This window comes from Phyllobates terribilis, unplaced genomic scaffold, assembly GCF_046119375.1.
Source record: "Phyllobates terribilis strain yellow unplaced genomic scaffold, ASM4611937v1 Scaffold_79__1_contigs__length_6888602, whole genome shotgun sequence".
Taxonomy (NCBI): domain Eukaryota; kingdom Metazoa; phylum Chordata; class Amphibia; order Anura; family Dendrobatidae; genus Phyllobates; species Phyllobates terribilis.
Window position 1 is genome coordinate 584,488 of NW_027362839.1, and position 144,179 is coordinate 728,666.

A 144,179-nucleotide genomic window follows, 5' to 3' on the forward strand; every position below is an offset into this window, starting at 1 on the left:
GTCCCCCACACACAGCATACAGTATATAGACAAGTCCCCCACACACAGCATACAGTATATAGACAAGTACCCCACACACAGCATACAGTATATAGACAAGTCCCCCACACACAGCATACGGTATATAGACAAGTCCCCCACACACAGCATACGGTATATAGACAAGTCCCCCACACACAGCATACGGTATATAGACAAGTCCCCCACACACAGCATACGGTATATAGACAAGTCCCCCACACACACAGCATACGGTATATAGACAAGAACCCCACACACAGAATACGGTATAAAGACAAGTCCCCCACACACAGCATACCGTATATAGACAAGTCCCCCCCACACAGCATACGGTATATAGACAAGTCCCCCCCACACAGCATACAGTATATAGACAAGTCCCCCACAGACACCATACAGTATATAGACAAGTCCCCCACACACACCATACAGTATATAGACAAGCCCCCCACACACAGCATACGGTATATAGACAAGTCCCCCCCACACAGCATACAGTATATAGACAAGTCCCCCCCACACAGCATACAGTATATAGACAAGTCCCCTACACAGCATACAGTATATAGACAAGTCCCCCACACACAGCATACAGTATATAGACAAGTACCCCACACACAGCATACAGTATATAGACAAGTCCCCCACACACAGCATACAGTATATAGACAAGTCCCCCACACACAGCATACGGTATATAGACAAGTCCCCCACACACAGCATACGGTATATAGACAAGTCCCCCACACACAGCATACGGTATATAGACAAGTCCCCCACACACAGCATACGGTATATAGACAAGTCCCCCACACACAGCATACGGTATATAGACAAGTCCCCCACACACAGCATACGGTATATAGACAAGTCCCCCACACACAGCATACGGTATATAGACAAGTCACCCACACACAGCATACGGTATATAGACAAGTCCCCCACACACAGCATACGGTATATAGACAAGTCCCCCACACACAGCATACGGTATATAGACAAGTCCCCCACACACAGCATACGGTATATAGACAAGTCCCCCACACACAGCATACGGTATATAGACAAGTCCCCCACACACAGCATACGGTATATAGACAAGTCCCCCACACACAGCATACGGTATATAGACAAGTCCCCCACACACAGCATACGGTATATAGACAAGTCCCCCACACACAGCATACGGTATATAGACAAGTCCCCCACACACAGCATACGGTATATAGACAAGTCACCCACACACAGCATACCGTATATAGACAAGTCCCCCACACACAGCATACGGTATATAGACAAGTCCCCCACACACAGCATACGGTATATAGACAAGTCCCCCACACACAGCATACAGTATATAGACAAGACCCCCACACACAGCATACGGTATATAGACAAGTCCCCCATACACAGCATAAGGTATATAGACAAGTCCCCCCCACACACAGCATACGGTATATAGACAAGTCCCCCCCACATAGCATACAGTATATAGACAAGTCACCCACACACAGCATACGGTATATAGACAAGTCCCCCACACACAGCATACGGTATATAGACAAGTCCCCCACACACAGCATACGGTATATAGACAAGTCCCCCACACACAGCAAACGGTATATAGACAAGACCCCCACACAGCATACAGTATATAGACAAGTCCCCCACACACAGCATACGGTATATAGACAAGTCCCCCACACACAGCATACAGTATATAGACAAGTCCCCCACACACAGCATACGGTATATAGACAAGTCCCACACACAGCATACAGTATATAGACAAGTCCCCCACACACAGCATACGGTATATAGACAAGTCCCCCACACACAGCATACAGTATATAGACAAGTCCCCCACACACAGCATACGGTATATAGACAAGTCCCACACACAGCATACGGTATATAGACAAGTCCCCCACACACAGCATACGGTATATAGACAAGTCCCCCATACACAGCATACGGTATATAGACAAGTCCCCCATACACAGCATACGGTATATAGACAAGTCCCCCACACAGCATACGGTATATAGACAAGTCCCCCACACACAGCATACGGTATATAGACAAGTCCCCCACACACAGCATACGGTATATAGACAAGTCCCCCACACACAGCATACGGTATATAGACAAGTCCCCCATACACAGCATAGGGTATATAGACAAGTCCCCCACACAGCATACAGTATATAGACAAGTCCCCCACACACAGCATACGGTATATAGACCAGTCCCCCACACACAGCATACAGTATATAGACAAGTCCCCCACACAGCATACAGTATATAGACAAGTCCCCCCCACACAGCATACAGTATATAGACAAGGCCCCCACACACAGCATACAGTATATAGACAAGTCCCCCACACACAGCATACAGTATATAGACAAGTCCCCCACACAGCATACGGTATATAGACAAGTCCCCCACACACAGCATACGGTATATAGACAAGTCCCCCCCACACAGCATACGGTATATAGACAAGTCCGCACCACACAGCATACGGTATATAGACAAGTCCCCCACACACAGCATACAGTATATAGACAAGTCCCCACACACAGCATACGGTATATAGACAAGTCCAATACACAGCATACGGTATATAGACAAGTCCCCTACACAGCATACAGTATATAGACAAGTCCCCCACACACAGTATACGGTATATAGACAAGTCCCCCACACACAGCATACAGTATATAGACAAGTCCCCCACACAGCATACGGTATATAGACAAGTCCCCCACACAGCATACGGTATATAGACAAGTCCCCTACACACAGCATACGGTATATAGACAAGTCCCCTACACAGCATACGGTATATAGACAAGTCCCCTACACAGCATAGAGTATATAGACAAGTCCCCCACACACAGTATACGGTATATAGACAAGTCCCCCACACACAGCATACGGTATATAGACAAGTCCCCCACACACAGCATACGGTATATAGACATGTCCCCCACACACAGCATACGGTATATAGACAAGTCCCCCACACACAGCATACGGTATATAGACAAGTCCCCCTCACACAGCATACAGTATATAGACAAGTCACCCACACACAGCATACGGTATATAGACAAGTCCCCCACACACAGCATACAGTATATAGACAAGTCACCCACACACAGCATACGGTATATAGACAAGTCCCCCACACACACCATACAGTATATAGACAAGTCCCCCCCACACAGCATACGGTATATAGACAAGTCCCCCACACACAGCATACGGTATATAGACAAGTCCCCCACACACAGCATACGGTATATAGACAAGTCCCCCACACACAGCATACGGTATATAGACAAGTCCCCCACACACAGCATACGGTATATAGACAAGTCCCCCACACACAGCATACAGTATATAGACAAGTCCCCCACACACAACATACAGTATATAGACAAGCCCCCACACACAGCATACGGTATATAGACAAGTCCCCCACACACAGCATACAGTATATAGACAAGTCCCCCACACACAGCATACGGTATATAGACAAGTCCCCCCCACACAGCATACGGTATATAGACAAGTCCCCCATACACAGCATACAGTATATAGACAAGTCCCCCATACACAGCATACGGTATATAGACAAGTACCCCACACAGCATACGGTATATAGACAAGTCCCTCACACACCATACGGTATATAGACATGTCCCCCCCACACACAGCATACGGTATATAGACAAGTCCCCCACACAGCATGCGGTATATAAACAAGTCCCCCATACACAGCATACGGTATATAGACAAGTCCAGCACACACAGCATACGGTATATAGACAAGTCCCCCACACACAGCATACGGTATATAGACAAGTCCCCCACACACAGCATACGGTATATAGACAAGTCCCCCATACACAGCATACGGTATATAGACAAGTCCCCCACACACAGCATACAGTATATAGACAAGTCCCCCACACACAGCATACAGTATATAGACAAGTCCCCCACACACAGCATACGGTATATAGACAAGTCCAGCACACACAGCATACAGTATATAGACAAGTCCCCCACACACAGCATACGGTATATAGACAAGTCCCCCACACAGAGCATACGGTATATAGACAAGTCCCCCACACAGCATACGGTATATAGACAAGTCCCCCACACACAGCATACAGTATATAGACAAGTACCCCACACAGCATACGGTATATAGACAAGTCCCTCCCACACAGCATATGGTATATAGACAAGTCCCCCCCACACACAGCATACGGTATATAGACAAGTCCCCCACACACAGCATACAGTATATAGACAAGTCCCCCACACACAGCATACGGTATATAGACAAGTCCCCTACACAGCATACAGTATATAGACAAGTCCCCCCCACACAGCATACGGTATATAGACAAGTCCTCTACACAGCATACAGTATATAGACAAGTCCCCCACACACAGTATACGGTATATAGACAAGTCCCACACACACACATCATACGGTATATAGACAAGTCCCCCATACACAGCATACAGTATATAGACAAGTCCCCCACACACAGCATACAGTATATAGACAAGTCCCCCACACACAGCATACAGTATATAGACAAGTCCCCTACACACAGCAAACGTTATAAAGACAAGTCCCCCACACACAGCATACAGTATATAGACAAGTCCCCTACACAGCATACGGTATATAGACAAGTCCCCTACACACAGCATACAGTATATAGACAAGTCCCCCACACACAGTATACGGCATATAGACAAGTCCCCCCCACACACAGCTTACAGTATATAGACAAGTCCCCCACACACAGCATACAATATATAGACAAGTCCCCCACACACAGCATACATTATATAGACAAGTACCCCACACACAGCATACAGTATATAGACAAGTCCCCCACACACAGCATACAGTATATAGACAAGTCCCCTACACAGCATACAGTATATAGAAAAGTCCCCCACACACAGCATACAGTATATAGACAAGTCCCCCACACACAGCATACAGTATATAGACAAGTACCCCACACACAGCATACAGTATATAGACAAGTCCCCCACACACAGCATACGGTATATAGACAAGTCCCCCACACACAGCATACGGTATATAGACAAGTCCCCCACACACAGCATACGGTATATAGACAAGTCCCCCACACACACAGCATACGGTATGTAGACAAGAACCCCACACACAGAATACGGTATATAGACAAGTCCCCCACACACAGCATACCGTATATAGACAAGTCCCCCCCACACAGCATACGGTATATAGACAAGTCCCCCCCACACAGCATACAGTATATAGACAAGTCACCCACACACAGCATACGGTATATAGACAAGTACCCCACACACAGAATACGGTATATAGACAAGTCCCCCACACACAGCATACCGTATATAGACAAGTCCCCCCCACACAGCATACAGTATATAGACAAGTCCCCCCCACACAGCATACAGTATATAGACAAGGCCCCCACACACAGCATACAGTATATAGACAAGTCCCCCACACACAGCATACAGTATATAGACAAGTCCCCCACACAGCATACGGTATATAGACAAGTCCCCCACACACAGCATACGGTATATAGACAAGTCCCCCCCACACAGCATACGGTATATAGACAAGTCCGCACCACACAGCATACGGTATATAGACAAGTCCCCCACACACAGCATACAGTATATAGACAAGTCCCCACACACAGCATACGGTATATAGACAAGTCCAATACACAGCATACGGTATATAGACAAGTCCCCTACACAGCATACAGTATATAGACAAGTCCCCCACACACAGTATACGGTATATAGACAAGTCCCCCACACACAGCATACAGTATATAGACAAGTCCCCCACACAGCATACGGTATATAGACAAGTCCCCCACACAGCATACGGTATATAGACAAGTCCCCTACACACAGCATACGGTATATAGACAAGTCCCCTACACAGCATACGGTATATAGACAAGTCCCCTACACAGCATACAGTATATAGACAAGTCCCCCACACACAGTATACGGTATATAGACAAGTCCCCCACACACAGCATACGGTATATAGACAAGTCCCCCACACACAGCATACGGTATATAGACAAGTCCCCCACACACAGCATACGGTATATAGACAAGTCCCCCACACACAGCATACGGTATATAGACAAGTCCCCCTCACACAGCATACAGTATATAGACAAGTCACCCACACACAGCATACGGTATATAGACAAGTCCCCCACACACAGCATACAGTATATAGACAAGTCACCCACACACAGCATACGGTATATAGACAAGTCCCCCACACACACCATACAGTATATAGACAAGTCCCCCCCACACAGCATACGGTATATAGACAAGTCCCCCACACACAGCATACGGTATATAGACAAGTCCCCCACACACAGCATACGGTATATAGACAAGTCCCCCACACACAGCATACGGTATATAGACAAGTCCCCCACACACAGCATACGGTATATAGACAAGTCCCCCACACACAGCATACAGTATATAGACAAGTCCCCCACACACAACATACAGTATATAGACAAGCCCCCACACACAGCATACGGTATATAGACAAGTCCCCCACACACAGCATACAGTATATAGACAAGTCCCCCACACACAGCATACGGTATATAGACAAGTCCCCCCCACACAGCATACGGTATATAGACAAGTCCCCCATACACAGCATACAGTATATAGACAAGTCCCCCATACACAGCATACGGTATATAGACAAGTACCCCACACAGCATACGGTATATAGACAAGTCCCTCACACACCATACGGTATATAGACATGTCCCCCCCACACACAGCATACGGTATATAGACAAGTCCCCCACACAGCATGCGGTATATAAACAAGTCCCCCATACACAGCATACGGTATATAGACAAGTCCAGCACACACAGCATACGGTATATAGACAAGTCCCCCACACACAGCATACGGTATATAGACAAGTCCCCCACACACAGCATACGGTATATAGACAAGTCCCCCATACACAGCATACGGTATATAGACAAGTCCCCCACACACAGCATACAGTATATAGACAAGTCCCCCACACACAGCATACAGTATATAGACAAGTCCCCCACACACAGCATACGGTATATAGACAAGTCCAGCACACACAGCATACAGTATATAGACAAGTCCCCCACACACAGCATACGGTATATAGACAAGTCCCCCACACAGAGCATACGGTATATAGACAAGTCCCCCACACAGCATACGGTATATAGACAAGTCCCCCACACACAGCATACAGTATATAGACAAGTACCCCACACAGCATACGGTATATAGACAAGTCCCTCCCACACAGCATATGGTATATAGACAAGTCCCCCCCACACACAGCATACGGTATATAGACAAGTCCCCCACACACAGCATACAGTATATAGACAAGTCCCCCACACACAGCATACGGTATATAGACAAGTCCCCTACACAGCATACAGTATATAGACAAGTCCCCCCCACACAGCATACGGTATATAGACAAGTCCTCTACACAGCATACAGTATATAGACAAGTCCCCCACACACAGTATACGGTATATAGACAAGTCCCACACACACACATCATACGGTATATAGACAAGTCCCCCATACACAGCATACAGTATATAGACAAGTCCCCCACACACAGCATACAGTATATAGACAAGTCCCCCACACACAGCATACAGTATATAGACAAGTCCCCTACACACAGCAAACGTTATAAAGACAAGTCCCCCACACACAGCATACGGTATATAGACAAGTCCCCTACACAGCATACGGTATATAGACAAGTCCCCTACACACAGCATACAGTATATAGACAAGTCCCCCACACACAGTATACGGCATATAGACAAGTCCCCCCCACACACAGCTTACAGTATATAGACAAGTCCCCCACACACAGCATACAATATATAGACAAGTCCCCCACACACAGCATACATTATATAGACAAGTACCCCACACACAGCATACAGTATATAGACAAGTCCCCCACACACAGCATACAGTATATAGACAAGTCCCCTACACAGCATACAGTATATAGAAAAGTCCCCCACACACAGCATACAGTATATAGACAAGTCCCCCACACACAGGATACAGTATATAGACAAGTACCCCACACACAGCATACAGTATATAGACAAGTCCCCCACACACAGCATACGGTATATAGACAAGTCCCCCACACACAGCATACGGTATATAGACAAGTCCCCCACACACAGCATACGGTATATAGACAAGTCCCCCACACACACAGCATACGGTATATAGACAAGAACCCCACACACAGAATACGGTATATAGACAAGTCCCCCACACACAGCATACCGTATATAGACAAGTCCCCCCCACACAGCATACGGTATATAGACAAGTCCCCCCCACACAGCATACAGTATATAGACAAGTCACCCACACACAGCATACGGTATATAGACAAGTACCCCACACACAGAATACGGTATATAGACAAGTCCCCCACACACAGCATACCGTATATAGACAAGTCCCCCCCACACAGCATACGGTATATAGACAAGTCCCCCCCACACAGCATACAGTATATAGACAAGTCCCCCACACATACCATACAGTATATAGACAAGTCCCCCACACACACCATACAGTATATAGACAAGCCCCCCACACACAGCATACGGTATATAGACAAGTCCCCCCCACACAGCATACAGTATATAGACAAGTCCCCCCCACACAGCATACAGTATATAGACAAGTCCCCTACACAGCATACAGTATATAGACAAGTCCCCCACACACAGTATACGGTATATAGACAAGTCCCCCACACACAGCAAACGGTATATAGACAAGTCCCCCACACACAGCATACGGTATATAGACAAGTCCCCCACACACAGCATACGGTATATAGACAAGTCCCCCACACACAGCATACGGTATATAGACAAGTCCCCCACACACAGCATACGGTATATAGACAAGTCCCCCACACACAGCATACGGTATATAGACAAGTCCCCCACACACAGCATACGGTATATAGACAAGTCCCCCACACACAGCATACGGTATATAGACAAGTCCCCCACACACAGCATACGGTATATAGACAAGTCCCCCACACACAGCATACGGTATATAGACAAGTCCCCCACACACAGCATACGGTATATAGACAAGTCCCCCACACACAGCATACAGTATATAGACAAGACCCCCACACACAGCATATATAGACAAGTCCCCCATACACAGCATAAGGTATATAGACAAGTCCTCCCCACACACAGCATACGGTATATAGACAAGTCCCCCCCACATAGCATACAGTATATAGACAAGTCACCCACACACAGCATACGGTATATAGACAAGTCCCCCACACACAGCATACGGTATATAGACAAGTCCCCCACACACAGCATACGGTATATAGACAAGTCCCCCACACACAGCAAACGGTATATAGACAAGACCCCCACACAGCATACAGTATATAGACAAGTCCCCCACACACAGCATACGGTATATAGACAAGTCCCCCACACACAGCATACAGTATATAGACAAGTCCCCCACACACAGCATACGGTATATAGACAAGTCCCCCACACACAGCATACGGTATATAGACAAGTCCCCCACACACAGCATACGGTATATAGACAAGTCCCCCACACAGCATACAGTATATAGACAAGTCCCCCACACACAGCATACGGTATATAGACCAGTCCCCCACACACAGCATACAGTATATAGACAAGTACCCCACACAGCATACAGTATGTAGACAAGTCCCCCCCACACAGCATACAGTATATAGACAAGGCCCCCACACACAGCATACGGTATATAGACAAGTCCCCCACACACAGCATACGGTATATAGACAAGTCCCCCACACACAGCATACAGTATATAGACAAGTCACCCACACACAGCATACAGTATATAGACAAGTCCCCCACACACAGCATACGGTATATAGACAAGTCCCCCACACACAGCATACGGTATATAGACAAGTCCCCCACACACAGCATACAGTATATAGACAAGACCCCCACAAACAGCATATATAGACAAGTCCCCCATACACAGCATAAGGTATATAGACAAGTCCCCCCCACACACAGCATACGGTATATAGACAAGTCCCCCCCACATAGCATACAGTATATAGACAAGTCACCCACACACAGCATACGGTATATAGACAAGTCCCCCACACACAGCATACGGTATATAGACAAGTCCCCCACACACAGCATACGGTATATAGACAAGTCCCCCACACACAGCAAACGGTATATAGACAAGACCCCCACACAGCATACAGTATATAGACAAGTCCCCCACACACAGCATACGGTATATAGACAAGTCCCCCACACACAGCATACAGTATATAGACAAGTCCCCCACACACAGCATACGGTATATAGACAAGTCCCACACACAGCATACAGTATATAGACAAGTCCCCCACACACAGCATACGGTATATACACAAGTCCCCCACACACAGCATACAGTATATAGACAAGTCCCCCACACACAGCATACAGTATATAGACAAGAACCCCACACAGCATACAGTATATAGACAAGTCCCCCCCACACAGCATACAGTATATAGACAAGTCCCCCCCACACAGCATACAGTATATAGACAAGGCCCCCACACACAGCATACGGTAAATAGACAAGTCCCCCACACACAGCATACGGTATATAGACAAGTCCCCCACACACAGCATACGGTATATAGACAAGGCCCCCACACACAGCATACCGTATATAGACAAGGCCCCCACACACAGCATACGGTATATAGACAAGTCCCCCACACACAGCATACGGTATATAGGCAAGTCCCCCACACACAGCATACGGTATATAGACAAGTCCCCCACACACAGCATACGGTATATAGACAAGTCCCCCACACACAGCATACGGTATATAGACAAGTCCCCCACACACAGCATACGGTATATAGACAAGTCCCCCCCACACAGCATACGGTATATAGACAAGTCCCCCCCACACAGCATACGGTATATAGACAAGTCTCCCACACACAGCATACGGTATATAGACAAGTCCCCCACACACAGCATACGGTATATAGACAAGTCCCCCACACACAGCATACGGTATATAGACAAGTCCCCCACACACAGCATACGGTATATAGACAAGTCCCCCACACACAGCATACGGTATATAGACAAGTCCCCCACACACAGCATACAGTATATAGACAAGTCCCCCACACACAGCATACGGTATATAGACAAGTCCCCCACACACAGCAAACGGTATATAGACAAGACCCCCACACAGCATACAGTATATAGACAAGTCCCCCACACACAGCATACGGTATATAGACAAGTCCCCCACACACAGCATACGGTATATAGACAAGTCCCCCACACAGCATATAGTATATAGACAAGTCCCCCCCACACAGCATACAGTATATAGACAAGGCCCCCACACACAGCATACGGTATATAGAGAAGTCCCCCACACACAGCATACGGTATATAGACAAGTCCCCCACACACAGCATACGGTATATAGACAAGTCCCCCACACACAGCATACCGTATATAGACAAGTCCCCTACACACAGCATACGGTATATAGACAAGTCCCCCACCACACAGCATACGGTATATAGACAAGTCCCCCACACACAGCATACGGTATATAGACAAGTCCCCCACCACACAGCATACAGTATATAGACAAGTCCCCCACCACACAGCATACAGTATATAGACAAGTACCCTACACACAGCATACAGTATATAGACAAGTCCCCCACACACAGCATACAGTATATAGACAAGTCCCCCACACAGCATACGGTATATAGACAAGTCCCCCACACACAGCATACGGTATATAGACAAGTCCCCCCCACACAGCATACGGTATATAGACAAGTCCCCCCCACACAGCATACGGTATATAGACAAGTCCCCCACACACAGCATACAGTATATAGACAAGTTCCCCACACACAGCATACGGTATATAGACAAGTCCCCTACACAGCATACGGTATATAGACAAGTCCCCTACACAGCATACAGTATATAGACAAGTCCCCCACACACAGTATACGGTATAAAGACAAGTCCCCCACACACAGCATACAGTATATAGACAAGTCCCCCACACACAGCATACAGTATATAGACAAGTCCCCCACACAGCATACGGTATATAGACAAGTCCCCCACACAGCATACGGTATATAGACAAGTCCCCTACACACAGCATACGGTATATAGACAAGTCCCCTACACAGCATACGGTATATAGACAAGTCCCCTACACAGCATACAGTATATAGACAAGTCCCCCACACACAGCATACGGTATATAGACAAGTCCCCCACACACAGCATACGGTATATAGACAAGTCCCCCACACACAGCATACGGTATATAGACAAGTCCCCCACACACAGCATACGGTATACAGACAAGTCCCCCATACACAGCATAAGGTATATAGACAAGTCCCCCACACACAGCATACGGTATATAGACAAGTCCCCTACACACAGCATACAGTATATAGACAAGTCCCCTACACACAGCATACAGTATATAGACAAGTCCCCCACACACAGCATACAGTATATAGACAAGTCACCCACACACAGCATACGGTATATAGACAAGTTACCCACACACAGCATACGGTATATAGACAAGTCCCCCACACACACAGCATACGGTATATAGACAAGTCCCCCACACACACCATACAGTATAGAGACAAGTCCCCCCCACACAGCATACGGTATATAGACAAGTCCCCCACACACAGCATACGGTATATAGACAAGTCCCCCACACACAGCATACGGTATATAGACAAGTCCCCCCCACACAGCATACAATATATAGACAAGTCCCCCACACACAGCATACGGTATATAGACAAGTCCCCCCCACACAGCATACAGTATATAGACAAGTCCCCTACACAGCATACAGTATATAGACAAGTCCCCTACACAGCATACAGTATATAGACAAGTCCCCCACACACACAGCATACGGTATATAGACAAGTCCCCCACACACAGCATACGGTATATAGACAAGTCCCCCCCACACAGCATACAGTATATAGACAAATACCCCACACAGCATACAGTATATAGACAAATACCCCACACAGCATGCGGTATATAGACAAGTCCCCCACACAGCATACGGTATATAGACAAGTCACCCACACACAGCATACGGTATATAGACAAGTCCCCTACACAGCATACAGTATATAGACAAGTCCCCCACACACACAGCATACGGTATATAGACAAGTCCCCCACACACAGCATACAGTATATAGACAAGTCCCCCATACACAGCATACAGTATATAGACAAGTCCCCCACACACAGCATACGGTATATAGACAAGTCCCCCACCTCCCACACACGGTATACAGACAAGTCCCCCCCACACACACACACAGCATACAGTATATAGACAAGTCCCCCATACACAGCATACGGTATATAGACAAGTCCCCCACACACAGCATACAGTGTATAGACAAGTCCCCCACACACAGCATACGGTATATAGACAAGTCCCCCACACAGCATACAGTATATAATCAAGTCCCCCACCTCCCACACACGGTATACAGACAAGTCCCCCCCACACACACACAGCATACGGTATATAGACAAGTCCCCCACACACAGCATACAGTATATAGACAAGTCCCCCACGACACAGCATACAGTATATAGACAAGTGCATAGCTGTGCTAGGGTAGGAGTGGGAGGAGACTTCCTTCTCTTGTCAGTGCTGGCCCTGCAGTGGAGCCCACCGGGGAATTCCCCAGCAGGCCAGTCCGAGCCCGGTCACATGCTGACTAGAGTCTCAGACACCTCTCTGAGTAGCCCACTGATAGAAGAAGATGAGAATCTAGTCGGCATTTGACCTCAACTATTACATCATAACACCGGCTTTATCTTTTTAAAGCTTTGTAACCTTTACTCACTTTATGAATCAGCCACAGATAAAACTCAATAAGGATGGGTTGCTACTGTGTGCAATTTGCCAGCCAGCCCAGAACAGCGGTGGCCTGAGCCGACAGCAGCGACTTGAGTAGACTGTGGCCACCTGAGCCAACAGCGGCATTTAAATTGAGCTATCGCCAGGAAATGGATGACAATGGCAGTCAGGGGAATGGTGAAGGCCTGCATGGCTGCCATCTTGGTACTCCTGTGAAGTTCATCCACAGTCTGGACTTAATCTTATAAACTGTATACTGCATTACTAGAGGATTACTGTATATAGAATAAGCAGTCAAGAGATCGCAGGTTAAAGTGCCCTAAGGGGACATAAAAAAATAAAGTAAAAATGGAAAAAAAAGAAAAAAGTTTTACAAAGGAAAAAAAATAAACAAAAATGTTAAATCACCCCTATTTTCCGAGGTAAAAAAAAAGAAATTAAAAAAGAAACATTTTATATTGTCGTGTCTGTAAAAGTCCGACCTATCAAAGCCCAAATTATTTAAACTGCACGTTAAATAGCGGAAAAATAAATTAAGAAGCCAGAATTGCCGTATTATGGTGTCACCAAACAGTAATAAATAACCCGGTATTGTGTCACCATTTTGTGAGACCCGGCATTTGTTCCATGTTTCTGCTGATGAATCTGGGCGAGGTTCGCTTTCTGCTCGCCGACCTGCGGGGGTTATTGATCCCATTCTCTGCCGTCTACAAACTTTTCATCTCTTTTTGATGCATTTTTTGGGAGGTAAAATTACCCAAAAAGAAAAAAAAATGTGGGTGTTTAGATTATCTTTGCTGTTGGGCATTTGCTGTAGGGGTTAATATATTTATGATTTGATAGATCGGACTTTTTGTCAGTGTGTCAATACTAAATAAATAAATATATATATATAATCTTTTAGTCTTGCTTTGTATTGACAAATGGAGGGAGGAAATTTAAAAGGATTTTTTTTATATATATAAATTTCAATTTTAATCCTTTTCTATCACATTATTTTTTGGTCCCGTTGGGCAACTTGAACCAAAAATCCACAACTCATTGGAATTGCGACACTTAAATTCTGCGGATGTCGGGAAGGGGATAAAGAGAATAAAGTAACTTTGCAGAATGCTTCCGTTTTGTGTACACAGCTCCTGTGCTGACTTAGTGTTCTCTTTGGTTACACCACACACCCATTCTGTGTCCGGCCCCCACAGATCGCCATCTCCATATATATGGGGGGATTTCCTCATGTGACGACCCCTCTGCCGATGTATACAGATCACATGTGGCTTCACCTTCAGCTTTGATCTTCTAGTCTTCAGTTCCGGATCCTCCAGGATGAGGATAAATCTTTCTTGCTCTTCATTCCCCTCCGTGGCTGATACAGCAGCTCCACCGCGCCGACGTTCCCCTCATAGGGAGGAATCGCTCCGCAAAGACTGTTCTCAGCCACAGGACGATCCGCCGGATACAGGAGGAAAGTTCTCCTCTCTGCAATGAAGGATTATTCAACTTTTCTGCCATTTGTAAGATCTCTGCTTGTTGTCTGAGAATAAAATCATTCTTGTTAATATCCAGAACCTGAAAAAAATCTAATCCTGACAGCAGCGGAGCATTTATTACAATGGTATTCAGTCTAGACGATCCCCCTCCTGTCCTGACCGTTTGCTACAATGTATCAGTGCAGGGAAAATCTATCAGTTCGGACTTGGTTTCCCTTACAGAGGATAGTCCAGGCCAGACACCATTGTACCCAGTGGCGACCCGCCAATGGCGGCAGGCCACGCGACTGCTATGGGGCCCGTGAGCTGGGGGGGCCCCATAGCAGTCGCCTGCACTGTGTACCCCCGCATCGGGTCCCTCTCCTGCACACAGGCAAGCGGCGGGGCCCTGAGCAGGCGGGGGGCTTACTCGCCGTCGGGCATCCCGGCGCGCCATGGGCCCCCCCGCCTGCTCAGGGCCCCGGCCGGCACAATACTTACCTCTTCCCGTGCCCTAGACGCTAGAATGTATGGGATCCTTCCAGGTGTGATGTCATTTCCGGGGGCGTGTTCTAGTTCAGCACCAGACGCCAGAGTCTCATGCAGAGACAGAGCTGCCGGTGAAGCTGCAGGAGGAGGTCAGTATCCTAAGGTGAGAAACAGGAGATTGTTCTATTAATTGCTGGTCTGATGTCTTTTCTTCTTGTTGTTTTTGGGGTGAGGGGGCTTGATACTTGCGAGTGAGGGATTTGGGGGGGGTTAATGCTGGAGGGCAGTCTGGTGGGGTTAATTAATGCTTGTGGAGATCTTAGGGGGCTCTGGGGAATAATGCAGGGATAATGCGTGCTTGTGGGGGCCCTAAGGGAATGCTGTGGGCTTATGAGGGCTCTGGGGGGGATGCTGCGGGCTTGTGGGGGCCCTGGGGGGGGGATGCTGCGAGCTTGTGGGGCCCTGGGGTGGGGGGATGCTGCGGGCTTGTGGGGGCTCTGGGGGCGGAATGCTGTGGGCTTGTGAGGCCCTGGGGGGGATGCTGTGGGCTTGTGGGGCCCTGGGGGGGATGCTGTGGGTTTGCGGGTGCTCTGAGGGGGATGGTGTGGGCTTGTGGGGCCCTGGGGGGATGCTGTGGGCTTGTGGGGGCCCTAGGGGGGATGCTGTTGGCTTGTGGGGCCCTGGGGGGATGCTGTGGGCTTGTGGGGGCCCTTGGTGGGATACTGCAGGCTTGTGGGTGCTCTGGGGGGGATGCAGTGGACTTGTGGGACCCTGGGGGGGATGCTGCGGGCTTGTGGGGCCCTGGGAGGGATGCTGTGGGCTTGCGGGTGCTCTGGGGGGGGGATGCTGCGGGCTTGTGGGTGCTCTGGGGGGATGCTGCGGGCTTGTGGGGGCTCTAGGGGGGATGCTGCAGGCTTGTGGGAGCTCTGGGGGGGATGCTGCAGGCTTGTGGGAGCTCTGGGGGGGGGGTGCTGCAGGCTTGTGGGGGCTCCAGGGGGATGCAGCAGGCTTGTTGGGGCCCCGGGGGGGATGCAGCGGGCTTGTGGGGCCTCTGTATGGGGTCCAGCCTGCATATGGCATTACATGGGGACCAGGCAGTATTCTCTATGGTGAATTATATGGGGTCCAGCATTTTGTATGGAGCATTATATGGGGCTCATAATACTGTATGGAGGACTATGTGGTGCCCATAATATTGTATGGAGGACTTAGTGGTGCCATAACACTGTATGGAGGACTATACTGTCCGGTCTGCACTGTGCGCTGTGAGGATTCACCGGTTTCTGAGCTATTGTAGAATTTACAGTAGATATCACTCATGAAATGTAAGGAGTCAGTGAAATGTTTGGCATTGTACTATATCTATATCTATAATTTCTCTGCTGTATCTGTGCATCATGAATGGTTGGATGTGTTAAAGGGGCCACTGAGACTCTTTCGCCCGGGGCCCACGAAAACCTGGAGGAGGGAGCATCATGTGACACTCCCTCTCCCTTCATTCCTCCTCTGCGTCTGACGCAGCGGCATGATGACGCGCCACGCTGTGTCAGACAGTGGAGCTGGCAGCTGCTGAGGTGATCAGCTGCAGAGACTGAAGCAGCAGGGAACGAGGAGCGGTAAGTATGTATTTATTTTTAAATCAGTGAGTACTCATAATACTGGAGGACTGGGGCTGCATTTTACCCTATGGGGGGCTGCATTATACTGCGTACAGGACCATGGGGGAATGCATTATACTGAGTGAGGAGCCATGGCGAGTGTCTTATACTGTGTGGAGGACCATGGGGGAGTGCATTGTACTGTGTGGAGGACCATGGGGGAGTGCACTATACTGTGTGGAGGACCACGGGGAGTGCATTGTACTGTGTGGAGGACCACGTGGGAGTGCATTATACTGCGTGGAGGACCACGAGGGAGTGCATTATTCTGCGTGGAGGACCACGAAGTTGTGCATTATACTGCGTGGAGGACCATGGGGAGTGTATTATACTGCGTGGAGGACCATGGCGAGTGCCTTATACTGTGTGGAGGACCATGGCGAGAGTCTTATACTGTGTGGAGGACCATGGCGAGTGCATTATACTCTATGGAGTATGGAGAGGTGTGGGACAGTTGGGGGATCATACTGTGTTGGTGTCATCATACTTTACCCTGGGAGTTGAGGTGGGGTACAGTAGGGTCATTATACTGTGCATATGGAGGAATTCACCATGGGGGTATCATACCGTGTTTGGGGGGCACTTTTGTTGGCACCACACTTTATGGGCAATGAAAAAGGGATCTAGGACTTCAGCAGGAGGAAAATTGCTATGTAAAGGCTGGAAGGTTGTGAGATCTGCTCTTCTGTGACCCCGACAATTATTCACATTTTTACATTTTTTTGTTGGGGGGGGCCCAATTAGAACTTCTGCTATGGGGCCCCATGATTCCTATGTACGCCCCTGATTATACCAAATCCTCAGCTGTGCTGGTACTAAGGATATGGACACTCAGACATTTTGGGCTAAATATATACATACAAATATTTTTTCAATAACGTTTCATAAACAATTTGGCTTTTTTATTTCCTTTGCATTGCTAGTTGCAGAATGAGCTCACTGAGAATTTATCAGTGAGCTCATTCTGACCTTCTCTGTGCTGATTATGTTCACAGACCAGCATGAAAGTTGGGCTGATCTCTGATGCAGTCATAAATCATGGCAGAAATAAAAGAGCTGGAAAATCCACATCATAAGGAGCTCACTGACTGAATCTCAAGTTAACTCATTCTGCAGCCATCAATGTGCTGCTGGGAAACAAAAAGCTGGTAAAGGCCGAACAGAGCAAATGTTACATGAAGAGAAATAGTAAAAAGTATTTTTAGAGCAATATACATGTATTTAAAGGGATTGTCCGGTGTGAAGCTGAAGGCTGCAGTCATCTGTGTGACTCTCTGTGACTGCAGACTTGTAATCCTCACATCATGTAGACTGCGCGCTGCCAGCATTATTCTCAGCCCAGAGAGGGCAGAAGCCCCTGTATCATGTGTACAGGAATTGTGCCCCCTCTCCCCGAGGAGCAGCAGTGCCTCGTCCTCCAGATACATGAGGGTCCCATCGGGGAGATCCGCATGTACCGGCCATGATGTCATCTCCATGGATACGGCATCAGTGTGCAGAGCAGAAGACCCCTGTAAGGGAGAGCTCAGACGTGGGGGGATTGATGTGGATGTGAGGAGCAGATCCCCCCCATATTCACAGATTATCGCACAATACATGTGGCCTTGCACAGGAAAAACTGTGAGGAAAGAAGAAATCAGATTTCTTACAATATAGAATAATGTCCTCCTGCCCTCGTTCATGTCCAGTATTATTTATCCCCTGACCTTTAGGGTGGGGAACCCCTCCTGAACCCCCTCCATTATATAGGAGCCATATATCAGCTCCATTACTGGCAGAAGGTAAGGAGCCAATCACACTGCACGGCTTCTACTTCCTGCTCTAAGCCCCGCCCACCTGCCTTCCCTTGAGATCTCCATGACAACCCTTGTGTGACTACAGTGACAGGCCACGCCCCCGAGGATTCTGATCAGTGCGGATGTCTCCATATTGCTGAGGACTGTGAGCGGCTGATGGGCGGAGCCAACAGCGATGTGAGGGGCGGAGCCAGCAGCGATATGAGGGGGGGAGCCAGCAGCGATGTGAGGGGCGGAGCCAACAGCGACATGAGGGGCGGAGCCAGCAGCGATGAGAGGCGGAGCCAGCAGCGATATGAGGGGCGGAGCCAGCAGCGATATGAGGGGCGGAGCCAGCAGCGATATGAGGGGCGCTCACAGCACTGACAGGAGCAGGTGTGTGTGCAGCCCGTTCCTCTGCTGTGGGTGTTGTGGTGTGTGAGCTTCGCCGTGTATATATTATACACATATATATATATATACAGAGTTGAAATCAGAAGTTTCCATACACTGTATAAATAGACACATCTGCAGGTTTTTCTCAATATCTGACATGAAATCAGAATAAACCTTTCCCATTTTAGGTCAATTAGGATTACCATCATTTTTAATATTTGCCAAATGCCAGAATAATGAGAGAGAGAGAGAATGTTTTAGGACATTTTTATTACTTACTGCTAAGTCAATAGTTTCCCTCTTTCCCTCTCCTCATTCATTGGGAGTGGGGCGCGGAGGATGCTGGGTGGGACGCGCGGGGTAACCCCCGCCCACAGCCCAGCATCCACCGCGGGGTCCGCGACACTAATGTCACGCCTCATTTGACGTGACATCAGCGGAAGAAAGAGCCGGCTGGAGCCGGGGGGTCACGTGATGCCTGTGAGGGGCGCTATCGCCAGTCCCTCCTACAGGAAATCAACCCCACATGATGCTGCCTCCCCCGTGTTTCACAGTTGGGATGGTGTTCTTAGGCTTCCAAGCTTCTCCTTTTTTCTTCCAAAAGTAACGATGGTCACTATGCCCAAAAAGTTCAGTTTTAGTTTCATCAGACCACGGGACATGTCTCCAAAAATTAAGGTCTTTGTTCCTGTGTGCATTTGCAAACATTAATCTGGCTTTTTTATCTTTCTTTTGGAGTAATGGCTTCATCCTGGCACAGTGGCCTTTCAGCCTATATTGATACAGTGCTCATTTCACTGTGGATATAGACACAATCTTATCAGCTTCCCCTATCATCTTCACAAGATCTTTTGCTTTTGTCCTTGATATGCACATATCGGACCAAAGCACGTTCATCTCTGGGACACAGAACCCGTCTCCTTCCTGAGCGGTATGATGGCTGGACAGTCCCATCTTGTTTGTACTTGCATATAATTGTTTGTACAGATTAACGAGACACCTTCAGGTATCTTGAAATTGTACCCAAGGATGCGCCAGACTTGTGCAAGTCCACAATTCTCTTCCTGATATCTTGGTTGATTTCTTTAGACTTTCCCATGATGCTACACAAAGAAGCAGTGTGTTTCAGGTGTGCATTAAAATACATCCACAGGTGTGTCTCTAATTAACTGAGATGTTGCCAAAAAAACTATCAGAAGTTTCCAAACACATGACATCATCATATGGGCAGTCCAGAATTTTTTAAAGGTATAGCAATATTAGTGTATGTAAACTTATGACTTTGCAGTAAGTAATAAAAATGCTTTAAAACATTCTCTCTCTCTCTCATTATTCTGGCATTTGGCAAATCTTAAAAATGATGGTAATCCTAATTGACCTAAAACGGGAAGGTTTATTCTGATTTCATGTCAGATATTGAGAAAAACCTGCAGATGTGTCTTTTTATTGTTATGATCTGCAACAAGTACGATGTAGCGGGCTGCCTGTTCCTAGCGAACAGACCCGCCTTAGTCCTCGGCTAGTCTGAACGAAGACCTATAGCATAAAGGAGAGGGGTCCCTAAAAGAACTAAGGACTGGAACAAAAATGGGACATCTCCTAAACAGAGAAGTTGTTACAGAACACAAAAAGATAAACTGACAAAAAGGTACTAGAGGTCCCAGAAGGACCAAGCGAACTGACAGAGAAAGGCACAGAAGCACCTGGCTAGCAAAGCAGTCAAACAACACTGAAGTCCAACACAGCCAAAAGGGCGGAGCTGGAATATAAAGGCAGATGGTCTTGTGACCGCAAAACACAAGATGGAAAAAACAAACAGGAGGGTTCTAACATTTATATAGTGTATGTAAATTTCTGGTTTCAACTGTGTATACAGGTGACAGGAGCAGGTGTGTGTGCAGCCAGGTCCGCTCTTTTTGTGGCGCCGCAGCGGAGCGTGTTGTGGTGTGTGAGCTCTGCCGTGTATATAGTACAGAGGAGTATATATATATGTGTATGTATATATATACATACATATACACACACACGGGGCATGCAGGAGTTTTTAGTTTACCAGTTTGGGTCCATGCGGAGCTGCTATAGGATTCACTGGGAACATTTTGGGGAACAGACAAAGTTTTTATAATTTTTATTCCATTTTTCTTTTGCGTGAGATTAATAAAATAACAATTCTGCTGATGTTTTTTTATTTTTTCCAGCATTCAATGGCTAAACCCCAGGAATGTTTCTTATATTTTTTCTTTCCAGCATTTATCGTGCAGTATAGAGACAAAATGAACAAAAGCTACAATTTTGCCATTAATTCTTACTATTTTATTCTTGATGCTGTTTTTCGTGCCGGATAAATCATGTGATCGTTGTACAGTTTGGATTGTTGTTCTCTGCGATGTTAATCAGGTTTAGTTTTTTTGTTCTTGTTTTTTGGGGGTTTATTTTAATAAAATCTAGTTTTAATGTAAGAAAAAAAATTATATTTGAGTTTTTACTTTGTATATTTCCAAATATTTTATTGAAACGGAGTAAAGGAAAGAAGGATGAACTAGTGGGAGAGCAACTGTAAAGGACCCCTGCCAGTCCCTAAAACTAAAGGGGCCTGTGACGACACAGCATTTAATCGTAATTATCCAGATGTAAATTCCATAGGCCCAGAATGATAGACTATTGCCTGAATTATTAACTATTGAATTTATGTGCTTCTTTCTTCGGTTGGTCAACGCACATGATCTTTTGTCATTAGTCCGAATGTTGACTCATCTTGTAGGTTGAAGTGATATTTGTTAATTGATAAATGGTTATTTGCCTCTTATATCAACTCTTCTGGTTTATTGTACTGTTATCTTTACAATACAGGGACGCAGGCTCTTTGAACAATGGATGTTTGCTAAATATGTTGATTACCATTTTATAAGTCCATGCAATTTGTTGACTTGCATTGTTTCGGAATTTATAGTTTATCCTTCAATGTTTGCAATGTTTGCAAGTCAACATTTGGGGGATGAACTGTGGATGCTCCAGTAATGAGAATTAGTAACACCACCCCTTTCTCTTGACCTGTGGATGAAGTCATGAAGAAGGACAGTTGTGAACTACATAAAGGAGTCTTTTTACAAAACCACTGCCAGGAACACTCTATGGGACAGCTCTACAGAACACCATGAATCCATTAAGAGGGACACAGATTTGGTTTCTACAGGATGCCAGCTTAAGGGACCACAGCCCTGGCTGGAGGAATACAGATCTGCTCCATTGACTACTATAGAACCCATGGATACATCTGGGAAAACCAGGTTGGGACCACCAGTCACCTGGTCCCATGGAGATGTTTGGAGTAGCCAGGTTGGGACACTCCGGCCACCTGGAACTCGTGAATATGCTCGGAAAAAGCCAAGTCGGGACCTTCCGGTCACCTAGTTCCATGGATATGTTCGGAGAAGCCAGGTTGGAACTTTCTGGTCTCCTGGCCACGTACCTCAATGGACTGTCAGCTTTCTAAGCTTGTTGTTACCTCCTCTTTGTGGGTGCTCTTTGGTGGGGGTGCCATTGGTGGGGGTAGTCAGCCCCAGAAGCCCCTCGGATTGGCAGCTGCTTTAATCCCAGCGAGTCAGCGGAAGGGTGAGACTCTGTAATTTGCACCATATTAGGTATTTGCTGGGACTGTTCGATATGTTTATTGTGTGTTTGGTGGCTCAATAAAATATTACCTCACTGTTTTACAATCATCCTGTGTTGTTGTTTATGTATCTTCTATCAGTGATGGATTATAATGAGTGTGATCTGCTCCACCATGAGGGGCCCGATCCTCCCGGGGGCCCACGTTCAAAGATCCCAGCACGGCTCAGGACGGATTCTTGTAGTGCTGATGTTTGATAAATAGGATAATAGAGCGCTCATAGAAAATAAATGTCTGACCTCTTCTTTCTGATGGGCATTTTAGAGCGAGGAGCTGCGCTCTGGACTCACCGCTGCACTCCCCATGCCATTGCGGTGGCCATCTTAATATCGATCTGTGCGGAGGAGACTGTGGGAGTCAGACGGAGGTGTCAAATGTATGGACCCTTTTAATCACAGGATGGAGGGTCACTGTAAATATTAATTCATGAACCACTGTGCATAGTGACTCGCCCCCAGGGCCGTGGGGCACTCGGCAGCCGGGCCTCTGGTTGCCGGGTGGCTGGCCCAGTCCGTGGCCCAGGGCGGTCACTCAAAGGGGGGGGGAATGCTTATAGGGGAAATTGTTGTGACGCCACCTGTGGATTCTGGTAAGAGGTTACCAGCGCTGCGACAGTCCACTGAGGCTGATGTTAGGGGCAGCTATGATGGGACGGCTCCCCACAGGTAGAGCAGGCCTCAGGGCAGTGTAGAGGTGTAGAAAGATGGTGGAAGCAGGAGGGAGACGGCAGGACGGTTCCAGAGGAAGTACAGGCACACACACAAGGGTAAACTTCAATACCTTTACTGGTGGTGATGCAGGTACGGTCCAGGGCTTGTGGGGGCCCCGGGGGGATGCTGCGGGCTTGTGGGGGCCCTAAGGGGATGCTGCGGGCTTGTGGGGCCCTGGGGGGGATTCTGCGGGCTTGTGGGGCCCTGGAGGGGATGCTGTGGGCTTGTGGGTGCTCTGGGGGGGATGCTGCAGGCTTGTGGGGTCTATGGGGGGGATGCTGCAGGCATGTGGGGGCTCTGGGGGGGGTGATGCAGGCTTGAGGGGGGCCCTGGGGGGATGCAGCCGGCTTGTGGGGGCCCCGGGGAGGATGCAGCGGGCTTGTGGGGCCTCTGTATGGGGTCCAGCCTGCATATGGCATTACATGGGGACCAGGCAGTATTCTCTATGGTGAATTATATGGGATCCAGTATTTTGTATGGAGCATTATATAGGGCTCATAATACTGTATGGAGGACTATGTGGTGCCCATAATATTGTATGGAGGACTTAGTGGTGCCATAACACTGTATGGAGGACTATACTGTCCGGTCTGCACTGTGCGCTGTGAGGATTCACCGGTTTCTGAGCTATTGTAGAATTTACAAAAGATATCACTCATGAAATGTAAGAAGTCAGTGAAATGTTTGGCATTGTACTATATCTATAATTTCTCTGCTGTATCTGTGCATCATGAATGGTTGGATGTGTTAAAGGGGCCACTGAGACTCTTTCGCCCGGGGCCCACGAAAACCTGGAGGAGGGAGCATCATGTGACACTCCCTCTCCCATCATTCCTCCTCTGCGTCTGACGCAGCATCATGATGACGCGCCACGCTGTGTCAGACAGTGGAGCTGGCAGCTGCTGAGGTGATCAGCTGCAGAGACTGAAGCAGCGGGGAACGAGGAGCGGTAAGTATGTATTTATTTTTAAATCATTGTGTACTGATAATACTGGAGGACTGGGGCTGCATTTTACCCTACGGGTGGGGGGGGGGCTGCATTTTACCCTATGGGGGGCTGCATTATACTGCGTACAGGACCATGGGGGAATGCATTATACTGAGTGGAGAACCATGGCGAGTGTCTTAAGGCCCCGTCACACTAAGCGATGCAGCAGCGATCCCGACAACGATACGACCTGTCAGGGATCGTTGCTGCATCGCTAATGCATCGCTGGTGAGCTGTCAAACAGGCAGGCTCACCAGCGATCAGGGGAGCAGCGACATCGTGGAAAGAATCGTTCCACGATGTCCTGCTCCTGTTACCAGCCTGCTGCTTAAGCAGGAGCAGGCTGGTAACTATGGTAAACATCGGGTTACTAAGTGCGCGTGTGCCCCTAGTAACCCGCTGTTTATCATGGATACCACTCTGCTAAGGTGAACGGTAGCCTCCGCGCACCGTAGCAGAGTGGTATCCATGGTAAACAGCGGGTTACTAAGTGCGCGCGTGCCCCTAGTAACCCGATGTTTACCATGGTTACCAGCCAGATCGTCGGTCCCGCTGGTCACACACAGCGATGTGTGCTGGCCAGCGGGAGGCCAACGACCAAAAAATGGTCCAGGACACTTTGCAGCGATCAGCAACCTCACAGCAGGGGCCTGATCGTTGCAAAGTGTCACACATAGCGACATCGCTGGTGAGTCACCAAAACCGTGACACAGCAGCGATCTCGCTAGCGATATCGCTATGTGAGACGGGGGCTTTATACTGTGTGGAGGACCATGGGGGAGTACATTGTACAGTGTGGAGGACCATGGGGGAGTGCATTGTACTGTGTGGAGGACCATGGGGGAGTGCATTATACTGTGTGGAGGACCACGGGGAGTGCATTGTACTGTGTGGAGGACCATGGGGGAGTGCATTATACTGTGTGGAGGACCACGGGGAGTGCATTGTACTGTGTGGAGGACCACGTGGGAGTGCATTATACTGCGTGGAGGACCACGAGGGAGTGCATTATACTGCGTGGAGGACCATGGCGAGTGCCTTATACTGTGTGGAGAACCATGGCGAGAGTCTTATACTGAGTGCATTATACTCTATGGAGTGTGGAGAGGTGTGGGGCAGTTGGGGGATCATACTTTACCCTGGGAGTTGAGGTCGGGTACAGTAGGGTCATTGTACTGCGCATATGGAGGAATTCACCATGGGGGTATCATACCGTGTTTGGGGGGCACTTTTGTTGGCACCACACTTTATGGGCAATGAAAAAGGGATCTAGGACTTCAGCAGGAGGAAAATTACTATGTAAAGGCTGGAAGGTTGTGAGATCTGATCTTCTGCGACCCCGACAATTATTTACATTTTTATTGCTGGGGGGGGGGCCCAATTAGAATTTCTGCGTCCTATGTACGCCCCTGATTATACCAAATCCTCAGCTGTGCTGGTACTAAGGATATGGACACTCAGACATTTTGGGCTAAATATATACATACAAATATTTTTTCAATAACGTTTCATAAACAATTTGGCTTTTTTATTTCCTTTGCATTGCTAGTTGCAGAATGAGCTCACTGAGAATTTATCAGTGAGCTCATTCTGACCTTCTCTGTGCTGATTATGTTCACAGACCGGCATGAAAGTTGGGCTGATCTCTGATCCAGTAATAAATCATCGCAGAAATAAAAGCGCTGGAAACTCCACATCATAAGGAGCTCACTGACTGAATCTCAAGTTAACTCATTCTGCAGCCATCAATGTGCTGCTGGGAAACAAAAAGCTGGTAAAGGCCGAACAGAGCAAATGTTACAAGAAGCAAAATAGTAAAAAGTCTTTTTAGAGCAATATACATGTATTTAAAGGGATTGTCCGGTGTGAAGCTGAAGGCTGCAGTCATCTGTGTGACTCTCTGTGACTGCAGACTTGTAATCCTCACATCATGTAGACTGCACGCTGCCAGCATTATTCTCAGCCCAGAGATGGCAGAAGCCCCTGTATCATGTGTACAGGAATTGTGCCCCCTCTCCCCGAGGAGCAGCAGTGCCTCGTCCTCCAGATACATGAGGGTCCCATCGGGGAGATCCGCATGTGCCGGCCATGATGTCATCTCCATGGATACGGCATCAATGTGCAGAGCAGAAGACCCCTGTAAGGGAGAGCTCAGACGTGGGGGGATTGATGTGGATGTGAGGAGCAGATCCCCCCATATTCACAGATTATCGCACAATACATGTGGCCTTGCACAGGAAAAACTGTGAGGAAAGAAGAAATCAGATTTCTTACAATATAGAATAATGTCCTCCTGCCCTCGTTCATGTCCAGTATTATTTATCCCCTGACCTTTAGGGTGGGGAACCCCTCCTGAGCCCCCTCCATTATATAGGAGCCATATATCTGCTCCATTACTGGCAGAAGGTAAGGAGCCAATCACACTGCACGGCTTCTACTTCCTGCTCTAAGCCCCACCCACCTGCCTTCCCTTGAGATCTCCATGACAACCCTTGTGTGACTACAGTGACAGGCCACGCCCCCGAGGATTCTGATCAGTGCGGATGTCTCCATATTGCTGAGGACTGTGAGCGGCTGATGGGCGGAGCCAGCAGCGATGTGAGGGGCAGAGCCAGCAGCGATATGAGGGGCGGAGCCAGCAGCGACATGAGGGGCGGAGCCAGCAGTGATATGAGATGCGGAGCCAGCAGCGATGTGAGGAGCGGAGCCAGCAGCGATATGAGGGACGGAGCCAGCAGTGATATGAGAGGCGGAGCCAGCAGCGATATGAGGGGCGGAGCCAGCAGCGATATGAGGGGCGGAGCCAGCAGCGATATGAGGAGCGCTCACAGCACTGACAGGAGCAGGTGTGTGTGCAGCCCGTTCCTCTGCTGTGGGTGTTGTGTTGTGTGAGCTTCGCCGTGTATATATTATACACATATATATATATATATATACAGAGTTGAAATCAGAAGTTTCCATACACTGTATAAATAGACACATCTGCAGGTTTTTCTCAATATCTGACATGAAATCAGAATAAACCTTTCCCATTTTAGGTCAATTAGGATTACCATCATTTTTAATATTTGCCAAATGCCAGAATAATGAGCGTCTCTTGTAAGGGGCATTAAAAGAGTCTTGTTATATCACTCTGACCTCCACGTGTCTTGTAAGGGGCATTAAAACCGTCTTGTTATACCACTCTGACCTCCACGTGTCTTGTAAGGGGCATTAAAACCGTCTTGTTATACCACTCTGACCCCCACGTCTCTTCAGAGGGGCATTAAAACCGTCTTGTTATACCACTCTGACCTCCACGTCTCTTCTGAGGGGCATTAAAACCATCTTGTTATACCACTCTGACCTCCACGTCTCTTGTAAGGGGCATTAAAACCGTCTTGTTATACCACTCTGACCTCCACGTCTCTTCTGAGGGGCATTAAAAGCGTCTTGTTATACCACTCTGACCTCCACGTGTCTTGTAAGGGGCATTAAAACCGTCTTGTTATGCCACTCTGACCTCCACGTCTCTTCTGAGGGGCATTAAAAGCGTCTTGTTAAGCTACTGGGACCTCCACGACTCTTCGAACGGGCATTGCATTTCCTCATAATTTTTGGAAGCTTTTGCTTGGAAGGCATAAGCAAATACTATGGGAGACCCACTCCCCAATAATGGGAATAATGTTTTTAAGATGCTGTACTGTATGGCTCTTGTAAGGGGCATTAAAACCGTCTTGTTAAGCTACTGTGACCTCCATGTCTCTTCAAAGGGGCATTAAAAGCGTCTTCTTAAGCCACTCTGAACTCCACAGCTCTTCCAAGGGGCATTGAAATGTTGTTTTTAATTACCTTACCTCTAATCTCCATGACTCTTCCAACGGACATTGCATTTCCTCCTAATTTTAGTCAGCTTTTGCTTTTCAATGCAAAGGTGAAAACTAAGGGAGACACACTCCCCAATAATGGGTAGAAGGTTTTTAGTACGCTGTAATCCACATCTGTTTCCAGGGGCATTGCAGTTCCTTATAATTTTTGGAAAGCCTTCCATTCACTGCTTAGGCCAACAGTGCACAGGAGACCCAGTTGCCATAAATGGAAAAAAAGGTTTAGTTAAGGCCCTCTGACCTCCATGTCATTTCCAAGGGGCATTGGAGTGCCTCAAAAGTTTTGGTAGGCATTGCACTCACTGTATGCCCTATAACTGTGTAGCCAAACCGCTCCTTTTGTTACAGAAACATATCCTACAAGACATATGTGGTTGACTGGCCTGATATTGATGTGAATGGTCCCTGTTCCTCCTGCTCTTTCTCCTTTGCCACTACCTCATCCATCATTTATCACTTGAAGCTTTGTTTTAACGAGAGTCATAGAACTTGGATAGTAGCAGGAAAACATCCAGCAATCCTCGGAGGAGGTAGGATATGACCACCTCAGGCCTAGCCGCTACTACATACATGCGCTTGCATTCCTTGAAAACAAAGCAGATGCTAACTTCTATCATCCTCATCATGCTCCTCACCTTGGCACTCTCAACTCCCCTGATAAAGAAGCCAGGGCCCACCGGAGAAGTCGGGTTCTTTGGTGGGCTCGTCCAATGCTGCCCTAAAGCAGGCCAGTCTAAGAAAAGTGTGTGGGGATGTTCCGCGGAGAAATCGGGGCGGCTTGGAACCGTTTATTGACACCTGGCCGCGGGGCGGCTGGGGACCGAGTGTGGACACCCGGCCGCCCCCTGGCGGCTGGGGACCGAGCATGGAAACCCGGCCGCCGGGCGGCTGGGGACTGAGTATGGATACCTCGCTGCCGAAGCAGCCATGAGGTAGTGGCCAGCTTCGGCCTCCTCAAAACTAAAAGGCCCAATTTCAACTGCAAGCTAGCAGTATGGTATTGCAGCCTGGGGGTGGGTGGGTGGTTGGCTGCATATTTGCGCTTGCATTGCAAGGAATGGGGGAGGTATAATTGAACACTGCCCTGGGACAAGGACTTGCACGGGGATAGTTGCAAGTCTGCATCTTCTGATGCGGCAAGGATCACTTCTGATGGGCACACTTTTAGGCAGTGACCTGGGAGTCAGAGATCCTTCCAGGGGTCTTCCCCATGCTGTTCCCATGTCTTTTCAGCACTATATGCATGTGTCACACAGCACATGGCCAGATAAGGTTGTAAAATGTTAAAATGACATTTCCCGGTGAATGCATTTGTCACAGTTGAAAGCAATACAAAAGTGCAAAAACGCATAAAAAATGCTACTTGTGAACATAGCCCAAGGTGTGGAGGAGTATTTTTGTTTTTGGTTATTTATTTTACCTTATACACAAGTCTTTACCCTGGAAAAGAAATTCCTTAACATATTTCACAGGAAAAAAGTTTCACTTTCGTTTTTGAACATTTTCTTATGAGCCTGTAAAAGTGGCTTAATACCTCTGACCACGTTGTTGACAACAGTGACCTTGGGGGTCAGAAATGCTTCCTGGGGCGATCCCCATGCTGTCCCCATGTCATCTGAGCACTGTCACTATCATTTTGGGCACTTTTTAGGCTTTCTACAGACTGCCGGGGGTGCCGCCGCAAAAATGCTCGGGTCTCCCATAGACTAACATGGGCTCGTTGCTCAGGTCGAGCACCCGAGTATCACGGCGAGCTCGGGCCAAGCTTCGAGCACCCGAGCATTTTAGTGCTCGCTCAACACTATTTATAACGGGGGCACAAGCTAGTGACTGATTTATATTCTCAGTGGAGCAGGATTCATTGTGGTGAATGATATACTCATGGGCACAGTGTGGCACATATTTGCATTTGGTGGCACAGTGGGCGGCATTATTTATTTAAGTCGCTTATATTTGTAACATTTTTGTTTTTCAGGAGTGCGGTGATCTGCTGAAAAGTGCGGAGCAGCCGAAACCTGGACAGCAAACTGCAAAGACGAATCATGGCGGGAAGTCGTCACGAAAGACTGGACTAGGTAAAGAAGAGAAGAAAGAGAGCGACTGCAGTGTATAAACTGGAGGGTTAGGTGGGGCCCATTATATTATAATAAATCTATGTGGGGCCCATTATATTATAATAAATCTATGTGGGGCCCATTATATTATAATAAATCTATGTGGGGTCCATAATATTATAATAAATCTATGTGGGGTCCATAATATTAAAGGGACGGATATGTGGGGCCCATTATATTATAATAAATCTATGTGGTGCCCATTATATTAAAGGGAAAGCTATGTGGGGCCAATTATATTAAAGGGAAAGCTATGTGGGGCCAATTATATTAAGGGGAAAGCTATGTGGGGCCCGTTATATTAAAGGGAAAGCTATGTGGGGCCCATTATATTAAAGAGAAAGCTATGTGGGGCCCATTATATTAAAGAGAAAGCTATGTGGGGCCCATTATATTAAAGAGAAAGCTATGTGGGGCCCATTATATTAAAGAGAAAGCTATGTGGGGCCCATTATATTAAAGAGAAAGCTATGTGGGGCCCATTATATTAAAGAGAAAGCTATGTGGGGCCCATTATATTAAAGGGAAAGCTATGTGGGGCCCATTATGTTAAAGAGAAAGCTATGTGGGGCCCATTATATTAAAGAGAAAGCTATGTGGGGCCCATTATATTAAAGAGAAAGCTGTGTGGGGCCCATTATATTAAAGAGAAAGCTGTGTGGGGCCCATTATATTAAAGAGAAAGCTATATGGGGCCCATTATATTAAAGAGAAAGCTATATGGGGCCCATTATATTAAAGAGAAAGCTATGTGGGGCCCATTATATTAAAGAGAAAGCTATGTGGGGCCCATTATATTAAAGAGAAAGCTATGTGCGGCCCATTATATTAAAGAGAAAGCTATGTGGGGCCCATTATATTAAAGAGAAAGCTATGTGGGGCCCATTATATTAAAGAAAAAGCTATGTGGGGCCCATTATATTAAAGAAAAAGTTATGTGGGACCCATTATATTAAAGGGAAAGCTATGTGCGGCCCATTATATTAAAGAGAAAGCTATGTGGGGCCCATTTTATTAAAGAGAAAGCTATGTGGGACCCATTATATTAAAGAGAAAGCTATGTGGGGCCCATTATATTAAAGGGAAAGCTATGTGGGGCCCATTATATAATAATAAAATCTATGTGGTGCCCATTATATTAAAGGGAAAGCTATGTGGGGCCCATTATATTAAAGAGAAAGCTATGTGGGGCCCATTATATTAAAGGGAAAGCTATGTGGGGCCCATTATATTAAAGGGAAAGCTATGTGGGGCCCGTTATCTTAAAGGGACATCTACGTAGGGCCCATTATATTAAATGGATGTCTATGTGGGGCCCATTATATTAAAGAGAGAGCTATGTGGGGCCCATTATATTAAAGAGAAAGCTATGTGGGGCCCATTATATAAAAGAGAAAGCTATGTGGGGCCCATTATATTAAAGGGAAAGCTATGTGGGGCCCATTATATTAAAGAGAAAGCTATGTGGGGCCCATTATATTAAAGGGAAAGCTATGTGGGGCCCATTATATAATAATAAAATCTATGTGGGGCCCATTATATTAAAGGGAAAGCTATGTGGGGCCCGTTATCTTAAAGGGACATCTACGTATATGATAAATTCTATATGGGGCCCATGATATTTAATGGAAGGCTATGTGAGGCCCATTATATTAAATAGAGGACTATGTGGGGACCAATACATTAAAAAGAAAGCTATATTGGGGCCCACTATGTTATCTGGAAGGTTTTGTGGGGCCCTCTGTATTAAATTGAGGGCTATGTGAGGCCTATTAAATTAAATGGAAAGCGTTGCGGGGCCCATAATATTATATGGAGGGCTATGTGAGGCGCATTTATCAAATAAAGGGCTATGTAGCGCCAATTATATTAAATGGAAGCCTGTGTTTTGTCCATTATATTAAATAGAGATGTATCTTGGCTCCATTATAATAAATGGAAGGCAATGTGGGGACCATTATATTAAATGGAGGGTTATGTGGGGCCCATTATATTAAATGGAAGCCTATATGGAGCCCAGTAAATTAAATGTAAAGCTATGTGGGGCCCAATATTTTAAATGGAAGGTTAAGTGGGGCCAATTGTATTAAATAGAGGGCTATGTGGTGCCCAATATAAAACATGGAAGGCTTTTTGGTGCCCATTATATTAAATAGAGGGATATTTTGGCCCCATTTTATTAAATGGAAGGCTATGTCAGGTCCAATATATTAAATGGAGTCCAGTGCGGCCTATTATATTAAATTGACGGTTATGTGGGGTTCAATAGATTAAATGAAAAGCTATGTGGAGCCCAATAAATTAAATTATAGTACATGGAAGGCAATGTGTGGCTCATTATACTATATAGAGGGCTATGTGGGGGCCATTATACTTTATAGAATTCTATGTGGGGGTCCATTATACTTTTGCCAATGGCAAATTGTGTGTTCCGGTGGCACTCCAAAGGTAAAGGGTGTGCTCCGGTGGCACTCCAACGTCATAGGGTGTGCTCTGGTGGCACACCAATGGCAAAAAGGCCAAAGAGTAGACTCTGGTGGCAGACTGAGCAGCCCTAGAGTGCACCCCAGTGATAAGCAATAAGGCCAAAGAATGTACCCCGGTGGTAGGCTAAAAAGCCCTAGAGTGCGCCCCAGTGGTAAGCAATGAGGCCAAAAAGTGCACCCCGGTGGCAGGCTAAAAAAGCCTAAAATGAGTGAACCGGTGGTAAGCAAAATGGTCAGAGTGTACCCCGGTCGCAGTTAAAAAGCCCAAGTTGGGTGCCCCGGTGGTAAGCTAAAAGGCCAAAGAGTGCACCCCGGTGTAAGCTAAAAAGCCCAAGATGGGTGCCCCGGTGGTAAGCAAAAAAGGTCACATATTGGGCCCCTCTGGTAGGCCTACGGGAAATAGAGTTCTCCGATGGCACACCAACGGTAAAGGGTGTGCCCGATGGTACTCCAATGGTAAAGGGTGTGCTTCAGTGGCATGCCAGTGGCAAAAAGTGTACTCCGGTGGCATGCTAATGGTGAAAGGTGTGCTCTTTTGGCACCCCAACTGTAAAGAGTGTGTTCCAGTGGCACCCCAGCAGCCAATGGTGTACTTCGGTGGCAGACCATCGGGAAATGGTGTGATATGTAAGGCTCATCATAACAAAAGGGAGGGCTATGTGGGACCCATTATTTTATATGGAAAGCAAGGTGGGGCCCATTATATTAATTAGGGGCTTATGTGGGGCTCTTTATATTAAATAAAAACATATGTGGGCCCCATTAAATAAAATGGAAGGCTATGTGGACCCCATTAAATTAAATGGAAGGCTATGTGGACCCCATTAAATTAAATGGAAGGCTATGTGGGGCCCATTATATTAAATGGAAGCCTATATGGGGCCCAATAAATTAAATGAAAAGCTACAGTATGTACAGCAATAATAAAAATGGTAATAATACAGGGTGGGCTATTTATATGGATACACCTAAATTAAATGGAATGGTTGGTGATGTCAACTTCCTGTTTATGGCACATTAGTATATGGGAGGGGGAAACTTTTCCAGATGGGTGGTGACTATGGCGGCCATTTTGAAGTCGGCCATTTTGCATCTAACTTTATTTTTTTCAATGGGAAGAGGGTGATGTGACACATCAAACTCATTGAGAATTTCATAAGAAAATACAATGGTGTGCTTGGTTTTAACATAACTTTATTCTTTCATGAATTTTTTACAAGTTTATGACCACTTATAAAATGTGTTTAAAGTGCTGCCCATTGTGTTGGATTGTCAATGCAACCCTCTTCTCCCACTCTTGACACACTGATAGCAACACCGCAGAAGAAATGCTAGCACAGGCTTTCAGTATCCGTTGTTTCAGATGCTGAAAGGTTATATGGGGCCTATTAAAATAAATGGAAGACTATGCAGGACCTCTTGTAATAACTAGAAGGCAATTTGTGGCCCATTATATTAAACTAGATGGTGGCCCGATTCTAACTCATCGGGTATTCTAGAATATGTATGCGGCCGGCCGCGACCAATCAGCGAACCGTGTTAGTGAGGACCGGAGAGCATGTTTAAATTTGGCGCCAAAACCGGTGATTGGTCACGGCTGGCGGCCGCGACCAATCAGCGAATCGTATTAGTGAGAACCGGGGAGCGGGTACTTCCACTGTGAGCAGCCGGGAGATGACCGGCTGCTCGCAGCAGAAGTATCCCAACCGGCGGCGCCGCTCCCCGGTCCTCCCTTCACACTTGCCGTCGGGAGATCAGTGGCCCTAGCCGCTGATCTAGCGAAGGTAGCCGCATGAAGGTCAGCGGCGCCGCAGGTCGGGGTACTTCTGCTGCGAGCAGCCGGGAGATGACCGGCTGCATCGCCACTGACCTCTGTGCAGAGCGGTGTTTAAATTTGGAGCCAATATCGCTGATTGGTCGTGGCCGCCGAATCGTATTAGTGAGGACAGGGGAGCGGCGCTGCCTGTGCGGGTACTTCCACTGCGAGCAGCCGGGAAATGACCGGCTGCTCGCAGCAGAAGTATCCCGACCGGTGGCGCCGCTCCCCGGTTCTCCCTTCACACTTTCCGTCGGAAGATCAGCGGCCCTAACCGCTGATCTCCCGACGGTAGCCGCATGGAGGTCAGCGGCGCCGCTGGTCGGGGTACTTCTGCTGCTAGCGCCGGTCATCTCCCGGCTACATCGCCGCTGACCTCCGTGCGGCAGATGAGCTGCTAATGGCCGCCATCTTTTTTTGAAATCCCACGTCGCTGATTGACCACGGTTGGACCAATCAGCGACGCAGGACTTCCTGGACAGAAGGACAGACAGACATGATAAGACGATTATATATATTAAATGTAAGGTTATGTAGGGCCCAATATATTCAATGAAAAACTATATGGACCTATTATATAAAAGAAAAAGCTAAGTGTGGCCCATTTTATTAAATGGATGATGGCGTGCTCCCTTGGCAAGCCAGCGGGAAAGTGGCGTGCTTCCGGTGGCAAGCCAGCGGGACCGTGGCGTGCTCTGGTGGCAAGCCAGCGGGAAAGTGGCGTGCTCCGGTGGCAAGCCAGCGGGAAAGTGGCGTGCTCCGGTGGCAAGCCAGCGGGAAAGTGGCGTGCTCCGGTGGCAAGCCAGCGGGACAGTGGCGTGCTCCGGTGGCAAGCCAGCGGGAAAGTGGCGTGCTCCGGTGGCAAGCCAACGGGAAAGTGGCGTGCTCCGGTGGCAAGCCAACGGGAAAGTGGCGTGCTCCGGTGGCAAGCCAACGGGAAAGTGGCGTGCTCCGGTGGCAAGCCAACGGGAAAGTGGCGTGCTCCGGTGGCAAGCCAGCGGGAAAGTGGCGTGCTCCGGTGGCAAGCCAGCGGGAAAGTGGCGTGCTCCGGAGGCAAGCCAACGGGAAAGTGGCGTGCTCCGGTGGCAAGCCAACGGGAAAGTGGCGTGCTCCGGTGGCAAGCCAACGGGAAAGTGGCGTGCTCCGGTGGCAAGCCAACGGGAAAGTGGCGTGCTCCGGTGGCAAGCCAACGGGACTGTGGCGTGCTCCGGTGGAAAGCCAACGGGAAAGTGGCGTGCTCCGGTGGCAAGCCAACGGGAAAGTGGCATGCTCCGGTGGCAAGCCAACGGGAAAGTGGCATGCTCCGGTGGCAAGCCAACGGGAAAGTGGCGTGCTCCGGTGGCAAGCCAACGGGAAAGTGGCGTGCTCCGGTGGCAAGCCAACGGGACTGTGGCGTGCTCCGGTGGCAAGCCAACGGGAAAGTGGCGTGCTCCGGTGGCAAGCCAACGGGAAAGTGGCGTGCTCCGGTGGCAAGCCAACGGGAAAGTGGCGTGCTCCGGTGGCAAGCCAACGGGAAAGTGGCGTGCTCCGGTGGCAAGCCAACGGGAAAGTGGCGTGCTCCGGTGGCAAGCCAGCGGGAAAGTGGCGTGCTCCGGTGGCAAGCCAGCGGGAAAGTGGCGTGCTCCGGTGGCAAGCCAACGGGAAAGTGGCGTGCTCCGGTGGCAAGCCAATGGGAAAGTGGCGTGCTCCGGTGGCAAGCCAACAAGAAAGTGGCGTGCTCCGGTGGCAAGCCAACGGGAAAGTGGCGTGCTCCGGTGGCAAGCCAGCGGGAAAGTGGCGTGCTCCGGTGGCAAGCCAGCGGGAAAGTGGCGTGCTCCGGTGGCAAGCCAATGGGAAAGTGGCGTGCTCCGGTGGCAAGCCAACGGGAAAGTGGCGTGCTCCGGTGGCAAGCCAACGGGAAAGTGGCGTGCTCCGGTGGCAAGCCAACGGGAAAGTGGCGTGCTCCGGTGGCAAGCCAACGGGACTGTGGCGTGCTCCGATGGCAAGCCAACGGGAAAGTGGCATGCTCCGGTGGCAAGCCAACGGGAAAGTGGCGTGCTCCGGTGGCAAGCCAACGGGAAAGTGGCGTGCTCCGGTGGCAAGCCAACGGGAAAGTGGCGTGCTCCGGTGGCAAGCCAACGGGACTGTGGCGTGCTCCGGTGGCAAGCCAACGGGACTGTGGCGTGCTCCGGTGGCAAGCCAACGGGAAAGTGGCGTGCTCCGGTGGCAAGCCAACGGGAAAGTGGCGTGCTCCGGTGGCAAGCCAACGGGAAAGTGGCATGCTCCGGTGGCAAGCCAACGGGAAAGTGGCGTGCTCCGGTGGCAAGCCAACGGGAAAGTGGCGTGCTCCGGTGGCAAGCCAACGGGACTGTGGCGTGCTCCGGTGGCAAGCCAACGGGAAAGTGGCATGCTCCGGTGGCAAGCCAACGGGAAAGTGGCGTGCTCCGGTGGCAAGCCAACGGGAAAGTGGCGTGCTCCGGTGGCAAGCCAACGGGAAAGTGGCGTGCTCCGGTGGCAAGCCAACGGGACTGTGGCGTGCTCCGGTGGCAAGCCAACGGGACTGTGGCGTGCTCCGGTGGCAAGCCAACGGGAAAGTGGCGTGCTCCGGTGGCAAGCCAACGGGAAAGTGGCGTGCTCCGGTGGCAAGCCAACGGGAAAGTGGCATGCTCCGGTGGCAAGCCAACGGGACTGTGGCGTGCTCCGGTGGCAAGCCAACGGGAAAGTGGCGTGCTCCGGTGGCAAGCCAACGGGAAAGTGGCGTGCTCCGGTGGCAAGCCAACGGGAAAGTGGCGTGCTCCGGTGGCAAGCCAACGGGAAAGTGGCGTGCTCCGGTGGCAAGCCAATGGTAAAGTGGCGTGCTCCGGTGGCAAGCCAACGGGAAAGTGGCGTGCTCCGGTGTCAAGCCAACGGGACTGTGGCGTGCTCCGGTGGCAAGCCAACGGGACTTTGGCGTGCTCCGGTGGCAAGCCAACGGGAAAGTGGCGTGCTCCGGTGGCAAGCCAACGGGAAAGTGGCGTGCTCCGGTGGCAAGCCAACGGGAAAGTGGCGTGCTCCGGTGGCAAGCCAACGGGAAAGTGGCGTGCTCCGGTGGCAAGCCAACGGGAAAGTGGCGTGCTCCGGTGGCAAGCCAACGGGAAAGTGGCGTGCTCCGGTGGCAAGCCAACGGGACTATGGCGTGCTCCGGTGGCAAGCCAACGGGAAAGTGGCGTGCTCCGGTGGCAAGCCAACGGGAAAGTGGCGTGCTCCGGTGGCAAGCCAACGGGAAAGTGGCGTGCTCCGGTGGCAAGCCAACGGGACAGTGGCGTGCTCCGGTGGCAAGCCAACGGGACAGTGGCGTGCTCCGGTGGCAAGCCAACGGGACAGTGGCGTGCTCCGGTGGCAAGCCAACGGGACAGTGGCGTGCTCCGGTGGCAAGCCAACGGGAAAGTGGCGTGCTCCGGTGGCAAGCCAACGAGAAAGTGGCGTGCTCCGGTGGCAAGCCAACGGGAAAGTGGCGTGCTCCGGTGGCAAGCCAACGGGACTGTGGCGTGCTCCGGTGGCAAGCCAACGGGACTGTGGCGTGCTCCGGTGGCAAGCCAACGGGAAAGTGGCGTGCTCCGGTGGCAAGAAAACGGGAAAGTGGCGTGCTCCGGTGGCAAGCCAACGGGAAAGTGGCGTGCTCCGGTGGCAAGCCAACGGGAAAGTGGCGTGCTCCGGTGGCAAGCCAACGGGAAAAGGGGCGTGCTCCGGTGGCAAGCCAACGGGAAAGTGGCGTGCTCCGGTGGCAAGCCAACGGGAAAGTGGCGTGCTCCGGTGGCAAGCCAACGGGAAAGTGGCGTGCTCCGGTGGCAAGCCAACGGGAAAGTGGCTTGCTCCGGTGGCAAGCCAACGGGACTGTGGCGTGCTCCGGTGGCAAGCCAACGGGACTGTGGCGTGCTCCGGTGGCAAGCCAACGGGACTGTGGCGTGCTCCGGTGGCAAGCCAACGGGACTGTGGCGTGCTCCGGTGGCAAGCCAACGGGACAGTGGCGTGCTCCGGTGGCAAGCCAACGGGAAAGTGGCGTGCTCCGGTGGCAAGTTAACGGGAAAGTGGCGTGCTCCGGTAGCAAGCCAACGGGAAAGTGGCGTGCTCCGGTGGCAAGCCAACGGGAAAGTGGCGTGCTCCGGTGGCAAGCCAACGGGAAAGTGGCGTGCTCCGGTGGCAAGCCAACGGAAAAGTGGCGTGCTCCGGTGGCAAGCCAACGGGAAAGTGGCGTGCTCCGGTGGCAAGCCAACGGGAAAGTGGTGTGCTCCGGTGGCAAGCCAACGGGAAAGTGGCGTGCTCCGGTGGCAAGCCAACGGGAAAGTGGCATGCTCCGGTGGCAAGCCAACGGGACTGTGGCGTGCTCCGGTGGCAAGCCAACGGGAAAGTGGCGTGCTCCGGTGGCAAGCCAACGGGAAAGTGGCGTGCTCCGGTGGCAAGCCAACGGGAAAGTGGCGTGCTCCGGTGGCAAGCCAACGGGAAAGTGGCGTGCTCCGGTGGCAAGCCAACGGGAAAGTGGCGTGCTCCGGTGGCAAGCCAACGGGAAAGTGGCGTGCTCCGGTGGCAAGCCAACGGGACTGTGTCGTGCTCCGGTGGCAAGCCAACGGGAAAGTGGCGTGCTCCGGTGGCAAGCCAACGGGAAAGTGGCGTGCTCCGGTGGCAAGCCAACGGGAAAGTGGCGTGCTCCGGTGGCAAGCCAACGGGACAGTGGTGTGCTCCGGTGGCAAGCCAACGGGACAGTGGCGTGCTCCGGTGGCAAGCCAACGGGACAGTGGCGTGCTCCGGTGGCAAGCCAACGGGACAGTGGCGTGCTCCGGTGGCAAGCCAACGGGAAAGTGGCGTGCTCCGGTGGCAAGCCAACGGGAAAGTGGCGTGCTCCGGTGGCAAGCCAACGGAAAAGTGGCTTGCTCCGGTGGCAAGCCAACGGGACTGTGGCGTGCTCCGGTGGCAAGCCAACGGGACTGTGGCGTGCTCCGGTGGCAAGCCAACGGGAAAGTGGCGTGCTCCGGTGGCAAGCCAACGGGAAAGTGGCGTGCTCCGGTGGCAAGCCAACGGCAAAGTGGCGTGCTCCGGTGGCAAGCCAATGGGAAAGTGGCGTGCTCCGGTGGCAAGCCAACGGGAAAAGTGGCGTGCTCCGGTGGCAAGCCAACGGGAAAGTGGCGTGCTCCGGTGGCAAGCCAACGGGAAAGTGGCGTGCTCCGGTGGCAAGCCAACGGGAAAGTGGCGTGCTCCGGTGGCAAGCCAACGGGAAAGTGGCGTGCTCCGGTGGCAAGCCAACGGGACTGTGGCGTGCTCCGGTGGCAAGCCAACGGGACTGTGGCGTGCTCCGGTGGCAAGCCAACGGGACTGTGGCGTGCTCCGGTGGCAAGCCAACGGGAAAGTGGCGTGCTCCGGTGGCAAGCCAACGGGAAAGTGGCGTGCTCCGGTGGCAAGCCAACGGGAAAGTGGCGTGCTCCGGTGGCAAGCCAACGGGAAAGTGGCGTGCTCCGGTGGCAAGCCAACGGGAAAGTGGCGTGCTCCGGTGGCAAGCCAATGGGAAAGTGGCTTGCTCCGGTGGCAAGCCAACGGGACTGTGGCGTGCTCCGGTGGCAAGCCAACGGGACTGTGGCGTGCTCCGGTGGCAAGCCAACGGGACTGTGGCGTGCTCCGGTGGCAAGCCAACGGGACAGTGGCGTGCTCCGGTGGCAAGCCAATGGGAAAGTGGCGTGCTCCGGTGGCAAGTTAACGGGAAAGTGGCGTGCTCCGGTAGCAAGCCAACGGGAAAGTGGCGTGCTCCGGTGGCAAGCCAACGGGAAAGTGGCGTGCTCCGGTGGCAAGCCAACGGGAAAGTGGCGTGCTCCGGTGGCAAGCCAACGGAAAAGTGGCGTGCTCCGGTGGCAAGCCAACGGGAAAGTGGCGTGCTCCGGTGGCAAGCCAACGGGAAAGTGGCGTGCTCCGGTGGCAAGCCAACGGGAAAGTGGCGTGCTCCGGTGGCAAGCCAACGGGAAAGTGGCATGCTCCGGTGGCAAGCCAACGGGACTGTGGCGTGCTCCGGTGGCAAGCCAACGGGACTGTGGCGTGCTCCGGTGGCAAGCCAACGGGAAAGTGGGGTGCTCCGGTGGCAAGCCAACGGGAAAGTGGCGTGCTCCGGTGGCAAGCCAACGGGAAAGTGGCGTGCTCCGGTGGCAAGCCAACGGGAAAGTGGCGTGCTCCGGTGGCAAGCCAACGAGAAAGTGGCGTGCTCCGGTGGCAAGCCAACGGGAAAGTGGCGTGCTCCGGTGGCAAGCCAACGGGACTGTGTCGTGCTCCGGTGGCAAGCCAACGGGAAAGTGGCGTGCTCCGGTGGCAAGCCAACGGGAAAGTGGCGTGCTCCGGTGGCAAGCCAACGGGAAAGTGGCGTGCTCCGGTGGCAAGCCAACGGGACAGTGGCGTGCTCCGGTGGCAAGCCAACGGGACAGTGGCGTGCTCCGGTGGCAAGCCAACGGGACAGTGGCGTGCTCCGGTGGCAAGCCAACGGGACAGTGGCGTGCTCCGGTGGCAAGCCAACGGGAAAGTGGCGTGCTCCGGTGGCAAGCCAACGGGAAAGTGGCGTGCTCCGGTGGCAAGCCAACGGAAAAGTGGCGTGCTCCGGTGGCAAGCCAACGGGACTGTGGCGTGCTCCGGTGGCAAGCCAACGGGACTGTGGCGTGCTCCGGTGGCAAGCCAACGGGAAAGTGGCGTGCTCCGGTGGCAAGCCAACGGGAAAGTGGCGTGCTCCGGTGGCAAGCCAACGGGAAAGTGGCGTGCTCCGGTGGCAAGCCAACGGGAAAGTGGCGTGCTCCGGTGGCAAGCCAATGGGAAAGTGGCGTGCTCCGGTGGCAAGCCAACGGGAAAAGTGGCGTGCTCCGGTGGAAAGCCAACGGGAAAGTGGCGTGCTCCGGTGGCAAGCCAACGGGAAAGTGGCGTGCTCCGGTGGCAAGCCAACGGGAAAGTGGCGTGCTCCGGTGGCAAGCCAACGGGAAAGTGGCGTGCTCCGGTGGCAAGCCAACGGGACTGTGGCGTGCTCCGGTGGCAAGCCAACGGGACTGTGGCGTGCTCCGGTGGCAAGCCAACGGGACTGTGGCGTGCTCCGGTGGCAAGCCAACGGGAAAGTGGCGTGCTCCGGTGGCAAGCCAACGGGAAAGTGGCGTGCTCCGGTGGCAAGCCAACGGGAAAGTGGCGTGCTCCGGTGGCAAGCCAACGGGAAAGTGGCGTGCTCCGGTGGCAAGCCAACGGGAAAGTGGCGTGCTCCGGTGGCAAGCCAACGGGAAAGTGGCGTGCTCCGGTGGCAAGCCAACGGGAAAGTGGCTTGCTCCGGTGGCAAGCCAACGGGACTGTGGCGTGCTCCGGTGGCAAACCAACGGGACTGTGGCGTGCTCCGGTGGCAAGCCAACGGGACTGTGGCGTGCTCCGGTGGCAAGCCAACGGGACAGTGGCGTGCTCCGGTGGCAAGCCAATGGGAAAGTGGCGTGCTCCGGTGGCAAGTTAACGGGAAAGTGGCGTGCTCCGGTAGCAAGCCAACGGGAAAGTGGCGTGCTCCGGTGGCAAGCCAATGGGAAAGTGGCGTGCTCCGGTGGCAAGCCAACGGGAAAGTGGCGTGCTCCGGTGGCAAGCCAACGGAAAAGTGGCGTGCTCCGGTGGCAAGCCAACGGGAAAGTGGCGTGCTCCGGTGGCAAGCCAACGGGAAAGTGGCGTGCTCCGGTGGCAAGCCAACGGGAAAGTGGCGTGCTCCGGTGGCAAGCCAACGGGAAAGTGGCGTGCTCCGGTGGCAAGCCAACGGGACTGTGGCGTGCTCCGGTGGCAAGCCAACGGGACTGTGGCGTGCTCCGGTGGCAAGCCAACGGGAAAGTGGCGTGCTCCGGTGGCAAGCCAACGGGAAAGTGGCGTGCTCCGGTGGCAAGCCAACGGGAAAGTGGCGTGCTCCGGTGGCAAGCCAACGGGAAAGTGGCGTGCTCCGGTGGCAAGCCAACGGGAAAGTGGCGTGCTCCGGTGGCAAGCCAACGGGACTGTGTCGTGCTCCGGTGGCAAGCCAACGGGAAAGTGGCGTGCTCCGGTGGCAAGCCAACGGGAAAGTGGCGTGCTCCGGTGGCAAGCCAACGGGAAAGTGGCGTGCTCCGGTGGCAAGCCAACGGGACAGTGGCGTGCTCCGGTGGCAAGCCAACGGGACAGTGGCGTGCTCCGGTGGCAAGCCAACGGGACAGTGGCGTGCTCCGGTGGCAAGCCAATGGGAAAGTGGCGTGCTCCGGTGGCAAGACAACGGGAAAGTGGCGTGCTCCGGTGGCAAGCCAGCGGGAAAGTGGCGTGCTCCGGTGGCAAGCCAACGGGACTGTGGCGTGCTCCGGTGGCAAGCCAACGGGACTGTGGCGTGCTCCGGTGGCAAGCCAACGGGAAAGTGGCGTGCTCCGGTGGCAAGCCAACGGGAAAGTGGCGTGCTCCGGTGGCAAGCCAACGGGAAAGTGGCGTGCTCCGGTGGCAAGCCAACGGGAAAGTGGCGTGCTCCGGTGGCAAGCCAACGGGAAAAGTGGCGTGCTCCGGTGGCAAGCCAACGGGAAAGTGGCGTGCTCCGGTGGCAAGCCAACGGGAAAGTGGCGTGCTCCGGTGGCAAGCCAACGGGAAAGTGGCGTGCTCCGGTGGCAAGCCAACGGGAAAGTGGCGTGCTCCGGTGGCAAGCCAACGGGACTGTGGCGTGCTCCGGTGGCAAGCCAACGGGACTGTGGCGTGCTCCGGTGGCAAGCCAACGGGACTGTGGCGTGCTCCGGTGGCAAGCCAACGGGAAAGTGGCGTGCTCCGGTGGCAAGCCAACGGGAAAGTGGCGTGCTCCGGTGGCAAGCCAACGGGAAAGTGGCGTGCTCCGGTGGCAAGCCAACGGGAAAGTGGCGTGCTCCGGTGGCAAGCCAACGGGAAAGTGGCGTGCTCCGGTGGCAAGCCAACGGGAAAGTGGCGTGCTCCGGTGGCAAGCCAACGGGAAAGTGGCGTGCTCCGGTGGCAAGCCAACGGGAAAGTGGCGTGCTCCGGTGGCAAGCCAACGGAACTGTGGCGTGCTCCGGTGGCAAGCCAACGGGAAAGTGGCGTGCTCCGGTGGCAAGCCAACGGGAAAGTGGCGTGCTCCGGTGGCAAGCCAACGGGAAAGTGGCGTGCTCCGGTGGCAAGCCAACGGGAAAGTGGCGTGCTCCGGTGGCAAGCCAACGGGAAAGTGGCGTGCTCCGGTGGCAAGCCAACGGGAAAGTGGCGTGCTCCGGTGGCAAGCCAACGGGAAAGTGGCGTGCTCCGGAGGCAAGCCAACGGGACTGTGGCGTGCTCCGGTGGCAAGCCAACGGGAAAGTGGCGTGCTCCGGTGGCAAGCCAACGGGAAAGTGGCGTGCTCCGGTGGCAAGCCAACGGGAAAGTGGCGTGCTCCGGTGGCAAGCCAACGGGACTGTGGCGTGCTCCGGTGGCAAGCCAACGGGACTGTGGCGTGCTCCGGTGGCAAGCCAACGGGACTGTGGCGTGCTCCGGTGGCAAGCCAACGGGAAAGTGGCGTGTTCCGGTGGCAAGCCAACGGGAAAGTGGCGTGCTCCGGTGGCAAGCCAACGGGAAAGTGGCGTGCTCCGGTGGCAAGCCAACGGGAAAGTGGCGTGCTCCGGTGGCAAGCCAACGGGAAAGTGGCGTGCTCCGGTGGCAAGCCAACGGGAAAGTGGCGTGCTCCGGTGGCAAGCCAACGGGAAAGTGGCTTGCTCCGGTGGCAAGCCAACGGGACTGTGGCGTGCTCCGGTGGCAAACCAACGGGACTGTGGCGTGCTCCGGTGGCAAGCCAACGGGACTGTGGCGTGCTCCGGTGGCAAGCCAACGGGACAGTGGCGTGCTCCGGTGGCAAGCCAATGGGAAAGTGGCGTGCTCCGGTGGCAAGTTAACGGGAAAGTGGCGTGCTCCGGTAGCAAGCCAACGGGAAAGTGGCGTGCTCCGGTGGCAAGCCAACGGGAAAGTGGCGTGCTCCGGTGGCAAGCCAACGGGAAAGTGGCGTGCTCCGGTGGCAAGCCAACGGAAAAGTGGCGTGCTCCGGTGGCAAGCCAACGGGAAAGTGGCGTGCTCCGGTGGCAAGCCAACGGGAAAGTGGCGTGCTCCGGTGGCAAGCCAACGGGAAAGTGGCGTGCTCCGGTGGCAAGCCAACGGGAAAGTGGCATGCTCCGGTGGCAAGCCAACGGGACTGTGGCGTGCTCCGGTGGCAAGCCAACGGGACTGTGGCGTGCTCCGGTGGCAAGCCAACGGGAAAGTGGCGTGCTCCGGTGGCAAGCCAACGGGAAAGTGGCGTGCTCCGGTGGCAAGCCAACGGGAAAGTGGCGTGCTCCGGTGGCAAGCCAACGGGAAAGTGGCGTGCTCCGGTGGCAAGCCAACGGGAAAGTGGCGTGCTCCGGTGGCAAGCCAACGGGACTGTGTCGTGCTCCGGTGGCAAGCCAACGGGAAAGTGGCGTGCTCCGGTGGCAAGCCAACGGGAAAGTGGCGTGCTCCGGTGGCAAGCCAACGGGAAAGTGGCGTGCTCCGGTGGCAAGCCAACGGGACAGTGGCGTGCTCCGGTGGCAAGCCAACGGGACAGTGGCGTGCTCCGGTGGCAAGCCAACGGGACAGTGGCGTGCTCCGGTGGCAAGCCAATGGGAAAGTGGCGTGCTCCGGTGGCAAGCCAACGGGAAAGTGGCGTGCTCCGGTGGCAAGCCAGCGGGAAAGTGGCGTGCTCCGGTGGCAAGCCAACGGGACTGTGGCGTGCTCCGGTGGCAAGCCAACGGGACTGTGGCGTGCTCCGGTGGCAAGCCAACGGGAAAGTGGCGTGCTCCGGTGGCAAGCCAACGGGAAAGTGGCGTGCTCCGGTGGCAAGCCAACGGGAAAGTGGCGTGCTCCGGTGGCAAGCCAACGGGAAAGTGGCGTGCTCCGGTGGCAAGCCAACGGGAAAAGTGGCGTGCTCCGGTGGCAAGCCAACGGGAAAGTGGCGTGCTCCGGTGGCAAGCCAACGGGAAAGTGGCGTGCTCCGGTGGCAAGCCAACGGGAAAGTGGCGTGCTCCGGTGGCAAGCCAACGGGAAAGTGGCGTGCTCCGGTGGCAAGCCAACGGGACTGTGGCGTGCTCCGGTGGCAAGCCAACGGGACTGTGGCGTGCTCCGGTGGCAAGCCAACGGGACTGTGGCGTGCTCCGGTGGCAAGCCAACGGGAAAGTGGCGTGCTCCGGTGGCAAGCCAACGGGAAAGTGGCGTGCTCCGGTGGCAAGCCAACGGGAAAGTGGCGTGCTCCGGTGGCAAGCCAACGGGAAAGTGGCGTGCTCCGGTGGCAAGCCAACGGGAAAGTGGCGTGCTCCGGTGGCAAGCCAACGGGAAAGTGGCGTGCTCCGGTGGCAAGCCAACGGGAAAGTGGCGTGCTCCGGTGGCAAGCCAACGGGAAAGTGGCGTGCTCCGGTGGCAAGCCAACGGAACTGTGGCGTGCTCCGGTGGCAAGCCAACGGGAAAGTGGCGTGCTCCGGTGGCAAGCCAACGGGAAAGTGGCGTGCTCCGGTGGCAAGCCAACGGGAAAGTGGCGTGCTCCGGTGGCAAGCCAACGGGAAAGTGGCGTGCTCCGGTGGCAAGCCAACGGGAAAGTGGCGTGCTCCGGTGGCAAGCCAACGGGAAAGTGGCGTGCTCCGGTGGCAAGCCAACGGGAAAGTGGCGTGCTCCGGTGGCAAGCCAGCGGGAAAGTGGCGTGCTCCGGTGGCAAGCCAGCGGGAAAGTGGCGTGCTCCGGTGGCAAGCCAACGGGAAAGTGGCGTGCTCCGGTGGCAAGCCAACGGGAAAGTGGCGTGCTCCGGTGGCAAGCCAACGGGAAAGTGGCGTGCTCCGGTGGCAAGCCAACGGGAAAGTGGCGTGCTCCGGAGGCAAGCCAACGGGACTGTGGCGTGCTCCGGTGGCAAGCCAACGGGAAAGTGGCGTGCTCCGGTGGCAAGCCAACGGGAAAGTGGCGTGCTCCGGTGGCAAGCCAACGGGAAAGTGGCGTGCTCCGGTGGCAAGCCAACGGGAAAGTGGCGTGCTCCGGTGGCAGGCCAACGGGAAAGTGGCGTGCTCCGGTGGCAAGCCAACGGGAAAGTGGCGTGCTCCGGTGGCAAGCCAGCGGGAAAGTGGCGTGCTCCGGTGGCAAGCCAGCGGGAAAGTGGCGTGCTCCGGTGGGAAGCCAACGGGAAAGTGGCGTGCTCCGGTGGCAAGCCAACGGGAAAGTGGCGTGCTCCGGTGGCAAGCCAACGGGAAAGTGGCGTGCTCCGGTGGCAAGCCAACGGGACTGTGGCGTGCTCCGGTGGCAAGCCAACGGGAAAGTGGCGTGCTCCGGTGGCAAGCCAACGGGAAAGTGGCGTGCTCCGGTGGCAAGCCAACGGGAAAGTGGCGTGCTCCGGTGGCAAGCCAACGGGAAAGTGGCGTGCTCCGGTGGCAAGCCAACGGGAAAGTGGCGTGCTCCGGTGGCAAGCCAACGGGACTGTGGCGTCCTCCGGTGGCAAGCCAACGGGAAAGTGGCGTGCTCCGGTGGCAAGCCAACGGGAAAGTGGCGTGCTCCGGTGGCAAGCCAACGGGAAAGTGGCGTGCTCCGGTGGCACGCCAACGGGAAAGTGGCGTGCTCCGGTGGCAAGCCAGCGGGAAAGTGGCGTGCTCCGGTGGCAAGCCAGCGGGAAAGTGGCGTGCTCCGGTGGCAAGCCAGCGGGAAAGTGGCGTGCTCCGGTGGCAAGCCAACGGGAAAGTGGCGTGCTCCGGTGGCAAGCCAACGGGAAAGTGGCGTGCTCCGGTGGCAAGCCAACGGGAAAGTGGCGTGCTCCGGTGGCAAGCCAACGGGAAAGTGGCGTGCTCCGGTGGCAAGCCAGCGGGAAAGTGGCGTGCTCCGGTGGCAAGCCAACGGGAAAGTGGCGTGCTCCGGTGGCAAGCCAACGGGAAAGTGGCGTGCTCCGGTGGCAAGCCAACGGGAAAGTGGCGTGCTCCGGTGGCAAGCCAACGGGAAAGTGGCGTGCTCCGGTGGCAAGCCAACGGGACTGTGGCGTGCTCCGGTGGCAAGCCAACGGGAAAGTGGCGTGCTCCGGGGGCAAGCCAACGGGAAAGTGGCGTGCTCCGGTGGCAAGCCAACGGGAAAGTGGCGTGCTCCGGTGGCAAGCCAACGGGAAAGTGGCGTGCTCCGGTGGCAAGCCAACGGGAAAGTGGCGTGCTCCGGTGGCAAGCCAACGGGAAAGTGGCGTGCTCCGGTGGCAAGCCAACGGGAAAGTGGCGTGCTCCGGTGGCAAGCCAACGGGACTATGGCGTGCTCCGGTGGCAAGCCAACGGGAAAGTGGCGTGCTCCGGTGGCAAGCCAACGGGAAAGTGGCGTGCTCCGGTGGCAAGCCAACGGGAAAGTGGCGTGCTCCGGTGGCAAGCCAACGGTAAAGTGGCGTGCTCCGGTGGCAAGCCAACGGGAAAGTGGCGTGCTCCGGTGGCAAGCCAACGGGACAGTGGCGTGCTCCGGTGGCAAGCCAACGGGACTGTGGCGTGCTCCGGTGGCAAGCCAACAGGAAAGTGGCGTGCTCCGGTGGCAAGCCAACGGGAAAGTGGCGTGCTTCGGTGGCAAGCCAACGGGAAAGTGGCGTGCTCCGGTGGCAAGCCAACGGGAAAGTGGCGTGCTCCGGTGGCAAGCCAACGGGAAAGTGGCGTGCTCCGGTGGCAAGCCAACGGGACTGTGGCGTGCTCCGGTGGCAAGCCAATGGGAAAGTGGCGTGCTCCGGTGGCAAGCCAACGGGAAAGTGGCATGCTCCGGTGGCAAGCCAACGGGAAAGTGGCGTGCTCCGGTGGCAAGCCAACGGGACAGTGGCGTGCTCCGGTGGCAAGCCAACGGGACAGTGGCGTGCTCCGGTGGCAAGCCAACGGGACAGTGGCGTGCTCCGGTGGCAAGCCAACGGGACAGTGGCGTGCTCCGGTGGCAAGCCAACGGGACAGTGGAGTGCTCCGGTGGCAAGCCAACGGGACAGTGGCGTGCTCCGGTGGCAAGCCAACGGGAAAGAGGCGTGCTCCGGTGGCAAGCCAACGAGAAAGTGGCGTGTTCCGGTGGCAAGCCAACGGGAAAGTGGCGTGCTCCGGTGGCAAGCCAACGGGACTGTGGCGTGCTCCGGTGGCAAGCCAACGGGACTGTGGCGTGCTCCGGTGGCAAGCCAACGGGAAAGTGGCGTGCTCCGGTGGCAAGCCAACGGGAAAGTGGCATGCTCCGGTGGCAAGCCAACGGGAAAGTGGCATGCTCCGGTGGCAAGCCAACGGGAAAGTGGCGTGCTCCGGTGGCAAGCCAACGGGAAAGTGGCGTGCTCCGGTGGCAAGCCAACGGGAAAGTGGCGTGCTCCGGTGGCAAGCCAACGGGAAAGTGGCGTGCTTCGATGGCAAGCCAACGGGAAAGTGGCGTGCTCTGGTGGCAAGCCAACGGGAAAGTGGCGTGCTCCGGTGGCAAGCCAACGGGAAAGTGGCGTGCTCCGGTGGCAAGCCAGCGGGAAAGTGGCGTGCTCCGGTGGCAAGCCAACGGGAAAGTGGCGTGCTCCGGTGGCAAGCCAACGGGAAAGTGGCGTGCTCCGGTGGCAAGCCAACGGGACTGTGGCGTGCTCCGGTGGCAAGCCAACGGGAAAGTGGCGTGCTCCGGTGGCAAGCCAACGGGAAAGTGGCGTGCTCCGGTGGCAAGCCAACGGGAAAGTGGCGTGCTCCGGTGGCAAGCCAACGGGACAGTGGCGTGCTCCGATGGCAAGCCAACGGGACAGTGGCGTGCTCCGGTGGCAAGCCAACGGGACAGTGGCGTGCTCCGGTGGCAAGCCAACGGGACAGTGGCGTGCTCCGGTGGCAAGCCAACGGGACAGTGGCGTGCTCCGGTGGCAAGCCAACGGGACAGTGGCGTGCTCCGGTGGCAAGCCAACGGGACAGTGGCGTGCTCCGGTGGCAAGCCAACGGGACAGTGGAGTGCTCCGGTGGCAAGCCAACGGGACAGTGGCGTGCTCCGGTGGCAAGCCAACGGGAAAGAGGCGTGCTCCGGTGGCAAGCCAACGAGAAAGTGGCGTGTTCCGGTGGCAAGCCAACGGGAAAGTGGCGTGCTCCGGTGGCAAGCCAACGGGACTGTGGCGTGCTCCGGTGGCAAGCCAACGGGACTGTGGCGTGCTCCGGTGGCAAGCCAACGGGAAAGTGGCGTGCTCCGGTGGCAAGCCAACGGGAAAGTGGCGTGCTCCGGTGGCAAGCCAACGGGAAAGTGGCATGCTCCGGTGGCAAGCCAACGGGAAAGTGGCGTGCTCCGGTGGCAAGCCAACGGGAAAGTGGCGTGCTCCGGTGGCAAGCCAACGGGAAAGTGGCGTGCTCCGGTGGCAAGCCAACGGGAAAGTGGCGTGCTTCGATGGCAAGCCAACGGGAAAGTGGCGTGCTCTGGTGGCAAGCCAACGGGAAAGTGGCGTGCTCCGGTGGCAAGCCAACGGGAAAGTGGCGTGCTCCGGTGGCAAGCCAGCGGGAAAGTGGCGTGCTCCGGTGGCAAGCCAACGGGAAAGTGGCGTGCTCCGGTGGCAAGCCAACGGGAAAGTGGCGTGCTCCGGTGGCAAGCCAACGGGACTGTGGCGTGCTCCGGTGGCAAGCCAACGGGAAAGTGGCGTGCTCCGGTGGCAAGCCAACGGGAAAGTGGCGTGCTCCGGTGGCAAGCCAACGGGAAAGTGGCGTGCTCCGGTGGCAAGCCAACGGGACAGTGGCGTGCTCCGATGGCAAGCCAACGGGACAGTGGCGTGCTCCGGTGGCAAGCCAACGGGACAGTGGCGTGCTCCGGTGGCAAGCCAACGGGACAGTGGCGTGCTCCGGTGGCAAGCCAACGGGACAGTGGCGTGCTCCGGTGGCAAGCCAACGGGACAGTGGCGTGCTCCGGTGGCAAGCCAACGGGACAGTGGCGTGCTCCGGTGGCAAGCCAACGGGAAAGTGGCGTGCTCCGGTGGCAAGCCAACGAGAAAGTGGTGTGTTCCGGTGGCAAGCCAACGGGAAAGTGGCGTGCTCCGGTGGCAAGCCAACGGGACTGTGGCGTGCTCCGGTGGCAAGCCAACGGGACTGTGGCGTGCTCCGGTGGCAAGCCAACGGGAAAGTGGCGTGCTCCGGTGGCAAGCCAACGGGAAAGTGGCGTGCTCCGGTGGCAAGCCAACGGGAAAGTGGCGTGCTCCGGTGGCAAGCCAACGGGAAAGTGGCGTGCTCCGGTGGCAAGCCAGCGGGAAAGTGGCGTGCTCCGGTGGCAAGCCAACGGGAAAGTGGCGTGCTCCGGTGGCAAGCCAACGGGAAAGTGGCGTGCTCCGGTGGCAAGCCAACGGGAAAGTGGCGTGCTCCGGTGGCAAGCCAACGGGAAAGTGGCGTGCTCCGGTGGCAAGCCAACGGGAAAGTGGCGTGCTCCGGTGGCAAGCCAACGGGAAAGTGGCGTGCTCCGGTGGCAAGCCAACGGGAAAGTGGCGTGCTCCGGTGGCAAGCCAACGGGAAAGTGGCGTGCTCCGGTGGCAAGCCAACGGGAAAGTGGCGTGCTCCGGTGGCAAGCCAACGGGAAAGTGGCGTGCTCCGGTGGCAAGCCAGCGGGAAAGTGGCGTGCTCCGGTGGCAAGCCAACGGGAAAGTGGCGTGCTCCGGTGGCAAGCCAACGGGAAAGTGGCGTGCTCCGGTGGCAAGCCAACGGGAAAGTGGCGTGCTCCGGTGGCAAGCCAACGGGAAAGTGGCGTGCTCCGGTGGCAAGCCAACGGGACTGTGGCGTGCTCCGGTGGCAAGCCAACGGGAAAGTGGCGTGCTCCGGTGGCAAGCCAACGGGAAAGTGGCGTGCTCCGATGGCAAGCCAACGGGAAAGTGGCGTGCTCCGGTGGCAAGCCAACGGGAAAGTGGCGTGCTCCGGTGGCAAGCCAACGGGAAAGTGGCGTGCTCCGGTGGCAAGCCAACGGGAAAGTGGCGTGCTCCGGTGGCAAGCCAACGGGACTGTGGCGTGCTCCGGTGGCAAGCCAACGGGACTGTGGCGTGCTCCGGTGGCAAGCCAACGGGAAAGTGGCGTGCTCCGGTGGCAAGCCAACGGGAAAGTGGCGTGCTCCGGTGGCAAGCCAACGGGAAAGTGGCGTGCTCCGGTGGCAAGCCAACGGGACTGTGGCGTGCTCCGGTGGCAAGCCAACGGGAAAGTGGCGTGCTCCGGTGGCAAGCCAACGGGAAAGTGGCGTGCTCCGGTGGCAAGCCAACGGGAAAGTGGCGTGCTCCGGTGGCAAGCCAACGGGAAAGTGGCGTGCTCCGGTGGCAAGCCAACGGTAAAGTGGCGTGCTCCGGTGGCAAGCCAACGGGAAAGTGGCGTGCTCCGGTGGCAAGCCAACGGGACTGTGGCGTGCTCCGGTGGCAAGCCAACGGGACTGTGGCGTGCTCCGGTGGCAAGCCAACGGGAAAGTGGCGTGCTCCGGTGGCAAGCCAACGGGAAAGTGGCGTGCTCCGGTGGCAAGCCAACGGGAAAGTGGCGTGCTCCGGTGGCAAGCCAACGGGAAAGTGGCGTGCTCCGGTGGCAAGCCAACGGAAAAGTGGCGTGCTCCGGTGGCAAGCCAACGGGAAAGTGGCGTGCTCCGGTGGCAAGCCAACGGGACTGTGGCGTGCTCCGGTGGCAAGCCAACGGGAAAGTGGCGTGCTCCGGTGGCAAGCCAACGGGAAAGTGGCGTGCTCCGGTGGCAAGCCAACGGGAAAGTGGCGTGCTCCGGTGGCAAGCCAACGGGACAGTGGCGTGCTCCGGTGGCAAGCCAACGGGACAGTGGCGTGCTCCGGTGGCAAGCCAACGGGACAGTGGCGTGCTCCGGTGGCAAGCCAACGGGACAGTGGCGTGCTCCGGTGGCAAGCCAACGGGACAGTGGCGTGCTCCGGTGGCAAGCCAACGGGACAGTGGCGTGCTCCGGTGGCAAGCCAACGGGAAAGTGGCGTGCTCCGGTGGCAAGCCAACGAGAAAGTGGCGTGTTCCGGTGGCAAGCCAACGGGAAAGTGGCGTGCTCCGGTGGCAAGCCAACGGGACTGTGGCGTGCTCCGGTGGCAAGCCAACGGGACTGTGGCGTGCTCCGGTGGCAAGCCAACGGGAAAGTGGCGTGCTCCGGTGGCAAGCCAACGGGAAAGTGGCGTGCTCCGGTGGCAAGCCAACGGGAAAGTGGCGTGCTCCGGTGGCAAGCCAACGGGAAAGTGGCGTGCTCCGGTGGCAAGCCAACGGGAAAGTGGCGTGCTCCGGTGGCAAGCCAACGGGAAAGTGGCGTGCTTCGGTGGCAAGCCAACGGGAAAGTGGCGTGCTCCGGTGGCAAGCCAACGGGAAAGTGGCGTGCTCCGGTGGCAAGCCAACGGGAAAGTGGCGTGCTCCGGTGGCAAGCCAACGGGAAAGTGGCGTGCTCCGGTGGCAAGCCAACGGGAAAGTGGCGTGCTCCGGTGGCAAGCCAACGGGACTGTGGCGTGCTCCGGTGGCAAGCCAACGGGACTGTGGCGTGCTTCGGTGGCAAGCCAGCGGGAAAGTGGCGTGCTCCGGTGGCAAGCCAACAGGAAAAGGTGTGCTCCGGTGGCATGCTAATGGTAAAGGTGTGCTCCAGTGGCATTCTAACGGTAAAGGTGTGCTGCGGTCACATGCTAATGGTAAAGGTGTGCTCCGGTGGCATGCTAACGGGAATAGGTGTGCTCCGATGGCATGCTAACGGGAATAGGTGTGCCCGGTGGCGTACTAACGGGAAAAGGTGTGCTACGGTGGCATGCTAGCGGGAAATGGTGTGCTTCGGTGGCATGATAACGAGAAAAGGGGTACTCCATTGGCACCACAATGGTCAAGGGACTTGGAAATGTCACATGTGAAGTCATACTCGCATAGTGTCTGTTGTTGCAGGGATCAAAAGAGCGACCCGGTGGAACAAGATGTGGACACTGTGCGGCAGATGGTGGTTTAAGGACAGCAAACAGCAAAATAAGACCAAGCAACAGCAAGAAAACAATCCAAGAATTACCGCAGCAGACAAGTAAGTGATTGTGATTCTTTTAAACGGTGATGTATGATCAGATGAAGTGGAATGCAGTAAGTTTGGAAATATGATTAACATGTTAATAAAGTGTCTGAAATGTATGAGCGAGAAAGAGAAAAAGGTGGATTGTTAGAGGGGGACAGCTGAGAGTAGGGAGTTGCAGAGAAAGTCCTTGTGACAGGTTTAGGATGTATACGGCTGTTTATTGCCTCCTCCACATACAAAGGCAGGAGATGAGACTATCAAACTATTGAACTTGGAGTTGTCAGTAATGTTGGAGGTGAAATTAATAAAGCAAGTAAAATGGGAAAGAAAAAAAGGGGTTGTATGTTTGCCTGGTCAGAGGGATGTTTGCCTGGTCATGGGGATGTTTGTCTGGTCAGAGGGATGTTTGCCTGGTCAGAGGGATGTTTGCCTGGTCAGGGGGATGTTTGCCTGGTCAGGGGGATGTTTGCCTGGTCAGGGGGATGTTTGTCTGGTCAGGGGGATGTTTGTCTGGTCAGAGGGATGTTTGCTTCACGTTGGGGAAGAGGGAAAGGATTGAATAATCCGGCACCTGTCCTATCCACAGGATGGTCAGCTAGTGCCGCCATTGGGAAAGAGCTGACCTAGTGTCACTATCAATCATCAGAGTCTGCAGTACAACTGATTAGGGGTCCAGCAGGGGGGCGCTGATGACACAGGTGGACCTTGGGGCGGTTTTCCGGTTGCGGACGCTGCACCTAGAGGGTTTTCTTCATGTAATTATCCTCCTCACATTGCAGACTTGTGAACTTAATAAATTTTCTTCATTTGCTTATTTTCTTCCTTCTCTCCCAAACACGTTGCTGAAGTGCTGTCTCACCCCCACTGCCCCCATCCAGAAGCTTCTTGTGGCTGCTGTTCAGTGAGATTTGTCCTCTATATACCAGCAGTCTGTGTATGGGCCTGTCCCTGTCTGATCCTCTCTGCTCTCCACCCCTGCACTCAGACATGGGAAACCCTGTACTCGGATTACTTCACATCTTGGTGAACAACAGCTGAAAGGACCCTATAAAGGAGCCTTTACCAGGCAGGTGACAGCGGTGCAGCATTGTGCTTGTGGGGGCAATCGGGCGGTGGAGTCAGAAATTGGGGAATACTTGGGTGCTCTCTGGACGGACAATATTAGTGCTGCAGTAATTTCCCACAAGTTTTTGCACAGAGCGGCCACTAATATAGAATAAAGTAAAACAATTGTGCTCTGTAAATAATGGCTGTGCTTTGCTACAAATGCTTCATGTTCGCAGGAGGTTTTTTTTTCTTTAATAAATTTTATTTAGTTTATAATTGATTTTTTCTCTTTCTGCTAGATATCAGCACATGATAGAGGCCGTACGGGACTGATATAAGAAGTTCTTGGCTGAGAAGGAAAGAAGCTTCATTCCTCCATGAGCTGCAGTTCTTTGTGTCCAGTCGGGAACTCTATTAGTAAGTAGATTTTATCACCGGTGCAGACATTTCCGGGAAGGTTCCAATTGGCCAAATACAAGACGTTCATTAAACTCTTCATTACAAATAAACGTCTGGTTATCATCCACAATACTTAATACCGGTCACTTGTCACAAATTTGTATATTTTTACCTGTTATAAAATGCTGCTCATCCCTTGAATCTTTTCTTTTTTTTTGTCATTTTAGACAAAACATTACATATTTCTGACAAGTCCCAGGTCTTTTCACACCACTCGTTTTGCAGGTTCTTTAATGCTACAGCACTTATGTTATTGGGGTCATTTTTGTGCAGTTTGCAGTTACATGATTTTTTATACATGTTTTTTTTAGCTTTGTCTTGTTATTACATCACATTCATCTTTTTCCTCTCTTGCTTTCCTGGACTGAAGGAAACATATCTCCAAGTCACTCTGAGCTGCCGGCAGGAGAGATGGACCCTCAAGAGCCTCCTAGTCTTCAGAATCCACATGAAGGAGAAGTCCAAGAACAAGAAAGGCCTCCGACAGCAGAGCAACCTGTCCGCCAAAAAGTCCCAGAAGAAGAAGCGATGGTCCCGCAGCTCATCTGTGTTTTTCCTAAATGTGGATTATACTTTTACTGATTGTAATTTTCTTGGTCGATACCAGATAAAGTTTTGGATGACAACTGTCTGAACTTGTGTCTTATTTTACATTTCTCCTTTTTTCTTCTTGCTTCCCCTCCAGTGAGATCTGGCTTAGGTGATAAAAGCCTTTCTCTATCCGGTATTTTTGCAGCAGGCTGGAGAATGACTTTCTGGATGATAACTTGCCTTAGTCTCAGATGCCCATCCACTAGTTAGCTTTAGACCGGACGCTTGTCCACACAACACATCCCGACAACCCCATATACATGAATGTGGTTATATGTGTGGGGGAGATGGCCCCATACACAGCACATGGTCGGCTGCTCCAGCAAAAATCCTTGGGTTTGACCTACCTTCCTGCAATATATATGGGGGGCCATTAGTTGGATGTTTGCAGGACCCCTCTTTGTCCGACAGCTTCCCTCCCCCACACATAGCAAGCAGTGTACAGACAAGCTCCCTTTCCGCACATACAGCATATATATCATATAAAGAAAAAAACTAGAAGTCTGAACTGAAACATAAATTGATGTGCATGCAAAATGTAAATGCATGTTCACACACGGCCACTAGACAAAGAAAAAGCAAAATATCCAAGTAACTGGAAGTAAATGGGTAAATCGCACAGTGCAAAAATAATAAATAATGAAGGGTATTTAGTAAACATAATTTTGATCAAAATAATGTAAAAGCTATCCCACCACGTCATAGCAACCCTTATGGGACAGTCCTAACTCTAATATTAAAACCTTACCATTTGTCAAGTGACGTACATATGGATAAGGGCAGAGAGACTGACCCCCTAGTAGAAGCATAGACCTGAGGCAGAATAAACATTTCAGCTCAGACAAAGGGTGGCCACACCCTAATATGTACTAAAGCACACTGAACTACAAAGAAAAAACCTAGAAGTCTGAACTGAAACATAAATTGATGTGCATGCAAAATGTAAATGCATGTTCACACAAGGACACTAGACAAAGAAAAACCAAAGGCAAGCAAAATACCCAAGTAACTAGAAGTAAATGGGTAAATCGCAAAGTGCAAAAATAATAAATAATGAAGGGTATTTAGTAGTGAAGAGCGAGCACTAAAATGCTCGGATGCTCAAAGCTCGGGCCGAGCTCGCCATGATACTCGGTTGCTCGACCTGAGCCACGAGCCCAATGTTAGTCTATGGGAGACCCGAGCATTTTCGCGGCGGCATCCCCGGCTGTCTTTTAAAAGCCTAACAAGTGCCCAAAACGATAGTGACAGTGCTCAAATGACATGGGGACAGCATGGGGATCGCCCCAGGAAGCATTTCTGACCCCCAGGTCACTTCTGTCAACAACGTGGTCAGAGGTATTAAGCCACTTTTAAGGGCTCACAATAAAACGTTCAAAAACTAAACTGAAACTGCTTTCCTGTGAAATATGTTAAGGAAGTTCCTTTCCAGGGTAAAGACTTGTGTATAAGGAAAAATAAATAACAACAAAAAAAAAAATACTCCTCCACACCTTGGGCTATGTTCACAAGTAGCATTTTTAATGTGTTTTTGCACTTTTGTATTGCTTCAACCGTGACAAATGCATTCACCGGGAAATGTCATTTTAACATTTTACAACCTTATCTGGCCATGTGCTGTGTGACACATGCATACAGTGCTGAAAAGACATGGGGACAGCATGGGGAAGACCCCTGGAAGCATCTCTGACTCCCCGGTCACTGCCTAAAAGTGTGCCCATCAGAAGTCATCCTTGCAGCATCAGAAGATGCAGACTTGCAACTATCCCCGTGCAAGTTCTTGTCCCAGGGCAGGGTTCAATTGTACCTCCCCCATTCCTTGCAATGCAAGCGCAAATATGCAGCCAACCACCCACCCACCCCCAGGCTGCAATACCATACTGCTTGCTTGCACTTGAAATTGGGCCTTTTAGGCATGTGGAGGCGGAATCTGGCCACCATGTCATGGCAGCGTTAGCGGCCTGGTATCCATACTCAGTCCCCAGCCGCCCGGCGGCGGGGTGTCCACACTCGGTCCCCAACCGCCAGGGGGCGGCCGGGTGTCCATACTCGGTCGCCAGCCGCCTGGGGGCAGCCGGGTGTCCATAAACGGTCCCCAGCCGCCCCTATTTCTCCTTGGAACATCCACCCACACACTTTTCTTAGCCTGGCCTGCTTTAGGGCAGCATTGGACGAGCCCACCAGAGAACCAGACTCCTCCGGTGGGCCCTGGCTTCTCCATCAGGGGAGTTGAGAGTGCCAAGGTGAGGACCATGATGATGATACAAGTTAGCATCTGCTTTGTTTTGTTGGAATGCAAGCGCATGTATGTAGTAGCGGCAAGGCCTGAGGTGGTCAGCGTTTTGGCGCATTTCCTACTTCCTCCGAGGATTGCTGGATGTTTTCCTGCTACTATCCCAGTTCTATGACTCCCGTTAAAACAAAGCTTCAGGTGATGAATGATGGATGAGGTGGTGGCAAAGGAGAGCAGGAGGAACAGGGACCATTCACATCAATATCAGGCCAGTCAACCACATATGTCTTGTAGGATATGTTTCTGTAACAAAAGGAGCGGTTTGGCTACACAGTTATAGGGCATACAGTGAGTGCAATGCCTACCAAAAATTTCGAGGCACTCCAATGTACCTTGGAAATGACATGGAGGTCAGAGGGCCTTAACTAAACAGTTTTTTCCATTTATAGCAACTGGGTCTCCTGTACAGTGGTGGCCTAAACAGTGAATGGAAGGCTTTCCAAAAATTATGAGGAACTGCAATGCCCCTTGAAACAGACGTGGATTACAGCGTACTAAAAACCTTCTACCCACTATTGGGGAGTGGGTCTCCCTTAGTATTCGCCTTTGCATTGAAAAGCAAAAGCTGACTAAAATTAGGAGGAAATGCAATGTCCGTTGGAAGAGTTGTGGAGGTTAGAGGTAATTAAAAACAACATTTCAATGCCCCTAGGAAGAGCTGTGGAGTTCAGAGTGGCTTAAGAAGACTGTTTTAATGTCCCTTTGAAGAGACATGGAGGTCACAGTAGCTTAACAAGATGGTTTTAATGCCCCTCGGAAAAGACGTGGAGGTCCCAGTAGCTTAACCAGACGGTTTGAATGCCCCTCGGAAGAGGGGCTTTTAATGCCCCTTCCAAGAGCCATACAGTACAGCATAGTACAAACATTATTCCCATTATTGGGGAGTGTGTATCCCATAGTCATTGCTTATGCCTTCCAAGCAAAAGCTGCCAAAAATTGGGACGGAGGAACTTGCAATGCCCCTTACAAGAGCCATGCAGTACAGCATATTCCAAACATTATTCCCATTATTGGGGAGTGGGTCTCCCATAGTCTTTGCTTATGCCTTCCAAGCAAAAGCTGCCAAAAATTAGGACGAAGGAGCTTGCAATGCCCCTTACAAGAGCCATGCAGTACAGCATATTACAAACATTATTCCCATTATTGGGGAGTGGGTCTCCCATAGTATTTGCTTATGCCTTCCAAGAAAAAGCTGCCAAAAATTAAGAGGAACTGCAATGCCCGTTCGAAGAGTCGTGGAGGTTAGAGTTAATTAAAAACAACATATCAATGCCCCTTGGAAGAGCAGTGGAGTTCAGAGTGGTTTAACAAGACGCTATTAATGCCCCTCAAAAGAGATGTGGAGGTCCCAGTAGCTTAACAAGACGGTTTTAATACCCCTTGGAAAAGTGGTGGAGGTCCCAGTAGCTTAACAAGACGGTTTTAATACCCCTCGGAAAAGTGGTGGAGGTCACAGTAGCTTAAGAAGACGCTTTTAATGCCCCTCAGAAGAAACGTGGAGATCCCAGTAGCTTAACAAGACGGTTTTAATGCCCCTTGGAAAAGTGGTGGAGGTCGCAGTAGCTTAACAAGACGCTATTAATGCCCCTCAGAAGAGACGTGGAGGTCCCAGCAGCTTAACAAGACGGTTTGAATGCCCCTTGGAAGAGACGTGGAGGTCACAGTAGCTTAACAAGACGCTATTAATGCCCCTCAGAAGAGACGTGGAGGTTCCAGCAGCTTAACATGACAGTTTTAATGCTCCTCAGAAAAGTGGTGGAGGTCCCAGTAGCTTAACAAGATGGTTTTAATGCCCCTCAGAAACGTAGTGGAGGTCCCAGTAGCTTAACAAGTCTGTTTGAATGCCCCTTGGAAGAGACGTGGAGGTCCCAGTAGCTTAACTGGCCGGTTTAAATGCCCCTTGGAAAAGTGGTGGAGGTCACAGTAGCTTAACAAAACGCTATTAATGCCCCTCAGAAGAGACGTGGAGGTCTCAGTAGCTTAACAAGATGGTTTTAATGCTCCTCAGAAAAGTGGTGGAGGTCCCAGTAGCTTAACAAGACGGTTTTAATGCCCCTTGGAAAAGTGGTGGAGGTCGCAGTAGCTTAACAAGACGGTTTGAATGCCCCTTGGAAGAGACGTGGAGGTCCCAGTAGCTTAACAAGACGGTTTTAATGCTCCTCAGAAAAGTGGTGGAGGTCCCAGTAGCTTAACAAGACGGTTTTAATGCCCCTTGGAAAAGTGGTGGAGGTCGCAGTAGCTTAACAAGACGGTTTGAATGCCCCTTGGAAGAGACGTGGAGGTCCCAGTAGCTTAACAAGACGGTTTTAATGCTCCTCAGAAAAGTGGTGGAGGTCCCAGTAGCTTAACAAGACGGTTTTAATGCCCCTTGGAAAAGTGGTGGAGGTCGCAGTAGCTTAACAAGACGGTTTGAATGCCCCTTGGAAGAGACGTGGAGGTCCCTGTAGCTTAACAAGACGGTTTCAATGCCCCTTGGAAGAGACGTGGAGGTCCCAGTAGCTTAACAAGACTGTTTTAATGCCCCTCGGAAAAGTGGTGGAGGTCACAGTAGCTTAACAAGACGCTTTTAATGCCCCTCGGAAGAGACGTGGAGGTCCAAGTAGCTTAACAAGACGGTTTGAATGCCCCTTGGAAGAGACGTGGAGGTCCCAGTAGCTTAACAAGACGGTTTGAATGCCCCTTGGAAGAGACGTGGAGGTCCCAGTAGCTTAACAAGACAGTTTTAATGCCCCTCGGAAAAGTTGTGGAGGTCACAGTAGCTTAACAAGATGCTTTTAATGCCTCTCAGAAGAGACGTGGAGGTCCCAGTAGCTTAACAAGATGGTTTGAATGCCCCTTGGAAGAGAAGTGGAGGTCCCAGTAGCTTAACAAGACGGTTTTAATGCTTCTCGGAAAAGTGGTGGAGGTCCAAGTAGCTTAAAAAGACGCTTTTACTGCCCTTCGAAAAAGTGGTGGAGGTCGCAGTAGCTTAACAAGATGGTTTGAATGCCCCTTGGAAAAGTGGTGCAGGTCCCAGTAGCTTAACAAGATGGTTTGAATGCCCCTTGGAAGAGACGTGGAGGTACCAGTAGCTTAAAAAGACGGTTTTAATGCCCCTCGGAAAGTGGTGGAGGTCCCAGTAGCTTAACAAGACGGTTTTAATGCCCCTCGGAAAAGTGGTGGAGGTCCCAGTAGCTTAACAATACGCTTTTAATGCCTCTCAGAAGAGACGTGGAGGTCCCAGTAGCTTAACAAGACGGTTTGAATGCCCCTTGGAAGAGACGTGGAGGTCCCAGTAGCTTAACAAGACGGTTTTAATGCTTCTCGGAAAAGTGGTGGAGGTCCCAGTAGCTTAATAAGACGCTTTTAATGCCCCTCGAAAAAGTGGTGGAGGTCGCAGTAGCTTACCAAGACGGTTTGAATGCCCCTTGGAAGAGACGTGGAGGTCCCAGTAGCTTAACAAGACACGTTTGAATGCCCCTTGGAAGAGACGTGGAGGTCCCACTAGCTTAACAAGACGTTTTTAATGCCCCTCGGAAAAGTGGTGGACGTACCAGTAGCTTAATAAGACGCTTTTAATGCCCCTCAGAAAAGTGGTGGAGGTCCCAGTAGCTTAACAAGACGGTTTCAATGCCCCTTGGAAGAGATGTGGAAGTCCCAGTAGATTAACAAGACGGTTTTAATGCTCCTCGGAAAAGTGGTGGAGGTCGCAGTAGCTTAACAAGACGCTTTTAATGCCCCTTACAAGAGCCATACAGTACAGCATTTTAAAAATATTATTCCCATTATTGGGGAGTGGGTCTCCCACAGTCTTTGCTTATGCCTTCCAAGCAAAAGCTGACAAAAATAAGGACGGAGGAACTTTCAATAATGGCAACACGGACCACGGTCACCCTAGTGGTATAGTGGTGGTGGAGGCTGAGGATAAGGAGAAGAACATAAAACAGCCGAAATGAGGAAGCGTATACCCATGTGTGGGTGTGAAGCGGTGCATGTGAATACACCTTCCGAAATAACACAGTGGATTTGACTTTATGTTACTCTGCTGTCATTTGGTGGTGATGAGAAGTCTGGCCCAATCCAGCTACTGTTCATTTTGATAAGGGTCAGCTTGTCAGCATTGTCAGTTGACAGGCGAGTGCGCTTATCAGTTATAATTACCCCAGCAGCACTAAAAACACGCTCTAATAACACGCTAGCGGCGGGGCAGGCCAGGACCTCCAAGGCGTACAGAGCGATTTCATTCCAAGTGTCCAGCTTGGATACCCAATAATTAAAAGGCACAGAGGAATCACGGAGGATGCTGGTACGGTCGGCAAGGTACTCCCTCACCATCTTTTGAAACTTTCCACTGCTTGTGAGAGTACCCCGCGCCTCAGGGCCTGTAAGCTGGGCAGGTCTCAGAAAACTGTCCCAGAATGTTGACAGTGTTCCCCTGCCTCTGCTGGATTGGAGTTGCCTCTCTCTCGCTTGTACGCCTTGGTTGGTCAACGAACTGTGACCTCTGCCGCTAGCGTGTTTAGATGGGAATTTTTTTTTAACAGTTCTGCAGCAAGGGCCTTCTGGTACTGCCCCATTTTCGTAGACCTCTCCACCTCAGGAATAAGAGAGTGAAAGTTCTCCTTGTAGCGGGGGTCTAAAAGTGTCACCAACCAGTAATGACTGTCACCCAACATTTTGACAACGCGAGGGTCACGGTTAAGGCAGAGTAACATAAAGTCAGCCATGCGTGCCAGACTGGTAACGGGCAAGACTTCCGTGTCCTCACCAAGATGACGACTGACCATGCTCTCCTCCTCCTCCTCCTCCCCCCCCCCTGTCCTCAGGCCACCCACGCTGAACTGACAGTATGACAGTTGTACAGGTACTACCATCTACAGCGCATGATACAAGCTCCTGTTCTTCCTCCTCCTCCTCTCCCTCATTGTCCCCCAATGCACGTTGGGATGAGATGAGGCTGGGCTGTGTGTAATCGACCGCTACGGCTTCTTGATCCATTTCATCATACTCTGGCTGCAATGCCTCCTCTTTAATTCTCTGCAGAGAGCATTGCAAAAGAAAGACAAGTGGAATGCTGACGCTAATGATGGCGTCATCGCCACTCACCATCTTGGTGGACTCCTCAAAGTTTGTCAAGATGGTACATACAGTACAGACCAAAAGTTTGGACACACCTTCTCATTTAAAGATTTTTCTGTATTTTCATGACTATGAAAATTGTACATTCACACTGAAGGCATCAAAACTATGAATTAACACATGTGGAATTATATACTTAACAAAAAAGTGTGAAACAACTGAAAATATGTCATATATTCTAGGTTCTTCAAAGTAGCCACCTTTTGCTTTGATGACTGCTTTGCACTCTTGAGAGACTGCCATAAAGACTGAGAGAAGGGGGCATCTTTGCATGCAGTATGGACAGGGGATTGCCATGCACACACAACAGGTGACACCCGCTGACACTGGTCATGGACCCTGGGGTTCGCCCCACAAAGTCGGGTGCTTTGCTGCCATGTGCTTGATCATGCTGGTGGTGGTCAGGCTGGTAGTTTTGTCACCCCTGCTGATGCTGGCATGGCAGGTGGTACAAATGGCCTTTTTGGGGATATCAGCAGAGTCTTTAAAAAAATTCCAGACTCTGGAAGACCTACAGGTTGTACTGGCAACGTCCCTCGTGTTGGTGTTACGGGGAACTGTTGCCGGCCTTCTGTGTGCGGCCACCACACTGCTTTTTTCTGCCTGTTGGGGTACTCTGCCTCCCTCACCCTGTCTGCTGCTGGCCTCGCTCTGCATGTCCTCCTGCCACATTGGGTCAGTTACTAGATCATCCACCACCTCCTCCTCTTCCACTTGCGCACCACGATCCTCCTCCTCACTTCCTGGCAATTGTGTCTCGTCATCGTCAACCTCTTGTGACAAATTGCCAGCGTTGACTTCCTCTGGCCGTGGCTGTTCAAATATTTGGGCATCTCTACATGGGATCTCCTCTTCCACCACTTCAAGCGGAGCAGGCGAGGGGCACAAATCTGGAAATGGACCAGTGAACAGCTCTTCAGAGTGTCCAAGTGTGGGATCAGTTGCTGTCTGACGACACTCGGCATGGTGGGAGGGAGGAGCATCAGGGTGAGGAGGAGTATGCGGTCGAGACTCATGGCTACTAAGAGTTGACCGTGTGGAAGACAGACCGGAGGTGGTGGTGCCCAGGTAACTGGAAGTATTATCTGCTATCCAATTAATAACCTGTTCACACTGATCTGGTGTTGTTCTGTGCTTCCCTAGTAATTCGGTCAAGAAGTGGGAGCGAGAAGATATGGCTGTTGGTTGTGGCACATTTTCACCTTGGCCACGGCCCCGTCCTCTGCATGCACCATCACCAGAACGTCCACTTCCATGTCCCTTGCCACGCGCCTTGCCCATTGTAAAGTAAGTAAAATAGCTTACACTCGCACCATCAATGGAAAAAGGGTAATAAAGTAGATTAGAACCGTGGAAGAGGAAAACCACAGTTCTATTTCTCTGGCCTACACCCGACTCTTTTAAACAATCTGAACAATCAGGGAGAAACTATTACTGTTTTTCTTTACGGAAAAAATACCAAAAGGTGAATAATAGAGATTTTTTACCGTGGAATGGCAAAACCACAGTTATTGTTTACTGGGGTATACCAGAAATTTTTAAATAGATATATTTGTGTCTGAACAATCAGGAGACAGTACTGTTTTTCTTTACAGCAAAAAATGCAAAAAAGCAGGATAATACAGAGATTTGACCCGTGGAACTGCAAAACCACACTTGTATTTCTCGGGCCTACACCAGACTATTTTCAACAGATATATTTGTGTCTGAACAATCAGGAGACACTACTACTGTTTTTCTTTGCGGCAAAAAATGCCAAAAGCAGGATAATAGAGATTTTTTACCGTGGAACAGCAAAACCACAGTTATAATTTACTGGTGTATACCAGACTATTTTCAACAGATATATTTGTGTCTGAACAATCAGGAGACACTATTAGTTTTTTTTTTTTACGGTGACACATATTACGATAACTTGCACCCATAGTGCAAAAAAAACAAAAACCCTAAAAAAACACAATGGGTTCAACCGTACTCAAATTGTTAACTAGGAGCAATGATTAGTGTGAATAATATAATATTTTGATTGGAGATGATCCAACCTCTGGTTCCACCACTGATCCTGAGAATGAAGGAATGGGGAACCTATCAGCTTTTTTTTTTCCTGCACAGCTGTGCTCCCAACCACCCACAGTGCAAAAAAAAAACCTAAAAAAACAATAGGTATAACCGTACTCAAATTGATAATTGGGAGCAGCGATTAGTGTGAAGGATATAATATTGTGATTGGCGATGTTCCATCCACTGATTCTGAGAAAGAAGGAATGGGGAACCTATCAGCTTTTTTTCCTGCACAGCTGTGCTCCCACCCATTGCGCAAAAATACCCTAAAAAAATGCACGTACTCAAATTGTTAATTGGGAGCAATGATGAGTGTGAAGGGATATAATATCTTGATTGGCGATGGTCCGACCTGTGGTTCCGCCACCGATCCCAAGAATGAAGGAATTGAGAACCTGTAAGCTTTTTTTTTCCTGCACAGCTGTGCTCCCAACCACCCACCCACAGTGCAAAAAATAAAAAAAACAATAGATCCAACTGTACTCAAATTGTTAAATTGGGAATGTGAAAAAAATAATGCATCCACTTCTTTCTAAATTAGGCTGTCAGACCCCCAAGAATGACATCCTAGTAATATGCCATGACTTATACCTCTTTAAATGTATGCAAAGGATAAACCTGGATATCCAGGTATACGTTCTATTGATTGATTTCTATAAGGGCCTATTTACACATGTAAATGTGTATCTGCTACGGACATGAATGATCGGCTGCAGCCCTTCCACGTGGCCAGTCAATGGATCCGCAAATCACAACAAGTAATTCAAGGAAATGGAAAAGTAACAAAAAAAAATTCTAGTAACATTGCATAGCGTACCGGCGATTGCGCTATTTAACTTTTGCCATCAGTGATTGACGGCATATAAATGGTTAAACAGCAGTGATTGACGCTTCGCTCTGGCCGCTGCTGTTACAGCAAGATGTCAGCTGTGTAGGATGGGGGCTCTGCTCCTGAGCCCACCCGAAACAGCAATCCAATGGACGGTTTCACACAGCACATTATCCAGTGGTGTTTAATTTGCTTTTCTATTTAGGAAACAAAACCGTTTTAATAACGTTTTCCTTCTCTGGTATCTAGGAGCCATTTCAGCTATTTGTAAAGGGAATCTGTCAGCAGGTTTTTCTTGGCTATTCTGAGAGCAGCATGATGGGGTGAGCGCCACACTAGGAGTAGGACCACCGAGCCCAGAGCTATTGCAAGACGTGCAGACAATATATACCAGGTATGAATGAATCCAATACAACATTACTGTTACTTGGGAATTAACCTACTTGGATATAATACATCCCTTGATATGTATATACCAAAAGGTCATTATCTTGGGAATGCCTATATTGGCTTTTATTATTTGGGATTATATCCTTTTACTATGTGACCTAGGATATACTATCAGTATGCATTAGCACAATTGGAGCTACTACTATTTAGCCCTGGTGTCTCTGCAATTCAAATATTTACATTATACCTCCTCACTATTATATGGTATTACTATATATATGTGTGTGTGCTCTTTTCTTTGCCGCCATGTACCCAAATTATTATAATAAAGGTCTTTTTTAACACATTGACCCCTTGTCGGATGTACTATATATTGGTTGTTGTTGAGAGCAGCATGATGTAGAGACAAAGACCCCTTACAGGTCTTTTATTAGCAGAAGATTATCACTAGAGGACTAGTAAACCTGCTGCCAGGTAGTCCAACCACGCCCCCCACCACTGATTGGCAGTTTAAATACAGTGTACACAGAAAGCGGCCAATCAGTGGTGTGGGTGGGGTTATTATACAGAGCTCAGCATTCAGAGATCTGCATGAGAAAAAAAAACCTGCAATTTTATCAAAATAACACCAAGCAGCCCAGTAAGTGATACATCATTGGAATCAGGGCCTCGGATTATGCTGCTCTCAAATGGGATAGCAAAAACCTGCTGACATATTCCATTTAAAGGGGCAGCTGCTACTAAATCCAGACATGGTGCAAAATTTAAATTCTGCTGCAGATTTACTGCTGTAGATTTTTAATTCCTAAAAATCCCTGTAGATTCAGAGGATCTCAACCTTTTCAATGCAAATTATTTTCAAGACTTATTCACAGATATTATGAAATATTACAGTAGAAATAAAAAAAAAAAAAGCACAATATCTAAACCCCTTCCTTGGGAAAAATATACGGCAAGTATAAGAAAGACAAAAATTTATTCTGGAGTCATATTGAAGTGTAAATAGAATTGTAACCATACAATGTAAACAGCAGCGAATGTAAGTAGGATCCACTGGATCTATATAAGAGGAACACTTTCCAAAGCTGATCTTCTGAGCCCACCGCTATGCTGGCTGCACCGGCATTGTGATCGTCAGCACCTGGAATATACGTCACGTTTTACTGCAGCTCATAGAACCAAATGATAAGACACAGAGCAGTGCGAGGCTTGTGACTCGCTATACACAAAATATACGACATGTTTGATGAATGGCATAAAGGAAAGCCGATGCATTCAGATGTCTCTGGGCAACTATATGTTGTGATAGATAAGTTCCTGTCAGGATGAGGGGCAGCATCCTATCTGCTCACTCATCATTACAGGTTTACAGCATGTTGACTCATGGACGTGATCAGTCAGTCAATCAATGACATAGATGCACGTTCTTGATTCCGACAGGTAGGTCAGAGATGTCCGTCTCAATTAGTTTACCTTCACCCATCTAGGATGGATGGCTGCTGACATCGTTGGCCATTATGTCCATATGCAATTATTATCCCCTAATTGTGATGTACAATACAAATTTATATTGTGGTACCGTGTTAGCCAGAAAATTTGATGGAAATAATTTTATGCCCAAAAATGGCAAAAGTATTCTCGGAGTGATACCTTTATTGGCTAACCAGAAAAAAAATATATATATGCAAACTTACAGAGCACACAGGCTCCTTCTTCAGGCAGGATTACAAATGTTAAGAATTCATTTGTAATATTGCCTGAAGAAGGAGCCTCTGTGCTCTTAAAGCTTGCATATATTTTTTTTTTCTGGTTAGCCAATAAAGGTATCACTCCAAGAATACTTTTGCCATTTTTGGGCATAAAAGTATTCACATAGAATTATCCCCTAATTAAAAGAATTTATTTTTGCTAAATAAATGTATACATTTTTTACAATTTTATTTTATACATTTTCTCAGAGAACCTCTTTAAGAAGGTGATTTCAGAATGGGCTATAAGACATGTCCAGCTTTGCTTAATTGTCTCACCTTACTGTCCTTGCTGAACTGAGCTCCACTTTGTTCTTGGATGATATTGTAAGGAATGAAGACGTCTAGATGATACAAATCGGGACGTCTGACTATTCTGTCTTCACCCAAGTCCAACACAAGAGATCTAGCAGAAGACTGTAAAGAGAAGACCAGAGAGGTAACAACGCTTATGTCGCTGAATGCTTCTGTACGGGAAAGAAAGTTGTAACCAACAAGTGCACAAAAATCTAAACTTTTATCTTGATACGTGGCCAACTAGAAGTTACTGTGTAGCTCCACACGTCTCCTACATTAAATCTGACACGTGGAGGAACTGCTCACAGAAAAGGCTTCAAATATTTTTTAGGATTCACACTGCATTAAAAGGGGTTGTCCACCACTTTAATACTAATGGAATATCCTTAGGATAGGTCATCAATATTAAAGTGCCAGGCAACCCCTTTAAGTGAGGCATAATGAATGGTACCAGAATTTCAGATAATGTAGCCTTCATTAGGCAGAAGGCCCACTCGGTTATATGAAGAAATCTGGGGTCCCCAAAAGCAAACCCCGTAATCACCAGATTCCTGTGTGGTGACTACTTCATCTGCTTTTTGGGAAGACCAGAACTGACCCCTATATTTAACCAAGTGGGTCCCCTCAAGCTACATTATCCTGTCTGATGAAGGCTACATTAGCTGAAACATTCTTAATCTTCATTATGCCTCATTTAACGCAATGTGAATCATGGACATGAGAAAAATCAAATTAAAAAATAAATACATTTAAAGCATTTTCTGTGCGATTCCTCCAAATGTCGCATTAATATAGAAAAAATAAAGAGCGGCGTGTTCTACACTATTGCAACAAGCCTCTTTCATCATTTATATCATCATTATAACATCATTTATATGCACCAGCACCATGGAATCAATGGCACTATATAATTAAATAATAATAATAATATATACATCTTCCCACCAGCTTGTTTTCCCTCTATCTCCTCTCTGGATCTATGAAGCCAGAACTGTCAAAGAAGAGGTGATGGTGGAGATGGAGGGGAAACAAGCAGGGGGGAGGCTTATATAAATGACTGGTCCCGCCGTGAAGCACTGGGCGTCTGTGCTTGGTTTGAACAGTCGTTCTCTGCTGACAGAGTCGTTTACAGAGATCTTCTTTCCCATTCCAACAGCTTGCAAACAACCCACCATGGTATGAAAAAAAAATTATATCATCATCATCCAGCAAATGTGTCACAGCTGCCAGCAATTGGCTACGGTGGACACATCAAAGCTGTGATGATAAAAGTTGGCAGAGGAGGACCGGTAGCACGAGGTTGGCATAGACTTTTAATAAAGGAAGACTATTGGAAATCACATGAAATACAAAAAGGTCACAATCCTAAACCACATCTAAGGGTCTCACCATTTTAGGTAAAGAGATTTCAGCCACCAGAAAACTTGGGTGTCCTACAGGAGGTTCCGCCACAATCATGTAATCTGGTTTCACGGGTGAACTGATAAAAAAAGGAAGGAAGCAGTATACTGCAAGGGTACACCATCAATTTATGATCTGTTGGGGTCGATCTCTAATATAATAAAGGGGCACTGATACTGGTAAAGAGGAACAGCCCCTTTCACAGTCATTCCCTGCACATTGGCATCATGGCCTCCACTGTGCAGCGGAACGACAGCATAGATCCAGCAAAGTGAATGGGCTTAGCTGCAGTTCTCCTGCACAGTGAAAATCCGGGTAGCTGACCCACACCAGCATATTCTTTAAAAAGGGCAGCGGGGTTACTTCCAGGCTGCAGCCCCCTTATTCTTGGAGTCCAAGAAGTTGGATATACTATATCTTTTGTAAGATGGGATTCTAAAAAAAGTAAATGCATGCATTAAACCTCAAAGTAACCCAAACCTTTCAACTTCTGAGATGAGGGACTTGCTTGGAGTTAGCTGGGAGGGTCTGTAGGAAAAAAATAAAGACCATAAAGGCATAATAGTTAAAACAAAAAAAAAAACAATGTCCACATTGTTCTTGCACCATAACAAGCCATTCTGCAACTTCCCCCATCTGTTGGGTATAACCCATCACCACGAGGAGTGGCGCTCCCCCATCTGTTGGGTATAACCCATCACCACGAGGAGTGGCGCTCCCCCATCTGTTGGGTATAACCCATCACCATGAGGAGTGGCGCTCCCCCATCTGTTGGGTATAACCTATCACCTCAAGGAGTGGCGCTCCCCCATATGTTGGGTAAAACCCATCACCACGAGTAGTGGCACTCCCCCATCTGTTGGGTGTAACCCATCACCACGAGGAGTGGAGCTCCCCTATCTGTTGGGTGTAACCCATCACCACGAGTAGTGGCACTGCCCCATCTGTTGGGTATAACCTATCACTAGGAGGAGTGGCGCTCCCCCATCTGTTGGGTGTACCCCATCACCACGAGGAGTGGCGCTGCCCCATCTGTTGGGTATAACCTATCACCAGGAGGAGTGGCGCTCGTCATACTTTGTGTCCCTAGGGGAAATGTGGTATTATAAGACATCCAATCAATTGAATGGCCGACCATGTACTGCATGGATGAGCGAGGAACATCAGAGAAGAAGCCGCCGATGCTCAACAGCAGCCTACTCTGTCGTCTTTTACAGACTGTATGCCATAGACTTGTACCTTAGAGTTGGGACTTACCCCATTATGTCCATTTCCTGAATCATCGGTTTTGATTTGGTTCTGATATTCTGTTCAAAAATGGATCCCAGGAACTTCCGATTTTTCAGCATTTTCCACTCTGAAGGGAAACCATAGATGATTAACAGGGTCGGACTGGAACTGAAACTCAGGCCTGGCATGTGAGAGCACGCAGGCCCGCCCGACGCGCGTTGAATGTGAAATATTTTCGAGAATGATTTGGGTATATGTCACAATAAAAATTGCAGCAAACTGCACTTTATCATCGATAGACAAAAACTGACATAATGTAAAATATAAACTTCCCTCCAGGAAAATGTTAATTTCTTTCAACTGGAGGGACGGACATATTTGTAATATAAAGCTCCAAGTTCCCAAAAATGCTATGTTTGATAGTACCAGGAAAAGCAGGAAAAGTGAATCCTTGCAGATTTGAAGCAGTTCCATGTCTATTCTTTCAGTATTTTTGCAGCGTTTCTAAAGAACGGGAAAAAAAATCTCAAAAAACGCAATTTCAAGGGGATTTTCCTGCTGAGCGACACGCTTTTTGTGCAGAAATGTTCTTCCCTTTCTTTTTTGTTTATATTTTGTGTTATACACTAGTGGCCAAAATTGAGGCAACACCTTCAGTTTTTCACCATCACCAATATTTAATGGAGGTTTTCACTGACCTACTTACTTGTACACACGCCCTCTTCTGCGATATGTATTCTATGTTGGTTTATAGTGACCTGGGTGTGATGTAAGACAGATATTGTGCGATTAAAATTCGGTTTTTATATTTTAATGCCAGTTTGTCATCAGAAGGTAAGCAATTACATGTTTTCGTTCTCAAAGTGTGTAAGCGGTTTCAAGAGACTGGTTCGATAAAGAATAAACCAGGTAGAGAAAGGAAGAAGGCTACAACTCCTCAGACTGATAGAAGAATTGTTAGAATCGCCCTAAATAACAGGAAATAAACGGCTGTTAACATCAACAAGGAGCTTGTCAACACCGGAGTGACAGTGTCTGATCGGACGGTTCGACGATGACTGGTAAATGCGGGGTTAAGAGCCAGAATACCAGGTAAAAAGCCATTTTTGAATGCCTCACAGCGTCAGAAACGTCTGCAGGGACCAAAGAACATTGTAAATGGACCATTGAACAATGAAGAAATGTTATATGGAGCGATGAGACACGCATATCCATCTTTGGCAGCGACGGTGTCCGCTACGTTCGACGACGACCTGGAGAGGACTGGTTGTCAGAGGGTACAGTACCCACCATGAAGCCTCCTCTGAGTGTTATGGTAGGGGGCTGCGTGTCCAGAGATGCAGGTGGTCGGCTGCAGGTAATTGAAGGAACAGTTAATGCTGAAAAGTACATCAAGGAAGTCCTTCAGCCTAAACTCATTCCTTCGGCACACGATGTATTTGGTGAAGGGACACCGTTTATTTTAAGATGGAGCCCCATGCCATACAGCTAAAAAATGTCTCTCTTGGTTCAAGGACAAAAATGTCCAGCTATTGAATTGGCCAGGAAACAGCCCAGATCTCAATCCTATTGAGAATCTCTGGGCTCGGCTCAAAAGAGCGGTGTCAAAACAGCGGGCTTCACACAAGCAGGAACTCACTGCAGCCATCATCAAATCATGGCTTCATATCATCACACCATCTGATTTACACAAACTGGTAGATAGCATGCCAAGTAGATGCCAGGCAGTCATCAAGGCCGAGGGCTATCCAACTGAGTATTAACATTTAGTGTTAGATATGAAAATAGGACAAATCAATGGCTTTTCTCCCACAGTCATCTGAGTGACAATAGTGTCCAATTTGTTGACAAATGAACAAATTTCCAGCTAATATTGTGTTTCTATATGAGATTTTATTTCTACTTAAAAACTTTACTGTGAAATCAAAAACATTCATGAAATTAGTATTTGTATTGGCAAAATGCTAAAAATTCATAAATCTTGGGGGTGTTGCCTCAATTTTGGCCACTAGTGTATAGAGTTCCTCAGTATATGTATATGTTGTCCCCCATCACCTTTTTCATCTCTCCTTACAAGTATGCCTTGTATCTTAATTAAAACATGGTAGTAAGTAGCATATTAAACCCTTTTATAATGGGTAGTGTAGAATGGCTGCATATTTCAGGGTTATGCGCTCCTGAGGACTCATTAGTGCTGCCCTCCTCAGGCGAAACCTGGTTGTGATATAATATGGGGCTAGCCGGTCTCACCTACCAGTTTGGGTCATAAACCCTTTTTCGTTTGCTTTGATGTTTTACTCATTGTTTATTACGTTTACACCCCAAATCTCTCCTAATCCTGGAGATCAAACCTATGAAAGCAATTTATGAATGATCGTAACACCTCTATGAAGGGTAATTATCATCTCCTTCATAAATATACATTTATATGTATAAATACATATGTGGTCAATGCATAGTACTGGCACATGACTTATCACTTTCCAGGACCTTACAAAGCACCAGGAACATTCATAAGAAGCGGAGGTGAAGAAATTCTGGCAACTTAATAGGAAAGGATTCTTTACAGTTAGAGCAGTCAGACTGTGGAATGCCAACCACAAGATATAGTAATGGCAGATAGCATAACAGCATTTATAGAAGGGCTGGATACTTTTTTAACAAAACATGACATTGTGGGTTATAAATAATCTAGTAATAGAAAATGTATAACTTTGGAGATAGACCAAGGACATTAAAGTTAAAACTTTTTCAACCTATGTAACTATGCAAGTATGCAGAATGCACATTAGGAAAATGCTTGAAATGCAATTCCCTATAATATTATTTTACAAGTAATTTCCTCTTAATTTTCCGCTTTGTAAAGTGCTATTTATAAGCCCAATCTATGGATCTAAAAAGTGCAAAACACTCCTGAAACACTTGTACGTATGTTCTATAATCTTTATTTCTTATGGTGCCTAAGGGAAGCCGTAATGATAAGACTCCTGCTTGGTAACAAGTGCAGTTATTTGCCTCCATAATGAAAGTGAATTACCAATGATGAAAGGGTTAATACTTGGACCCTGCATCAGTAATAGCCCTTGTAGTAACCATGACAACTATTGTGAGGGCATAAACAAGTGTCATAAAGAAGATTCCATAAAAGAATGCCGCGCTGCCATGATCAGCGCCATTACTGATGATGCGCCTGAGGACCTTGAGCTTGACCACCCCACGTAATGTGCCAATGTTGGTGTAATTTGGAGGTTCTAGCAGGGAAAGGGGTTGTCTTCTTAGACACCCCGGGGGGAAGGGAAGGTAACAGAGGGGGGGTCCCCAAAACAGGATCCCCTTCTGTTACTATGTACAAAGAGCTGGTCTTCTTTGGGAGTTCATGGATGGATCGTTGACTTTAATGGGTGATAAATTGGGAGGGGGAGGGGATACGCATCCTATTAGGGGTTATCCATAATGAGCAACCCCTGTAACCAAGTACCCAACATCTTGAGAGACGGAGCTGGATCTGTAAGGGAGAAGTGGTAGATCCACCTGGGAAATCAGATCAACTAAATTCGTTCCAGCAATAAATGTGGTGACAGATATCGCAGCCAGATCTCTCCCACATCCAGTTTATCACATTAATAGTCTATATTTGTTATGTCGTTCTCTGTAAATATGTAGAAATTCTAAAACTCCGTCATATATCGGCACTAACTCTCTAAGCCCAAGGGAAGGGCAGCCTTCCAGCCATGGTTCCCTAGAGGTTTCCTCCACAGGGGGTTTTCCTCTCCTGAGCGCTGGAGGGTGACTCTTCGTGAGTCGAGGGTTGTGCCATTTTCGGTGTCATGTAAATTTAAATAAAGTTGAGAACGTTTGACACCTAATTGCAATGATTTGTGTATTTATTTTGTATGTGTCTGATTCATTTTGTTTGGGAGTCGGGGTCCATCACACATCACTGAGTCATACGTCTGGACATCTGCCGCCAGAAATTTTGCTCCAGGGGTTGCCCCTGCTCTGGGGAGTTTGATGGAGCAGAGAAGACAAGAATTACAGAACTCATCTTCAGAATAAGGACTTCTATTACAGTACTACAAGCAGCTTCCTCGCCTCATTCACACAGTGAGTATTTTGGGCACTAATTTACATCAGTATTTGTAAGCTGAAAACCAGAGGGGAACAAACACAGTGAAAAATAGTAACTGAAACACTTTCACCTCTTCTGTTTTGGATCCACTCCTGGCGTCTGCTAACAAATACTGATGCAAAATATCGCCATGGAAGTTCCCTAAATTCTTACTGACTGATTTGACTGTTTGAGTAGCAGTCAAGCAACAGAGGTTGCAAGCGTTAAAGGAGTTTTCTGGTATCAAAAACCCCTGTCCCCCTTGCCATTTTTCTCTATCCTGAACCTGTGCTTCCTGCCCTGATCTCAGACTGTCTGACCTAGTCCTTGTCTTCGCTCTCCTGAGTCTGGTACCCTGGTACCTCCGGAATGCTGCTGCAGTCCCGGGAACTGCACTGAAGTGGTACCTGGTGTCTACCGGCGGCCCAGTCTATCCTCACCACCAGAGGTTCTAGTGGAGACCCAGTAGACACCTAGTCACAACCCTCCCGTGGGGCAGTGGGTCCATATCCACCAGGGTTACACCCACATAGCAAATGTGGTACCAATATTCAAGAAGGGGATAACATCTGAGCCTGGAATTTATAGGTTGGTAAGTTTAACTTGTACTGTGGGCAACAACTTTGAGGGTTTTGTAAGAGATACTAACCTGGAGCACCTCAATAAGAATAACCTAAACATATGATTATGAGGGATCTGTCCTGCAAACTAATCTGAAAAGATTCTATGGGGAGGTAAGTTCAGGTTGGACCAGGGAAACTTAGTGGATGTTGTCTATCTGGACTTTTCAAAGGCATTTGATACGGTGCCATACAACAGGTTGGTACATAAAAATGTTCAATATATTATATGGTAAACTTGCTCCACGAAAGAACAAGTCCTTGTGTGGTCGATGGAAAAATCAAGGAAAATATCAGTGATGCGGTCGTTACCTCTTGACAGCTCCATTTCGTACTTGTTCTCTAGTCCCTCCATGGCCACGGTGATAAAAAATTCCCTGAAAAGCTCATTATTCTAATAAAAAAAATACAAAGTAAGGAGCTGACACAAAGGAGAGCAGACAGCTCGTATGTCGGAATAAGCAATTGCAGTTACCGTAATTTTCTCAAAGACGGTGCCATTAATCACTATGTCGTACGCCGTGCAGCTGCCTCCACCTGTAGGACAAAGTGCACCAGGACTTAGATACTTTGCGGTGCCGACTCAATCCATTGACCTTAGTAGGGCTGCTATGAATAAGTGGTATAAGTTCTTAAAGGGGAATCCAAGTAGTGGACAATCCCTCTAAGTCCCAAATCTAAACCAAAAAAGTTCAAAAGTCAACAACAAGATGTCAAACTTTATTCCGCAGACTGGAAGTGGACCTACCAGAACCTGTGGAGATGGCACCTTTGACCATTGAGGATTAGTAAGTTGTAATACTTGCTATTTTAACCCCTTTAAGGATATCTCTGGACTATCCCTTTAAAAAAAGAAGCGCTGTATTAAAAAAAAACGTACTATTATCAACTTCAACGTGGGGCTCTCCAAGGCTCATGGGGACTCGATAGCCGGAGGGATCATCAGATTCCAGGATGCTGACTAACTCCTGCTCCGTCAGGTCCGGGGCCGCTGGGATCTGGTTCGACTTGCAGATGTTAATAAAGATTTTGGTATTTTTGGATGTGCGAGTTTTAATGCAGAAACCTAACACAGAAATAAAAACAAAAAGTGAACAAAAACACAATAAAATCGGCAAAAGCCAAGCAGCATTTACATGTAATCAACTGCATAAGAAATTATGTGACCCCCCACGTTGGTTGCATCATGTGACCATTGCAGTCAATAAGACCCCACTGCCCCACTGTGGTATCTGTCACATAATATGCACAAAGTAATCTGGATAATAATCAGAGGACGCCCATCTCACCCGGCTGGGGTCTGATCTCTCTGCTTTCTGGTAAGATCGGTATTCTGCTCTGTATCTCCTGTTTGGCCTGAAATGAGGCAACAAGTGAGAATCAGTGAGTAACATGAACAGGATGGTTCTGCAAACTGATTTTTCCTGCACCAAAATAGTACAACTGTGAGGGGTCTAAAGCCAACAATACACATTAGGTAAATGTTGGAGACTGCCGCGCCCCCGGCAGCTGACGGAGGAGACATTCACCCGGTGATTGCTGGCCTCTCCAATTCATCTTCGTACCTTCATCAGCATCTGTTCATACAGCGCTTCCTCCATGTTTGTGTTCATTTCTGCAGACAGCAGCGACTTGTCAGACGCCATTTTTTCGGTCAAAGACAGAAGCTCAGGGATCTTGTTTTATAAGAGAAAACCTGAAAAATGAAAATATGTATTAATCTTCTCCACAGACAACGACAGGGGGAGAGTGCGGGAGCCTGACAGCCGACGACATGAGGGGGTGCGGGAGCCTGACAGCCCACGACACGAGGGAGGGGGCGCGGGAGCCCGACAGCCCACGGCACGAGGGGGTGCGGGAGCCCGACAGCCCACGACAAGAGGGGGTGCGGGAGCCTGGCAGCCGACGACATGAGGGGGTGCGGGAGCCTGACAGCCCTTGACACGAGGGGGTGCGGGAGCCTGGCAGCCCACGACAAGAGGGGGTGCGGGAGCCTGACAGCCCACGACACGAGGGGGTGCGGGAGCCTGACAGCCCACGACACGAGGGGGTGCGGGAGCCTGACAGCCCACGACACGACGGGGGGCGGGTGCCTGACAGCCCTCGACGCGAGGGGGTGCGGGAGCCTGACAGCCCACGACACGATGGGGTGCGGGAGCCTGGCAGCCCACGACACGAGGGGGTGCGGGAGCCTGGCAGCCCACGACACGAGGGGGTGCGGGAGCCTGACAGCCCTCGACACGAGGGGATGCGGGAGCCTGGCAGCCCACGACACGAGGGGGTGTGGGAGCCTGACAGCCCATGACACGAGGGGATGCGGGAGCCCGACAGCCCACGACACGAGGGGGTGCGGGAGCCCGACAGCCCACGACACGAGGGGTGCGGGAGCCCCGACAGCCCATGACACAAGGGGGTGCGGGAGCCTGACAGCCCACGACATGAAGGGGTGCGGGAGCCTGACAGCCCACGACACGAGGGGGTGCGGGAGCCTGGCAGCCCACTACACGAGGGGGTGCGGGAGCCTGGCAGCCCACGACACGAGGGGGTGCGAGACCCTGACAGCCCACGAAACGAGGGGGTGCGAGACCCTGACAGCCCACGAAACGAGGGGGTGCGAGACCCTGACAGCCCACGAAACGAGGGGGTGCGGGAGCCTGACAGCCCACGACACGAGAGTGTGCGGGAGCCTGACAGCCCACGACATGAGAGGGTGCGGGAGCCTGACAGCCCACGACATGAGGGGGTGCGAGACCCTGACAATATTGGGAGTGGGATTCTGCACACACAGCTAGCTACTTATTGTCCTGAATGTAGTAATCACCTTGGCACATTCCCATCTTCTTACTTGTAGTGCAGACACCAAACACCACTACTCTGACTGCAATCACCCAGCTACAGCGTCACCACGCCTCAGCAACAGGGGAGTGTCTAGATTGGAGTTGATTTCTTGAGGGGGAGGAGTGATTTCATGGAACCATGACGTCACCGGAAGGGGCGGGGCCTTCTCAGTCCAGTGGACACTATTCCACCTGCAGCTGCAGCAGTGCGCACATTGTGCCGGGACAGGAGGACTGGTGATGAGGAGCTCGTGTTCTGCGTTGTGCTGTGAGGACTGAGGCGGGGAGAACACAATATTAATTATAATAATTTTTTTTAGGCTGTGTGCCCACTATGCGTTTTTTAAGCGTTTCCGCGGTGGCAATTCCGCTGCAGAAACGCTTAAAAATGCTTGGTAGAAGGTCGGCCATGTTCCCCAATGATAATCCGCATGTGCTGTACACATGCTGTGTAAATTTCCGCTGCGGATTATCATTGCGGAAAAATCCGCTGCACTACCAATTATTTTGCGGAAGCGTGGCGCTTTCGCCGCCATTGACTTGCATTAGAACACATGGAATCCGCATCACTGGATCTGTACATGCAGAATCCATGCGCTTCAATGTGCGGATGGTACCCGGGTTTGGAGAAGAGGAGACTGTCCTCCGGACCCGGGTACCATAGCACCTGTAAAAAAAGAATAAAATAAAAAATAAATATTATACTTACCTTCTGATGGCCCCCGGTGTCTTTATCCGATGCGTCCTGGCTTGCCAGCAGCTCGCGATGGTCTTCAAAGGACCTGCCATGACGTCATTTAGTCATGTGACGGGTCACGCGACCGCTGACGTCGGCAGGCCATCAGAAGGTAATTATATATTTATTTTTTACCATTCTTTTATGGTCACACTATATAAATCCATGCCGGTTGCATGTATTTATATAGTGTGACCAAGTTGTCAAGCACTTTCCAAGTGATGCTAAAATCGCTTGTCAACCCGCATGCGGAAATGCAAGTGAAGAACGCTTCACATCAGCAAGTCCCAGGCAGGAAAAAAGCATGTACAATCCGCATGTACAATCCGCATGTACAATCCACATGCGTTTTTTCTGCCAGGGAGACGCGGAAACGCTCAAAAAAAATCCGGAGCATTTCTGCATCGTGGGCACATAGCCTTACATTAATTGTATGACTCAATATTGAGCACACGTAACCATCTATACACAGCTGAAGGCCGCACGTAGCCATCTATACACAGCAGGAGGCCGCACGTAGCCATCTATACACAGCGGGAGGCCGCACGTAGCCATCTATACACAGCGGGAGGCCGCACGTAGCCATCTATACACAGCGGGAGGCCGCACGTAGCCATCTATACACAGCGGGAGGCCGCACGTAGCCATCTATACACAGCGGGAGGCCGCACGGCGCCATCTATACACAGCGGGAGGCCACACGGCGCCACCTATACACAGCGGGAGGCCCACAGCGCCCCCCCCAGAGAGAGCAGGAGGCCGCACGGCGCAATCTATACACAGCGGGAGGCCGCACAGCGCCCCCCCCACAGAGACAGCAGGAGGCCGCACGGCGCCATCTATACTCAGCAGGAGGCCGCACGGCGCCCCCGACCCCAAAGACAGCAGGAGGCCGCACGGCGCCATCTATACTCAGCAGGAGGCAGCACGGCGTCACCTATACACAGCGGGAGGCCGCACGGCGCCACCTATACACAGCGGGAGGCCGCACGGCGCCACCTATACACAGCGGGAGGCCGCACGGCGCCACCTATACACAGCGGGAGGCAGCACGGCGCAACCTATACACAGCGGGAGGCCGCACGGCGCCACCTATACACAGCGGGAGGCGCCACCTATACACAGCGGGAGGCCGCACGGCGCCACCTATGCACAGCGGGCGGCGCCACCTATACACAGAGGGAGGCCGCACGGCGCCACCTATACACAGCGGGAGGCCCCACGGCGCCACCTATAAACAGCGGAAGGCCGCACGATGCCATCTATACACAGGGGGCCGCACAATGCCATCTATACACAGCGGGAGGCCGCACGGCGCCATCTATACACAGCGGGAGGCTGCACGGCGCCATATATACACAGCGGGAGGCTGCACGGCGCCCCCCCCCCAGAGACAGCAGTAGGCCGCACGGCGCCATCTATACACAGCGGGAGGCTGCAGCACGGCGCCTCCCCCAGAGACAGCAGGGGGCCGCACGGCGCCATCTATACACAGCGGGAGGCCGCACGGCGCCATCTATACTCAGCAGGAGGCAGCACGGCGTCACCTATACACAGCGGGAGGCCGCACGGCGCCACCTATACACAGCGGGCGGCCGCACGGCGCCACCTATACACAGCGGGAGGCCGCACGGCGCCACCTATACACAGCGGGAGGCAGCACGGCGCCACCTATACACAGCGGGAGGCCGCACGGCGCCACCTATACACGGCGGGAAGCGCCACCTATACACAGCGGGAGGCCGCACGGCGCCACCTATGCACAGCGGGCGGCGCCACCTATACACAGAGGGAGGCCGCACGGCGCCACCTATACACAGCGGGAGGCCCCACGGCGCCACCTATAAACAGCGGAAGGCCGCACGATGCCATCTATACACAGGGGGCCGCACAATGCCATCTATACACAGCGGGAGGCCGCACGGCGCCATCTATACACAGCGGGAGGCTGCACGGCGCCATATATACACAGCGGGAGGCTGCACGGCGCCCCCCCCCCCAGAGACAGCAGTAGGCCGCACGGCGCCATCTATACACAGCGGGAGGCCGCACGGCGCCTCCCCCAGAGACAGCAGGGGGCCGCACGGCGCCATCTATACACAGCGGGAGGCCGCACGGCGCCCCCCCAGAGACAGCAGGAGGCCGCACGGCGCCATCTATACTCAGCAGGAGGCCGCACGCAGTCACGCACACACAAACATATACATACACGCATAAACACATTTGAAACACAAAAATACATATAAACAGACATCACACAATGACATCTGCCTGCACACACACACACACATACATACATATACATACACACACACACACACTCACCATCCCCCGACTCGGCTCCAGCTCTTTTCCGGTGCAGCACTGCAGGCCGGGTGCACACTGCGTGACGTCACAGCTAGGAGACACGGCCGTGCACAGGGCCGTGTCTCCTAGCAGTGACGCGGCCGGGCCAGCACAGGGAAGTTAACTGCTGCAGTGCTGGCCCGGCCGAAGAAGCAGCGGCTGTGTGCCGCTGCTGGGGGAGCGATCCTTGGGCCCCCCCCCCACTGTCTGCCGGTATGTGCCGTGGCGCCGCACATATAATAAGGACAATCTGGCCATAGACACCCCGGAGCCCCGGGCCCCCTGGAGGTTCGGGGCCCCGGGCGGTAGCCCAGATCGTCCTCATTATAATCCGCCTATGCTTATATACATGTAACACTCACTACCCCCTATTCCTGTGTATTGCTGTAATATATAACCTATACTCGTTATCCATCATTATAAATTAAGAAGATTTTCCACTTTATCTGATATATCCACACTCAATCAGTAGATTAGATGTCTGCTGAAGAGGCAATACACATGAACGTCTCCACATCATCCTCCCCGACTGTATCTATATGTGCCACGTGACCCCCGATCAAGTGTCTCCATCACGTGCTCTCAGCATCACAGGTCACATAGTTTCCTCGTAGCGTTGGTGCGCGTTGTGTATCGAGCCACGCCTCCTCAGCACCCATTGGTTGGTGGAGACATACCTCCATCCTGATTGGCTATAGTTGGCCGTTTAACTCTTAGCTCTTTCCGAATGATGCCACCCCCTGACGAAGACAAGAAGCCGAAACATACATCGGGTGGACGCCAATCAGGAGTGGGATCTGCATCTGCTATAGCGCGAGTACAATGCACATGTGGTCACCTTTTTTATAAACGCTTAAAGTGGATACAAATACATATCTGTCAACAGCACATATGCCCAAGTCAGTGCACTACTCTCTACAGCAGAGGTCCCCAACCGCCGGTCCGCGGACCAGAACCGGGCCGTTGGGGTTTTTCAGCCGGTCCGCAGCGCCGCTGACAGTTGTAGAGGATCAGCAGAGAGAAAGCCAGCATGTGATCAGTAGCCTATAAGAAAAGAGGAGGAGGGACTGGCAGTGAATAGATAATTAGCCATGCGGCCCTACTCGCAGAATGTGCTCAGGCAGGAGCAGGGACAAGCAGGTCATGTGTGTCCAGCGCTCCTTCCCCTCCTGCTAGCTGCGAGTTGGAGGGGGAGGGGCTCTGGATGCTAATGGGCAGCTAGATATGACGTCAGGTGTCCCACCCTTATGACTCCTGTAGCTGTGTTCTGGTGTCGTGCGGCCCAGCAGCAGATTTTCTGGTTAAAGTGAAAAAAGCAAATAACAGTGAAAATTCATAGCAGCAGTGGCTGTGTCCAGTAGCAGCAGTAGTGGTCATCATCATCAGATGGGACCTAAATGGGATCGTCTTGTTGCAGGAAAACAAGCCCAGTGCTCCCACTGATCCAGGGAAACAAGCCTGGTGCTCCCACTCATTCTGAACCTATGGTAAGTTGAATCACATTCTCATTATAAATGTCATAATTATATGATAAGTATGCACTAAGCTCCACCCCTCCATAACCCCACCCACATATGACCAAAGCCCCGCCCCCACCGGGCCATTGAAAACTGGTCTTGCTTAAAGCGGGTCCCTGGTGCAAAAAAGTTTGCCGACCACTGCTCTACAGGATTCACACCGACATCCAAATAATAAGGGACCAGCCCTTGTATATATACATACACAGGTGCATCTCACTAAAATAGAATATCATCAAAAAGTTACTTTATTTCAGTTCTTCAATACAAAAAAGTGAAACTCGTATAGCCATAATCATCAGCATTAACAGAAATAAACAATAACTGTTTGATTATATTCTAATTTAGTGAGAAACACCTGTATTTGTTCACATATGAGATATATAATTTATGTAGATTTATTCTTTGGAGGCACTTGCACTTTATGTAAAGTTTATGATAATTAAACAATCATATGTACAGATATATCTAGCTAATGATATGTATATATATTTTTATATACTGGATTAATTTGTGGCTTGATTCTCTGTATTATCCCTTTGCTGTTCTAATCATGATCCATTCCCACTGGTGTTAATTGTAATTCCTGTCTCGACGTCCCCTTTGCGTATAGTTAATTCCCCCCTTTTTTTGCATTTCCTCCTCTTCCACCTGGTTATCAATATAATAATTATTAGCATCACCCACATGCCTGGACTCTTCTGGTCGATGTCTCCTTTCTGCTATATACTAGAGTGGTATACTATGTGCACAGATACATGGAGTGCCATATACTTCTCAGGAGGTGCGCAGCGTCCACCTCCTCACCGCACAGGCCCACAAGCTCCTCTCCGGCAGGAAGAAGATGCATTCAGGCGGCTCCTACCACTGCAGCAGACGGCAGTGCACAAGGATACAGGGTGCAGTGTGGATGTGTCTGCACCACTGGGATGTGGCCGACCTGCATGTATACATATGCCCCTCTGCAGGGGCGGACTGGCCCACCGGAGGATCGGGAAAACCCCCGGGTCCCGATGGCCCCGCCCCCTACCCCCCTGGGCCCTGTACAGAGAACAGAGGGCCCTCCCCCCCCCCGGTTCGCAGCACTGCCGATATGATTAGTGATGGGCCCTCTGCCTCCTCTGCGCAGCGCGACACTGCCGGCGCGTGCGCAGGAGGTCAGTCTCAGTGTGATGACGTCATCGCCCTGGGACTGCTTCCTGTGCGCGCTGTGGAGTACGGACCCTGCGTCGCTCCAGGCAGCGGCTGCAGCTCATCTCGACGCGTCAGTATGAAAAGCAGGAAGCAGGGGGGGGAAGGGATAGGGGGAGGGGTGACTGGGTGGACCCCTGGCCGAGGCTGGCAGTAAATACTACTGGGCAATGGGCATGATTATCATCATGCCCATTGCCCAGCATGTCCTGCTGCCAGCCTCTGGTTACTGGTACTATGCCCAGCAGCATGTACTATTACCAGGGGCTGGCAGGACATAGTGGGTGGGCCTGATAGTACCAAGGAGGCTGGCAGGACATACTAGGCATGAATCATGCCCAGCATGTCCTGCCAGCCACTGGTGGTACCATCATGCATGCCCATTACCCAGCCACTGGTGGTGTGGTACTATCATGCTAGTACTAACACCAGTGGCTGGCTGGCAGGACATGCCATGTGAGCTTGAATGCTAATACCACAGAGGCTGGCAGTACATACTGGGCAATGGGCATGATAGTACCACCAGTAGACTGACTAGGCGGTCTCCAGGGCTCCGTCTCCCCTTCTTGCTGCTGTTAGGCTGGGTTATCATTGCGTTTATGCTGTGCGTTACAACGCATCCGTTGTAAATCAGTGCAGACGCAATGTACCGTAGACTTGCATAGCAAAAATAGGCATGTGTTTGAAAGTATGCATTATTTGCAACGCACAGGAAAACATGGTCGGCGGCTGGAGGCCAGCTGAGCACTTCTCTGACAACTGGGTTCTAGTGTCATTCTGTGCCTGCTCATCTCTGTCAGCCGGCATATTTGTCTGATGGCAAAGATGTAGCAGAGCTGGAGACAGAAGATCCGTGGATTACGTCAGAGCAAGGGTTTTGTTTTTAATTAAAGATGGAGTCCCTACATGTGTTTTGTGTTTTATTTTTATAAAAAAAAAAATTCTGTGTTGTGTTTTTTTCTGTTTACTGGAAATTCATGGTGGCCATGTCTAGTTTGGCGTGACTCCATGAATTTCAGGCTTAGTTCCAGCTGATAATACAAAGCTGGTATTAACCCCATTATTACCCAGCATGCCACCCCCCACCAGGGCCATTGGAAGAGCCGGATAAAGTGCCTGGAAATGGCGCTACGATGAATGCGCCAATTCCAGGGGTGGCTGCAGGCTGCCATTTTCAGCGTGGGGGGCCCAGAATGCTTGGGCCTTACCATGCTGAGAATCCCAGCCCCCAGCCCCCCGATCAAAATATGGCGGGAGCCCACGCATTTTTTTTTTTTAATTATTTTTTTAAATAATTTAAAAAAAACATTGGGCTTTCCTGACTTTTGATCGCCAGTCAAGGTAAAACCAGGCAGATAAAGCAGACAGCTACGGGCTGCCACCTCTATCTGCGCTGAGAATCAAAATTTCTGCAGAGTGCTATGTCATTTTTGTTTTATTATTTATTTATTTTCACACTTCTATATGTGTGACAGTCCCAACAGCCAATCACAGATGCTGACACAGAGAATGGGCGTCTGTGACTGGCTGGGGGCTGGGATTCGCAGCATGGTAAGGCCCATGCGTTCTTGGCCCTCCACGCTGAAAATCGCAGCCCACAGCCACCCCTGAAAATGGCGCATTCATCATGGCACCATTTCCAGGTGCTTTACCTGGCTCTTCCAGCGGCCCTGGTGGTGAGTGGCAACCTGGGTAATAATAGGGTTAGTACCAGGCCATCTTTGCCTTATCAGCTGGTACTAAGCCCGAAATTCATGGTTTCACGCCAAATTAGACATAGCCACCATCAATTTCTAGTAAACAGAAAAAAAAAAGACAGAATTTTTTTTTTTTATTATTAAAAATAAAACACATTTAGGGACTCCATCTTTAATAAAGAAAAATCCTCACTCCCAACGGAATCCATAGGTCTTCTGTCTTCATCTCTTTAAGATCTTTGCCATCAGACAAATATGTCTGCTGACAGATGAGCAGGCACAGAATGACACTGGAGCACTGTTACTGTGTAGTGCAGTGCTATGTTTCTTTTTTTGTCATTTCATGCAGTGTAGAAATCTTGGGAAAAGTGTGGATTGTGCTCTGGAAGTGATCAGTTATAGCTAACTAGGTTATTTTCTGCAGAGATAAGTCCTGTATAGAAGATATGATATATCGGTCTGCAGTTAAAGAACTTCACCTAGAGACATCACTGGTGAGTATGTGTATTACCTATACACACACACACTGACACTATATACAGAGCTCCTGTGCATAATGTCACTGGTGATCACTGTATTACCTGTACACTGACACTATATACAGAGCTCCTGTGTATAATGTCACTAGTGATCCCTGTATTTCCTATACACACACACACTGACACTATATACAGAGCTGTGCATAATGTCACTGGTGATCCCTGTATTACCTGTACACTGACACCATACACAGAGCTCCTGTGTATAATGTCACTGGTGATCACTATATTACCTGTACACTGACACTATATACAGAGCTCCTGTGTATAATGTCACTGGTGATCACTATATTACCTGTACACTGACACTATATACAGAGCTCCTGTGCATAATGTCACTGGTGATCACTATATTACCTGTACACTGACACTATATACAGAGCTCCTATGCATAATGTCACTGGTGATCACTATATTACCTGTACACTGACACTATATACAGAGCTCCTGTGTATAATGTCACTGGTGATCCCTGTATTTCCTGTACACTGACACTATATACAGAGCTCCTATGTATAATGTCACTGGTGATCACTATATTACCTATACACTATATACAGAGCTCCTGTGTATAATGTCACTGGTGATCACTGTATTACCTATACACTATATACACAGCTCCTGTGTATAATGTCACTGGTGATCACTGTATTACCTGTACACTGACACTATATACAGAGCTCCTGTGTATAATGTCACTGATGATCACTGTATTACCTCTACACTGACACTATACACAGAGCTCCTGTGTATAATGTCACTGATAATCTCTACATTATCTGTACACTGACTCTATATACAGAGCTTTTTTACATTTTCATTATCAGTCACTATCTGGTGCCATTATGTGCCATGGTCATGGCGTGGCGGTATTTGTCCCTTGTATGTGGTATTATTCAGACAGTCACTATGTTGTGCTAATATGTGGTCTTATCATGGTGTGGCAGTATATATACCTTGTACTTGGTAGTATTTGATCACTATGTGGTGGTATGTGTTCTGGTCATGGTGTGGCGGTATTTCTCTCTTCTATATGGTATTATTAGTCTAGGTATAGTGGATTGTTGTCAGTCATTTGTTTTTTCGGATATTAAGAATGGGAACATTCTTTATTTGCAATACATATTAAATACTTGGATGTTTAACCTCTCCCTGTGTTGTGACTACTACACAGCAGCAGAGATTTATTGGTTAATAAAGTTGATTCATTTTGAAAGAGTTTGTGGACTTATGTTATTCCTATATACGGTAACTGCATGGTGCTGGTGGGCCCCAAGATTGATTTTTTCCTGGTGGGCCCCAGGTACTCCAGTCCGGCACTGGTCCCAGACAGTTACCTCCTCATCTGTCCTGCTGCCGGCTGGGAGTCCTGTACAGTGCAGCATGTAGTGTGATGTGAATGCCACACTATGGAGATGCTGCTCCTACTACTGCCAAGTGAGGATCTCACCTCGCCAGTATGGTGCCCTCAGGAGCTCCCACAGGGCATCACAGGCCTTAGTATGAAGCAATTCCACAAGTCTTCTAGTAATGCTTCATACTAAGGCCTGTGATGCCCTGTGAGAGCTCCCTGAGGAGGTGAGAGCCTCACCTCATACGGCCCCATGATCTCTATGTACGATCCCTGACTGGGCCCCATGATCTCTATGTACGATCCCTGACTGGGCCCCATGATCTCTATGTACGCCGCTGACTCGGCCCCATGATCTCTATGTACGCCGCTGACTGGGCCCCATGATCTCTTTGTATGCCGCTGACTGGGCCCCATGATCTCTATGTACGATCCCTGACTGGGCCCCATGATCTCTATGTACGCCGCTGACTCGGCCCCATGATCTCTATGTACGCCGCTGACTGGGCCCCATGATCTCTTTGTACGCCGCTGACTGGGCCCCATGATCTCTATGTACACCGCTGACTGGGCCCCATGATCTCTATGTATGCTGCTGACTGGGCCCCATGTCTCTATGTACTCCGCTGACTGGGCCCCATGATCTCTATGTACGCCGCTGAGGGGGTCCATGATCTCTATGTACACCCCTAACCTGATTGGCCCCATGATCTCTATGTACGCCGCTGACTGGGCCCCATGATCTCTATGTACGCCGCTGACTGGGCCCCATGATCTCTATGTACACCCCTAGCCTGATTGGCCCCATGATTTCTGTATACGCCCCTGACTGAGCCACATGATTTCTATGTACGATCCCTGACTGGGCCCCATAATCTCTGATCTCTCATGATGTTTTTTTTTTATTAAAGATGGAGTCCCTAAATGTATTTTGTGTTTTATTTTTACTGTGTAGTGCGGCACTATGTTGCATTTTGTCATTTCATTCAGTGTAGAAATCTTGGGAAAAGTGTGGCTTGTGCTCTGGAAGTGATCAGTTATAGCTAACTATGTTATTTTCTGCAGAGATAAGTCCTGCATAGAAGATGTGATATATCGGTCTGCAGATAAAGAACTTCACCTAGAGACATCACTGGTGAGTATGTGTATTACCTATACACACACACTGACACTATATACAGAGCTCCTGTGCATAATGTCACTGGTGATCACTGTATTACCTGTACACTGACACTATATACAGAGCTCCTGTGTATAATGTCACTGGTGATCACTGTATTACCTGTACACTATATACAGAGCTCCTGTGTATAATATCAATGGTGATCATTGCATTACCTGTACACTGACACTATATACAGAGCTTCTGTGTATAATGTCACTGGTGATGACTGTATAACCTGTACACTATATACAGAGCTCCTGTGCATAATGTCACTGGTGATCACTGTATAACCTGTACACTGACCCAATATACTGAGCTTTTTTACATTTTTATTATTTTAGCATTATTTGTCACTATGTGGTGGCATTATGTGCTTTGGTCATGACATGACGATATTTGTCCCTTCTATGTGGTATTATTCAGTCACTATGTGGTGGTAATATGTGGTCTCATGGTGTGTCAGTATTTATACCTTGTATCTGGTAGCATTTGATCACTATGTGGTGATATTATGTGCTTTGGTCATGGTGTGGCGGTATTTGTGCCTTGTATGTGGCATTATTTGGGCATTATGTGGTGGTAATATGTGATCTGGTCACGGTGTGGTGGTATTTCTGCCTTCTATCTGGTAATATTGGTCTTGGTAGAGTGGATTGTGGTTGGTCATTTGTTTTATCTGATATCAATAAGGGGAAACCTCTTTATTTCCAATAGATATTAAATACTTAGATGTTTAACCCCTCCCTGCCCTGTGACTATTACACAGCAGCAGAGATGCAGTTACAGAGGTTCACCAGAGAAAGCAAGTTGGCATTTGGTGAGATTTTCACCTCTGTATTTATAAGACAAAACCAGGAGTGGGTGAGAAATGCATAAAACATTACCTCGGATTGCTCCACTCCTGGTTTTGTCTTATAAATACTGAGGTAAAAATCTCACCAAATACTCAAAGTGCCACAATCTTCTGACAGTGCGGATTCCACCAATAAATAAGTGATCACCTTCCCAACCTGTGCATCGCTGAGAACTTGTTTTCACCAATAAAAACCCATTAATGCAAACTACAGTAATTGTACATCGCAGTTCTGGTGAGCGCACAGTGATGGGCAGGAGCCGCCAATATAATGGGTATAACGGCTAACTGGTATTTGCAAATAGCTGAAGGGTGGGTGGGCCCCTGGAGTCAATGTCCCTGGTGGGCCCCAGACACCCCAGTCCGGCTCTGCCCCCGCCCCAGCCCGCCCCTGATTTGTCACGCACGGACCCGAAGCAACTGTGCACTGCGATACACACATCCTGTTGAAATTTCTGCTGGCGTTTACAAGCCCCAACCCCCCTGGGCCCGGTCGTAGTGACTGCCACTGCGACCGCGGACATTACGCCCCTGGCTACGTGAATCATATGTCCCATTTTGGTGCTCCTCACCATTTGCATGGCACAGTCATGCATGCTTCTCTATCACCATAGCATGCTGCAAACAATCAGGATGGCTTCTGCTACATCTCTATATAAAAAGATAGTACATCTGTATTTCTATGATACGTAGAGTGGATGGAAATCATACATCTTGCTAATATTTATTATATTACATTCATCTGATGCTCTGTAGTAACAATGTAAATTAAATTGTCGACTTAGTGCAGTTCTATTACTAATAGTAAATGTGGGACCTTGTGTTCCACAGAATATCTGAATATTACCTGAATATTTAATCTCAGCTAATGTTCATTTATCTCTTAAATATCATTGGTCAGATTCTGATCACATGACCAGTGGTGGTGCATGCATGATGATTCCATATGAAGTGCACTGAGTGACAATTGGAAGTGACAGTTGGAATTGACCAACAACAGTGGAGGAGATGTCGGCTAACTCTAAGCAAAGCAATAATATGGATATAAAAGAGGAGGAGATTGTGGTGAGCAGAGAAAGAGTGAAGACACGAAGACCTTCCCATGACACATCTGATGATGAGAGGAAGTCTTCAGTCAACAGGACAAAACCACCAGTCCAGAAGAAAGAAGAAGTAGAGGAGAACGTGGTGAGGAGAGAAGGAGCGAAGAGACTAAGACCTTCCCATGACACATCTGATGATGAGAGGAAGTCTTCAGTCAACAGGACAAAACAACCAGTCCAGAAGAAAGAAGAAGTGGAAGAAAAGGAGAAGGTAGAAAGTCAGAAGATGGGAGCCAAGAAGAGAGGAGCCATCTTCATCTCATCAGGGGACAAAAAGGAGAAGAAAAGAAGAAGGATTACATTAGGACAGAAACCCATGGATCTAAAGCAGAAGGCTGAAGAAGCTGAAGGAAGCAGCGGTGTTCGGCCAACCAGCTCCAAAAGCACAGTCTCTGATACCATCAAGAGGAGATTATTATTCCATCAAGTGCTTGGCCGGGGATGCTATGGAACGGTCCTGCTGGCGGAAGATTCATCTACCCGCAAACATTTTGCTGTTAAGATCATCGGCAAAAGAGCCCTGCTTGCTGACGGTGATGAGCGTGTGATGGTGGAGCGACGGGTTTTACAGCTGGCATCTGGGAGCCCCTTCCTTGTCCACGCAGACTTTGCATTCCAGACCAAGGTACAGTATTGATTGCTCGATATTAGGAAATGTCACACGTACCACACACTGCTCTGCCTCATGGACCCCACTGATATCATCTTACATTTCAATATAGCATGTCCCAAGGTAACCGCTGACAATAAGATGAATGTGATGACTATACACATGGGATATTGTGGCCCCTACTGTAATCAATAACATTTATGGCGGGGCTTGGTACATTGGGAATCATTTATTAAAACAGCCTTTTTACTTATCCCAGCCAATCACAGAACAGCTTTTACTTTTCCAGGTCAGTTAAAACAACCTTAGCTGAGCTCTAATTGGTTAGTATGGGTAACTAGTTTTCTAGTGAGCAGATTTATTAATGAGGCCCAATGTACCCCGCTCTATAAATGATTGAAAATATTAGATGTCATCATAGAGGTCAATGAACTGTAGAAAATCACTTGCCCGGACCTCATGTGTCTAATTGGGTGACTGGTAATATTTGTATCATTTACAGCATTAGCTGGGCATTATCTTGTGTGTAGGCATCATCGCCATGTAGTAGTCTCTAGCTCATTTCTTTCACACTGTAGAATTTTACATATTATTATCTTGTATAGACATGGGATTTCAGAATAGATTAAATGTATTTGTTATTTTTGGTTATTTCCTGGATGACATTGTATTTTGTGTATACCATGTGGGGGGACGGGACCCTGTGTACACTATATGTCAGGGCTATTGACTTTTGTGCACTTTATATACAATTTGAAAATGTGTTAATATTTTTGTATACAAGTATTATCTGTATCTTAAAGGTTTTTTTAATTAATGTTGGGACATTTTTATGCACGTGCATCTACTTGTTTTTCATTGCCATGTTTTCTATGTATAAATATACTGGAATAAAGTACAAAATCCACTGTCTTGGAGTGAAATTTCTTCAAACCTCACCAAGTAATGAAAAAGATGGTATCATATTGACCAGGGGCGAGGTGGGCCAGAGGGGCACATGCCCTCCAGGCCGGTGGCCAAGCAGCTGCTTCTTTACAGACTGAAGGGCGGCCCTGTATCTTTCATTGTGTACATGTGCCAGCTGGGCATCTGCAGCCCAGAACAGCCGGCACAGGCCACGTTCTTATGCCTGCCGGAGAGAAGCTTCAGCCGCTGAGCAGTACGAGAGGGCAGACATCTTTGATTCTTGTAAGGCCACGACCCCACTATCAGTATTTGGTCAGTATTCGGTCAGTATTTTTTCACAGGAGTGGGAGACAAAACCAGGAGTTGGTGATAAATGCAGAATTGGTGACTTGTTTCTATTATACCTTTTCTCTGATTGTTACTGACCTGGTTTTGGCTCCCACTCCTGAGAAAATATACTGACCAAATACTGATAGTGGGGCCGTGGCCTTAGCCTGAGCTCCGGATAGTGGTCTGGACAGGAGATTTATACTTTTTGTAGAGTGTGGAAGTGGCAGGATGCTGCTCACCTCCTGACAAGTCCAGGGCCGGATCCTGAATGTTATCTATGGTCGCTCTGCTGAGGATCAGAAAGATTTATTGTAGCAGATGGACCCTTCAAGCAGGTTGGGGTCATGCTGTCAGTGTGAGATCATCGGCTCTCGATCTGTATGAATGTTCAAATCACATCGGACCTGAGATCGAGACACTTCAGATCTTACTATACAGACCCCTGCCCCAGACTGATCCTGCACCAGCTACAGGGCCAGAGCCGGCATAACCACCCATTGCACCAGGGCAAGTGCCAGGACCCTGGGCAAGAGGGGGGCCCCACTCACAGTTGGGGACACTGGAACGCTATTGGGCCTGTGAATTGGGGGGGCCCGGTGTAACCCCCCCCCCCCCCCCGTGCTTTACATTATGTGAAATACTCACCTCTCGTCATACCCTGCTGGCCGCAGGTCCAGTCTCCTCTGCGTCTTCTGACTCTGTGACGTCTCAGTGTTGAAGAGACAGGACCTGTAGCCAGCAGGGTATGAGGAGAGGTGAGTATTTTATTTATTTTTTTATGGATCGAGCCCATTCTCTATGGAGCATTATATGGGACCCATTCTCTATGGAGCATTATATGGGGCCCATTCTCTATGGAGCATTATATGGGGCCCATTCTCTATGGAGCATTATATGGGGCCCATTCTCTATGGTGCATTATATGGGGCCCATTCTCTATGGTGCATTATATGTGGCCCATTCTCTATGGAGCATTATATGGGGCCCATTATTCTGTATGGCATATTTCATGACGCCCATTATTCTGCATGGAGTAATATATGGGGTCAATTATGGTGTAATGAGCATTATATGGGGTTCATTATTCTGTATAGAGCATTATATGGGGCCTATTATTCTGTATGGAACATTATATGGGGTCCATTATTCAGTATGGAGCCCATTCTGTATAGAGGACTATGTGGTGCCCATAATACTGTATGGAGTACTATGTAGTGCCCATAATACTGTATGGAGTACTATGTAGTGCCCATAATACTGTACGGAGGACTATGTGGTGTCCATAATACTGTATGGAGGACTATGTGGTGCCCATAATACTGTATGGAGGACTATAATGTACAGTCTAAAATGAAAACTTTTGAATCCCCCCATGACACGCCCCATGCACTGTGAGGATTCGCCGGTTTCTGAGCTATTATAGAATTTACAATAGATATCACTCATGTAATGTATGAAGTACCGTATTTTTCAGACTATAAGATGCACAGGACCATAAGACGCACCTAGGTTTTAAAGGAGGAAAATAAAAACATTTAAGCCAAAAATGTGTTCATGATGCACTTTTAAGGGGGAGGGGGTCTTCTGCTGACACTGGTATAGGGGTAATGTCCCCCAATTCTGACAATATCCCCCATCCTGGTATATATGCCCCCCCCCTTTTATACGTAGTCCCCATCCCCATCCTGGTATGCATGGCACCCCTCATCCCTATCCCGGTATGCATGGCACCCCTCATCCCCATCCTGGTATGCATGGCACCCCTCATCCCTATCCCGGTATGCATGGCACACCTCATCCCTATCCCGGTATGCATGGCACCCCTCATCCCTATCCCGGTATGCATGGCACCCCTCATCCCTATCCCGGTATGCATGGCACCCCTCATCCCTGTCCTGGTATGTATGGCACCTCTAATCCCCATCATGCTGCACATTGCCCCCTCAGCGTTACCCTGGTATGTATGGCCCCCTCAGCGTTACCCTGGTATGTATGGCCCCCTCAGCCTTACCCTGGTATGTATGGCCCCCTCAGCCTTACCCTGGTATGTATGGCCCCTCAGCGTTACCCTGGTATGTATGGCCCCCTCATCCTTATCCTGGTATGCATGGTCCCCCTAATCCTTATCCTGGTATGCATGGTGCCCCTAATCCTTATCCTGGTATGCATGGTCCCCCTAATCCCCATCATGCTGCACATAAAAAAAAAAAAAAAAACCACTGATACTCACCTTTCTTCTTTCCTCCAGCGCTGCGTCCTGTCTGCCCGCACTGATCTCTCCATGTGAGCCGCGCATGATATGACTGCCATGCGTGGCTCACAAGGAGAGATCAGCTGCCAGAAGTCACTGCTCCCCATGCCGGGACTGTGTGCGCGGGGAGCAGTGACTTCACTCTCCTTCATAGCCGGCACACAGCGTAGCTAACATTTTGGAGGGAAAAAAGTGCGTCTTATAGTCCGAAAAATAAGGTAAGTGAAATCTTTGGCATTGTACTATATCTATATTTCTCCGCCTTATCTGTGCATCATGAATTGTGGTATGTGTTAAAGGGGCCACTGAGACTCTTTTGAGCCTACGAAAACCTGGAGCCGGCCCTGTACAGGACGTCACAGATTATATCTATACTGCCATCTATACAATGTGATGTCTGGTAGTCGGTGCAGGATCAGTCCAGGGCATATATGATCTAATGTCAGTGCACAATAAAGTACATACTGTACATTGCTGACATACTGTGACTACAGACATCAGATCTTATACAGTATATATATTGCTGTATGTATATACATATATATGACTGTAGATACCACCAAAATGGAACAATAGGTGCTTATTGATGCTAAAATAAATATTGCAAAAATTAAAAGACAATTCTACAGAGTATAACATTGGAGGACCCCAAGTCACCAACTCATGAGTATCACATATATAGAGACATTAGTGAATATATATATATATATATATATATATACTAGATGGTGGCCCGATTCAAACGCATCGGGTATTCTAGAATATGAATGCGGTACACCGGGCGCAATCAGCACAGCGGTTTTAAATTTGGCGCCAATATCGCTGATTGGCCGCGACCAATCAGCGAATTGTATTAGTGAGGACCGGGGAGCGGCGCTGCGGGAGATGACCGGCTGCTCGCAGCAGAAGTATCCCGACCGGCGGCGCCGCTCCCCGGTCCTCCCTTCACACTTACCGTCGGGAGATCAGCAGTCCTAGCCGCTGATCTCCCGACGGTAGCCGCATGGAGGTCAGCGGCACCGCCGGTCATATCCCGGCTGCATCGCCGCTGACCTCCGTGCAGCAGATGAGCCGCTAACGGCCGCCATCCGCGTCGCGGACCAATCAGCGACGCGGGATTTTCTGGACAGACAGACAGACAGGTTGACGGGATAAGACAATTATATATATTAGATATATGCCTATAACATGGTTGCCAAAAAAAATCCTAATGATTGCACGCATATGTAGCACAATGTGCATGTTAATCTATATAGTTGACAATAACCAAGGGGAAATGTAAGTGTCTTTAGAACTACTAAGAAGATAGCTTCTTACACTCACAAGCCCAAGTGAGTACACATATATAGTATATAATATTAAACTCTGTAAAGAATCTCCTATAAAATAATACATTCAAAATGGAGGAGCAGTAGTTACAAGGCAACTTAAATGTCCAAGTGAGTAAATGTGGGATGTGGTCCTATGTGCACCAATGTACCTTTCGTCCTTGCTTCATCAGGGGCCCCGAAAACATCCATTTTGGATGTTTTATTTTATAGGCGATTCCTTATAGAGCTTAATATTATATACTATATATGAGTACCCACTTGGGCTTGTGAGTCTATTGTGGTATAGCGACAAGCTCGGCTGTATGCGTAGGTAAAACACAAGATACTGTCTCTTTAAATTCTCAGGTTAGTTTATTTAGCAGTCATAAACTACCCTTGAGTCCATAAATAAAAACACAGCCCATTCAGCTAAAGAGACAAAACTAAATGCAAAACTTTCAGAACTTTCAGCAGAGTCCTTATCTCGGCCAAGGTCTGGCCACTCACAATTAGCTACACACAGGTTCATCACAGCATGTGCTAGCTCCTTCCTGGAACAAAGTTTCCCCAGGTACTGAACACACCTGAGTGTCAGGGCTGACTATTTAAAGCCCAGACACTCCCCTGATTGGAATGAAGGTGGATAACGTTCCTCCCTACACTTTCGTTATCCACTGAAAACATTCCCTTGTAAATATCGTTCTATTAACTCTCTCTGCACCTACTTGTGCATGAGAACTTGTATGTTTTCACATCACTGAGTCTAAGAGTCTCAGCGACACATACCTCCCTTCTGACACACTACCAGAGACTTTGTCACACTATGAAGATATCCTTTTAATAGTTCTACAGACGCTTACATTTCCCCTTAGTTAATGTCAATTATATAGATTAACATTCACATTGTGCTACGTATCTGTGCAATCACTAGGATTTTTTATTTTTGGCAACCATGTTATAATATATATATATATATATATATATATATATATATATATATATATACACACACACACACACACACACACACACACACACACACACACACACACTAGCTATTGAACCTGTTCTACGCCCGGGTGGCGAGCATTTTTATTGGTATATGGTCTCCCATGCTGGTATGTGCTGCCCCCCATCCTGGTATTTGTGCTGTCCCCATCCTGTCCCCTCATCCCCAATCCGGGTATGCATGGCACCTCTCACCCCAATCCGGGTATGCATGGCACCCCCTCATCCCAATCCGGTATGCATGGCACCCCATCTCTCATCCTGGTATGTATGGCACTGCTCATTCGCCAATCCTGGTATGTATGGCACTCAATCCCTCTTCCTGATGTGCATGGCACCCCATCCCTCATCTTGGTATTTATGGTGCACCTCATCCCTATCCTGTTATGTATGTTACCCCTCATCCTGGTATGCATGGCAACCCATCCCTCATCCTGGTATGCATGGTACCCCTCATTCCTATTCTTGTATTTATGGTACCCCTCATCTTGGTATACATGGCACCCCTCATCCCAATCCGGGTATGTATGGTACCCCTCATCCCCCAATCCTGGTATGTATGGCCTCCTCATCCCCCATCCTGGTATGCATGGCTCTCTCATCCCCAATCCTGGTATGCATGACTCTCTCATCCCCAATCCTGGTATGTATGGCCTCCTCATCCCCCAATCCTGGTATGCATGGTCCCCTCATCCCCCAATCCTGGTATGCATGGTCCCCTCATCCCCCAATCCTGGTATGCATGGTACCCCTCATCCCTTTTCTGGTATGCATGGAACCCCACTTTCCTATCCTGGTATGCATGGTACCCCTCACCCCCCAATCCTGGTATGTATGGCACCACTCACCCCCCAATCCTGGTATGTATGGCACCCCTCACCCCCCAATCCTGGTTTTCATGGTTCAGTCACCCCCCAAGTCCTGGTATGTATGGCACCCCTCACCCCCCAATCCTGGTATGTATGGCACCCCTCACCCCCCAATCCTGGTATGTATGGCACCCCTCACCCCCCAATCCTGGTTTTCATGGTTCAGTCACCCCCCAAATCCTGGTATGCATTGTACCCCTCATCCCCCAATCCTGGTATGCATGGTCCCCTCACACCCCTTTCCTGGTATGTATGGTACCCCTCACACCCCTTTCCTGGTATGTATGGTACCCGTCACACCCCATTCCTGGTATGTATGGCACCCCTCATCCCTTTCACGGTGCACACATACAAAAAAATAAACACATACTCACCTTTCTTCCCTGTGCTCCAGTGCTACTGTATCCTGTTCTGCCGGGGGAGCAGTGCGGCGCCAGAGTACGCGCGTGACCATACCGTGCTGTTCAACGCCATTTTACTGAAGACACACTGCAAATATGTCTTCAGTAAAATGGCGCCGGATAGAGTTATGCACATGTGCCGATTCCAACACCTTCACTCCTGCCCTGGTCTCCGGCGAGAAGAGAAACGCCGCTGCAACGCTCCTCCCGGTCAGGTAAGTATGGCGGCGGAGATCGCGGTATGTGTTCAGTGTCTACGCATACCGCAATCTCCGGCGCCATACACTCCTCTTACCTGTAACGTAATAGGTTCTTCTGTCTAGAGCCAGACTGCGCAGGCATGTAGCACTTGCCAAGTCTTTAAAGGCTTCAGACAGAGGGAGACATGTAGCATTATATTATATATACAGTACAGACCAAAAGTTTATTTAAAGATTTTTCTGTATTTTCATGACTCTGAAAATTGTACATTCACACTGAAGGCATCAAAAGTATGAATTAACAAATGTGGAATTATATACTTAACAAAAAAGTGTGAAACAACTGAAAATATGTCTTATATTCTAGGTTCTTCAAAGTAGCCACCTTTTGCTTTGATGACTGCTTTGCACACTCTTGGCATTCTCTTGATGAGCTTCAAGAGGTAGTCTCCGGAAATGGTCTTCCAACAATCTTGAAGGAGTTCCCAGAGATGCTTAGCACTTGTTGGCCCTTTTGCCTTCACTCTGCGGTCCAGCTCACCCCAAACCATCTCGATTGGGTTCAGGTCTGGTGACTGTGGAGGCCAGGTCATCTGGCGTAGCACCCCATCACTCTCCCTCTTGGTCAAATAGCCCTTACACAGCCTGGAGGTGTGTTTGGGGTCATTGTCCTGTTGAAAAATAAATGATGGTCCAACTAAACGCAAACCGGATGGAATAGCATGCCGCTGCAAGATGCTGTGGTAGCCATGCTGGTTCAGTATGCCTTAAATTTTGAATAAATCCCCAACAGTGTCACCAGCAAAGCACCCCCACACCATCACACCTCCTCCTCCATGCTTCACGGTGGGAACCAGGCATGTAGAGTCCATCCGTTCACCTTTTCTGCGTCGCACAAAGACACGGTGGTTGGAACGAAAGATCTCAAATTTGGACTTATCAGTAGTGTTGAGCGATACCTTCCGATATCAGGAAATATCGTATCGGATTGGATCGGACCGATACCCAAAAAGTATCGGATATCGCCGATTCCGATACCGGAAACCAATGCAAGTCAATGGGACACAAATATCGGAATGAAAATAAACCCTTTCTTTCCTTGTAGGTTAATTCTACATGAAGTAAAACAACTAAGAATAATGTAGAATGTATTATGCGAAAAGCCGGCAATTCATCAGCGGCATACACCTTTACCCGACAATTTACAACAGAAAGAATAGAGCTTCACACATAGATTAGATAGATAGAAACATGTCAGTCACATATATATGAAGTACAGTGACAGTGTTGATTACTGTACTTGTCATTTAGTGTTAAAATAAGGATTTATTTAAAAAAAAATTGGCGTGGGGTTCCCCTTAATTTTAGTCTCTAGCGGAGGTTAAGCAGACGGCTGGGGCAGATGTTTGAAGCCTGGGAAGGGGGTAATACCCACGGAGCTTCCCAGGCTACTAATATCAGCCCCCAGCTGAATACCTAGCCTTTACTAGCTATTAAAATGGGGGACCCCCCAAAAAAAATGACGTGGGGTCCCTCCTAATTTAATAGCTAGCAAAGGCTAGGCAGACAGATGGGGGCTGATATTAATAGCCCAAGAAGGGTTCCATGAATATTGGCCCCTTCCCAGGCTAGAAACACCAGCCGTCAGCCGCCCCAGAAATGGCGCATCCATAGGATGCGCCAATTCTGGCACTTAGCCTCGCTCTTTCCACTGCCCTGTAGCGGTGGCAGTGGGGTAATAGGTTTGGGGTTGATGTCAGCTTATAATGCCAGCTGACATCAAGCCCAGGTTAGTAATGGAGAGGCGTCTATAAGACACCCCCATTACTAACCCCATAGTCAAAGTTAAAAAAAAACCCACAAACACCCAGAATAAAGTCCTTTAATTGAAATAAACACACAATTCTTTATTGTTCTAAATTAAACTCTACTTACCATCACACCCATTCCAGCTGAAGCCAACGATCTCCTGCAATAAAAGAAAAATAATAAACCAACATCATCCTTACCTTTCCATGGTTCCCACGACAGCTTCAGCTCTGCTACATCGAGATGACAGAGAAGAGCAGGCATGCTTGCGCTCCTCAGTGTCTCTGTGACGGCATCCAGATGAGCCGAGGTCATGTCCAATGAACTCAGCTCACCTCATGCACGTCACTGACAGCGTGGGAGAATTCTCCTGCACTCAGCGCTTCAGCGTGAGAATTTTCCCACGCTGTCAGTAACGTGCATGAGGTGAGCTGAGTTCATTGGACATGACCTCACCTCATTCACGTCACTGACAGCGTGGGAAAATTCTCACGCTGAAGCGCTGAGTGCAGGAGAATTTTCCCACGCTGTCAGTGACGTGCATGAGGTGAGCTGAGTTCATTGGACATGACCTCGGCTCATCTGGATGCCGTCACAGAGAGACACTGAAGAGCGCAAGCATGCCTGCGCTTCTCAGTGTCCGCGGGATGACAGGCTGGATGGCAGCGTTCTGCTGCGGTCCAGCCTGTCATCTCGATGTAGCAGAGCTGAAGCTGTCCTGGGAACCATGGAAAGGTAAGGATGAGGTTGCTTTATTATTTTACTTTTATTGCAGGAGATCGTTGGCTTCAGCTGGAATAGGCGTGATGGTAAGTATAGTTTAATTTAGAACAATAAAGAATTGTGTCTTTATTTCAATTAAAGGACTTTATTCTGGGTGTTGTGTTTTTTTTAAATACTTTACTAGAAATTCATGGTGGTCATGTCTAATATTGGCGTGACCCCATGAATTTCGGGCTTAGGGCCAGCTGATAATGCCAAACTGGCCTTAACCCCTTTATTACCCAGTGAGCCACCGCACCAGGGCCCTGGATGAGTTGGGTACAGCGCCAGAAGATGGCGCTTCTATGAACGCGCCATTTTCCGGGGTGGCTGCGGACTGCAATTTGCTGCGTGTGGGCCCAGAAAGCTTGGGCCTCCCTGCGCTGCGGATTCCAGCCCCCAGCTGCCTAGTTGTACCTGGCTGGACACAAAAATAGGGTGAAGCCCCACGTATTTTTTTTTTTTATTATTTCATGAAATTCATGAAATAATTAAGAAAAAAAGAGCTTCCCTATATTGTTGCATCCAACCAGGTACAAATAGGCAGCTGGTGGTTGGGGGCAGCCCGTTCCTGCCTGCTGTACCTGGCTGGACACAAATATAGGGCGAAGCCCCACATCAATTTTTTTTTAATTATTTCATGAATTTCCTGAAATAATTAAAAAAAAAATACGTGGGGCTTCTCCCTATTTGTGTGTCCAGCCAGGTACAACTAGGCAGCTGGGGGATGGAATCTGCAGCGCAGGGAGACCCAAGCTTTCTGGGCCCCCCCCCCCTGATGCAAATTGCAGTCCGCAGCCACCCCGGAAAATGGCGCGTTCATAGAAGCTGGATGCTGTACCTGGCTGGCATACAAAAATATGGCAAAGCCCACGTCAAAATTTTTGGGAAAAATTAATTAAAAAATAAATAATAATTTAGGGACTGCATCTTTATTAACTCCTCAAATGTCATTTAGTGTTAAAATAAAGGATTTATTTAAAATAAAATTGGCGTGGGATCCCCCATAATTTTAGGCTCTAGCGGAAGTTAAGCAGACGGCTGGGGCAGATGTTTGAAGCCTGGGAAGTGGGTAATACCCACGGAGCTTCCCAGACTACTAATATCAGCCCCCAGCTGAATACCTAGCCTTTACTAGCTATTAAAATGGGGGACCCCCCAAAAAAATGATGTGGGGTCCCCCCTATTTTAATAGCTAGCAAAGGCTAGGCAGACAGACAGCTGGGGGCTGATATTAATAGCCCAGGAAGGGTGCCATGAATATTGGCCCCCTCCCAGGCTAGAAACACCAACCGTCAGCCGCCCCAGAAATGGCACATCCATAGGATGCGCCAATTCTGGCACTTAGCCTCGCTCTTCCACGCTGCCCTGGTGCGGTGGCAGGGGGTAATAGGGTTGGGGTTCATGTCACCGCCAGCTGCCATGAAGCCCAGGTTAGTAATGATGGGCGTCTATAAGACACCCCCATTACTAACCTACAAAGTGTTAAAAAGAAAAAACACACTACACCCAGAAAAAAATAATTTATTTGAAATAAAACACACAATTTTATTTAATTCTTAGTTTACTAAAAAAAAATAGTTACCTGTCCACGTTCCTGCGCTGATCTCCCATGCACAGCTGTCACATCTGGAGATGGTGACAGCTGTGCATGGCTGCTGTAAGCTCACGCTGCCGGGAACACGTCCGCTCCCGGCAGCGGGAGCCACTGACTGAGGTCACCGGAGTGCATTCAGGCAGCGCAGCTCCGGAGACCTCCTTTACGGCAGTGCTGTACCGTGGGAATTTCTCACGATACAGCAGGGCCGTAAAGCAGCTAACCGGAGCAGCGCTGCCTGAACTCCGGCGAACCCGCTTATGCAATGACGGGGCTGCTTTACGGCCCCATCATTCTAGCAGCGGCAGCGGTTCAGAGCGGTCACATTCTATGTGGCTGCTCTAAACTGGAGATCATCGTGGGACACTCGTGGACTACTACGGAGGGGTAAGGATAAGGTTGTGGTTTATTATTTTATATTTTATTACAGGAGATCGATGGCTTCGGGGAATTAGGTGTCTAGGTGAGTATAGGTGTAGTTTTTTATTTTTTACTTTATTTTAGGTGGCGATCGGCGGGGACAGGTAATGTATGAACTAATTTATTGTAGGCAACCACTGGCCACCAATGACATGTATTTAAAATTTATTGGGGACACAGTAGGGCAATTTAAATAGCAGGATCAGGCTGATGGGAACTACTGCTCCCATCGAGCTGATCCTGCTGGCACGAGTGGACGGGGGACAGACATAGGCCGATGGGAGTAGTAGTGTCACATCGGCCTATGTCTGCCTGCACGCACACACCCGCAGACATCGCACAGACACCGCACACACTCGCAGACATCGCACAGACACCGCACACACCCGAAGACATCGCACAGACACCGCACACACCCGCAGACATCGCATAGACACCGCACACACTCGCAGGCATCGCACACACCCGCACACATCGCACAGACACCGCATACATCGCACACACCCGCAGACATCGCACAGACACCGCACACACCCCCAGACATCGCACAGACACCGCACACACCCGAAAACATCGCACAGACGCCGCACACACTCGCAGACATCGCACAGACACCGCACACACTCGCAGACCTTGCACAGACACCGAAGGCATCGCACAGACACCGCACACACCGCACAGACACCGCACACACCCGCAGACATCGCACACACCCGCAGACATCGCACAGACACCCCGCACACACTCGCAGACATCGCACAGACACCGCACACACTCGCAGACATCGCACAGACACCGCAGACATCGCACAGACACCGCACACACCCGCACACATCGCACAGACACCGCACACACCCGCAGACATCGCACAAACCCGCAGACATCGCACAGACACCCCACACACACTCGCAGACACACGCACAGACACCCACACACACCAATCATGACGGGCTGATCGTCTGGGAGGTGAGGCTGACCTGTGCGACCGTGGGAAAGTTCATGTGAGTTCATGCAATGCAGTCAAGCATGAACTCACATGAACCCTCTGAGGGCAGCGGCTACTTCAAATGAACAGCTGATCAGCATCACCTGATACCTCAGCTGTTCATTTGAAATAACCGGCGGGAAAGCGCAGCACAGAACGGGAAAGCCGGCGGTGAAGTCTTTTCACTGCCGACTTCCCCGCCCGGGTCCTTCGCTCCCCGCTCCTTGGTGCTGCGCTCCCCGCCCGGTCCTAACTTACGATCGGGATGGGAGGTGGCGAGGGGAGCGGAGGATCGGGTGGGAGGCTGCAGGGAAGCAGTATGGGGCTGTGTGATTGTTTAAAAGCCGGCGGCTTTTTACCGCCCGCCGGCTTTTAAACGATCAGGAGAATTCTCCCACGCCAGGATTGCATTCTGATGAGAGGCTGGATCTCAGCTGAGCGCTGCCATCCAGCTTGTCATCCTTCAGAGACACTGCAGAGCGCAGGCATTATGGGAACTTCCGATTCCGGTATTCGATATTGTAAAAATATCGGAATTAAGTATCGGAATTCCGATACCGCGAATATCGGCTGATACCCGATATTACAGTATCGGAATGCTCAACACTAGTGATGAAAAAAATGTGAACATTTGTAAATAAAAAAACATTGGGTTTGTGCGTCCATTTTCTAAGACCTGCAAATGTTTTATTCTTTTTTTTGTGAGGTGGGGAGATGTTTTGATCACATTTTATTGCCTTTTGTTAGGAAAGTGTGTCGGCCAAAAACACACTTAATTGAATATTTTGATAATAATATAATTATTTTTTTTTATACTTAATAAAGGAAAAGGGTTGATTCAAATTATTATACGTTTTTATTTGGTTTATATTTTTAACACGTTTTTATGTATGTTTACTTTATTTTTTCAGTCCTCTTATGGAATTTAAAGGGTTTTCCCACAAACAAAGTACATTTTAACTAATAGATCTTGGAGTAAAAATAAGTTCTACAATTGGATGGGTTAAAAACATGTTCCTGTGCTGAGATAATCTTATAAATGTGCCCCTGGTTTGTACTGTGTAATGGATGTGTCTGACCTTACAGGGCCATGGTCTGATCATACCACAGCTCCTGGGCAGGGGAGGACACAAAAGAGTATACAGACATTACAACACGGGATCACAGCTGATTCATTTTGTGAGGCAAAACATTTTGCTGTCTGTTTTTAAGCAATATTTTTCCTGAAAGAAATAATCATTTGTGATCCTGTCTGTATCCTCTTTTGCTTCCTCCTGCCCAGGAGCTGTGGTATGATCAGACCATTTTCCAGCACGGTCAGACACGGCCATTACACAGTACACAGCAGGGGCACATTTATAAGATTATCTCAGCACAGGAACATTTATTTTTACACTCATCCTAGTAGTTCTCATAGTCAGCTGCCATGATAACCCATCCGCAGCCAGTGATCAGTGTAACAGCAGCGATCAGAACAATCTCTGATGGCTGCGGTTACAGATGCCGGCTGTGTACAGGCATCTCCCTGTAGAACCGCGAGCAAAACGCCTGTGGGTGGAGGTCACACAGCCCTACCCCGCTCATGCCATACGGCCTCTGGATTTGGCTCATCCCATCTTTATTTCTTCATTATATCCTGATATTTATTCTTATGTTGGCCAATGACTTTTGCACTATGTACATTATTACGGCCATATATTCAAGTTATGTGTCACAAGAATTATATGAGATTTTTCCTATTTATTATATTAGATGTACTGTTTTTCTCTTTGATGTTATTCTGGTATATACATATATATATCTGCACATGCACTTTATGTATTTAATATATCGATGGTGTTAATTTACTTGTATTCATGTATTTACTGGATGAAATCCAATATATGTGCGTCCTAGGGAGAACCACTATTCAATACATAGGCTGTGTCTCTACACCCCACGTGTGTTTTAATGTATAGTTGTCAATTACATGTTTTTTAACGTATTTTTCATGTCTGATCACTGATTTATCCAAATAAAGAATTTACTCCATTATGTCTGCTGTATTATTTAATCCTTACTGGATTGTTGTAGGTCATTTCATACTTGAATTGTGGTCCAGTGGACCTTAATGATTCTACACATCTATTTTTTTTCCTGAATGTGTAGCTATACCCCATTCATTGTCGGTGTTATGTGTACAGGCATCTGCCCAGTATGATGCGGGCTCAGCTCCTGAACCTGCTCCATACATAGAGACCTGACACTGGATGAGCTATTACATCATATGTCGGCAAACGCTTTTCTGCGTCCTTTAAAAGTTAGCAGTGGGAGAGCATGATAAAAAGGCTTACCTACCCCCTGAGACCGACGTTAGCTCTTAGGCCACGGCCCCACTATCAGTATTTGGTCAGTATTCAGTCAGTATTTTTCTCAGGAGTGGGAGCCAAGACCAGGAGTGGGTGATAAATGCAGAGTTGGTGACTTGTTTCTATTATACCTTTTTCTGATTGTTCCTCACCTGGTTTTGGCTTTGGGGTGACAGCTAATATTTTAACAATAGTAGGGGTAACATTAGGCCTTATTCAGAAATACTGTCTGTTATTAAAATTGGCTTTGTTATCAATAGTAATAAAACCTCAATTTTTTTATTTTTTTTATTTTATTTTTAAAAAGCAGATTTATCAGCCTTCACCCCAAGATTCCCCTGATTCTTTAGGTCATGGTGCTCTTTGGATGACAGCTAATATGTCTAGAGTTTACAGTAGGATGCACTGGTCCATGTTTATAGACGTCACAATGATTTAGTAACGTGCGGAATTGTACTCATTACACTGAGCTCTGACTTCTTGGGATGGGTAACAAGGACATTTTTGGGGTAAATGAGGCCCAATATACCCCTTACTATAGATTATTACATTTTTCGCAGTGTTCCCTCATCTGTATAATAACATCTTAGGTCCTGATGCTCCTAGTGAAACCACTAATATTAGGATAATTTGGAAAAAAACAGAGAAACTAGGAGTTTCTTATGCAAAGATATGACAAAATCTTTATTAAATACACATGTATACATAATAGCAAATAGACAATAAAGACAAAAACAGTGTGCATAGGGGTAAGTGTAAGGAAACCCCCCCAGGGGAAAACCAATCAGAGATTATATATAGCTCTATGCAAGGTATAGGCTGGGAAAAGCGGGGTGTTTTAGGCTAGTGGTAACAGGTTGACCCAGGTAATCTATATAGGGCAAGTGGTGAGAGTATAAGCACTAAGTGTGCCACTAAAATACCAACTCCCAGGGCCACCATCAGCAAATGTATAAGTATCAGAATAATGGACCAGAGGGCCTATGACCGCTTACCCTAAATTGTAGTATCCCAAGGACCCTCAGACCGGTGGCTAGGGTGGTTTAGCTTCTTCCCAGGGAAACCACTAATATTAGTATTATTTACAGTATGGGGTAAATTATCACATGAATGTAAGCATCAAATCCATTTAGTAGCCCTTGGACATTGAAGACCATCTCTGAGACCAGCACAGTTGTAATATGTGATATGTCTGTTTACATGTATTTTTCTGTATGTCTTCAAATATGTTTATGTCTGTATGTGTCTTTGTATATGTCTGTATATGTTTGTGTGCGCACATTTCTGCGACCCGTATATGTGCAAGTCTGCATGTGTATACGTGACTCCGTGTGCGTATATGCGTGACTGCATGTGCATGACCGTGTGTGTATGACCATGTGTGCGCATGCCTGCTGGTGTCTGACTGTGTGCATGACCGCGTGAGTGTATGTGACTGCGTGTGTATGACTGCTTGTGTAAAAGACTGCATGTGTGTGCAAGACTACGTGTGTGCGTGACTGAGTGTTGACTGCATGTGTGTGTATGTGCATGACTGCGCGTGTGTGTCTGTGTGTGACTGCATGTGTGTATGTGTGTGACTGCGTGTGTGTGTATGTGTGACTGCATGTGTGTGTATGTGCGTGACTGCATGTGTGTGTATGTGCGTGACTGCATGTGTGTGTATGTGCGTGACTGCATGTGTGTGTATGTGTGTGACTGCGTATGTGTGTGTATGTGTGTGACTGCATGTGTGTGTATGTGCGTGACTGCATGTGTGTGTATGTGCGTGACTGCATGTGTGTGTATGTGCGTGACTGCATGTGTGTGTATGTGTGTGACTGCGTGTGTGTGTATGTGCGTGACTGCATGTGTGTGTATGTGCATGACTGCGCGTGTGTATGTGCGTGACTGCATGTGTGTGTATGTGCGTGACTGCATGTGTGTGTATGTGCGTGACTGCATGTGTGTGTATGTTCGTGACTGCATGTGTGTGTATGTGCGTGACTGCATGTGTGTGTATGTGCATGACTGCGCGTGTGTGTCTGTGTGTGACTGCATGTGTGTATGTGCGTGACTGCGTGTTTGTGTATGTGTGTGACTGCATGTGTGTATGTGTGTGACTGCATATGTGTGTGTATGTGTGTGACTGCATGTGTGTGTATGTGTGTGACTGCATGTGTGTGTATGTGCGTGACTGCATGTGTGTATGTGCGTGACTGCATGTGTGTGTATGTGTGTGACTGCGTGTGTGTGTATGTGCGTGACTGCGTGTGTGTGTATGTGCGTGACTGCGTGTGTGTGTATGTGCGTGACTGCGTGTGTGTGTATGTGCGTGACTGCGTGTGTGTGTATGTGCGTAACTGCATGTGTGTGTATGTGCGTGACTGCGTGTGTGTGTGTATGTGCGTGACTGCATGTGTGTGTATGTGCGTGACTGCATGTGTGTGTATGTGCCTGACTGCATGTGTGTGTATGTGCGTGACTGCATGTGTGTGTATGTGCGTGACTGCATGTGTGTGTATGTGTGTGACTGCATGTGTGTGTATGTGTGTGACTGCATGTGTGTGTATGTGCGTGACTGCATGTGTGTGTATGTGCGTGACTGCATGTGTGTGTATGTGCGTGACTGCATGTGTGTGTATGTGTGTGACTGCATGTGTGTGTATGTGCGTGACTGCATGTGTGTGTATGTGCGTGACTGCGTGTGTGTGTGTATGTGTGTGACTGCGTGTGTGTGTATGTGTGTGACTGCCTGTGTGTGTATGACTGCATGTGTGTGTATGTGCGTGACTGCATGCATGTGTATGTGTGTGACTGCATGTGTGTGTATGTGTGTGACTGCATGTGTGTGTATGTGCGTGACTGCGTGTGTGTGTGTATGTGTGTGACTGCATGTGTGTATGTGCGTGACTGCGTGTGTGTGTATGTGTGTGACTGCGTGTGTGTGTATGTGTGTGACTGCATGTGTGTGTATGTGCGTGACTGCATGTGTGTGTGTATGTGCGTGACTGCATGCATGTGTATGTGTGTGACTGCATGCGTGTGTATGTGTGTGACTGCATGTGTGTGTATGTGCGTGACTGCGTATGTGTGTGTATGTGCGTGACTGCATGTGTGTATGTGCGTGACTGCATGTGTGTGTATGTGTGTGACTGCATATGTGTGTGTATGTGCGTGACTGCATGTGTGTGTATGTGTGTGTATGTGCATGACTGCATGTGTGTGTATGTGCGTGACTGCATGTGTGTGTGTATGTGTGTGACTGCGTGTGTGTTTGTGCATGACTGCCTGTGTGTGTGTCTACATGTGCGTGTGGACCAGTGTACAAAAAACTGATGTATATCTGAGGATTAGTAATAACTAGCTAACAAATTTATCCATTTAAAAATTAAAAATGTATTCAATTTAGATTAATACCAAAAAGCTATGCAGGGGCTCATACTGTATCTAGGAGGCTATGTGGGGTCTCATACTGTATCTAGGAGGCTATGTGGGGTCTCATACTGTATCTAGGAGGCTATGTGGGGGCTCATACTGTATCTAGGAGGCTATGTGGGGTCTCATACTGTATCTAGGAGGCTATGTGGGGTCTCATACTGTATCTAGGAGGCTATGCAGGGGCTCATACTGTATCTAGGAGGATATGTGGGGTCTCATACTGTATCTAGGAGGCTATGCGGGGTCTCATACTGTATCTAGGAGGCTATGTGGGGTCTCATACTGTATCTAGGAGGCTATGTGGGGTCTCATACTGTTTCTAGGAGGCTATGCGGGGTGTCATACTGTATCTAGGAGTCTATGCGGGGGCTCATACTGTATCTAGGAGGCTATGTGGGGTCTCATACTGTATCTAGGAGGCTATGTGGGGGCTCATACTGTATCTAGGAGGCTATGTGGGGGCTCATACTGTATCTAGGAGGCTATGTGGGGTCTCATACTGTATCTAGGAGGCTATGTGGGGTCTCATACTGTATCTAGGAGGCTATGCAGGGGCTCATACTGTATCTAGGAGGCTATGTGGGGTCTCATACTGTATCTAGGAGGCTATGCGGGGTCTCATACTGTATCTAGGAGGCTATGTGGGGTCTCATACTGTATCTAGGAGGCTATGTGGGGTCTCATACTGTTTCTAGGAGGCTATGCGGGGTGTCATACTGTATCTAGGAGTCTATGCGGGGGCTCATACTGTATCTTGGGAGCTATGCACGGGGCTCATACTGTATCTAGGAGGCTATGCGGGGTCTCATACTGTATCTAGGAGTCTATGCGGGGTCTCATACTGTATCTTGGGAGCTATGCACGGGGCTCATACTGTATCTATGGAGCTATGCGGGGGCTCATACTGTATCTACTGTATCTAGGGAGCTATGCGAGGGTTCATACTGTATCTACTGTGTCTAGGGAGCTATGCGAGGGTTCATACTGTATCTACTGTATCCTGGGAGCTATGCGAGGGTTCATACTGTATCTACTGTGTCTAGGGAGCTATGCGAGGGTTCATACTGTATCTACTGTATCCTGGGAGCTATGCGAGGGTTCATACTGTATCTACTGTGTCTAGGGATCTATGCGAGGGTTCATACTGTATCTACTGTGTCTAGGGATCTATGCGAGGGTTCATACTGTATCTACTGTGTCTAGGGAGCTATGCGAGGGTTCATACTGTATCTACTGTGTCTAGGGAGCTATGCGAGGGTTCATACTGTATCTACTGTGTCTAGGGATCTATGCGAGGGTTCATACTGTATCTACTGTGTCTAGGGAGCTATGCGAGGGTTCATACTGTATCTACTGTGTCTAGGGAGCTATGCGAGGGTTCATACTGTATCTACTGTATCCTGGGAGCTATGCGAGGGTTCATACTGTATCTACTGTATCTAGGGAGCTATGCGAGGGTTCATACTGTATCTAGAGAGCTATATGGGGGCTCATACTGTATCTAGGGAGCTATGCGCAAGGCTCATACTGTATATGGGAGGCTATGTGGAGGCTCATACTGTATATAGGAGGCTATATGGAGGCTCATACTGTATCTAAGGCGCTATCTGGGGGCTCACACTGTATATAAGGAGCTATGTGGGGCTCTTACTGTATGTAGGGGGCTATGTGGTGGCTCATACTGTATGTAGGGGGTGATGTGGGAGGGCTCATACTGTATATAGGGGGATGTCAGCATACTTAATTGTGCTCAATATTAAGTTATTATTATTTATTATTATTAAATATTATATTATAAAAAATAATTATAATTAATATGTTAATATTAACATTGAGCAGAATTAATTTCAGCCTATTGGTTTGGTCTCCACAACAATCATGGTCTCTCATGTGGCCCCTTGGGAAAATTAATCTCCCACCCCTGCTCTATTTTATATAGCGCCATTTTATGTATGGTGCTGTACATAAGGGTGAACTTTGCGCTGCGCGCTGTGTGCACCGCTGTCTTTGTCCATCTACAGATGTGTACAAGCGCACCTATGTGTTACTTTTCTTGGTCATGCCCTCAGCACTCTCTTAAGGCTGTGTGCCCACGTAGCATTTTTCAAGCGTATATGCTGCGGAATTTCCGCAGCGTAAACGCTTGAAAAACGCATGTATATCCGCACCCCATGGTCCCCAATGGCATTCCGCAATGTCAATGCCCATGCTGCGGATTTTTCCGCAGCGTTTATGCTGCGTTCAAAAATCCGCAGCATGTCATTTAATTTTGCGTTTCCGCATGCAGAATTGCCTTTGTCCAATGCATAAAAAACGCAAGGCAATTCCGCATGTGGAAAACGCGTGATAAACGTGCGAAAAATGCGCGATAAACGCGTGCGGAATTCCGCATGCGTTTTTCCGGGAGAGGACTTGCATTTATGAAGCAGAAATTTTCTGCTTCATAAATGCAACGTGGGCACATAGCCTAAAGGAGTTATTTGACGAGCCCCACGTGAATGGCGCAGCAGTGCGCATCATCAACCACAGCTCCATTTATCTTTTCACAGTTCCGTTTCTCTGGATCATGGTGGTCCCAGTGGTTAGGTCCGCAGTGATCAGAAAGTCATCCCCTATCTATAAGAAGGGGGATAACTTCCAAACTTGGGATAACCCATTTAAACAGGATTTCAAAATGTATTTTTATTTGCCCATAGGAATGTAGAAAATGATAAACCAATAATGACTCTACCTAACTGTAATACAGCCTCTCCAAGAATAGGACCGAGGAAATGGCACTGTGCAGTCTATATGTATACAGAATAATCCAAATACTGAAAATTACACTCCGTATACAGGACAGGAGAAGTGGTACTGTGCAGTCTATATACAGTATATACACAGAATAATACAGATACTGAGAATTAAAACCAGTATACAAGACGGGAGAAGTAGTACTGTGCAGTGTATATATACAGATTACTACAGATACTGAGAATATTGCAGTCAATTTATATACACAGAATAATACAGATACTAAGATTTACATCAGTATACAGGGCAGGAGAAGTGGTACTGTGCAGTGTATATATACAGAATAATAAAGATACTGAGAATTACACCCAGTATACAGGGCAGGAGAAGTGGTACTGTGCAGTGTAAATATGCAGAATAATACAGATACTGAGACTTAGGCCACAGCCTCACTATCAGTATTTGGTCAGTATTATTTCCGCAGTATCTGTATTATTCTGTACATACAGTATACACTGCACAGTACCACTTCTGTCTGTATGCTGATTGCAATTGTCAGTATCCGTATTATTCTGTATATATACAGTACACTGCAAAGTACCACTTCTCATGTCCTATATATACTGTGTGTAAGGCCACGGCCCCACTATCAGTATTTGGTCAGTATTTTTTCTTAGGAGTGGGAGCCAAAACCAGGTGAGGAACAATCAGAGAAAAGGTATAATAGAAGCAAGTCACCAATTCTGGATTTATCACCCACTCCTGGTTTTGCCTCCAACTCCTGAGAAAAAATACTGACCGAATACTGACCAAATACTGATAGTGGGGCCGTGGCCATAGGGAGAATTATACACAGCATACATAGCTCCAAAATATATGCTACAAACATCTAAATATATATATATATATATATATATATATATATATATATATACCCACACAAACACTGGGACCATTGTATATACATGTAGTAAATATTATAGTATATATATTATAGTATGAACTATGGAGCTGTGTATATAGTTATTTAGTGTGGTGCTGTGCCTGAGTACATAACTTTTAGTGGGAAGTCCACACCATATACAGAGCTCCACACTATATACTGGGTTATAAAACATGGTATGGAGCTGTGTGTATACTATATAGTGTAGAGATGTGCCTTTTATATAAAATGTGCAGCCCACACTATATGCTATACACACATATTATATTCACATCACATCTACACTATATATTACACACAGCACCTCACTACATGCTATATACACAGGTCCACACTATATACAGTACTTAATTATGCTGTTTACATCAGATAGTATAATCTGGGGCCGATGCATATACATTACATAGGATACACTGGGGATGATATGTATACATTACATAGGATACAATGGGGCCGATGTATATACTTCTGAGGGGATGTGCTGGGGGCGATCTATATACATCACATAGGATACACTGGGGCCGATGTATATACATCAGATGGGATACGCTGGGAACGATGTATATACATCACATGGGATACACTGGGGCTGATGTATATACGGATTATAATGAGGGCAATTTGGGCTACCGCCCGGGGCCCGAGGCTTCAGGGGAACCCATGGCCAGATTGCCCTCATTATAATGTTTTGTGCGGAGGCAGGGGTAGGTTTGGCAGGGGGACCGCACTGTACCTTTTAGACGCCGGCCACATCACAGGGAGGCAGACACGCACCCTGCGCGCTGTGTGCTGCATCTCCAGGACTGACATCACACAGCAGCGCCTGGAGCTTCTTTATCCTGCGGGAGAGGAGCTGGTGGATCAGGTCAGTGAATGGCGGTAAATATGAGGTCTGGAGAGGATGTCTGGAGTGAGGAGGGGGCTGCAGGATGCTGCTCCCTTCCTGATGAGTTTCCATAAGATTCCATAGTGTCAGTTCAGCGGCCGCTCTGATAGGGCTCTGTATAAGTTATTGCAGGACTTTCATCGTTGCTGCAGATCAGGTCACTCTGGGTCATCGGCTCCAGCATCACCAGATCTGCAGGAAAATTCAGAGTCCTGTAATAAATCCCACTGAGCCCCAGCAGAGCGACCACAGACATTGCATAGAGGATCCTGCACTGACTGATCAACCCTGAACCTGCAGGACATCACATACTGTACTGATCCATATATGATATGTGAGGTCCTGTAGGCAGGTGTGATCAGTACAGTGTATATCCCTGTACAAAATGTCACATCCAGTAAACAGATTAGTGTATATTATACTGTGGTACAGACATCAGACGGGATATAACAATGTGTATAGTATAACATCTAATGTCTGTATCACAGTATATTATACTAGCTATTGAACCCGTTTTACACCCTGGTCACAAGCATTTTTAGTGGTACATTTCTGGCGCCATTTTTTTTAAGACACTGTGTCTGCGAATTCTCATAAACACTTCAATAAAATGGCGCTGGATAGCGTGGTAAGCGCATGCACTGACTCCGGCACCATTTCATTGAAGTAATGTGCTACAAAATTAAAGGGTTCCCTTCATCGGAAATAACGCTATTAACCTGCGTTCAGGTAAACAGCGTTTTTATACTGCCCAGTAGCTGAATGCATTGGGGAGAAAATGATCTTTATTCTACTCGCCAGCATTTGGTGTCAGTCATGAGGGCAGTGCCGGTTCGGTCACCACTCTGAGTATACAGAGCGTCCTCTGCAACCGAGCCCCCGGCCCTGACTGACACTGACTCTACATTGAGACCGGCTGTCAGTCAGGGCCAGGATTACAGGGGTTGCTCTGTATACTCAAAGTAATGACTGAACCGGTGCCGGGCCAGACCCCATTACTAAAACCAAATGCTCCCCCATCCTGGTATATGCTCCCTCCCCATCCTGGTATATGCTCCCTCCCCATCCTTATCCCCCATCCTGGTATATGTTCCCCCATCTTGCCTGCTCTTATGTTCTTCCATCCATACAAAAAAAAAAACACTCCTACTCGCCTTTTCCCCTCTCGCTTGCAGCGCATCCTCGAACACCGGCAAGGCTGGAGGAGTGTGGCGCCAGAGTTCGCACCTGCGCATGCATGAACCACAACGCCACACTCCTCCAACCTCGCCGGACATCAAGGTATGTGTCCTAATGGCGCCGAAGATGGCAGTATGACGTGATCTCCGTCATTACAATCCTTTATCCTCGTCCTCCTCCCTGTCACCTGTAACATCTGATGTGTTCTTCTGTCTCCGGCCAGACTGTACAGGCGCATTGCGTGCACAGTCTATAGAGGCTTCGGACAGACGGACACATCCCTGATTATATTATAGATAGTCATGTATTCTCATATAGACTCTACAGGGCCGTACCTAGGGGAAGAGGAGGGGCATGTGACCTGGGTACAGCCGTCAGGGGGGTGCCTTCGGCCCACCTCATGCGGTGGTCAGAGGTGTCTCCCAGGCAGCTGCAATTTGCCGCCCCCAGAGTGGGAATCGACCATTCTCTGAGCTTGCTGTGGAACCGACAGTCGATCAGAGAAGGGAGCTATGTGCGGGCTCATACTGTATATAGGGAGCTATGTGCGGGCTCATACTGTATATAGGGAGCTATGTGCGGGCTCATACTTTATATAGGGAGCTATGTGCGGGCTCATACTGTATATAGGGAGCTATGTGCGGGCTCATACTGTATATAGGGAGCTATGTGCGGGCTCATACTTTATATAGGGAGCTATGTGCGGGCTCATATTGTATATAGGAAGCTATGTGCGGGCTCATACTGTATATAGGGAGCTATGTGCGGGCTCATACTGTATATAGGGAGCTATGTGCGGGCTCATACTGTATATAGGGAGCTATGTGCGGGCTCATACTGTATATAGGGAGCTATGTGCGGGCTCATACTGTATATAGGGGCTATGTGCAGACTCATATTGTATCTAAGTAACTATGTAGGGGCTCATACTGTATGTAGGTGGCAGTGTGTGGGCTCATACTATATGTACAGGGCTATGCGGGGGCTCATACTGTATGTAGGGGGTTGTGTGGGGGCTCATACTATATGTACAGGGCTCTGCGGGGGCTCATACTGTATCTAGACCGCTATGTGCAGGCTCATACTGTATATAGGGAGCTATGTGCAGGCTCATACTGTATATAGGGAGCTATGTGCGGGCTCATATTGTATATAAGGAGCTATGTGCGGGCTCACACTGTATATAGGGAGCTATGTGCAGGCTCATATTGTATATAAGGAGCTATGTGCGGGCTCATACTGTATATAGGGGCTATGTGCAGACTCATTTTGTATCTAAATAACTATGTAGGGGCTCATACTGTATGTAGGTGGCAGTGTGTGGGCTCATACTGTATGTACAGGGCTATGTGGGGGCTCATACTGTATGTAGGGGGCTGTGTGGGGGCTCATACTATATGTACAGGGCTCTGCAGGGGCTCATACTGTATCTAGGGAGCTATGCGGGGCTCATACTGTATATAGGAGGCTATGTGGGGGCTCATACTGTATATAGAGGGGCTATGCGGGGGCTCATACTGTATCTAGGGAGCTATGCGGGCGCTCATACTGTATCTAGGGAGCTATGCGGGGGCTCATACTGTATATAGAGGGATGTCAGCATACTTAATTCTGCTCAATATTAAGTCATACAATTAATATAATTTTTTTTAATTATTTTGTTAATATTAATATGGACCAGAATTAATTTCAGCCTATTGGATCGGCCTCCATAACAGTCACGATCTCTCATGTGGCCCCTCCGGAAAATTAATCTGCCACCCTGATCTACTATATATAGTGCTATGTTATGGAAATTTTTTTTCCTCATTCTCTGTCTATAGATGTGATCAGAACATCTGTGTGTTGATCACATGTCCAATCACATGATCTATCAAAGGGGATCATGTGACATGTCACGTGATACATCCGTTACCTGCGGGGGGGGGGGGGCACACCTTTTAAACTGCCCGGGGCCCTGGCTACTCTTAATCCACCCCTGTGTATATACATCATATAGGATACGTTGGGGACAATGTATATACATCACATAGGATACGTTGGGGACGATGTATATACATCACATGGGATACACTGGGGCCGATGTATATATAGGGGCATCTCACTAAATTATAATATCATCAAGAAGTTAATTTATTTCAGTTCTTCAATACAAAAAGTGAAACTCATATATTATATAGAGTCATTAATATAATTGTCTGATCCCGTCCGTCTGTCTGCCTGTCCTTCTGTTCAGGAAATCCCGCGTCGCTGATTGGTCTGGCGCGGCCAATCAGCAACGCGGCATTTCAGAAAAAGATGGCGGCCGTTAGCGGCTCATCTGCCGCACGGAGGTCAGCGGCGATGCAGCCAGGAGATGCAGCCGGCTGCTCGCAGCATAAGTCCCCTGACCGGAGGCGCCGCTGACCTCCATGCAGCTACCGTCAGGAGATCAGCGACTACGGCCGATTATCTCCCGACGGCAAGTGTGACGCCCCCCCTCCCCTCTCCTCTCCTCTCCTCTCCGCTCCTCTCCCCTCTCCCCCCCCCCGCTTGCTCAGGGCCCCAGCACCCGGCGCCATACTTACCCCTCCCTGTGCCTCCGCAGCAGCTCCTGTGTCTTCCACTGCCGTTCTGTGACGTCTCAGGTCAGAGGGCTCGGTGACGTCTTTACACTGCACTCTCTCCTGAGCGGTCACAGAGCGCAGCGGGAAGATGCCGGCTACGCTGGAGTCCGGAGCAGCAGCTGAGAATTGCGGTGAGTATTGGATTTTTTTTTATTGTATGGGGGCATAGGGCATTAAATGGTGGGGTGGGGGTGTGTGACATCGTGGAGGGGCCTTATAAGCGAGGGGGGGTGTGATATCCTGCATGGGCCACTATGGGGGGGATGTGACATCCTGCATGGGGTATTATATAGGGGGGATGTGACTTCCTGCATGGGGCATTATAAGGGAGGGGGGGATGTGACTTCCTCCATGGGGCATTATATAGGGGGGATGTCACTTCCTGCATGGTGCATTATAAGGGAGGGGGGATGAGACTTCCTCCATGGGGCATTATAAGGGGGGTGGTGACATCCTGCATGGGGCATTTATATGGTGGGGGGGAGTGACATCCTGCATGGGGCATTATAAGGGTGGGGGGAATGTGACATCCTGCATGGGGCACTATGGAGGGGATGTGACTTCCTCCATGGGGCATTATATAGGGGGGATGTGACTTCCTGCATGGGGTATTATATAGGGTGGATGTGACTTCCTGCATGGGGCATTCTATAGGAGGGATGTGACTTCCTGAATGGGGCATTATAAAGAAGGGGGGGATGTGACATCCTGCATGGGGCATTATACAGGGGGATGTGACATCCTGCAAGGGGTATTATAAGGGAGGGGGGATGTGACATCCTGCATGGGGCATTATCCTGCATGGGCCATTATATGGGGGGGATGTGACATCCTTCTTGGGGCATTATAAGGGAGGGGGGATGTGACATCCTGCATGGGGCATTATAAAGGAGGGGGGGATGTGACATCCTGCATGGGGTATTATATGGGGGGGAGTGACATCCTGCATGGGGCATTATAAGGGAGGGGGGGTGACATCCTGCATGGGGCATTATAAGGGAGGGGGCGATGTGACATCCTGCATGGGGCATTATATGGGGGAGGGGGAAGTGACAACCTGCATGGGGCATTATAAGGCAGGTGGATGCTCCCCGGTCCTCACTAACACGGTTCGCTGATTGGTCGCAGCCACCGGCCGCGACCAATCAGCTATTTCAGCGCCAAATTTAAACACCGCTCTGCTGATTGCTCGCGGCCGCCCGCGGCGACCAATCTGCGATTGTGGCGCCAAATTTAAACACGGTCTCCGGCCAATTGGCGGCAGATTTAAAATAAGTACGCCACCGTCGGGAGACATATTCTAGAATACCCGATGCGTTAGAATCGGGCCACCATCTAGTATATTATATAGAGTCATTACAAACAGAGTGATCTATTTCACGTGTTTATTTCTGTTAATGTTGATGATTATGGCTTACAGCCAATGAAAACACAAAAGCCATTATCTCAGTGAATTAAAATAATTAACAAAAAAACACCTGCAAAGGCTTCCTAAGCATTTAAAAGGTCCCTTAGTCTGTTTCAGAAGGCTCCACAATCATAGGGAAGACTGCTGACATGACAGATGTCCAGAAGGCAGTCATTGACACACTCCACAAGGTCCCAGAGTTCCAATTTTCATTTGGAAATCAAGGTCCCAGAGTCTGGAGGAAGAGTGGAGAGGCCACAATCCAAGCTGCTTGAGGTCTAGTGTGAAGTCTCCACAATCGGTGATGGTTTGGGGAGCCATGTCATCTGCTGGCGTAGGTCCACTGTGTTTTATCAAGACCAAAGTCAGCACAGCCGTCTACCAGGAAATTTTAGAGCACTTCATGCTTCCCTCTGCCGACAAGCTTTTTGGAGATGGAAATTTCATTCTCCAGCAGGACTTGACACTAGTGTTGAGCGAGTATGTTCTATTAACCCTTTCGCCGACTATGCTCGGGCCGAGCTCCGAGTATTTACAGCTGCTCGGTGATAAGGTTAAATCGCTCCTGTGTGCATGATTTGCAACTGTTTGACAGCTTTATTACATGTGAGGAATGTCTATTTCTTACACATTCCTCACATGTAATAAAGCAGTCAAACAGTTGCAAATCATGCACACGGGAGCGATTTAACCTCATCACCGAGCAGCTGTAAATACTCGGAGCTCGGCCCGAGCATACTCGGTCAGAACATACTCGCTCAACCCTACTTGGCACCTGTCCACACTGCCAAAAATACCAATACCTGGTTTAAAAACAACAGTATCACTGAGCTTGATTGGCCAGAGAATCTATCGGGTATTGTCAAGAGGAAGATGAGAGACACCAGACCCAACAATGCAGACGAGCTGATGGCTGCTATCAAAGCAACCTGGGCTTCCATAACACCTCAGCAGGGCCACAGGCTGATCGCCTCCATGCCACATTGCCGCATTGATGCAGTAATTGATGCAAAAGGAGCCCCGACCAAGTATTGAGTGCATTTAATGAACATACATTTCAGTAGGCCAACATTTCGGATTTTAAAAACATTTTTCAAGCTGTTGTTGCTGTAAAGTATTCTAATTTACTGAGATAATGACTTTTGTTCATTGGCTGTAAGCTATAATCATCAACATTAACAGAAATAAACACTTGAAATAGATCACTCTGTGTGTAATGACTCTATATAATATATGAGTTTCACTTTTTGCATTGAAGAACTGAAATAAATTAACTTTTGATGATATTCTAATTTAGTGAGATGCACCTGTACATCATATAGGATGCTGGGGCTGATCAGTATACATAATATAAGATACACTGGGGCTGATGTATATACGTCATGTAGGATACACTGGTGATGATGTACATACATTACATAGGATATGCTGGAGACTATGTATATACATCATATAGGATATGCTTGTGCCAGTGTATATGCATCATATAGGATACCTTGGGAGCGATGTACATAGATCATATAGGGTACGCTGGGGCCGATATATATACATCATATAGAATACACTGGGGCTGTGTCATGGTGTGACTGTGGGATAGCAAGTGTGCTCCTATTCTGACCCTCAGGCTCGGGGTCCCTAGCTATTTCTGATCCCAGGATTACTCCTGAATGTGGAGATGCCCGAGCCTCGTTCCTTACTATGCTCCTAAGCAGCACTAGTTTGTACAGTGTATGGGGGGAATACAAAACAAGATAGGACAGAACTGAAGCACAGTCACACAACACGCTCTCAGGGAAATACACAAAGGAATATAAAGTCTAAAACCCGAGAGGCAACAAAGTAATATAAAGACACCTAGGGAAAAAGGAAAGGGTTACCAAACAACGCTTGCAACAACTTTAGCAATAACCACTAAACCAGTATGTGTTCACCTTTCCAGAACAGGATAGAGAAAAACTATACTGGCATTGCCAGCAAAGCACAGCCGGCTTAAATGGAGAAACAGCAGACACGACTGGTTCTCCTCTAGCATGTGATCAAAGGCAGTCAACAACCTCAGCCCAGCAAAGACTAACTTTTGCTCACCTGCCAAGGAGCTGCAGCTCTAAGAGTCGATGCCCTAGTCACCCTGCACTGACCATAGCTATCAATGGAGTTACAAGGAGCAGTATATGAATCTGTGGAATCCACAGACTTGGACGCCGCCATCACAGTTTGTGATGTTAGAGAAAACCTCCTTGTGACATGCTGATGTACAAACATCATATAGGATACACTAGGGCTGATGTATATATAGTACATCTTAAAGGATATACGGGTGCTAATGTAGAGTATATACACCATATAGGATACACTGGGGCTGATGTATATACATCGTATAGGATACACTAGGGCTGATGTATATATATCATATAAGAGATACTGGAGCTAATGTACAGTATATACATCGTATAGGATACACTGGGGCTGATGTATATACATCATATAGGATATACAGGTGCTGATGTACAGTATGTACATCACATAGGATACACTGGGGCTGATGTATACACATCATATACAGTAGGATACACTAGGGCTGATGTATATATATCATATAAGAGATACTGGAGCTAATGTACAGTATATACATCGTATAGGATACACTGGGGCTGATGTATATACATCATATAGGATATACAGGTGCTGATGTACAGTATGTACATCACATAGGATACACTGGGGCTGATGTATACACATCATATAGAATACACTAGGGCTGATGTATATATAGTACATCTTAAAGGATATACGGGTGCTAATGTAGAGTATATACATCATATAGGATACACTGGGGCTGATGTATATACATCGTATAGGATACACTAGGGCTGATGTATATATATCATATAAGAGATACTGGTGCTAATGTACAGTATATACATCGTATAGGATACACTGGGGCTGATGTATATACATCGTATAGGATATACAGGTGCTGATGTACAGTATGTACATCACATAGGATACACTGGGGCTGATGTATACACATCATATACAGTAGGATACACTAGGGCTGATGTACATACATTACATGGCCTCTGCTTGTTAACTCATTCATAGCCTGGAGATGAATCAGTGTAGCATGCAGCCCTCCCAGAGCTTGAAGATGAGCCTGCAGGAAAGTAAGGAGCCGGCGCGCAGAGAGCGGTAGCCCCTCCTACCAAGAACATCCTGATAACACTATCTGGCACTAGGCCTGGCAAAGAGTACGCCACTGCGGTGTACTGAACGCTGTGCGTGTGCGTCGTGCATGGGCGCGCATGGGCGGGTACACACGACATGGACATGAAAAAATATTAAAAGGCCAGCAGCTGCAAAACCACGTCCGATGGCCCACAATGTAGGTGAGGGCTGCAGCCCAGTGAGCATGTGCCTGTTGGGCTTGTAGTAGTGGCATGGTTCTAGAGGTCAATATATCTTTGAACATAAGTATGAGATATACAACCAATACCATTTTAATGGCAACTCTCGTATACATATATATATATATAGATAGATAGTGTCGGACTGGGGTGTCTGGAGCCCACAGGAGGAATTGATCCTCAGGGCCCACCCTACAGCTATATGTAAATACCTGATAGCCGATATCCCCGTTATAGTGGAGCGTCTGCTGTAAATCACAGGCGGCTCCTGCACATCTACTGTGCACATGCTATAACTAGGATGTACAATTACGGTAGTTTGCATTAAAGGGCTTCTTTGGTTAAAACAAGTTATCACCGATCCAAGGGCTCCACAGGATAGGTGATAACTGACTGATCGTTTGGGTCCGAACATTGGAAACCGCACCGATCAGAAGAATGGGGAAGTTTTATCCCTGTCAGGATACTTATCCCCATTTTAAAATGCAGCGGCAGGTGGGACGTCTGACTGCAGCTCCCTTCATTCTCTTTGGGGTTTCCAGAAAAAAAACAAAAACAGCCACTGAGGGAATGAATGGATCAGTGGTCAAGTCGCACATGAGCTCCAGTCTAATGGGGAGAAAAGCTCCACATTCTACCAATCGGTGCAGGTCCCAGCATTCAGACCCCCACTAGTCAATAACTTATCACTTATCCTGTGGAGAGGTGATTACTTGTTTTCATCGGAGAACCCCTGTAAGTGCATCTTGTTCCAAGTATTTAATTAATCACTAATGGAAACAAAGAATCTTCTCCTAATTAATATCAGAGAGAACAGATGACTGCCATACACAACACAATCCACTGTACCAACACAAACAGTACCACATACAAGGGAGAAATACTGCCACACCATGACTGGACTACATATTACCACCACATAGAGACCGAATAATACTACATACAAGGGAGAAATACCACCACACCATGACCAGACCACATATTACCACCACATAGTGACCGAATAATACCACATACAAGGGAGAAATACCACTAAACCATGACCAGACCACATATTACCACCACATAGTGACCGAATAATACTACATACAAGGTAGAAATATCACCACACCTTGACCAGACCAGATATTACCACCCCATAGTGACCGAATATTACTACATACAAGGGAGAAATACCACCATGCCATGACCAGACCAGATATTAACAGCAAATAGCGTCCAAATAATTCCCCATCATTTCTCTCTCCTACCTCCATAATTGCTCTTCCCCATCCCAATCATTGCTCTCCCCCACCTTCTCCAACATTGTCATATCTGCCCAACCTTCTCCATCATTGCCATATCTCCCCCCACCACCTCCACCATCATTGCCATATCTCCCCCCACCGGCTCCGTCATCATTGCCATATCTCCCCCACCTGCTCTGTCATCATTGCCATATCTCCCCCAACCTGTGCCGTCATCATTGCCATATCTCCCCCCACCTACTCCATCATCATTGCCATTTCTCCCCCACCTGCTCCACCATCATTGCCATATGTCCCCCACCTCCTCTATTACTAATGCCATGTCATATCTCCCCCTACCTCCTCCATCACCATGCCATGCATATCTCCCCCCACCTCCCCCATTGCCATGCCATATATCCCCCACCATGTCATATCTCCCCCCACCTCCTCAATCACCATTGCTCTCCCTCAAAAAACCCCAAAACTTATCTCTCAGCGCGCTCCCCCGCAGCACTGTCCTCTGCTTCCTGCCCGGCATCTTTCTCCCTGACACAGGCCCATGCTGCATGATGACGTCATCAAGCAGCGCGAGCCTGTGTGAGGGAGGAAACGCCGGGCAGAAAGCAGAGGTGAGGACGGATCCCTGCAGCTATGCTGCCATTTTCCTCCTGTCGGCAGTGCCGCACAGGATGAGGGCAATCTGCCCATGGGACCGAGAAGCAGGCCAGATTGCCTTCATCAGCCGCACTGCAAGGGCCCCCCTGACCCTCCAGGCCCTTGCAGTGCGGAGCACCGGCGGCCATGTTAACCAGGGGCACCCGTGTGTCCTGCTCGGGGGCCCGCTGAGGACCCGGGCCCACCGGAGAATTCTCCGGTGTCCCGGTGCCCCAGTCCGACCCTGTATATAGACACACTTACACATTGGTGTGTACATACAGTACATGTGCATGTGTGTGAGTATATACTGTATGTGTATATGTGTATAGTGGCGTTGCTTGAAGTTTATAGGCCCTGTAAGGCAGCGCTAGTCATCATGCTGGGGGACACTCGCTGCATCGGGTCAATTAAAGCACACCAGCCACGTTTTCCAGTATTTCACAATCCAGCAGTTTATTACACTTCACTACTGCTTATCACCGAGTCCAACTCAGTGGCTCGCCGACATACACATATAATGTCCAGGAGCCTTTCAAGTGGCAGACAGGCCCACTTGGCTCCAGTTACAGCCATCAGCAAAGTCACTTATATCAACGTCCATATAATGCAGTGCTTTACCTTTGCCGGGTTTTAGCTGCTTCAGTCAGATTTGTTCTGCCACCACTGTGGCTTTACAGCTGCCCAGATGGGGGTCTCCAGCCCTCGTTCCTTCAAAGGCTACTGGTATGTTTTCTCACCTAACATCCAGCCTCTGCCTTCCAGGACTCTTGCCTTCCAAGCCTCTGGCCCTCCAAGGCTACTGGTATCGCTTACACGTAAGGATCCAGCCTCTGCCTTTCAGGCTTCACTAGGCCTCACTAAGCCTCTCCAGGCTAACGGTGTCCCACACACGGGAACAGGCCTCACGCCTTTCACACCTGTCTCAAATCTACCAGGGTTTATATATCCTCTAGTGCACACACAGGACCTGTGCTGATGTCACAGTCATGTGATCAGACCTTCTGTATGCACAGGACCTGTGCGATGTCACAGTCATGTGATCAGTCACCTCGGGAGGTACATGGTCGGCCAAAACACACCCTGGACCATTACAGTAATGCCGCAAGCCGCTGCATTACAGCCCCAATGAAAAATTTCCAACATGGCCCCCAACCATTACAGATCTTTAATAGTACTGGTGTTCTCTTATGGGCCAAAAGGATATTTTGGCCCCATAGGCTCCAGGGCTAAGTGCGACTGCAACACATGTACCTACTATAGTTATGTCTCTATGTTTGTATCTGGACAATCAGACAGGCATTTACCATGTAGCCTATAGTTATTCTGTCCTATTGTGTAGTAGATGTGTAGGTACTGTAATAATCTGGCAATTCACCTATATCTCTGCTCTGTACAACAGCTGCATTTGCTCCTTGGTCTGGAATACGTGAGCTGCGGGGACTTTTACAGCTACTTACTGATGAAGGGGCAGCTTGACATCCCCAGTGCAAGGTAAAGTTTTATTTTTATGTAATTATACACGAATAGAAATATACAGTATATATAAACAGCAGTTCTGTCATCAGTATTGATTGCTCTTTGATGGCAATATGGATTAGACTAAAGCAATATATTAGTCATCAGAACCTGGACAGAATCCTGACCGGCCACTTTATTACACTATGGATAGGGCAGGATTTCTTGTATTTCTGTAGACAGTCACTAATTTCTTGTCTCTCTGTCAGATTCTATGCCGCTGAACTCGTCTGTGGAATCCAACATCTCCACTCAAAGGGCGTCATCCACAGAGACCTCAAGCCCGAGAACATCTTGGTGGCTGAAACGGGCCATATTAAGATCACGGATTTCGGTCTCTCAATTGACAACATGCATGGAGACCGAACAGCCACTGGATACGCTGGAACTGCCGGCTACATGGCTCCTGAGGTGAGAAGAACAAGGATTTTCTCTTTTTTTCATACTATAATTGTATGTCTGCCTGGATCACACACATAATCCAACAAATGTCCATTACAGTAAATGGGACATTCTGACATTGACATCTGGCATGCCATACACATTAGATAGGCAGCTTGCCTCAGCTGAGTGTACATGCGTTCTGAATGGGAGGGGGGAGTATGACCATGCCAGACACAAAGGATCGGGCACTGAAATTCAGCATCCAGTGTTTGAGCTGAATTGGGATGTCTCCATACACATTAGATGATCTCTCCGGAATCTGTGAGTCCGGCCACAATACATGATCATGCTATATGTTTTGCCAGCATTAGAGACCCAAAGAGTTACAAGTCAGCCCACAAAGGTTCTGGAGCTCAGAAGAGCAGCATGGCTCCTTTCAGTCATTAGTGTAGTAATCATAATATTCAAGTGATGCCACAACCAGAGGAATCATCCACTCTCACTATATTACATAGTCTTACAATTATTATGCTGAGAACTTTGTTACACTGAAGATATGGAACTTTTTGACCAACTCTTTATCTATTTTCTTCTTCTTTATGTAGATTTTGGCTGGGAAGGAGTATAACGCCGGAGTAGACTGGTATTCTTTTGGTGTCATCTTAAAAGAAATGGTTACCGATGAGTGCGCCTACCATCAGACACTCAACGATAAATCCTCCGGCATCAGGAACATCATTAAACAGGTCAGTTGTCTTAACAGTCATTAGTACTATGATGTATACAATGTTATAGTTGTAGAGATGAGCAAACCTTTTGAAATTCAAATTAACCAGCTTGTTCCAATTTTTTCCCAAAAATGTTAAAATCGCAAGTACTCAACATAAATGGGTAAACTTGTGGTAACCGTTCTTTACTGCTGTGCTGTCACATACTATCTGTGCAGTCTTTTACTGTTTTATGTCTTTCTCTCTCAATCTCTACTGCTAAGCTGTGATGTGCTCTCCCTATCCAGATTCACCACAAAATGACTCCTACATTCATTGCTTTGGCTTTCATACAGGCTATGATAGTCCCTCCTGATTGTGCTATAACATGTGATGTGACACCTTAAAGCATTATGGTGAAGCCTGGACGGCTTACATCAGAGGTCCTATAAGTCTTCTCTGGCTGATGTAATTTTTAGTAATACTGTATGAAAATTGGCTGCAATCATTTTAGGTGATTCCCAAGAAGCAAATCACAAATTGTTGAAATTCACCGGGTTCAGCAGATTCACAAAAATTCAACACAAATTCAGTTCGCATCAAGTGGATTTGCTCATCTCTGCATAGTAGTCATCATTTTCTCTCCAGTTTACATTCATGGATTTTGGTTTTATCTTTATTAGCTCCTTCAGAAAGATCCTGCCAGTCGCTTAGGAGCCAACGGTAACATCAGAAAGCACAGGTTTTTTCAGCGTATCGACTGGGTCTCTGTGGAAGCCCTGAAACTGCCTCCACCATACGTCCCTGTAGTAAGTATATGAGCAGATATGGTTTCTTAGTATTAAAATCTTTGTGTCTATTATTTTACTAGTTTTCAATCAACACAACTTGTTTTTAACGGAGACTCTGATATAAAGTCATAATTTTAATGTTATAATTCCTTTTTTCCTTTATAGCCACCTGAGCCTCCCCGTCGTCATAAACCATTCCACCTGGAGAAACTAGAAGCAGCAGAGGCCACAGCACCTATATCAACAAAGGACCAGGCATTGTTTGAGGGATTTTCATTTGTCAACTTGGAAACCCTTGAGCAGACCCCAGCTCTATAGTCATCAGAGCGAGCGGCCCACCTGAGCCTCCGGAAGACTGAAAATCAGAAGACTGGACATCACTGGAACAAACGCTGCAAGAATGAAGGTGACCATGGAGACGTCGAGGGACCCCGAATGAAGACACAGAGAATGACGGAGCCAGCAGATCCACCTATGGGCTGGCGGTAAGAATAAGCGCCATAATATCTGCGCTTTATTCCAATCATAGGCATGTGCCAAACATTTTTCACTGACCGGTAATAGGATTTCCTCCTGCTCATTTTAGCTCCAATTTTTGGTGCTGTCTTGGGCAATGATGAAATACCGAGGTGCGTGATGGCCGGCTATTAAGGGGTGGCAGGAGGCCGGATTTTTTTTTTTTTTTAACAACATCTTGCACTTGCCTATGATAAATTTACCATTACCGGCAGTTGGATTTCCTCATACTTATGACAGTGTTGTCATAGGAGTGGGGAAAAAGGTGAGAGATGGCCGGCTATTAAGGGGTGGCAGGAGGCCGGATTTTTTTTTTTTTTTTTTTAAATAGGGAAAATTTGGCCTATGGAGAACACAAGAGCTTACAGCTAGTGGACTTGCACATCCTCCAGATGTAAGTGTAAAATGAGAGCCGCAGTCCTAAAAAGTACATTTTGTTAAGACCCTGAGGATGGCAGAGCCGGCAGATCCACCTATGAACTGGGGGTAAGAATGGAGGACTATTTCATCAAAGTCCTGTGAAGACACCCATGCCAATGTCATTCCAGTCCATGCCAGGGGTACCCATTCCAGAAGCCATTGAGCCTTCTCATGGAACATCTATATAGTTAAACAAAGCAAAAAAACCTGCAAAGCTTTTTAATGCAACTAAAACCTCTTACATTTTTCTTACATCTGTAAATAACAACAGAATGAAGTGGGTTATAAGTGTATTTTGAATATTCCCATTTTTAAGGCACCTAAAGAGGAAAGGGTTCTTTACAGTCAGAGCAGTGGGACTGTGGAATTCCCTACCACAAGAAGTAGTGATGGCAGACACTATAACAGCTTTCAAAAAAAGGGGCTGGATGATTTCCTCGATACACATAACATTGAGGGTTACAGTTAAATTAGACAAAATGTTACACCTATAGAAGTACATTTAATACCATAATAGTAATTACATAATTAGAATCATAATTAGGTTTGATCCAGGGTTCTAGGACTGATCGCCCATTTTCGGGGTCAAGAAGAAATTTTTCCCCTGTGACACAAATTGGCTGAAGGTGTCCTGGGGTTTTTGCCTTCTTCTGGATCAACAATGTAGGTATAGGGTAGTATTAGTAGTGATAGGAAAGAAGAATAATACTGTAATAAGATAGCAGGATGTTAATAATAGTAACGATATCAAATAGTCACTTTTATAAAAATAAAAACAAATTAAATAATAACTGCAGTAGTACAATAAGTAGTGTAATATTAAATATATAACTAGTAATAACATAATTAGGTTTGATCCAGGGTTCTAGGACTGATCGCCTTTTCTCGGGGTCAAGAAGGAATTTTTCCCTGTGATGCAAATTGGCTGAATGTGTCCTGGTGTTTTTGCCTTCTTCTGGATCAACAGATTTAGGCATAGGGATTCTAGTAATACCATTATTAGAATCACAAGAGTAATACAAAATATAAAATTAATTAAAAAAATTTAATTATAAACGGGTACATTCTTAATTGTTATAGTGCAGCAATAATAAAAAAGGTAATAATAATAATAATAATAATACATTTGTGCGGTCTAGTGCCAGTTAGTTAGTAAGTCAGTGTAGTGTTAGTGTACGGAGTACAATTGGGGGAGGAAAGTTGAACTTGATGGACCGAGGTCTTTATTCAACCTACGTTACAATGTTACTAATATCTGCGCTTTATTCCAATCATAGGCATGTGCCAAATATTTTTCACTGACCGGTAATAGGATTTCCTCCTGCTCATTTTAGCTGCATTTTTTGGTGCTGTCTTGGGCAATGATGAAATACTGAGGTGCGTGATGGCCGGCTATTAAGGGGTGGCAGGAGGCCGGATTTTTTTTTTTTTAACATCTTGCATTTGCCTATGATAAATTTACCATTACCGGCAGTTGGATTTCCTCATACTTATGACAGTGTTGTCATAGGAGTGGGGAAAAAGGTGAGAGATGGCCGGCTATTAAGGGGTGGCAGGAGGCCGGATTTTTTTTTTTTTTTCTAAATAGGGAAAATTTGGCCTATGGAGAACACAAGAGCTTACAGCTAGTGGACTTGCACATCCTCCAGATGTAAGTGTAAAATGAGAGCCGCAGTCTTAAAAAGTACATTTTGTTAAGACCCTGAGGATGGCAGAGCCGGCAGATCCACCTATGAGCTGGATGTAAGTATAGGCGCCATAATATGTAAACCCAGATCGCCAAATGGAGGACTATTTCATCAAAGTCCCATGAAGAAACCCATGCCAATGTCATTCTAGTCCATGCCAGGGGTACCCATTCCAGAAGCCATTGAGCCTTCTCATGGAACATCTATATAGTTAAACAAAACAAAAAAACCTGCAAAGCTTTTTAATGCAACTAAAACCTCTTACATGTTTCTTATATCTGTAAATAATGAATAACGTGGGTTAAAAGTTGATTTTGAATATTCCCATTTTTTAAGGCACCTAAACAGGAAAGGGTTCTTTACAGTCAGAGCAGTCAGACTGTGGAATTCCCTACCACAAGAGGTAGTGATGGCAGACACTATAACAGCTTTCAAAAAAGGTCTGGACGATTTCCTCGATACACATAACATTGAGGGTTACCGTTAAATTAGACAAAATGTTACAACTATAGTAGTACATGTAGTACGGTAATAGTATTATTATTATTTATTATTATAGCGCCATTTATTCCATGGCACTTTACATGTCAAGAAGGGGTATACATACAAGAACTATTACAATAATCTTGAACACAATGTGACGGCGACTGGTACAGGAGGAGCGAGGACCCTGCCCATGAGGGCTCACAGTCTACAAGGGATGGATGAGGATACAGTAGGTGAGGGTAGAGCTGGTCGTGCAGCGGTATGGTGGAGCGATGGTTACTGCAGGTTGTAGGCTTGTCGGAAGAGGTGGGTCTTCAGGCTCTTTTTGAAGGTTTCCACGGTCGACGAGAGTCTGATGTGTTGGGGTAGAGAGTTCCAGAGTAGGGGGAAAGCACGGGAGAAATCTTGTATGCGATTGTGGGAGGAGGAGATTAGAGGGGAGTAGAGAAGGAGATCTTGTAAGGATCAGAGGTTGCGTGTGGGTATGTAGCGGGAGACTAGGTCAGAGATATATGGAGGAGACAGGTTGTGAATGGCTTTGTATGTCATGGTTAGGGTTTTGAACTGGAGTCTCTGGGCAATGGGGAGCCAGTGAAGAGATTGACAGAGAGGAGAGGCCGGGGAATAGCGGGGGGGCAGGTGGATTAGTCGGGCAGCAGAGTTTAGGATGGATTGGAGGGGTGCAAGAGTGTTGGAAGGGAGGCCACAGAGCAGGAGGTTGCAGTAGGCAAGGCGGGAGATGATGAGGGCGTGCACTAGTGTTTTTGCAGATTCATGGTTGAGGAATGTGCGGATCCGGGAGATATTTTTGAGTTGGAGTCGGCAGGAAGTGGAAAGGGCTTGGATATGTGGTTTGAAGAAGAGTTCAGAGTCCAGGGTTACCCCAAAGCAGCGAGCCTGAGGGACTGGGGAGAGTGGGCAGCCATTGACTATGATGGATAGGTGAGTTGGGGGGGTCGAATGAATTGGCGGAAAGATGATGAATTCTGTTTTGTCCATGTTAAGTTTTAGAAATCTAGCAGAGACGAAGGATGAAATAGCAGACAGACATTGTGGGATTTTGTTTAGTAAGGAGGTGATATCGGGTCCAGAGAGGTAGATCTGTGTGTCATCAGCACAGAGGTGATAATGAAAGCTATGAGACTCTATGAGCTGTCCCAGGCCTAAGGTGTAGATGGAGAAGAGCAGGGGTCCTAGAACTGAACCTTGGGGGACACCGACAGATAGGGGGCGAGATGAGGAGGTGGTCTGTGAGTGAGAGATACTGAATGTCCTGTCTGTTAGGTATGAGTAGATCCAGGATAGGGCCAAGTCTGTGATGCCGAGAGATGGGAGAGTTTGTAGTAAGAGGGAATGGTCCACTGTGTCGAAGGCAGATGACAGGTCTAGGAGGAGGAGGACAGAGTAGTGTCGCATAGATTTCGCGGTTAGTAGGTCATTGGTGACTTTAGTCAGTGCAGTTTCAGTAGAATGGTGCGGTCAGAAACCAGATTGTAGGCTGTCGAAGAGGGAGCAGGAGGAGAGGTGGGAGGACAGCTCAGAATGGACGTGTTGTTCCAGTAGTTTTGAGGCATAGGGGAGAAGTGATATAGGGCGATAGCTAGACAGAGAGGATGGGTCAAGGGAAGGCTTTTGAGGATTGGTGTGATTGAGGCATGTTTGAAGCATGAGGGGAAGACACCAGTTGTTAGTGACAGGTTGAAGAGGTTGGCTAGGGGTGGGATGAAGATAGTGGTAAGGTTTGGGATGAGGTGGGACGGGATTGGGTCAAGTTTACAGGCGGTGAGGTGTGATTTGGAGAGTAAAGAGAAAAGTTGATCTTCTGTAATTGTGGAGAATGTGGTTTTGGAGGAGGAGGGTTGAGTAGGTGTGGGGAGGGGCTGTGGGGGCTTTAGGCAAAAGCTTTGTCTGATGGTGTCAATCTTCTGCTTGAAGAATGAGGCAAAGTCTTCGGCTGAAATAAGAGGAGAGGGAGGAGGCACTGGGGGACGGAGGAGAGAATTGAAGGTGTTGAATAGTTGTTTGGGGTTGTGAGACAGGGAGGATATGAGAGATGAGAAGTATGTTTGTTTTGCTGCAGTGAGTGTGGACTTGAAGGTAGTGAGGGACTGTTTAAATGCGATGAAGTGCTCATTGGAGTGGGACCTTTTCCATCTACGCTCAGCAACCCTGGAGGGCCATCGCAGTTCTTTAGTTAGGCTGGTGTGCCAGGGTTGTCTGTTGGTTGTGCGAGCTTTGGTATGTGTGAGGGGGGCGACTGAATCGAGAGCTGCAGCTGTTGTGGTGTTGTATAAAGTGGCAGCAACATCTGCATCATGTAAGGAACTAATGTCTGTAAGAGGGAGAAGGGATTCAGAGAGTGACTGTAGGTCAAGGTGTTTGAGATTTCTGCGAGGGTATGACGCGCCCCCTGGGCCTGTGCTGTGTAGGGGAGGGGATACCCGGATCGCTGGGGGTTGTAGTCCTCCGTGGCTGTGACCTGGTCCCTGCCCAGGGCGGTCAAACCAGTGGCAGTATTAGTAATGTGACAAATGTCCGACTACGCCACCCGTGGATTGCGGTCAGTGGGGATGTGCGGCGATGAAACACAGAGACGTGGGGCTGCAGTTTCCAATGCTTTACTCACAGTTGTTATTCGTGTCAATCCTGCAGGCGATGACTGCCCAAGCCGTGCTGCGTCCACCAGGCAAGGGGCTCGACCAACTCCCAGGCAATTCCAGAGCTTGGCACAGGGCTCCCTTCTCTTCTCTTCTCTGGCCGTCCTCACCAGTGACCCACCTTTGTCCAGCTTCCTCGGGCCTTCTATTGGCGAAACCTATCTCCGGTTTCCCTGACCCTACGTGGTATGCTTTCCTGGTGGATGTAGTGAGGGTTTGCACCAGGATGTGGTCACAACCTCCGGTCTTTGGCTGAGGAATCTGTTGCCTCCACCAATTTGGGTCCCGGTACCCTGCTCTGCCAACCCTTCACCCGCAATCTCCTGGGCCTATGGGGTTCCTTCTGTCCTTGTGTCTCTGGGCCTTTCTTAATGTTCTGTTCCTTGTTTCCTTTCTCTTCTGTTCCTGTTCTCTCTGCTGTTTCTTGCCTCTACGCCAGGCCCGCCTCATGGAGCTGGGCCCAGACTGAGCCACAGCTCCCTGTCAGCCCTCTCTGGCTGAACTCCTCTCTGAACTGAACTCTGTTCTAAGATGGTGCCCACCTTATATACCTCCCTCTATGTGTGAGCCCAGGTGACTAGCAACCAATGGGCTCCTACCTATGCCCAGAGACCCACCCCTATCTGCTCCTACACCACTGGGTTTTCCTCCCCCTCCCCACTCCAGCCAGGGACAGAAGCTGTCGTGCCTGCACTCCTGTCTCGTGGGAGCACCGTTGACCTGTCCCTCGGAAATGGGGTGTGTGTGGTGCATGCAGCCTAACGAGTCCTGGTCCACACTCCATCCTTACCCGGGAGTGGAATATCACACCTCTGGTTTGAGGTGCAATACCCCTGTAGCAGCCGAGCCCTCGGGGTGCTACATTCCCCCGTGGTAAATCACAGCACGTCCTCGGGCTGGAAAAGAGCAAAAACAATTTAAAACATACAAAAATTTTAGAATACATTCGTATATAAGACAATAACTATTAACCCATCCCTTTATGGGAGGCACTCTTCTCTTTTAACGTTACTGGTACTCTTTTATCATATATAACATCACATAAAACATTTGCATTATTACTCTAACAGCATATAAAACTTTTTCATTATAAAACACTCGCAAGGAAAACATTCTCAAAACACATTCTTGAATCCTGGCCGCGGTGCAACTTGTGACCAGGTGCTCGATCTTCTTTTTAAGTGCAAAAACTTCAGTAAACTTGTAAACTGGAGGGACTCTCGGTCCCGAGGTAGACGTTGCAGTCTTTTTATAAAACCAGTAGGGGGCGCTTTAAGAAGCGCAACTATTTACAAGGGATTGGCCGTTCCCAGTCCTCGGCCGGTGGGGATAGTGGAATGGCTGCTCACAGTCCTCAGCCTGGTTAGGGATTGAGGGGGTTAACTTGCACACAGTCAACAGTTCCACAACAATAAACAGTTCTCTGTACCCTTACGGGTAACTATGCACAGTTCCACTTTACCATTCACTGGTAACGGTGTCCTCCTCGCTCTTCCGGGTAGTCTTCAGATCCGTCCGGACCCTCAGGGTAGTCCATGTCTGGGCGGTACCGCAGTTCCTCCTCCGTTAGACGGTGGACATGGAGGGCGTACAGTCCCTTTGCGCCCTTGTGCCGGGTGTAGGTGACCACGTCGCCGGGGTACAGGTCACGGACGTGATGTTCCTCTGGCAAGTGGCTTTCCACGTCTCTCCAGGTGACGAAGACGTCGGTGTCAGCCTCCGGGTCTCTTATGAAGCCCCAGCCGTGCTCCAGCTGGAACTTTACTACGGTCCCGGTGGCTCGGGGACCGCGTATGGCTTGGGAGTCCTGACGGGCTCTCCTCTTCTGCTCTGCGCTCCGGGCTTGGAGTCGCTCCTCCCTGATGCGCCTCTGCCGCCGCTCCCTTTCATAGGTGGCCAGCTGTTGACGGCAGCAGTCCAGGTGACGATCTGCGTCCGCCTGTGTTTCTTGTAGTGCAGGCGGGGCGACTTCCGCGGGCTCCGGAGCCGGTATCAGAGGCTCACACGGGGGTGGAGCTCTCCAGGGCTGACCGCTGGTCAGTTCGGCCGGCCACACCAGGGGCCGTGTGCTGGGCGAAGAGATCCGCACCCAGGGGTGGTATGGCTCGGGACCCCCTTTGGGGAGCAGCGCCCGGGGGCACTCGGCCTTACGACCAGGCCGGTGTCGTCTGATGGTCGCGCTCGGGGATGGCACAGTCACGGTAGGGGGCGCTGGTGGGGCAGCGGCGCCCGGGTGTACCAGGCCCTGCGTCCCGGCCTGTGACGTCTCCTGCTTTACGGCGCCCGGGTTCAGAGGGCACAGCGCGGGGCGGGGCGTGTCAGCGACGCTTGCAGCCTGAGGCCTAGCTGGCGGCGGTGGAGGCGTGGTGTCAGGTACGGTCCCCGGGGCTTCGGGTCCCGCAACGGAGGGTGGGGGCAGGCTGGTGATCTCAGGGCGTAGAGTGGTGGCGTCCCCGTTACCTGCCTCGGCCTCCGTTGCCTCCTCCGCGGCGGCGTCCGCAGCCGCCGGTCCATCTTCACCGCCCTCAGAGGCAAGCTCACTGCTCGGTCCTCGCGGTGTCTCCTGCTGGCCGGTTACGTGCTGCCGGGCCAACTCCTCCTTCCACCCGGCAAACACATCCCGCTGCGCCCGGACCATCCTCCTATTTAGGTCCTCCAGCGCAGCTCGCGCGCAGTCCGGGTCTCTGGACAGCTGTGCCAGCAACTCCGTTAAGCTGCAGGGTGGCTCAGCTTGCAGCAGGCTGCGGGCCAGGGTGCTGGTGGGGTTCGCTGCTCCCTCCATCTCCGGGTGCAGCAGGTCCAGACTGATCCAGGCCGCACCCGGCCCCACAGTTTTCTTTCCTATCCGCCCCCATGGGGGGTGGTCTTGGGGGCATCTGCTGACAATCACCTTTAGGGGCAGCCCCCCCACGTTGATGGACATTTCCACTGCTGCACTCATAGTTGCTGGGGGCAGGCCCCTTCTTTGGCGCCACTCTGGGACCTGGCCCACGATGGGAGGCGGCTTCCTGCTGTCTTTTGGTGCGCACATAATGGCGTCCGCTCTGCCAGGGCGGGAAAAACAGATGAAGATGGCGGGAAACGGTCCAAGATGGCGTCCGATGGCGGGAAACGACTCCGGACGGCGGGAAACTTCTCTCAGGTAAGTATAAAAGTCTTTTTTTTTCAGGCACGCAATACCCGTTGGGGCGGGTTGGTTTGAATCCTGCCGACTACGCCAAAAGTTGACGCGCCCCCTGGGCCTGTGTTGTGCAGGGAATACCCGGAGCCGGATTGCTGGGGGTTGTAGTCTCCGTGGCGCTGACCCGGTCCGTGCCCAGGGTGGTCAAACCAGTGGCAGTCTGAGTGTGATAACAAATGTCTGACTACGCCACCCGTGGATTGCGGTCAGTGGGGACCGCCGCTGCGCTGCAGACCGCGGAGGCTGATGTTGTATGTGCAGCCAAGTATGGGATAACTCCCCACGGGAGAAGTATTGCCTCAGGGCAGCTAGTGTGGATGATGAGAGTAATGGTGTGAGCATCCCAGTACTGATGGTGCTGGTGCGGCGATGAAACACAGAGACGTGTGGTGCAGTTCAGGGTCTTTACTGATGGAATAACGCAGACTCTCCCGGGAGTACTGGTTAGCAGTAGGGGCCTGGTCAGTCTGTAAGCAAGTAGGATCTCCCCTGGCCAGGTGGAGTTGTAGGCCTCCCCGACTATCTGCACTCTTTCCTGGCTACCTTGCTCTATGCGGGTAGAAGTAGCCCACGTCCCTGAGTTTACCGTCTGGTGCTCACCCGTATGGCCGGTGACTTGGGGCCTTCCGTTAGCCTCCGCTTCACGATGGCGGTGCTGGTCCCTTGCTTGTGACTGTGCCTCCGGGCTTCTATGGCCAGAGGACATGGAATCCCCTGCCGGTTGGATTCTGCTGCTGGACCTGGATGTCCCCACAGCCTCGGACTCCGTGTCCGGGTTTAGTGTCTTCAGCCAAGGCGAACTTTCTAGCTTCCAGCCTCTAGCACTCGCTCCTGCTCTTACAGAGCTCCTAGTTCTTGCTTTCCCTCTCCAGCTCTAACTGACTTAATGCCGCCCCAGACCCAGTTTATAAGGGCAGATTCCTCCCCTCCCAGGTCTGGGCGGGCAGTGTTGCATGCTTAGGGCTCCTGACCAGAGAAACCCCCCACTTGATCTCAGACATAATATTTCTATTACTGTGGCAACCAGACCCCTGGGGTGCCACAGGTATGCAAGTTTGTGGAGTGGGGATTGTTGCCCTGGAGAGGAGAGGGTATAGAATGTAAGTAGGTTGTGGTCAGAGAGAGGGAGAGGTGAGTTACAGAGGTTAGATAGGGAACAGAGGCGGGTGAAGATGAGGTCCAGCGTGTGGCCGTCTTTGTGGGTGGGTGTGGAAGAAAACTGTGAAAGACCAAAGGAGGAAGTGAGGGATAGGAGCTTAGAGACAGCTGAGAGGGAAGTGTCAATGGGGATGTTGAAGTCGCCAATGAGGATAGTGGGGATGTCAACAGAGAGGAAATGAAGTAGCCAAGTGGTGAAGTGGTCAAAGAAAGTGGTGGCTGATCCTGGGGGGTGGTAGATGACAGCCAGTTGGAGGGGGAGTAGATGCGCACGCAGTGCACTTCAAAAGAGGGGACAGTAATTGAGGGCAGCAGAGGGATATGGGTGAAGGAGCAGTTATCTGAGAGGAGGAAACTTATTCCTCCACCATGCTTGCCGGTGGGTCGGGGGGCATGGGAAAGGTGGAATCCGCCGTACGAAAGTGCAGCAGGAGAGGCCGTGTCGGAGGGGGTGAGCCAGGTTTCAGTGATGCCAAGGAAGGAAAGCTTGTTAGTGATGAAGAGATCGTGAATGTAGGAAAGTTTGTTGCAGAGAGAGCGAGCGTTCCATAGAGCTCCTGTTAGGGGGACTGGGGAGGCGGGGGCTGGGCGGATGGGTATAAGGTTAGAAGGGTTACGAGAGTTTGGGATAGATCGTGGGTAGGAGGTAGAAGTGACTGTGGGGATGTGGTGAGGAGGGCGGTAATGTGGTGAGGAGTACGGTAATTGCATAACTAGTATGATAATTAGGTTTGATCCAGGGTTCCAGGACTGATCGCCTTTTCTCGGGTTAAGAAGGAATTTTTCCCCTGTGACACAAATTGGCTGAAGGTGTCCTGGGGTTTTTGCCTTCTTCTGGATCAACAATGTAGGCATAGGGTAGTATTAGTAGTGATAGGAAAGTTAGAATAATACTGTAATAAGATAGCAGGATGTTAATAATAGTAATGATATCAAATAGTCACATTTATAAAAATAAATTAATTAATAACTGCAGTAGTACAATAAGTAGTGTAATATTAAATATATAACTAGTAATAACATAATTAGGTTTGATCCAGGGTTCTAGGACTGATCGCCTTTTCTCGGGGTCAAGAAGGAATTTTTCCCTGTGATGCAAATTGGCTGAATGTGTCCTGGGGTTTTTGCCTTCTTCTGGATCAACAGATTTAGGCATAGGGATTCTGGTAATACCATTATTAGAATCACAAGAGTAATACAAAATATAAAATTTATTAAAAAAATTTAATTATAAATGGGTACATTCTTAATTGTTATAGTGCAGCAATGATAAAAATGGTAGTAGTAATAATAATAATAATAATAATAATAATAATACATTTGTGAGGTCTAGTGCCAGTTAGTTAGTAAGTTAGTGTAGTGTTAGTGTAGGGAGTACAATTGGGGGAGGAAAGTTGAACTTGATGGACCGAGGTCTTTCTTCAACCTACGTTACAATGTTACTAATATCTGCGCTTTATTCCAATCATAGGCATGTGCCAAATATTTTTCACTGACCGGTAATAGGATTTCCTCCTGCTCATTTTAGCTCCAATTTTTGGTGCTGTCTTGGGCAATGATGAAATACTGAGGTGCGTGATGGCCGGCTATGAAGGGGTGGAGGAGGTTGGATTTTTTTTTTTAATAACATCTTGCACTTGCCTATGATAAATCTACCATTACCGGCAGTTGGATTTCCTCATACTTATGACAGTGTTGTCATAGGAGTGGGGAAAAAGGTGAGAGATGGCCGGCTATTAAGGGGTGGCAGGAGGCCGGATTTTTTTTTTTTTTTTTTTTTTTTTAATAGGGAAAATTTGGCCTATGGAGAACACAAGAGCTTACAACTAGTGGACTTGCACATCCTCCAGATGTAAGTGTAAAATGAGAGCCGCAGTCTTAAAAAGTACATTTCATTAAGACCCTGAGGATGGCAGAGCCGGCAGATCCACCTATGAGCTGCATGTAAGTATAGGCGCCATAATATCTGCCCTTATGTTACAGGGTGGTGTTCCGTATATTAATTATTAATGTCAGGCTTGACTATTAATAATCGGTATCCGGCTAATACCTCACCTGTTACTACTCTGATTCCTTTGCTATATGCGATACTAACGGCGACTAACTGAGACGAAACCGTGTATCAATAAAATACATTTATTACACACAAGTCTACAGTTAATATACTACCAATTTCCACAGTACACAATAATATTAACAATAGCACACAATACGGATATACAATTAACCCCACCAATAACCTAATTATACTTCCCACCCACTTGCCTAAAAGCATACAAACATTAATTACAAACCACCCGCCTATCACCTACTATCCCTACAGCAATCAAGGGGTTTATGAGGCTATGTGCCCACGATGCAGAAATGCTGCAGATTTTTTACGCTTCTCCCTGCAGGAAAAACACATGCGTTTTTTTCATGTGTTTTTCCAGCCAGGTAGAAGCGTTTGTTGAGCGTTTTTTGCAGCATTTCAGCATGCGGGTTATCAAGCGCTTTTCCAAGCGATTTTAGTGTGGCACCCCAGGGGTCTGGTTGCCACAGTAATAGAAATATTATGTCTGAGAGCAAGTGGGAGGTTTCTCTGGTCAGGAGCCCTAAGCATGCAACACGGCCCACCCAGACCTGGGAGGGGAGGAATCTGCCCTTATAAACTGGGTCTGGGGCGGGATTAGACAGACAGAGCCTGCAGAACAAGCAGAGCAGTCAGAGTCAGTGTGAAGTCCCAGACAGAGACGCAGTCAGGTCTGGAGGACAGCAGACAGAGGGAAAGCAAGAACTAGGAGCTCTGTAAGAGCAGGAGCGAGTGCCAGAGGCTGGAAGCTAGATAGCTCGCCTTGGCTGAAGACACTAAACCCGGACACGGAGTCCGAGGCTGTGGGGACATCCAGGTCCAGCAGCAGAATCCAACCGGCAGGGGATTTCATGTCCTCTGGCCTTAGAAGCCCGGAGACACGGTCACAAGCAAGGGACCAGCAACGCCATCGTGAAGCGGAGGCTAACGGAAGGGCCCAAGTCACCGGCCATACGGATGAGCACCACACGGTATACTCAGGGACGTGGGCTACTTCTACCCGCATAGAGCAAGGTAGCCAGGAAAGAGTGCAGATAGACGGGGAGGCCTACAACTCCATCTGGCCAGGGGAGATCCTACTTGCTTACAGACTGACCAGGCCCCTACTGCTAACCAGTACTCCCGGGAGGGTCTGCGTTATTCCATCAGTAAAGACCCTGAACTGCACCACACGTCTCTGTGTTTCATCGCCGCACCAGCACCATCTGTACTGGGACGCTCACGCCATCACTCCCATCATCCACACTAGCTGCCCTGAGGCAATACTTCATCCCATACTTGGCTGCACATACAACATCAGCCTCCGCGGTCTGCAGCGCAGCGGCGGTCCCCACTGACCGCAATCCACGGGTGGCGTAGTCGGACATTTGTCATCACACTCAGACTGCCACTGGTTTGACCGCCCTGGGCACGGACCGGGTCACCGCCACGGAGGACTACAACCCCCAGCGATCCGGGTCCGGGTATCCCCTGCACAGCACAGGCCCAGGGGGCGCGTCAACTTTGGCGTAGTCGGCAGGATTTCGTGCCCGCAACCACCGGGTACTGCGTGCCTGAAAAAAGACTTTTATACTTACCTGTGGCGAAGTTTCCCGCCGTCCGCAGTCGTTTCCCGCCATCGGACGCCATCTTGGACCGTTTCCCGCCATCTTCCCGCCATCCGCAGCTGCTTCCCGCCTTCGGACGCTATCTTCGGGACGCCGCACGGGAAGAAGAGGGGCGTGGACGCCGAAAGCGCGCGAGATCCGAAGCTCTGCCCCACACACTGACGCTGCGCAAGGTCCTGGAAGGTAGGAAGAGAGAGACGCTGACGTCATCGGAGCGCGACTCCAGGTCCTCTACCCCGACGATTGACTGCGGAGCCGCGGCCTACGGAAAAAGAGCATCGCAAGGTAGGCCACGGTCCACTAGGGGGGAAGGAGGATGTCGGACACCGAGGGGAGCTCCACCGCCACACCGGCCGCCAGCGCAACCACAGCAGCGGTCATGCCATTCACCATGCCCTATATCCCGGGGGCAACCTGGCTACCCCAGTACTCAGGGGAGTCACATACTCTAAGTGACTTTAGGGAAAGACTGGATAGCCTCTTCCAGGTATACCCCCTCACAGAAGAGCAAAAAGTGAGCATCCTGGTGGCCCAGTTAATCGGGGCAGACCAAAGGGAGGTAAAGTCCTGGTCACCTGGGAAGAAGAGGACTGTCAGAGAGATACTAGCCCGGCTGAAAGACACATTTGACAC